This window comes from Dromaius novaehollandiae, chromosome 9 (genome assembly GCF_036370855.1).
Source record: "Dromaius novaehollandiae isolate bDroNov1 chromosome 9, bDroNov1.hap1, whole genome shotgun sequence".
NCBI classification, from domain to species: domain Eukaryota; kingdom Metazoa; phylum Chordata; class Aves; order Casuariiformes; family Dromaiidae; genus Dromaius; species Dromaius novaehollandiae.
In genome coordinates this window covers 14,422,614-14,565,179 of record NC_088106.1, presented here as the reverse complement: position 1 = coordinate 14,565,179, position 142,566 = coordinate 14,422,614, and the positions used below count along the sequence as shown (strand labels likewise).

Here is a 142,566-nt window from a genome sequence, read left to right as displayed (position 1 = left end):
AACAAGGCTTTGTTGCACAGCCTCAGTGTTTTTGTAGCCCTCTGTCATCAACTGTTGAGCTAGCTCAGCTTTGTGCTCCTCTAAGGTCATGGGGAACAGGATGAGACAGGAGGGAGAGGGGTTCCTGGTACAGTCTCTAGAAGTCCTCACTGAGCCACTCTTCTGTTCAAAGTGGAGGTTCTCTGGGTCCTGTCTAGGGTGCTTCAGCTGAAGATGCCCATTGCCCTATTTAGTGTTGCTGGGAGAGATTCTGTGCATGAGACAAGCTGAGACTCATCTACTGCTTCATCGCCAAACCTAGTACCTTCACAATGAGCCTTTGTGCTCCAGCCCAGAAAATAAACAAGGGTTTGGATGCCCTCTGGGTTGAACAGCATCATTCAAATGTGAAATCTTCCCTCCTACATCTTCACCACCCTGGCTGAGCCTGTTTCAGGAGCTGGGGGAAGGGGGAGAGGGGGATAGGAAGGGTTCATCTTTGGGTTACTGCTGCTTTACTGTGATGCTGGGGGAGTTGGGGAGGTTGAACTTTAAGCTAGCAGGAGGGACAAATGTCTTAACTGTCACCTCTCATCCTCAGATCTGGAATAAGCAGGTGGAACCTGATAGTATCTGTGCTTTCATGTGGGTTAAGACTTAATTTGCTCCCATGTTTCTCAATCCCCATTCCCTCCTGAAACTGAGTTATGTGAACATTGTCTCATTTGTGCCGTGCTTTCTCAAGGTAGAGGGTTACCTGGAATGCCACTGAGGCTGTTCCTGTTTAGGTGCCAGGTTGTGTCTGTAGGGGGACTGGAGTCTGTTGCAATCCGTCGGCATTATTGCTCTGCAAGCTGCTTCTCCTAAGCAGCTTTATTAAAGTGCTACTATGTATTACTAAGTCCCTTGGTAAGGGAATTTCCAGGCTTTGTGGGAGAACAGGCTGCCTAGATCTCCTCTGCCCAAGTATCTGGAAATGGTGGTAATGCATGCTGTATGTTTTACAGGCAAACTTTCTCTAGTGCCATTTCTGAGTGATTGCAGGAGGGCATCAAACTTTATTCTCTTTCCCTTTGGGATAGGCAGAGTAGAAGGCCATTCTTGCTTGCTGATCCTGTCTCTGGTACTGGACACACCCTGAGGCCTTCGAGCCATCCCGTTCCAGTGAGAAGCAGGGCCTTTGCTGTCTGCTTCCTGCCTGGGTGCTCTCTATATGGTGTTCTGACTGCTGGGGAGATGCTTTGAAGTCCAAGCTGAAGGTGGTAGGGTGTGCAGGGTCCAGCCTCCAAGTCGCTAGCAGGCTTTTGGGCCCAGCCAGCATGAGTGTAGAGCATGACAGATCTTTGCTGACCTCTGAATTTGTTACTGCTTGCTCATATCTTCATTGCATTGCATGCCTTGCAAAGGTAAACTTTCATGTGCTGGCTAGGCAGAGCAGCAGAATCTCAAATCCAGCTTGTTTGAGGAGGTTCAGCTTTCATGAAACTGCAGTGGGAAGGCTTTGAAGGCTGCTGACTGCTATTCTAGGTAGACGGTGCAGCAGGCTTTCTACACTACAGGGGTGCTTGTAACTTCTGGGAAACTTCCAGTGGCAGGAATTGGAGGGAGTAGCATAGCATCGATGTTTCAGCTGTATTCTGCCATCACTTTGCTGCATGGAGGCCCATGGGAGGGGAAGAACAAGTCCATGTGAAAACATGCAGACAAGTCAGTAAATGAGAAATCCCCCTCAGAAAAACTGGTGAGCTATTATAATTTTGCATTATAAACAGGCATTACAAAAATCCATGGCACCTTCTCAACAGCTTTTCTATATCCTACATAATATACATGGGATAAATAAGGTAATGTGATGACAGAAAAATACTGCTAAACTTCTGCTGGTAAAGTCCTTTCTTACAACTATGCAATTGCCAGCAATTACAATCTATGCTACATGATAGTTGGAAGGAAAGATTTTTATCTAGGGTTCAGATAAGTGTTTATCATGTAGATTAAGTCAAAGCTGCTGTTAGCATTTTTTTTAAGAAGGTTGGTTTCACTATATGAAGCCAGTGAGAGCTGCTATGCCATTTTTTAATGGGTTTATATAAAGCTATGGCGTTTTATAGTGGCCTGAGGGGTTCACTTGTGTGTACTAACTGTTCTCAGTGATAGTTTTAAGACTCTGTCCTTCTAGTACTTACCGCTCTCTTGCTAATAGGTATTTTCAGGACAGGTCTATAATTGCTAATCAGCAATAAAAAGACTTGGCTTCTGAGTAAATAGTGGTTTATATTGATCACACTGTTGCCATCTGACAACTGTTGTTGGGTGTCAGCAAGCTTGTCTACCCCTCTGCAGGACTTTTTTTTTTTTCCTCCTCTCCTTGGGTTCCTGAGGCTGCCCATGCTCTCTGTTGTGGGAGGTTGCAATACCTGTTTCCTTTGAGCCTGTTGCAGCAGCAAGGAATGCAGGAGAAATCCTGTTTCTCTCTGTAATATGCTAGACATTATAAAAAGCAAAATGCTGTGTATTTCTGCTCATTGTTGCTAGCCCATCCTGTTGAGCAGCTTAAGGCAATTCTGCATGTCGCTATCTCGTAGAATTCTTAAAGTACTGGCAAATGCCTGTGTGAACAGAACTAATACTAAACTAGTTTTCTCAGACTCTGGATGTGCAGCTTCCACTGGCGGCACAGCTGGTAATGTGTACGTGATAAGTAACCACTTGTCTGATAATTGACCACAGTCAGTGTACTTGCACACATTGCAAAAGTGATAGGAAGACAGAAGTGCTGCTTCCCAGAATGCCTGCCTGAACACATGACAGCCAGTTTGGGGGAAGGGGAGGGTGCCTGGCTAAAACACTGGTGTTGCACTGAAACATCTTGTAATAATGGGAGAGTTTGTTCTGCAAACATTACAACCTGATTTGCTGTCCCACTGTGATGGTTTCTCAAATGCCTCTGTCGCCTGCCACGGAGTAGGGAGGCTTGAGAACCCTGGGGGTGAAGAGCACTTGGGATCCCCCCAGGCTCTGCTGCTGGACTTCAGTGGCCCTGGGAGATGCTCACAGTCTCTCCTACCTGCTGCACCTGAGATGCTGATTTTCATTCAACTGTTCCTGCAAAGCTTTCATGGGGTGCAGCCAGTTAATACTTGCACATCTTCAGGTTTTAGCTAGGTTCTGTATCACTTCAGTCTGTCTTCTGAAGCCATGTAAACTTTTCATGTGTTCTCCCTTGTTTATAATCTGTTTGTATCTGGTTTGAAGATGTGAGGTCTCTGTTCCTTACTATATTGAGTTTTCTAGTTGTTTGAGATAGCATTCTGTTAGCTTGAGCCTCTTGGAAGAATTTTTTTCAAAACTCTCCTTTGTATAGATTTTTTCTGCAGCAAAATTAAGCCAAATTTACTATAACTTGATGAAGCAGACTTGGTACCTCTACAGAAAATGTTCTTTCCCACGCAAAGTATCAACTAGTGTGTTCAGCCACAGGCCTTTAGAACTGCTGCTGTGATACAGGGTTCAGTCTTAAATGTATGACAGCTCAGTTGGTTTTCTAGGTGGTATCCCATCAGCTGAAGCAGCTCTAAAAATTCACATAACTTTTCATTTAGTAACTTAAAATTATTTTTCATGGTCAATATCTGACATTAGAGATGTATCTTTTGCTAACTTGAGATTTGTGTTGGGATTCTGCTGTTGTCATTTATGCTAAAGGGATAAATGACTTCATAAGTGGCTTTCAGCAATCAATGATGCAGCAAATGTTTAACAGCTTGGTGCACCTTCCCCCTTTAGAGGAGGTAAGAGGAAAAGCCATTTAACCAAGCTAATTGTGGGATCTTTTCCCAAGAAAGACAAGTCCCTTAATAAAGCAAGTCATTTCCTATTGCTCTGTGCTCTGAACTTTGGCTTTATTGTGGTGTTTTTCACTGATTTCATAATATACTGTCAGACCACTTAAGTTTCACTTGTTAAGAGGCAGAGCCAGATTTACTTAAAGCAGAATTCAAAGCTGGTGGGCTGTCTGCCTTCTGCCTCAGCTACCGTGTACTCCTGGGACCCTGTGTTCCACTGAACATCTAGCCCTATTTGTTCCTGGATCTTCTAAGGACTGTTTCAAAATGCATGCTGTTTCAATGAACCTGATTTGCCATGCAATAAAGATCAGCCTCTTATTCCTACACTAACTGTTCCACCAGTGTTTTATTACATGGAAGTTCTTATCAGTAATTTGTTTTATTAGTGTTTTTTCCTTCTTTGATATCAAGAAAGCGTGTGCAATAGCTTAGATGTGTGTGTAGAGTTGGAATGTCTGTCTCTTTGTGTAAGTCAACATAAAGCCAAGTCTTGGATAAAGCATATTGAGCTGGTTTGCTCAAAACCAGAGCGAATGTGAGTTCTACCTGTGGCAGTCAACACCCCACCAATTCTTCAAAAACCAAGAGGCTGTTAAAGCCCTTGAGTGTTTGAGCCTAGCAAGCTAAATATTTCAGGCAAAAAACTATTTTCACTTGGTTGGGGGGGGGGGGGGGATCACTGTCACAATTGTAATTTTATACCTTTATCTATAAAACACAGGCTTTGGAAGTGTTGAACAATAATGGAGCCTTGCTGACTGCTGTGGGATTGTTCATATGTATAGCACTATTCATATTTAAACATGGGTCTAAAGGCTTTGTCAAGGGACAGCCTAGATCTGAATACTACTTTGATAAACAAATATCCTTCCAATTGGAATTCAAATGATCAGGGAACAAAGGCTGTCTGAGGGCAGTTCCCCGTCATTTCCTGCAAAAAGCTGCATGCCCCTTTGATTGCCGGGCACTTCAGAAGAGGTTGAGATTTCTCTGATCCTGATGCATGACAATCTGGGTTAAAGCTAAAAAGGAATGTGTTGGCTGTATCCTGAATAATACAGGGCAGAGTATTTAGATGCATAATTTCAGTAGCAAACCCGATAACTTGAGCTTCTATTTATCTTAAGGTTTTCATCCTCTTTTTGGTAACTCAAATCCTAATGTCTTTTAGGCAGTCTGCAGGCCACTCGGGCATTGATGGTGGCTGCAATTCTCCTGGGCCTTGTTGCCATATTTGTTGCTGTGACTGGCATGAAATGCATGAAGTGCATGGAAGAAGACCAGGTGAAAAAGATGCGAATGGCTGTTTTTGGCGGAGTGATTTTCATCATTGCAGGTTAGTAACATACGGATATGTTTAAGCTTAAATGTGCCAATTCTAAATGGCAGGCAGATATTGGGTGTGCTGTCATTGCTCCAAGAGCATTTTGGGCTGGGAATTCACTGGAGGACTGAGGCACTAGCTGTTGGCTCTGCAAGGCACCAGACAGGTCTCTTGGCTCTAGCTTATGTTCCCTGTATGGGGGGGGCTCCATGCCACCCATCTCTATCAGCAGAGCTGAGCTGACCCATACACCTGGCTTAGTAAAAGGCTGCCAGAAGTCCTGAGCTGGTGTGACTTGTGTGGGTGGCCTTAAATCCCTGTATTTCTTTCTCATCCAGGTCTAAGCAACAGCTCAGATCTTCCCAGGGTGGCAGCAGCTCAGCATCAATCCAGATGCTTGTTCTGTGATGCTTATTTTTCCAGTGATTTTTGTTGATTTCTTTTCTTAATAAGATGTGGTCTTTTTTCCCCTTGTGTGCAGGAATGGCAGCGCTGGTGGCCACATCGTGGTATGGCAACAGAGTGGCTCGGGCCTTCTATGACCCTTTCACCCCTGTCAACACCAGGTACTGACCCATTTTACATAATGCATAGACTTAATAATTTGTCAATGTAGAGCATGACAAATGTTAATAGGGTATAGTTATGATCAACAGCAGCTCAAAACAGAATTTCCTGAACTACCTGGGTTGGCTTGCCCACTGGGCAGAAGGAGCATTGTGACCAGATCTCATCACCCCTGTGGCTCTTGCAGCAGCACCAAGGCTTAAGGCAGCATGACTGCAGGAGACCTAGCTTATTTGACTTCTAGGTTTTTTTTCCTCCACTAAATGTCTGAGGCCTAGTTTTTAGAGCTTCGCCTTCTTGTGGGCTTGCAGAGCAAGCTAGCTTGCAGGGCAGACTGGAATAACCAAGTGTGCAAAACTTTCTAGGCCTGAAGGTCAGCAGAGTCTCAGGTCTCTGTCACTGTAAACTGCCTGCCTTGCAGGAAGCCACTTCCACAAAGATTTCAGCCCCCTTCTGCATCATGAACACAAGCAATGCCTGTAATCTTGAGGCACTGCCTGCAGTATTTACTTTTTTCCTTGTTTCTCCCACAGATTTGAATTTGGATCAGCCCTCTTCATTGGCTGGGCAGCTGCTTCTCTGGCCTTGCTGGGAGGAGCCTTCCTCTGCTGCTCCTGCCCCCGGCGAGAAACCTCCTATCCACCCACCCGAGGCTATCCGAAAAATGCCCCCTCCACAGGGAAGGATTATGTATAATGAAAAGAAGAGGAGCCACCAGCACTGGTAGTGAAGAATCCTCTGGAGAGGACACTACAATGCCACTGTCCTGAACAGAGCTCAGACTTTCTAAGTTCTGCCTTCCTCTTTTGTTCCCAAAATGTGTATATTTTTGTATCCTCTTTGCTACTGGATATAACTTCTCCTTTCTCTCCCAGCCCATGGAGGAAGGCTAGCCTAGGTTCATGAGTATTATCACTGGAAAGATGAAGCCTCTGAGCTTGGGTTAACTTCAGTATTTGGGAGTAAAAGGGAAAATGATACTGTTTTTAGATGGATGTTGGTGCTTTTTTAGTTTTTTTTAAATTAGATGGTAACAATTCAGTCCCAATACCCACTAAGTTAGAGCCCATTGTGGGGTGTGTGTATAGGAATTTAAAGAACATATGTATGCAAAGTGATAAAGCCAGTGCTAAGGGGAAACATAATTTTAGGGTAAAACTTTGTGTAGGAGTGCTTGAAGACATTCTCCAATGCTCTTGTACTCTCATTGGCACCCTCTTCAGCACCTTCCTCTCTGTACTGATTGGCAAGATGACGGGTCAGACAAAGTGTGCAACTTTGTATGTATGTGCTGCTGACCAACAGAAGATGCAGTGTGATGTGACTTGGCTTAACTCCATGTCACTCTTGCTGAGATCTGGTAAATAGATCATGTCTGCCAGAGGCTGCAAGATTGTGAACTCCTAAAACAACTGCAGGTTTCCCTGGTGTCAGGGAAGAGTTATTGAAAAATGACTCCTTTCTACTTTCACTGCGTGGCTCTTGGTGGGGCTGTCCCTGCCATCCCTTCAAGATGCTGAGTGCTGCCAGTGGTTGTTTCTGATATTCTAACCCTAAACTCTTACCTTTGAGCTTGAACTTTTACTCCCTTGTGTTACAAGGTACTTCTAACAAACTCTCCTCTCCTTTCTTGAATTCACTTCACTAAAATGTCAGCTCATACTTTTTCTACCTCTGCTTTTGGCCATTATTTCACATTTGTGATGTTCTCCTTTGAAGCCCTCCCTTCAGCTCCTTCTCCATGTCTGTCCTGGTGCTCCTCCACCCTATTCACATGTTGCAGAGATGGCCAGGACTTCCCCATCTGTTCAGTCCCAGGCCAGTGTGCCTGCTGTGACCTAGAGGGATTAAGAAATACCTCATCACATGAACAATTTCCACATGGAGCACAGTCACATGGATGTGTTTTACTGCTACATACAGTTCCCTGTTCAAACTGCTGTTGTTCTATCCCAGACTTTCCTTATAACCACTTAACCTCTGCCTTTTCCCTCCCTCACACATACCAGCTCTATTAACTTAGTTTCTCTTGGTTGTTCATGCATTTAAATCTAGTCTAGTTTCTGGACTGACTTTCATGTTTCTGTCCTCTCAAGTCTGCAGTTATTTCTAATTTGGAATGTTATGAATTACTGATCTCAGTTTGCTTTACGCAGCTAACTGTTAAACCAAACAATGCACTGCCAACCCTTGATGTTTCCTCAAGGATACCTCACATAGTGCCATTTGATTCTGTCTTTTCTCTTCTAAGCATTTTCAGTGATGAGATATGAAGGCATATTCCAGAAAACTGACTCAAAGGTTATAGCAGTTCCTTTTAATCCAAGCTCAAAGAGGAAGCAACCCAGCATTTTAAAGATAAAGCCATCATTGCATATAAAGTCATATCTGAAAAATGCAGTTAATAAAAGATTCCCACCCCTTCCTCTGAAACACCCCATTTTCAGTGTTGTAACAAGCTGAATGAGGTTGGCTGGAGTTTAAATCTCGGTTCATAGAAGGATGGTGTCACTCTCCAAAGCTCAAACTTGCTGTTCCTAAGGAAGGAAGCTGGTTGTTTCTGACCAGGCTTATAATTGTGTAATGCTGTATTATATAATTGTGTATGTTCAGAGGCATCAGACTTCTTGATTTCCTTCTGTAGATAGGGAGAGCCTCGGGCTGAGCTACGTACAGCCATGGTGTTAGTGGTTTGTAAAAGCTTTGTACCTCTGTTTGACCTCACTCTCTGCAACATGAATCAAAGTTACTAAAAGAAACCAACCAAAGCATTGAGTTGATGTTGGTCTGTACTTGGAGATGGCTTATGCAGCTTCCATCTCTCCATGGGGAGTTGCCTGTGCACAGTGGCTGCCTCGTGTGACCTCTCATCTTGAAGTGGCAGCTCAGGTCATCTCACATAGCTGCTGAGGTCTGTGCTTTTGTATTTGCATTAACCCTGAGCCAGGGAGCAGACACTTGTATTGGGAACTTGTATAAAGTGTTTAAACAATTTCAATAAATTGACTTTTTTAAAGAAAAATCAGACTTATTTCATCTTTGTTTTGAGTAGACCTCAGATGGTGTGCATGGAAGAGAAGAGCATGGCCTGGGCTCTTGGGTGTCTGCCTGCGAGGATCAAGCTTGCTATGCTGTGTGTATCTGTGGCAGATGTAGGTGGGGACAGCTCCTCTGCAGTGAGTCAGGCGGTTGTGGCCTCTGGCACAAACTCACCCAGTAATCATCAGCTATGATTGCAGCCTAGGAACCAGAAGGTCTGTTCCTCTTCACAAGTCATGCCCCACCCCGGGTGGAGCAGGGAGACAGCAGATCGGCTCCCTGACAGGGGGAGTGCAAGCTGCAGGAATGGGGATGGGACAGGGTGTGGAGCCACGGTGCTCCTTGCGGAGATGCTCCTTTTCAGTGGTGCCTTTTGTTTGGCAACCTCATCTAGAGGGAAGAGCTGCAAGCTGTGCTTTCTTTTTAAGGTGTGGGTTTTTCATGGTTTTGTTTTTAAGCTTTATGAACTATATTGCCTTTCTTGGCTAACAGGCTCATGAAGAGGAGTGGAGCCTTTGAAGGTGCTGGGAGGGTGTCTTGTACTCCAAAGCCCCTTTTGGAGTATGTCATGTTTCTCTCAGCTGTGACAGCAAGCACAAGCAATTGGGTGTAAATTTTTGCAGGCCAGGTAAAGAATGGCTCCCAGATAGCACTAGCCTTTTGTGATCTCTGCTGCTGCCTCCCCCAGGGAAGCAAGGATCTAGCCCTGTTCCTTCTGCCTGCCCTGGAAACTTTTTCTACTCACACAGGGCTTTGGTGTTTCCCTTTTATGCATCAAGTACATGTGATAAGAGGCAAACTTTGTATTCAGAACTTTCTTAGTCAAGAAGCTGTCTGTCTTCCCTCATTTTCCAAGGGCTATTTGCTTTTCTGCTACAAACAAAAGGAATAGAGCTAATTAGGGTTGTGTAAAGCTGGCAGAGCAAAACAGCTAGGCATGTGGTTGGCTAAGCGAGCTTGCACTGCCTGGAGCAGACTGGTTGCCTGGCATAGTTTGGGGGCTATGGTCATTCTTATTCCAACCTGTCAATTAGTCAAGGATTTCCATTGAGATTATTTTTTTCCCATGTTTTCATGCTCGCGCTCTCTCTCCAAGGACTTTTGCAAGCTCTGCTCTGAAGTTTCCTATTGCAGAAGTGAGGTCCTAGGCAGAATAAAAAAGAATAATCCCACCTATAAAATGGACAGTAGGACTTTTTTGTTTCTGGCACAAGTGGGGCACTAAGTGACACATACTTGTTTGAGACAGCAGTGCAGAGGAAGGAGCCAGAGGCTGACTTCTTTGTTCTTGATGCTTCTAATTTAACAAAGCTCACAACCAAACCTTCAGCTCAACAGGGCTTATGGGTTGCTAATAGGATGGCTGGGAAAGCCAAGGGTAAGGCTGTTCAGTTTGTGAATGAATATGATCTCATGTAGGTCGCAATCCTAATTTCAGTCCCACTGGTGATAAGGCACAGTATTTCCCCTCATACTATCCAGGGATGAAGACAGGTATTTAGAGGACTCTGAAGTCTCAAGAGCTTTCCCTGTCCCTTGTCCAGTTGGGACGGCTCTTGCTTTCCTCATCTCCTACTTAGGAGGACTCTTCCAATGTCTTTCACACAGTCATGCAATTTTGCTTCCCCATATTTTCTGCATCTCTTTGGCCATAGTCACTGTTGGTTTCATGGCAAAGGGGGTGACATGGGTTGAAAGTGGGTGGAGAGTTTCCCTTTTCATTTCAAGCTTTGCGTGTTGCCATGAGATGCCTGCTGCTATAAACATCTTGAAATGAAATGATGGCATTTGTCTGTGCAGACAATGGGAACTTTGACTGCTTCTTGGCATCTTCCTCCACATGCTATTTATTATTCACATGGTGCCAGAGTTGTGTATATCACGCAGGGAACTTCACTGTCAGTGGGAATTACATGCTCATTTGTATCGGTTAGATACAATTTCAAAAAGAGAAGAGACTTGGGGATGTTTTTTGGGGATAGCACCAACCTCTTGGATTTCTTGGCTTCTGCAACTCAATCATTTTAGGAAACTGTGTATGCTAAAGCCTTTATCAGATTCAGCTTCTGACTTGCACATAAATTTCCAAGAATAAATCCGCCTTTGTCTTCTGTGCTGCTCCGAGCATAAATATAGTGTTAAAGCACTGAAAACTCTGACAGTGGAGATCCCAGAAATAACCAGCAGAGCTGGTGACAGCTTCTGATGAAAAGTGTTTGTGAAATATAGAAGCTCACACTCCTTTTAATATGACACAGAAGCAGAAATAATGACATTACAGAGGAAATTAAGATAATGCAGAACTTCTGCTTCTTCCTGTGTCTTACACCAATGTCCACCTGAATAGGCAGCTCGCAGAGTTGGTTATATTAGCACAGTGGCAGGACTGCAGTCAAATCTTCCAATACAAGGTTGCTTAAGTAGCCAAACACAGTCCAGCCAGCAAGCAGCACCCACCTGTCTGTACAAGCCATCAGGATCTCTCTCCTGCGATGTTCCTTGCCCACCACGTGGCTTAGTGTCAGCTGAATATCAGAGGAGACTGCTAGTGCCACCAAGAGCAGAGGGTTACCTGCAGGTGAGATTTCCTCTCTCTTTGCCCACAAGAATGGCTGTTTGGAGAGAGAAAACAGAGGAAGGCAGAGCTTGCCATCTGGGGAACTCTGATCTCTTTAGCTGCATCCTCAGAGGGAGCTTATCACTGCCTGTGACTACATTGCTGTCTTCTCTTCTTGAGGCTGTTTTCTTCCTCTCTCCCTCTCAAGCTGTGTATGATCGATATTGCTTACACTCCATCTATGGGGGTTATGCCTCTCACAAAGTCCTCTTAAACTTTCCATGAGTCCCACCACTCTACTCAGGTCAAAAATCCCCTTCCCAGTCACTCTGCTTGGATGTCTGTTGTCTCTGTGGTGTTCCCACTGGGACAGGATTGCTCTTCACAGGCATGATTTAGTGCACTCATTTTTCAGATGGGACTGTAGTTTGCCCCATCAGCCACAGACTCACAACAGCTACCCTGTTCAGCTGGAGCTGTGCATGCAACTGGGCAACTGACCCGGACTTTCTAACCTGGCCCTTTGACTGAAACAGAAACAGCTTTGCCAGGATTTCCTCGTTATCCCCATGCATTAATTTCTTTATTCCTCCAACTGCACAGGCACTTCAATTTACTTGATTGCCACTTCCTTGCTTCTAGCAGCCTAGCCTGCGACTAGGAGCTTGTTCTAGAAGACACTGCTTTCAATCCTGTCCACAGTTCCCCCAGAAATCTTGCACACTGTGGCATCTGCATCACTGAGCAGAAAGTGAAAAACGCTTCTTTGTTGAGCCTCATGTGCTTGATTGGAAAACATCCCAACTCCTACAGCTTTTCCAGAGAAGCCCTGCCTGGATTCCTAGCATACTGCATCAGGGACATGGTGTATCTAGGGTCTACAGTTCTTACAGAGACCTGCCAGAGATACTGGGCCCCCCTGCCCATGGGAGCCTGTGGGTGGTTCTTCTTTGCCACCTCAGGGGCTGCAGGCAGCCCCCAGCCTGGGGTCCCACCTGTGGCCGGGGGCTGAGCACTGGACAACCCACCCAGCAGGTTTGCCTTGGAGGCACAGAAACTGGAATCCACTCCTGTCAAGTTCACCAGGCAGGCCCAGGAGCAGGCTTCAGTTCAGGAAATTGAATTCTGATGTTAAGTTCCCCGTATGAAGGTGTTTCTATGTGCTCCTTTTTTGTTTTGATCCAAATCAGAACCATGTTATTAAAAAAGAAGGAATTTCTCACTAGAGCCCTCCTTTTCAGCTGGCTCCAGCACTGGGCTCTGCTCCTCTCCTACCCTTCTTTCTGTACAGTTATCCAGGTCCTCCTCCTTGAGGAAAGACTTTTACAAAGTCCTTGGATCACCAGATCCATCTGACCATACCAGGCTGCTCCTGACAGAAGCTGCATTATGCGAGCCAGGGGCATATTCTGGGGCATCGCACAAGTCCTGTTCTTACATTGATATATCTGCATTTCACCTACCACATCACAAAATGCCATACCTGTGAAAAGTGTATCATTGGCTTTTGTCCAGGAAGGTGAAGGATGTCACTGTATTTTCACATCGGGGCTGAGAACAAACCATCTCATCACAGCTGAGGACCCCCCTTTGGCCTTTCCAGCAAGGGTACCCAGGACTGAGGTGTACAAAGACAGCTTTTGCATATGCCATACAGTCTGCAAGCAGCTTTCCATGGGGGGGGGGGACGACCAAAAACTATCTTGCAGGTGGCAGGGAGGGAAGCACAGCACAGACTAGCTAGTATCGAGCTTTGCTACTTCCCTGGCTCCTAAGAAAGACCCAGCAATCTGCGTGCTGCTCCAGCACTGTTCCTGCTCCCTCTTGCCATGGATTCATCTCCTGCTGGAGGCAAGGACTTTTATTTTTAATTTGGGAACCACAGAGCAGCATTCAGCAGGTGGGAGGGGTGGGATGCTGGTACTCCCAGCCCAGTGCTGGGTCAGCCTGGTGGCTACAGCCTCCTGGCTGCCTTCGGAGCCAGCTCCCCCAGCAGGAGAGCAGCAGGGGAGCCATGAAAACAAGCTCAGCCAAGGGGAAAAAAAGCAAGAAATAGCATTCTTATTACAAGGTAAACAGCATTAACTCCATCTTGGGGGAGTAGAAACAATACGGCGGTGATAGGCTTTTCTGCCCATGAGTCCTGGAAGGGCGGTGGAACGCACTCCACCCTCCTGTTATGTAACGCTCCCCACGCTGCAGCTGTAAATAATCATTTACCTGTGTACGCCTCTCTTTTGCTGCTTTTATAGGCTTTTCTTCTTAAACGCAGCTCCCGTTGGGGTAGCCACGCTGAGCTGAATATGTGCCTGGCATAGCCTCACTAGCGGAGCTGGCTGAGCTTTGCCAACCTGCTCCCCAGGGTCAGAACTGGAGCAATCAGCCCCAGATTACTCCTGCAAGCAGTTTCCAGTCGTGGCAAGGGGGATGGGAAAGTGTGGGTTGTATTTGTTTTTCCAGCGAAAAGAGCTCAACAGTTCATTTTAATTACTTTTTCCAGACCTGTAATGGCATTTCTCCACAATTTGCAGTTCTCCAGAAACGGACCAATTAAAACACAGCCGCCAAAGCACGTCTAACAGAGAACCAAGCCTGCTTGTTTACCTCACCTCAGGATTTTAAAGCAGGTGCTCTGGGGAGTTGTTCAATCCTTTCCTCACTTCAGGCGCTCAGAAGCTGTGAGACAGCAAGGGCCTGGTAACAGCCCACAGGAGCAGCCCAGTGCAGAGCATGGGAGAGGCTGTGTGCACAGGGTGAGCTTCTCCCTGCTTGCGCCCTCCTGTCTTCCAGCATGGAATGGCTTTACAGCTTTCTGAGCCTCCCAGAGCTAGGAATAGGCACTGAGAGCTTGGCTGCCGCATCTGCAAACCACTACACAGTACATCTTCCAAGGGCAAGTCACACTGCCCAGGACTCCCAGATGACTGTCCTCCCCAAAGGCAGGAAGGGAAGCTAGGCAGATGCTTGTCAGTCACATCTATCATTAATCCCAAATCCTTTATTTTTTAGAAAGAAAATAAAAATTCCCTTTTCTTTCTTGGTCCCTGTATTTCCACTTCCTACTCCTGCACTGTTAATCTGGACAGACATCAGCAAATAATCCATGTAGATCCTATTTCTGAGAAGTGAAAGGGTGGATGGGTGTGTGGATCCAAAGGGTCAGTCCCTCTCACTGGTGAACCTTACCTACCACTGACACAGCCCTATGGGTTGTCTCTTCTGTGGAGTTTTACTGAACACTGACACAGTGTAACATGACAAGAGCCTTCTTTTGGGAAAAAGGGCTTTTGGGGAGGGGGAGAGGGGGGAGGGAAAGAAGGCTCTCGTCATGTTGCATTGTCTCAATGCCCAGTAAAACTCCACAAAAGAGATATGCATGGGATGGATGGGCTGGCTTTCCCTCGCAAGAACATCTCCAGTATGGTCTACCTTGTCTTTGTAGAAACAACTATTTTAACAACAGCTCCTAGCAAAACTTTCAGAAGGGCTGAGCCTCAGTTTCTGCCCTGTTGGTGACTGTGTGGAGCTCCCTAGGGAAGTCTGGTGGTCTGCAAGGGAACACCAGCGGAAATGCAGTGATGTGGCAGTCCTTCTGCCCAAGCATACAGCTCCATGCAAGGGCCAGAGGAGACAGACCAATCCCAAAGCCCCCTGCCACCCCGCTCTGTGAGGGAGGGACGTGGTCCTGGCCCAGAAAAAAGACTCTGCACAAGAGGGAGTCTAATTTTCAACGTCCTGTAATATGTTGATGCCGTAATATGTTTAGCTTGTGGAAGAGGCTCTGTTGATGTTAACATCTTCGCTCACATAGGAGCTGCGGTATGTTCCATGGACACAAAAAACAACAACAGACTGGGCTGTGGCTAGGTCATCCTTGCAAAAATAATGGGGCAGTTGCTTAGCTGGGGCTAAGCTATCAGGGCTTCCTTGAAGTGGGAGCAGTCTACTGAGCCTTCCAGAGCCAGGCCAGCTGGTGCCAGCCAGGCATCCATCACGGTAACACTGGGTCCTCATTAAGAGTTATTGCCAGGTTAATTAGACTTGAAGCTTCGGCACTAGATCAAGCAACATTTCCTAAAACTTTGGAAGTGGCCCCAAATCGCTGATGGCAGTGTCAAAGAACAAAGCTCCACCCCCCCCATCTACAACCTTTCCACTAACTACTGCATTCTGAGTCCAGATGATGATGGTGATGATAATGTTCTTAATAATAACAATGACAGCAAAAGAAACCATTAATGTCCTCAAGGCACAGACCAGGTTACCATTGTGATGTACCCTGTACAGAGACTGGACGGACTTGCACTGAGATCTCATAGTTGCAGCTTTGTGATCTGGAACTGCTCTGGGATACAGCATTGTCATGGCTCAAACACACCTCTCCATTTGCCTAGCAGATTTGTTATTAATAATTACTTACATCTATGTAGCACTTGAGCTCATGGGACCACTCCAGGCTGTCTGCTTCATATTTCAGGGTAAGTCTGCAGGAGTAAGCCCTGCAGATAGAGAAAATGGTTGTCTGAAATTCAAGCCAACTCTGGAGCAGGTATTTATCTACACAGGAGTTAGATGGCTTTTTACTATGTTATTTGCACACCTAAACTCTTCATCATATAGCTCCCAGAGTGATCTGGTGAGTTAGGACTGTGTTGTTACCCTGCTAAAAGGTGGGCAGTAGGCAAGCTATAGCCCTGAACCTTAAATCCTTGAAATCAAGGGACATCAAGTGCTTACAGACCCATAAGGCTTCAAATATGAGTGTCTTGCCCTCTGTGTTGGGACTCTAAACCTTCTTTCTCCTCTTCCACAAACCTGCTATGCACTCGAGGGGCTCCTTGGGTTTCAGTTCAGGAATGACCATCAGGTCACCATGCTGCAATGAGTTGTCTGGCTCAGGGTGGAGGTATATGATAAGATTGGACCACCTTGCCCTCAAGCTGCCCTGGAAAGGGGCAGTTCTCTCTCACCTCTCACCACATCCTTGCCAGTTGCATGCTAGTCTCCTCCTTTGTGCCATCTCTGGAGCATGCTGTGCTTAGCAAATAGTCTTCTGCCTGGTTTGCCATGTGCATGGTCAGACAAGCACAAGGCAGGGAGAAGGACTGAGACCCTTTGGCTCAGCACTGTGGGGGAAAAGCAGAGCAGCATTTGGCACCGGAGAGCCCCAGGGCACCACAGGCCAGCAAAGCTCCTAGGCTTTCTGCAGAATTTTGCAGGAACCAGGGCATAAAATAACTAGGACTTTGTCTGGTGTTTCACTGGAGACAGGAGCCAATGCAGCAGTAAAATGACCAACCTTTCCTTGCACACGCCTACATTCTGCTGAAGGCCTGAATTGCTCCTGAGACAGAGGAGCTCTTATCAACATAACACCATGCATTAATAGGCATTTCCTTACGATCTTTCCCTAGAACCAGGTTTGGGCCAGGTTTGAAATGTGGTGACATCATGACCGAGGTTAGGAGCAGATGAAAATTGTTGTGATAGAGTCACACTTTCCTTGAACCTCTTCCAAGAAGACGGACAGGTCAGCTGTTTCTGATGGAGTTAAAAACATTAATTACTGCAATAACAGAAGTTCAGAATTTGGCAAGTCTTCTATAACTTTTTTGTTATCACAGATCATAATGCTAATATTGCAAAAGTGTATTTTGTTTCCATCATAATCAAGTCATCTAGCACTGAGTAACGGATTAGTGGAGGCTGCTTTTTTATATCTCAGCATATACAGAGCTTAGCAGTGCATGTGAATACCAAGAAAACTTCAAGGATTGCATTGCTTTGTCTGCTTGGAAAATGAAAACACAAGGGCCTTGGAGGGAATTCAAGTTGATTTGCAAAGTACATGGTCTAAGCCAGCTCACCCCCTCCTAATATTAGCAAACTTATGTTATCTATGTCCTGGCTTTCAGAAGTTAGCCCTCCCTTTCCTCCTATTCTCCACCTGGATAAAGAAATTTGTATTGTGTAAAAGCAGCAGGCCTATACTCTGCACAGTTAACTGGCAGAGTTTTCCATCAGTGCTCTGCTAACACTAATTCTTTCGGTATTATTTAAATGTTATAATGTCTCACTGATCAGTGCTTCAGTTTAGCTATGCCACATGCTATACCAACAGCTCAGAGCTTGAAAAAATAACTAATACAGTAAGGATGGGACAGAACCAAATATATGCATTTAAATCAAATTGATCTTGCATGAATGAAGCCCCATAACATCTCTGGTGAAGCCGGTAGTATTGCATTCAGTATCCCTGAGCCTCCCCATGAATTGCAGCACTTGGACTATCTTTCAGAAACACAGATTTTAAAAGCTGGTGATGAAGCTGGTCAGAGATGGAGAAGGTGTTTGCTGTAGCTACAGCTATGGAACAGGACAGAAGAATCCAGAGTCTGTGAAACACTGCAAAATCTTTATTGCTGGCAAAATCTCTTTACCCTGACGAGTGATAATCATGATGCTATCTTAGTTCCAAATCCCTGCTCCAAAAAATCTTTATAAACCCAAATGAAATGAAAAGTCTACCTGGAAGAACTGGAGAACTGGAGATCTAAGATAGACTCTAGGAGGCAACTTGGCTCTTCCCATTGATTTTGAATAAGAGATACCTAAGGAAATGGCAGGACAGATAAAGTACAGAGCAATAAATGAAGTGTCGTAGGTCACACAGTAGTTGGGAACCGTACTTTCTGATACCCTCACATGCCAGGTATTAGACAAGTCATGTTGTCGATGCAAGAAGTTTACCAGCACCAAAGGAGATGGGACAAGTTATTGGAAGAGACATCCTTTGAGGGTTACTAAAACCACAGATTGCAATAGGATGCACTGAAAGTAGCTGGAGACTGTGAGAGTGGGAGGGTTGCGGGGGGAGTCTCAATATGTACCAGCCTTGTTCTTACTTTTCTCTGGGAATGGTTGTGGTCACTCCCAGAAACAAACTACTGGGCTAGATGGCCCTTGATCTGTATCAGCAAACTCTTCGGGGATCTTAGATAATCTGTCCCAGGCTCAACCACATCCCACCTCTGTTTTGGTCAGTTAGCATTCCTTTCAGAATAGTTGTAAATAACCCATGAAGCGCAGGGCATGCTCTGCTCCCTTCCTGCCAGAGGAGAGATTTCCAAGTAAAGGAGTTCAAGTGTTTCCATGAAGACCTTTAGAAAAAGGGCTTTATTTATTTATTTATTTATTTTCCTGAGACATAGGCAATTTTGGTTCAAATATCTTGGAAAAAGTGGGAGCTAAAAATAGGCAGTGATGACAACATCCATGACTTCCTACAGGAGATTTTTTCAGGATTTTTCTGTTTTCACTTTTTTACTGAAGAACTGAAAGATGTTCAGAAGAAATGTTGATAAAAGCTAAATAAACATTCTTCCTTCTCCCCCCTGGAATTCATCTTCAAAATAACTTACAATGCAGCTAATCGAAACATGAAAGGTTCCTCTGAGTGGTGCCTTTTCCTCTTAAGAGCAATTGAGGTGATTTCCTATAAAAGGCTGTTCTCTGCTCAGCGTCTATAGCAGTGTTTTTCTTCTCAGAATGGGTGGCCACACACGTTTGTAGAGACCACCGGTGCACTTGCTGATGGATGTGCCGTAACGCACGGTGTGGGAATTGGAGAGTGCAGCCGTCCACTCAAGCACAACACAAGAGCCAAGCAAGGGGCCGTGCTTCTTGGGTCTGCTGTTAATGCAGTTAACCCTGATGCAGCTCTCTTCTTCCTCTTGCTCCTTGATGCCCCTCAGTCATGCAGCCCCTTCCATATCAGAGATTTCTTTTCCTCTAGAAGTGTTTGTCACGTGGATCGAATTCTGGCAGAAGGCAATGAACTCAGATTTGCGGAGGCTGCTGTATGCATACAGACCAGAAGAATGGGGTGGGGGCAGTGGCGACTTCCCACACAGTCTCAGACTAACTGGGGCAGGTGGGGAAGGGCTCTGTGCATTATCCAGCCCAGAAGAGGTGGGATGGCTGAGGATAGCTACTATAATGGTGATACAGCTCTTCCAGAGATGATCAGAAGAATGTGGTGGGTGCAATCTGGGACACATTCCCACACCCACCTGTATACACTTACTTACGCTCATTCAGTTTGAATGTCCAATTAAGCTTGATGGCAGCAATTAAACAAGAGCATCAGTATCTGTTCTTACTCATCTATGGAAACCAGTTAGAGGGATTCTATTAAAGATGGTTAGTCAAATTTTAAGTCCCCTGTTGAAGCTAGAATCTCAGGATAATTCTGTCATTTGGAAATGCTGTACATGTGTGTCAGTGTACCATAACACAACCTAACACAGACAGTCTCCCAACAGGATGAAGAGTGGAGAACGGGTATTCATTTTGATTAGAACTGGCAAAAATTAAAGTGTGCTTCTATGAATATGCACACATGTATGTGACATACGCATGCATTGTAGGGGCAAGTTCCAAAATGCTAGGCAAGACCACTGCGTCTGCTTGAAAAGAGGTACAAATGGTGTCGCAAGAATAATGAACGTTCAGGGTTGCTCCCATTTATGGGACAATTTCTATTATTTTTATATGGGGTTCTCACTGGGAAAAAGGCTAGGTCCATTTTTTTTTGTTGTAACAGTGCAGGAAGGGAAGAGGCTTTCCTTCTGGCTTGCTGTTACGGTTGGCTTTGTCATCCCATCCCCTTTCTCAACTGACAGAGGTCTATATTCAAACCAGCAAAAGTCTTATCTATAGTTAAACAGTAACCAACTACAGTCAACTTTTATCTAGACTGGATTAAACAACAGCAGATCAAAGATGCAGCACATTTCCCTTTTCTTATACTAGTGCCAGAAGAGGTATGTTGGAACCCATTAGGAAAGACTCTCATTTGGTTCTGGTCATATCTAGACCCAGGAGAAACCTAACTACCAACCTACACTGGAAAAAAAGGTCAAGACTGCAGCTGATCAAATAAAGAGCTCTTGAGTTCTGAGCTAAAATGTCCTAAATTTGGTTTATGAGTTTCTGACAACACTAGTGCCGAGTTCCTGCTCCATTTGGTCTGCTCAGATCAGTTCAAATCCAGAAATGATCCCAACTCTCCAGCCTGTTAATATTTGAAAACGCCATCAGATTTTCTGATCTGAAAGTGCCCCGAGGCAGGCCATGCCCCTGACTCTCATCAGCCACCAAAACTAAGCCTTTCTCCATTTGGATAAACAAGCCACTCTTTTCCTCTTTGATTTCCATCAAGCGGAAACATCACTCCCGAAAATGAAAGCAAGCTAATTTAGTGATCTAAACTGCTCATTTCCCAACATAATATTCAAAGTGTGAGTCACCTAAAAGGACTCTCACGTTTTCCGTTAAGGCCAGAAGCAGTTTCAGTGGGAAGCAGGCAGGACGCTGCCTGAGCACAGCGCGAGGTTGAGCTGGCAGCATCAGTCACCTAGAGTACAGGTGGAGGAGGCAGGCTTCCCAGATTAGCCTCTGCCAGAGCCCCTTGTTGGCACCACTTGAGGAAGTATATTCTTAGCATCAATAAGTCTGATTATCAGCTCAATTACACTGTGGTAAGGCAGGAATAACTCCGGTGGAATCAAATGCCAGAGGAATATAAATGAAATCCAAAGTGATCCCAGTCATCTTAAAAGAGGTCAGATGAACAAGATCAGTAGCTTTGTCTGAGCCTTCTTTTTTAATGATTCTTTTCTGATGCACATAACCTAGTTTAATAAAGTTAGGTACTGCCCCATGACCCAATGAAATTTGGGTCCCAAATGAGGGATGGCTGGGAGGCAGGGCAGCTTCACCTAACTTTAGAAACAGTTTCATCTCTCTCTTTCAGCTGTAACAACGAGGACTTTTCATTGTGTGCCTGCTCTCAAACAAACTTCCTTTGTTCTGTTGTAATTTCTCCTCCCCTGGAATTTGCTGTCCAAAGTGCCTTGTTCGGTCGTGCTCAGGCTTGTTCGTACACAAGCATCTCAGAAATCTGATGAAACCTCAGTGATCCCTGTTCCTCTTGTAAATTTGTTTCCAGCTATCCAAAAAGAAAGTCATGCAGACATTTTTGTATAGCAACATTGACCCAGCAGCACCAGGCGGGGAGTGTAGAGAAGGAATGGAGAAATGATACCTGCTGGAGCACAGCTTTCTGGTATAAATAATAAGTGACTCAAGTGCCCAGAATGAGACCTACTCACCAGGAACGCCGGAGACTGTGGTTTGAGTCCCATCTTTACTGCCATTTTACAAACAGGCACACCTCAACTGGAGTGGAGGACAGGGAGTCACACCAGAATAGCCATGAGCCCAAGGGTAGGCCACTCTCTTGGGAGGACATTTGTAGCCTCCATACTGGACAGAGCAAAGGCATGAAGTGAATCTTCCACCTTTTATGTGGACACCCAACACTGGCATCTGCACATGCTGCCTCTGTTCAAATTGTCCCTGTTTTAGGCTTTCAGCATGCCTGCAGGAGAAGCTAGGGAAATGCCTGTGAATCCCCCTTTAGGCCATCCAGCTTGAGCGAGACTCTGAGCTGCTCCTTTGCATGGTCTCAGCTCTTGGGCATCTTGGCATATGCTTGCTGGAAGCTTGGGATCCTGCTAGATACACAGACAGCCTTGCCCAAGGAATCCAGACTAGGAGCCCAGCCTGTACCCACCAGCTGAGACCAGTGTATCAGCAGTCCTGGAGGCTGACTCAGCCAAACTCTCCCATTCAAATTTATTAAGAAGCACCTTTTAAACAGTGGTGTGACTTCAAGACTCAGGTGAATCAGGCACTCGATGAAGGAGTCCCTCTAGGATTTATAGATCTGGCTGCAAGTTTAACTGCTGTCTGAGTCTGGGAACATTGTCTAAAGGGCAACACCAAATACAATGTCTAATGCACCGTGATGCCTGCTGCAAGAGTCCTCCTTCATTTTGCTGCTGTACAGCCATTTCTTCATGGAGAAGTAGGGCACCCTGAAATGTCCCATGTTGCTCTTAACCTTTAGTGTCTTTCTTTACACATACAAGGTGGGGTTTTTGCATCAAGTAGGATCAAGCTTAGAGCAAAAAAACAGCCCTGTGTTTCACAAGTGAATTCTCACTCTTAGCTTCAAAGCCCTGGTGCTCAAAGGGCCAGCATGAGGCCAAGGCTTGCAGATGAGTTAGGAGATTTAGTGAGGGCACCTAGCATCATTGGAGAGAGCAAAGTTTTGCCCTCAGAGTTTGTTTCCTGCTTGTACCTGGCTGTGCAAGACTCGCTTTGAAGTTACAAGGAGTGACAGCAGAAACGGCCTGGGCTCAGACTCTCCTCTACTCTGTATTTACTCCCTTACCTTAGCTTCTTGCTTTCTTCTGGTCTGCATTGCTCCCGTGATTTGTGGGAGCAGAACTGACGTTTCAGGAAGTGTCTCATTAAATTTTCCGTATTTTGAAATCAAGTGACTCACACACGCAGAGCCAGTCTCTGTTTTGTCATCGTTCTTCCAGATTGTGTACTGAACGCACGAATGGCTGCTGCCCCACAACTGGCTCTAGGATTCCAGGAGCTTGGGGGGCCCAGTCACCAGTGAATGCGCGTCAGCTTCCCCCTCAAAAAATGTCCCTTTGCAGCTTTTAAGCACAGGCATGAGTGTACATGAAAGGACACTGGGTGGGGGATTATGCCAAATAATAAGCAGGTCTCATAGCAGCAGCCAAACAAGTTGGGCAGGTCTGTGGAAGCAATTTAAGGCAGGGAAGCTGAGAGGATCAGTAAGGTGAGAGATGTAATTATAATCCCTCTAAGCTGGGGCATGCGGAGCCAAAGGATCCATGATACAACATCTGCAGTGGTGCAGTGTTATGCGAGGGAGAATTAGCCCCGAGTATCAACGTTTTTACAACTTTATGTTTGCCATGGCCGAGCCAACTACGTGATTATGTAACAGTGAGTGCTTAGTACCTTGGATTGGCCCCTCAGCAAAGGATAATCAGCATATCAGACTGGCACATGGTCGCTGCTGCATCTGCAGCATGGGACCACGTGTCCTCACTGAGTGCTGCTGGAGCTGTCCCTCACTGGAAATGGGTTGTTGGACTTGTGCACTCTTTCAGTAAGAGTCCAAAACCTTATTGGGTGTCAGAGGAGGTGGGGAAGAGGTACACAGAGGGATGGAGCAATGTTTTTTTTCTCCTTCCCTGTATTCTAGCTTAGAAATATTTAACTGGGAAGTCAATTACGTAGGATTTTTGTCCCGTTTCCCTTGTATGTTGCATGCTTTGTGGTGTACCTGTGATGAAGAGACTGCAGAGCAAAGGGGTCACATCAAACAGAGGTAAAATGAAGTTTCAGAGCCCAAGTGAACAACCCCCAGACATCTGCTACCCCGTTAAGTACCGAAGAGGCTAAAAGATAACCTGGTTTTCACTAGCAAAAATAGTCTTCAGGAAGCATCCTGCTCATTAGGCTATTCCTTGCTCATTTTCTTTCTTTGGCTGTATAAAGTTTACAGTCTTTGCTGCACAGTGGCACAACAGCAGCAAAAGGGATGAAAGGATGGCCCTGGTAAGCCAGGTGCCTAACCAAAAGCCAAAAAGACCCCCTGTACTACAGGCAAAGATATAGTTTAACCTAAATAAGCATCAGAATTAGAGTTAAATAGTGAAAGCAGGAGTTTCAAATTGTCCAGTCAATTCAGACAAGATCTGACTTTCTACAGCTAAAAAAGGAAATGAAATCAAAGGGAAAAAAGAGAAAGAAGGCAGCTGAGGATATGCTGAAAGCTTTCAAGTTTTGTTCATTCATGACAAGGAAGTGAAAGAAAGGCCTTTATAAGTTGTATTTAAGAGCTAGATTCTTCTTCATTTCAAGCCAAAGGAATTTTTGCTTTTGATTAAAAAAGAAAAAGAACAGAATGAGGGTCATAATTTTGAAAAAGCTTAAATCCCAGACATGTTTTAGAAACATATTCAAAAGCACATGCAAACTGCAATTATCTATGCCTGCCGTGTCTTAGTGTCTTAGGACATGTGGACTTCAGGAAAACAATAGTGAGCCTGTTATCAGCACAAAGGAGGATCAGTTTGGAATTACCATACCTGTAACAGTCACAGCCCAGAGCTCTGAGAGTTTCCATTTGCACTGTTGTTGAGCTGTGAATTTACTTACAACATTCCTGAAAAAAAAATGAAGGGCATTCCAGACTGAAGTGTGGAGCAACTGGGAGAGCTGGCACCCTCTAAACAATAATCTTAGCATAGTTCTTGCCTAAAACCTGGGGAATATTCTGCCAGTGGAGACAGTGATGACTTTTGAAGCAGAAAAAGATCAGTTTGAGGGAGAGGCATTTGTGCACTGGGAACAGAAAATGGGTGCTCCAGCTTGAATGCGAGGAATGCAGAAGGGAAAAAGCTGATGGATGTAGCCCGGGCTGTGATATTCCACTGTACAGGAGCCAAGACTGTTTCCATGCATTTAAAACATGGGACCATGATGAACAATTGCTGCACCAGAGGACATTGATCTGATAGATGGGTTTGGAGATGATGGCAAATATCCTGGTATTACTCAGTGTGATCACTCAAAAGCACACACGTCCTGTATCATAATTGGGTAGATGGGTTGGGTTGTTGAAGAAGTATCTCTTGGAAGCCCTCAGCTTGTTATTTAGGTTAACTACATGCAACTGTATTTTGTATTCGAATTTCACACTCCCAAGGATAATATTGTTGAATCTCAGAAAGTTGGGTGGGACACAGTTAGACATGGGCAGTCAGGCTTTAAGGGCTATGATGAGAAAAACATCATGGTGGATGTGTAGTGAGTTTTAGCAGGCTATGGTTTCCCAGAGCATGAGACTCAGGGGAAATGCTCCCTCTGTATTGTTTCTGCACTGCGTACTACAACATGCAGGTAGTGATATTTGCTTAATGGAAGTGCTAGAAATCTCATAAAACCGTCATAGAGATATTGGATCTCTATCCCAAGGCTGCAAATCCTTAGTGACCGGGGCGTCTGACAGCCTCCATGGCATGTCACCCTATGGTGACAGAGGTCACCTTGTGTCCCCTGCAGGTAGCTGCTGTGCTAGAGCAGAGCCTGCTGCAGCCAGCTGGGGTGGCTTTCAGCTCACCCAGTTTTAGTCTAGCATTGCAGTTGCTGGTATCTGAGCCAGCCATCTCGGCTCCTTTCGTAACGACGGGGAGAAACCGGCGGGAGGGCATGATTCACCTGAACTGTCTGACGCTCCACCTGAGCACGAGAGGGATCACAGCACTCCTACCTAGAAACAGACCCAACAGACTCTGCCGCCCACTCATCTGGCTGTGCGGCGTGTCAGTGGCACCCTGCATTTCTTGATGTATCACGTGAAGAGCACTCCTAAAGCTCAGCACTACTGAAATGGGGAAGGATGCTGCAGTACCCCTGTTAACAGCTTGTGCTGTGAGTTGCACAACAGGGAGAAGCTGTGATACAAGGTGGCACCCCTCAACATCCCATCATCAGCTGGCTACCCACAGCTGCGTCAGCTCCTCAGTGCTCAGCTGTTGGGGACAGATGTGTGCCATTCCCCAGACAAAACCTGGCAGCTGCATGGGTGATCCCTTGGCACCTTGACAGGGAAACAAGTCTGTGTCATGCTGATCAGCATGGTCTTAGCTTCGCATTTTATTTCTCCATCTGTCGGAGGAGGATCTGAGAACTGCACCAGATGTGATTCATGATGACTGCAGTTTATTTGTGTCATTATGATGGGTAAATCTTGTAGTAACTATTAGCAATCGCTTATATATAGAACACCAGGTTTACAGGGTGCCAAGCACCCACGACCTGAGACAAATTCTAGGCTGCAGACAGAGAGTGCTTGGGGGCTACTGACCTACATGTTTTTTGGCAGACAAAGACAAGCAAGTGCCCCATGCCCCAGGCTGACCAAAGCTCTGAAGTTGCATGGCAGTGAGCCCAAGAGAATAAGCCCTGCCAGAGGGCTTTCCCCTGCATGGGGAGCAGATACTCATACCTCCTTGGCAGGCATATCTTGAGAGAGAGCGAAGCCAGCAAGAAAGAACCTGCAACAGGCATAGAGTATGAGGAGGAGGTAGAGAGGTGGGTGATACTGGAGGGTTTGAGATGAGTGGGCTGCACTTGGAGGGATTCAAAAGGCCAGAGCGCTTGGAGGCTTAGCAGAGGAGAAGAGGCTATTAAAGGTGTAAGGTGAGAAGGTGAAAGCAAGACACTGGGATAGTGGGAGCCACTTGGCTGAGGAGAGCTGAGGTGTTGAGAAAAAGCTGGGGAAAAGGCAAGGAGAGGAAGAGGAATGTGGCAGATTATCAGCTGCTTGTTTGTAGCAGACAGCTGGGAAATGGAGAAGGGAGAGGCTCTGAGGACAGATATGGAGACTCAGCTAATCTCTTTCAAGTTAGCTCTTCTCTAAATACCTGCTGAGCAGGTATCCCAGGCACGGGGGCGTGTGGGAGCCAGCTCAGCTGCCTCGTCCTCCTGCAGCCAGCGGAAATGCACCATTCACCGCTAACTCACGAAGTGCTTATGGAGAGACAGAGTGAGATCGGGTTAATGGCAGTGTAACAAGGAACCAGAATGCCCAGTGCCAGGCTGACACCCTTGCTGTTCCTGGCAGGGGATGCACTGAGCTGCTCTGCCTCCCGGTCTCTGCAAGGCTTCAGATTGCAGGGCCCATATGAAACAGTCCTGCAGGGAGTCTTGCAAAGCAAAGCAGCTAGTTTGAGGCCAGCTCTGTTATGCACTGGTTAAAGTCAGCTCCATTCCCAGCCAAAAAACTCTGACAAATAAGTTAGCCAGCTGCAAATTTACCTTCAAATGTTGGCCAGCACTGATATGTTTTACACAGTCAGGCCCAGCTCCAGCAAGAGGGGGAGTGTCCGGGAATGCTGTGGTACGGAAACGAGAGGATTTATAGCTGTTTGGAGTGGGGGTCGCATGGGTCACCTGAACTGAGGAGGCCTCAGAGATCCTTTTTCTCTCTTGCCAAGAAAGGCCCTCCTTCCTTGGCTTTCCCATTAGTTGGATCCTACACCCTGCTCTTGTGGAGTGGGGTCACTTCAGAGCATCCAAGCCTGGAAAGTGAACCCATGAGAAGAGGGCTTGTCTCTGTGGGGAGCAGGATCCTGCCATTGCTGGTGAGGAGATGGGCTCGAGGGCTGCAGGGAGGGGAGAGAACTCAGTTAGGAAATGAGGAGGTCTGTGGATACATTCGGTATTGCTGGCCATTTATCTCTCACCAGCTGACCCCTCATCCCTTCCTGGCCAGCTTCATGCTGAGTATAGGGAAGGGCTGTTTTCTGGATGCAATGGCTGCAGAGGGCCTTGAAGTGTTTTATCAGAGAGCAGTGCGCTCTGCAGGGGCTCCCTTCCACACTGATGTTAACTCCCTATGGACTGACCCACGCGCAGCTAAAACTCAGCATCCCCCGTCTCTCACACCACCATCCACTCTGCTCGCTGGCAGATTTTTCCCTGCCAAGAATGCAAGAACCTACTGCTCTTGCACTGCACTGAGATGAGTTTCCACTTCAAATACTTCTGCTTCCAAAGTAGAGTGAAGAGTGCAGCCAGCTGAGCTCCCGAAGAACTGCACACTGGACTCGCGCAGGACAGTGCTTGGCAGAGGGAACATGCCTGGCTGCTACGAAGCCCCAAAAGGTCAGTGCTTGGAGACGCTGGCCTTGGATAGGGAAGGGACATGGAGTCTGAAAGTGGTGCTGCCCAGGGAACCCCCTTTTCCTCCCTGGGGAGCACAGTATAGCTGAGTAGGGGCCTGCAGGCATTGCCCTGGCTGCCTCCCCAGAGGATGAAGTGCATGAGGAGGGTTTGCAGTAAGGGCACAGGAGAGGGAAACAATTCTTCATGGAAGGCATTTTTACCAGAAACTTCAGAAACTGTTCCATGCATATAGGTGAAGTTTATCTTTTTCCATTAGGAAAAGTTCTGAGCTTCAGGAAGGAGCCTCTTACAGGAAGTGACAGAGATGTGAGAAAAGGCTAGCAGGATCTTTTACTTCCAGACCCCAGGCATAGGATCAGCCTTTCTGGATCAGTAAATATTGAATATTTGCACTAATTGAAAAGCCTGGCAGAATGGAGACTGCCTCTACAGCTCCTGTGTCATGGTAGTTTCACCCCCTGCCTTAAACTGCACAGAACAAGAATTTCAGCTGGTTTCCTAAGTAAATGCCCTGACATTTGGATTAGTTGTTTTGGTTTGGGTATTTTTGCTGTTGGTAGGGCTTTTTCTCACTAGCCCTGGGATTTTTGTCCTTACACTAGTCAGGAACCTCATTCCAAAATGTCACTGTATTCTCCAAAGACAACCAAAGCTTCCCAGCCTGGGGAGCCCCAATCTTCCTGTAGTTTGCAGCCCAGACAGAGTCACTGTGCTCCCCTCCATCCCTGCACTGCTTTCTGTCTCACCCACAGTCCATCCTGGCCGTTTCTAGGCAGGGATGGCACTTTCTGCAGACACCTGGCGCTGCTTGCACAGGAGGAGAGCTGCTCTCGCAGCTCCATCTGCAGGCAGTCAGCCTGGTCTCCAGCCCCTGAACATCGTTGATGTGCCTGCAGAGAGACTGCAAGAAGCAGGGAAGGCATCATCGCACCAGAGCATGTATTTCTGACCTGACTGCATTGGTCAATGCAGTAGTCAGACTGAACTCACTGGCATGGTCCGTTGCAGTCCTGCCCCTTCCTACGTGTTTTTGCCCTTCCTTGCGACACGTGGGCACTGCTCCACCCGGCTGTCCCATTATCGCCTAGGAACACAGCATGTTCTCACACTTCATGCTCCAAACTCTTTGAACTGGTATGTAAGATCCTTCTTATCCTTTAAATCCTCCCTCGAGACAGGATTTCACTGGGACACTTAGGAGAAATTAATCGTCTAGCTATGAGGAGAGGAAGGTTGTGGTGGCAGTGTTTTTAACCCGGATCTCTGCTGGGACACAGGCTTCCAGTGTGATGTTGAACCATTTGCTGGCATTGCCATGTTTAAAGTTTTCGGCAGTTGTTCTGCCTGGTACCGGGTTTCTTCAGAGAATCACAGCACAAAGTCTTGGGAAGCAAGCTCTGGGAAAACCAGCTTGAAGAGCATGCAGAAGTGTGTCTAGAGCAAGCAGGAATGTATACATTCCTATTTGGCCTCAGTGCAGAGTCCAGCAACATTTTAACCTGAGCCTACTAAGACATTTCATCATTCTGGCATCCCTCTTCCTTTGGAGCACCTCAGGACAGGCTGCAGGGCAGAGGGCTGTGACAGCCTGCTCCCAGCTCCGCATGGGGCTGTGGCTGGTTGCTCTACCCCCTCGCAGTCCTGGGGTCCTCCCCCATAGAGACGCCACGTTGTTCAGAGAACGGAGCAGCTCTCACTCGTTCTTTGGTGGCTGTGGCAGTCACAAGCATGGCTCTGTACGTGCCCTAAACTGCAGCCCTAGGGTTGGTGCATCAACCTAGGTGGTGCTGCAGGGGACATGATCAGAGTGGCACCCACAAAGGAGAGGGAATGAGGGCTGGGAGGAACTACTGACATCTCCCTTTCTTCCTTGCACCAGAGAAGCAGAGGGGAGCTGGAGAGGGCTACAGCAAGTGGACAAATGTGGCCAGTACACATGGAGGCACTTAGCAGGCAGTAACCATAGGAGAGGTGGCTCCACTGAGCCACACGCGAACCAGCCATGCTGGCAATAACACAAAGCTTGGTAACAGCAATGCTACAAACACCAGTGTGGGGGCTGCACATGAAATTCCTGTCCTGTTTGCTGTGCACTGTGAAAGGCACCTGCTCTGAGCTCTCTGCGGGCAGAGAGCTCTGCAGGCCTCTCTGCAGGTGGGAATGTCAAGAGACTGGAGCAGTCACTGGAAAAATTACCGAAGAAGAAAAAAGATCCTCAGCCCAGGGCTGACTCACTGTCAAGTGAGATTACATGGTGATGGTTGGTGCTGTACAGGATTACAAGATAAACAGGAGTACTGGCCTGCAAGACTTTCAGCTCAACAATTTTCCTCAGTAGATGAAAACAAAGCTGACAAAATGAGGCAGAGATGGTTGGTCTGTCAGGCTTTCAGCTCTGTTCAAAGCAAAGCAGTCAGACTATGCTGCTCATGGTATGTGTATTGATCCCATTAACCTTAAGAAAACATAAGCGTAGTCACTCCTGACTGCCAGCCAGACAAGCACTTTGTACCCCTGTGTCTTGTGCCTGCGCACACAATCCCTGCACATCCATCTGGAGAAAAAGGCAGCACGGACAGGTAGGACGACTACAAGCCCAGGGACCAGAAATTGCTGACTCTGAGGCTTGGAGAAATCCCACCACCTTTGATTTATAAAATGGGGCATAATCATGCTTAAGCAAAAATCACTTGGAGCTGCTGTGGGGCTTAACTAGTTAATCCCTGCAAAGTGCTGTAGCCATCTGAAATGCATTGTTAATATTTCTGCCTTCCAAGTAGGCAAACAATGTTCACTTCTTCTGAGAACTTAAAGCAGAATAGTCTCATTAAAACTCCCAGAAGAGTTTTGCAACCTTTTTTGTATAAGACCTTGTCAGGGCTGATGTGACCAGTCTGTGTGAAATAAAGTCCCATGATTCTGTTTGGTTTTTTTTTCTTTTTTTTTCTTTTTTTTTTTTTTTTAATGTATATACAGTAGTTAAGCATGGTTCTAAAGTTGGCTCATTTGTCTGATGCAGAGACCAATGCAGCAGATGTCAAGCCCCTGGACCAAGCTCGGTGCCTTTCTTGGCGTAGCCGGGCTGCTGTTGGCCTGGGTTTGCCTGAAGGTTTGTGACCTCTCCATACAAAGGAAGCTGGCAGGAAGCAGGTAAATAGCATCAATCCACTTACACTTTCAAACATGGCAAAATCAAGGCAGTTCAGTCTGGAGCAGAACAAACCTAGAAGAGGGTGGTTATGAAGATACCATGGGATGGGCAAACAGCTGCTGCACATAACTGGGAAGGAACAAAGCCAGAGGAGTAAAGGGGATCTCCCTTTTGCCTCTCAGAAACTCCTGGGATGCACAGCTGCACACCAGCCCAGGGAGAGCTTCGGGCAGGCAGTGCCGCGACTTTCTTGACACCGTCCGGGAAACAGGAGGGTGTTCAAGGCGGACCCGCTAACAAGGCTGTGCTAGAGAGCAAGGGCTGCCAGGTATTGCTGTAGTGACTGCAGAATAAGAAAAGGCCAGTAGATGGTGGTATAATCTTGGCACCTCATCGTTACAGCGGAGTATGGGGAGAGGATGGGTCCTTTCAAGGGGAGCTGAAGCAATAGCCTGGGTTAGCAGGCCATCGGTGCAAAAGGTTGCACACTTGGTTGTTCGAAGCCCACAACAGCATAGCCCAAATAACCCTGGGCATGCTGGTTACCGCCGGTCTTTGTTCCACCAGGTTTCCCAGCCTCTGTTGCCCAGTCTTTAGCAGAAGGAAAGTGCTAAGGAAGGTGGGAGGAATTCGTGCATGAGCCAGTTTGTTCTGACCTTTCCAACATTGCCTCTTTCTTCCCCCTGCCCCTTCTGTATGCACATTCCCCACTTGAACGCAGGGGCGGCTGCTTGCCACCAACTTCCAGAGAATGAAAGGCCAGGGAGTGAATCAGAAGGGATGTATTGTACTGCACTAATCCCCTTAAGACGACACTTGTCAATAAAAGGCGTGACTTAGTTCTAAAAGCGTGTTTTCTGCCTTCTCAGTACAGACAGGCTGCTTTGTCCCCTGTAATGCTGATTGGCCTTTTCAAGAGGCTGCCAATTGTAACGTCAGACATCAAAATAGGATGGCTCAACCCCTGTGCTGCAGATGGCACAAGGAACCTCTTTGGCTTGTAGAGTAGCTCCTTTATTCCCTAAGTTTTGTTTGCCCTATACAGCGTCTAGCTCTGTTACACAAGAATTATGCAAACTTAATCCTAATCCTTCCACTGGATTCATTTTCCTCTTTACACTTCCCTGTTAAAGCAAGCAGCTTCCCAGGCAGCAAGGGGTCATCGTGCTTCTCCATCAGGTAATTCATTCAATGCTGAGGCACTGCTACAGACATCTATGGAAAACCTCCATTCCGGTCAGGGGGACTACAAGCTGGAGCAGAGCCTTACAGGAGAGCAAGGAAAAATAGTCAGGAGTAATGGGACTAATTCCCTTCCCTCCCTACACTGGGCGATAGTCCATATCGCACATTTCTCTGGCAGTAAGGCCAGTTCAGAGCTCCTTCCCCTCCTCTGTTCCAGTGTGTGTTGCGTCTCTGGTTATATGGTGGCAACTGCTTGTGGGACTAAGCTATAAAAGTGTAAAATGATCATAAATTATGAACGGTACTCTGAAGGTGCATTTTGCTGCTCTAGTTTACAGTGTATTATATTCTCCTTCCCTCTGCCTGCAACAGTCGCAGCCATGCAGCTGAGGGCAAGGAGGGTGGAAACCATCCAAACTGCCTGCCCAGACAATAGAAATCCTAACATTGAATAACACCCTGACATCTGCCCTGAGCCCAGGGTTCCTCCACATGCATACAGCAGACAGAAGCAGTTGGCCTTAATTTTCAGCACTCCTGAGTCCAAATCCTGATTTATTTACAGGAGTTTTCCAATCAGCTGGTCTAGACCAGGACTCAGTCCTAGGCACACACTCTCGCTAATATTTCACATAAAATTTGCATTTTATTATGGCAACATGATGGTCCTATTAGCAGCTGGAAGGCTTCAGAAATGAGTAGAATGCAGGTAGGTAATTTGCGGTTTCCAGTCCTGGGAATATTCAAGCCCACTGAAGTCAGTGGGAAAGCCACCACTGATTCCAGTGGGTGCTGGAATGCCTTTGTGTTATCCGGCAAAACAAATTTCTCTGGCTTAATGACTAAAGAAGGGCTAAGGTTTTCCACTGAAGATAATAATTAGCAGCACTGAACTCTGGAAATGGTTATCTTATCACTTAGGTGTCTTTAATCCAAAAAATGTCCTGAATGGGGGGAAAAAAGAGGGAAAAAAGCAACATTTATTTTTTCTTAAAAGCTCTGGGCATTCACACAGCTGTGAGTCACCTTATAGCACTGATCAGTTTAGAAATCAGAGCGTTTCTTAACCCAGTCTGTCAGAACCACAAGTTGTTACGGGAATACACAGACCATGTCAGACAAGCTGGGATTTCAATTCTGAGCAAAGAGCTTATCCTGCAAATGGGCCAAAGTAACCAAAAGGCTTGTGTTTATCACACTCATGTGGCACAACATGGTCCAGGTCCCACTTCACTGACTCATGCAGTTGTATATTCAGAGTGAACCATCCCTATAAGGAGGGCTGGAGCTTGTTTTGGAAGGACCCGGTAAGGTGCAGATTTTCCAGGCATTGCCAGGGCTCCAGCACCCCTCCCCACACTGCCCGTGGGGTGCCTGTTCCCTGTATCATGGATGTTTCCATGCCCCCAGCCCACATGTCAGGCTCACGGGGGCTGTATCTCTGCCTGGACTACTCAGGGAAGGCTCTAACCTTGGAATGAAAGGCTGAGATTCAAACCTTGGCTCTGAAACATTTAGCAGCGCTCAGACCCACAGTGTGTCTCACATGCCACTGGGCTGTGGAGGGCTTTTTCCGCTCTCTTATTCTGAAAAGTCTGGGCTCTGTTCTCCTCTGGAAGAGAGACATTTTTGTGGCTGCAGTGGCAGCTTTTCTGCCCCTGCTCAGTGAAGCACACACAATTTGGAGAGGTACCTGGATGCATTCCTTTCCTTTTCCCCCTTTTTTTTTTACCAAGCAGAGCAGCCCGTTGCTCCACTGCAGTATGGCAACCCCACGGTGTAACGCACGTTAAACTAGGAACTCAAGAAACCACAGCCTTTGCCTCAGACCATTCCGTCAGGGAATGCATCAGTGCATTTGAAACCTGTCCCTGAGCCCAGAGAGCAGGAATCCTTCCCAAGTCAAGGAAGCTCTGTCCTTCCCTTTGGCGGGCATTTAGGCAGGACAATGTGGAAAGCTTGTGGGGACAGGACTACTGTTGCACCCTTTCTCTTTGTAGTATGCTATGCCTTGCCTTCCCTTCCTCCAAAAGGAAATTTTTCCTTTGAAAAGGAGTTGAGAAGAGGGAAGAAGGAATAGGAGCCAACCATGTAGGAACCAAACCTCTTCCACAGCATGAAGATTATTAGCTTACCTCTGTCACAATGAAAAGTGACACATTGTCACCTTCATGATGGGTTGGGATGGTCCCACGAGAAACTAGGAATCTTGGGCTATGTATAGAAACATCTCAGCATGTATATGCTGTTTTTTCATGAGACATCAGGGACTCTTTGTAAAGTCATGCAGGAAACAGCCCCTTGAGCTTCTTAGAGAATTTCATGTTTTCCTCATGTGGAAAGAGGTGATGCAAGAGGCCCCTTCCATTATCAAGTCCTTATAACTGTCCCCAGACAGAGTGGGTGTTTTCCCTGTACTGTGTTTTCCCTTTTTATTGTGTTATTTCATCACTTTAATATCCCTTGTTGTATTTCTTCAGTTCAAAGCTACAGAAAGTAACTTCAGCTGTAGCTATCCTGCAGCCAAACTGATCTGCTCCACTTAAGAGGTAGTATTCTGTAGGTGACCTTATAGTGACTTCACTTGGTGCCTCACAGTAAACTATAGATACTGATGTTGTAAAAAAGGTTTTGTGAGAGGTATAAATAAAAACACAATGAGATCACATATTCCGAACTATAACTGAATGCAGACTCTTGGAAGAAAATTGACTCAAAGTCCTGGAAAAAGCTGTGAAGTACAGAACACTTCATAAATTTTTCCACAACCCCAAATGTACTGTGCCTCAAACAAGCTTCTTTTAGAAAGCGGTGCTGCAAGCCCTCTTCCCCATCATGCCTGGATGTTAGTTAGAAGGGTACTTGTAATCCACTCAGGATGGGGATGCGGTATGTTATCTTGACCCCTCTGTGGTCATAATGTCCTGAGATGTCTGTCCTCAAGTTCAGTCCAGGACCTCCATGGGAACCATCAGTGCAAGACCATCGGGAAGGAGCCAAGTTAAGTGCCTTTTCCACAAAATGGGCCTGATGGCTTCAATCTTGTTCCATGCAGCAGCTCCCCTTGCCCAGGCAATCAAATGACCAGCATAGCTACTTGCTGGTAGTCCAACTCGAAAAGTAAGAGTGGATCACATGGTTGGTTCTGCCCAGTCCAGCCTTGATACTGAGTAATGGAGAGGCATATTGGCAAAAGTAATCTGTGTTATAAACTGTGCTGAACTTCTGCCTGCCTGGCCTCAAGTGCCACCAAAGGATCTGAGATTTATATACACACCTACTCACTAGCTTAAATTTTTCTGTCTTTTGTCTATACTTTTAGACCAGCCAGAGCACAGACAGTCCAAGCAGGACTCCTAACAGTTTATTATCCCTGTTCTGGAGCCATCATCCTTCAGCATTTCTTTGGAGAAGATTACCCATCCTGGCAGATGCACCTGCTTCTAGTCAGAATAGCCAACATCTGCTATGCAAATACTCCAGTGGCAGTTAACCCAGCTATACAAGGTACAATAGCAATGACTATTATAGCATGGCCACAGGGATCTCAAGGCACTTCACCTCCCATCTCACCACTGAAACATCACAGTGTTTTATCAGTGTCTCGCAATGTTATACAAAAGCTTGCAGCAAGGAATCAAAAAGAATTATGACTTTAATTAAAAACCACCATAATCATTTAACGAGGCATAATGATGCTATCCAACCTCGAATTTGCCCAGCACTCAGACCCTTGCTATTTCACATGAACAAAAATGGTCAGAAGTTGTTTTATGTTTCAGAGGGAAAATGGCATGTCCAACCCTTCAGCCCCTCTAATTCCACACCTAGGCCTTGGTCCAGCATGAAAGCTTGGCACCTCCCATCATGCTGTAGCTGGGCACTGGGCCACCCTAGTGCAGCCCAAGCCAGAAGCGGTGCTCCCGGCTCTGCATGCTGCACAGGGTAATGGAGCACCGAGGCATGGGACTCGTGTTAAGAGGAATCCCCTTCTGCTAGTCCAGAGGAAATTGCCTAAGGAACTGCATAAGTGACCCCTCTCTGGGACTCAGGCACCTCTCTGCACTTTGGATTTGGAGCCACAAGCCTTTGTCTCCCTGCATCTGCCTTTTTTTTTTACCCCCAAATGAAGGTGGAGCAGTGCTGTCCTAAGCCCCTTGGCATTTTGTTTAGCTTTGTTTCCCATGATGTAAAGGACTGAGGCTCAAATCCCTTCTCAGTCTGCACTGGACCAGGATTTTGCTACGTGGTGGATTATTGCATTAGACACCAACCTGTTTTATACTGCATTTTTTCTCTCTCTTTCCAGCTGTTGCTCTTGCATTATTCACTGAAACAGGGACTGGATGCTGTGACAGCAAGGTTTGTGCTGCAGTCATGGGGAGTCCCTCTCAGACCGGTAAACAGTTGTTTATACTGAAAATATTCAATACAGGTTTCTGCTCAGGGTCAGAGGAGGAGAATACAGTGGCTGTATGGGGCCTTCACTATAATGTCTACTCATGCAGGTTTAATGAGGCTTAGCCACACTCTTCAAGGCTTTGTCTCAGCAAGAGGCAGCAAAAAGGGAACATCTGGCTTGGGAGGCCTGCCAGCACTCAAGCATGACGTAGGGCTCCATCCTGTCATGGGTCAGGCCCTGGTGACTGCTGCTGCGTTGCCCCTATGGGCACCATATGCTCCGAGCATGGGCTGGGATTCCACCTGTACTTACAGCTGGGAGCACTTCCCTTCGGATGACGTTTTCGTGTGTCTCTGTCAAACCCTTTGAGCTAAAGGTTTCCATGTGGGCTGTCTGCCTCAGGCATTTCCATATTTTTGGAACATTTCAGCTATAATTGTCCTATTCTCTGTAGCCAGGATTGGGGAAACATATGTAGTTTTGAGCATTCTTGTCTCTGGTTTGTTGAGAAAATGAAGAGCTGCCCAAGCCAGGAGGTTTGGCAGGATGTGCCCACCTTGAGTGGGAGCTATGTTCCTTTCCACAAGTTTGGATGAGTTACAGATGTCTGAAAGCCTTCCGGTAGTGCTTGGACAGGAGGGTGATGATGCCCGTGAATGCTGAGCGCTCACCGATGCTGCTGATGTTAATGGAAATTCTGTCCTGGATAGGCTAAATGTTCCATACCCTGAAAAATCAGTGTATTGCTGTCTCAGAAGGCCTACCAACATCAGTTGCTACATTTCACCTTCCTTTTCGTATGAATTAATTTGATACAGCTAAAAGGGAGGTAATAGTATTTCCTCATTGTGCAAAGAAATTAATGAATGGTAGGGCAGCATTTAGAGACAGCACAAAAACTGTCAGTGAAAAGCTTATGGTAAAGTTCTGTCCTCAGAGAAATATTTAAATACTTGCATTGAATAAGTCCTGAAGCTCCATGGTGAAGGATAAGGAGAATACAGAACACCAAATTATTTCATACAATGTGAACATCTCTTCTGGGGTCTGAGTGATGCAGTGATGTTGACAGGGACAGAGGCACATGGAGTAAATAATGGACAATATATCCTAGGGGCCTTCCATAGTGTATTCACCCCACAGGTACATCAGGAAGCAAAACAAAGCAGCCTTAACTCTGATATCTCCTAATTTCAGGATGCTTAGCAGTGCAACTGTAATATTCTCATAATATATTCCTTTTTATTTAGTGAATATGTACATCCAAAACTTCTTGCTCACATCTGCAGAAAGCATGTGTTTGGGGATGTAAAAACCCATTACTTTTCCAGTACCATATTCATCCTAAAAATCCACTTGTGCGTGCACCTGCACCACGTGAGTCCTCTCTGATGTTCTGCAGTCGGCTGTGGCCTGGCCCGGCTCTGCCTCCCAGGCCATTGGCATGTGTAGTGTTGCAAAGGGGGTGCTCCAGTCTCTTTTCAAAAATGAGCAACCTGTAGTGCAGAGGTGACCGAGGTGAGAGAAGACAGTGGGAAGCTGGGACCACTCCTCCATCACCCGAGAGTGAGGAGGCAATGCAATGGGATGGGGGAGATTTCCACTGGTTGTTTTTCATTATGAACCCCTGGTCAGGTTTGCAAACATTACATCCACCCTGATCCTTCTCCAAATGTAGACCGAGTTTTGAGTAAATTAATGTGACGCTCCCAGTGAGCCTGGGATGATGTATAGGTTAGCATGGAAATCATGCAAAACCTAATTTTTTTGGCACAAATTCAGGCAATATCACATCTGTTGGCTTCCAATTAGAAACAGCATTTAGCACATAGGTAGCACCTGAAATGTTCAAAGTACTGCACAAACATTACCAGAGTCTTGGGAACAAGGCTCCAGGAGGCTTGAGCGGGGATTTGGCCTGGATCTGTGCTCTCCATCTGCAGGCTCAGATGTATGTAGCAAATAATTCCTTCAGACTTTGCCAGTGTAACCATGATCTTTCTCTTCGGCACTACTGTCAGACTGTCTAATACCAGCAGGTGTGACTCTGAGAGCGGCAGCCTTCAGGCAGCAGCCGCTAACTCTCGTCGGGCTGAGTGCAAAGGCTTTATTTGTCCTTAGGGTGTTTGGAAAATCTTTGTTCCCTTTTGTGGTAGAGCCTGATAAAACCCTACGAAAAGCCGATTGTTTAAGACTTGGCATATGATGGCTATACTAGATCTCTTCCTAAAAATAGGAGACCTGACTTTGCTTTCAACCATTTAATGTCCCTGCTATGTATATTTAAACAGCACCCAGAGGCCAGTCCCTACACAACACACTCAGCCAAAATACCTGCTGCAACAGCTGGCAGTAGTCCTGAGAAGCCAGACTAGACCACAAACACAAGAAAATGGGCACTGATCAATATGATGAACAACCCAGATGAATGCTGCTGACCTCTTTTTCGGCATAACAACAATTTCTTTTGTAGCTTTCTCTCTGTGTGTGTAGCTACGTTCTGTGGTTCAGTTGTGAGCTCCTGAGAGCAGGGAGCTGGCTTTTCATATTCTGCATTTATACAGAACTTTGCACAACCAGAACCGCGTCCATGCCTGGAGTCCTGAGCACTCCTATAATGCACATTATAAAAATTCCTACGTATTAATAGGTTATGTTGCTTCCTGGTCTCAAGGCGAGGTGCATGATTAACCTATACATCTAAAGCTTGGATCAGCTCCATAGCTGGTATATAACAAGTCAGCTGCCAGGCTCTTGTCCCGTGCTAGCAGGATTACTATATTTAACCTGACAGTCAGTGAAACATTTTGTCTGGCTTGAGGTTTCTGTCTGAATTTTCTTGCAAGCACCTGCCACTGTGAGAGATCATTTGTTAGTGCGCAGGCTCCAGTTGTACATTAACAACTCTCAGCTCTGCAGGGGTAAGTGGCAGCTCCAGGGACCCAATCTCAGCTCTGCACTTCACTGACCTCGCAGACTGTGCTGGAAATCAGGAGAAACCTCTTTGAAATAAATAGGCAACACTGATATATAATAAAAACCAGGCACAAAACATGTTTAGGAGAGGGACCTCATCATCTTTTCTCCCCTAGCTGTTTGGATAGAGAATAATAGACAGCTAATAAACATAGACAGAGGTGTGGGTGTAAAAGAGGGCCGGCTGTATTCACGGACTCCTATCCAGGCAATTACTCTTTGATATGAGGAGAGGCAGCATCTTAGTTCCTAAGTTCTAAGTTTATTGCCTCAGTGTCAGACTGCTCAGTGTCACTGAATTGTTTTGATCTCTAGTTTTGCTGTGCTAAGTGCAGAAGAAGTCTCAGTGGCCAAATTACTGCTAAGAGAGGAAGCTCTCCTGGGACTAGTAGCTGATTTCTCTTGTATTTGGGGTTACCTCTGTCCACTTCTGTGCTGCTCCCCGCACTGCATTCAGGGCAGAAGGAACTCAGCATTGACATAGCTTTTAAGCTGGCCTCATAGAAAACTCAGGTGATATGTTTCTTGAGCACAAAAGCTTGCTCTATTCACTCAGAAATGTTCCTTCTGTGCGCAAAGGGGGGGTGGTGAAGGGAAGACTGACTTGCCATGTTGTTTTGTTATGAAAAAGCGGGCACTTAGTTAAAGAAAAAAGGTCCCATTTTCTCCTGCCAAGCTTCATTGGGGAAACTCCAATAAAATTAGTGATGTTTGGCCCAAAAGCCATGAGCATGTTGGCATAAGTATAAAACGAAGCATCCAAATGCTCACAGATGATTTATGAGAATTCCTACCCTTTTACACCCATTTCCTCCTGCTGCCTGAACTCCACATCATCCTCCCATCTGAGAGCTGAAGTTAGCCTCCTTTTTCCTAAACTCTAAATTTTGGGAAGATGTCTGAATGAGCAGCCATTCTCCACAGATGCCCATGGGGATGAGTTCAAATATCTAAGGGTTTCTCTTAAAATAAACATGCTCCCACCCATAAACTCTGGAAAACTAAATACCTCCCTTGAGCTCCTTTAACAGGCAACACTTCCCCTTATGGAAGCACAAAGTCTGTGTGTAAAACAAAGGGAACTCTATTATGGGGGAAATGAGTACAACATTAATTTGGGAAACTCTAGCACCAACAAATGAACTGTGTGCTTGAGTAAAATATCTCCCCCACTATAAAGAGGGCAGTATTATTTTGCCTCAGGTTCTCTACTTGTTTGTTCAACAGATGAATGTCTTCTGACACCTCACACATCTCTTCCTTTCAGTCTGATGGCTCCTGCTCAACTTGTTTCAGATCCGAGGTATACTCTTAGGTAGGTCCATCTGCAGCCCCTAGAGCACTGGGAGACCCCTGGGCCTCTGCAAAGCCCTGCAGAGACCTGTCACAATACATGAGGGAGGAAGAGATTCAGAGACCTTTAGTGTTCCTGTTAACCTGACCATCATGAGCTGGAAAATTGGTGCAGCCTCCTATTTCAGCTGGGACATTTGGCCCGTGGCAGCACTGACTGAGGCATTTTTGCTGGGGGACTGTGCTCAGAACAGGTGTCATCTCACCCATGTAGCCTCAGGTAGGAAATGTGCCATGCTGGCAGCAGGAGCCAAACATGGTGGCAGGTTTTAAACTGTTGGAAGTTTGATGGTGGTGCATCAGGACCAGAGACCTGGGGAAATGCCCTTGCTAACTGCCAGCTGGTTCCAACGCTGATGTCGATAGCAACCCCCAGCACCATCACACCACATCCTCTCATTGCAGCGGGACTGGGCTGTCGCCTCTCCTCATGCTGCTGTCTCTAGCTGCTGCGCTGCCCATGGCCAGTCCGCTCTGGTCGAGATGCTGACCCTTGCATCTTCTGGGATACTACTCTGTGGGGAGAGGGAGATTGAAGGAATTGTTGTGGCACTGCCTCTCAGTCTGCCCTGTTCCAGTGCAGGGCCCTGTTCAGCAAATTGCTCTCGTGGAGAGTCAGAAAAACTCCCCTGAAGCCCTGTTCAGCAGTCAAGCTCTAGCCCATGCAGCATGAGCTGTTCTGGTCAGATGGCTGGTGCAGAAGGAGAAGAATTTCCCAGGGATGACTCACAAATTCCTGGTGATGGATGTGCTGAGGTTTGCTTGAGATGAGGTCATGAAGAATGCTTCTTTCATGAAGGACGACTGCTACAGAAGGGGTTTTGCTCTTGACTTAGTCTCTGTTCCACTCGTGTAGGAAAGGCACCAGCAATACCACCCCTGCAGAGCCCAGCACAGGTACACGCGTTTCTCCAAGGGCTAAGCAAACACAAGAAACTCTGCCAGCCTCTTCTTTGCCATCTCTTTTGACGGGATTAATATCTGCAAACTGGTCTAGAAGCAGACGTATCAGCAGTTTCTTGCGATTTAGTCAGCTCTAACAACCAGCACTGCAGCATGCTTACAGACAGAGATGGAAGAGAAAAGGAAAAGTAGGAAATACTGCAGACAGTACTAACATCAGACTTGCTTTTATTTTAGTTTTCCAGATTTAATTGTGTTCAATGGTTAAAAAGACACATTCATTTTTGTTAACTGCCAGCATATTGGACTGCCCTGTTGTTAAGTTGTTTTGATTTCTAGGTATTTGTTAGTTTAATAAGGTTTTGTAAACACAAAAGCAATTTTTAAGCAGTTTAAGCAATTATTGCCCACCCATTTGAAAGATAATGGGAAGCTGTAGCCTTGCCAAGTGTTTTTATGCTTCAATAAAACAACAAGCAATTTACACAAGGCAATAAAATGATACCCTGTGTCCCCAGTAAAAAAATACAAAGCAACATTTGAAATGACATTGCGTTCAGAAAATAAATCCCCCCTCTCTCAATGCACTCCATAAAACTAACTAGGCTCAAAATCCCCCACATGCCAAGTTCCCTCTTGACTACAGGGGCAAGAAGAGGTCTGAGACCAAAATGGGGTCAAAACCCTTCCTGTTCCCACATGCTACTTCCTCTTGGCCAAAAAAGGCTTCCACTGGCTGTGATGGGGGGGAGGGTGGTGGTGGACATTGCAGTGATTCCTGGGTTCAGGCACCTTTACATTTTGCTGATGCACATCACTGTGCACCATCAGTGTTGCTACTGGTGCTGCATCAAAGGCACCAACTGATGAGTAAAGACGCAGTTTTGCCTCTACAGACAGCAGCCGAACTGAGGCCCTGAAGGGCAGGATGGCAAGAGGCATGATAGAAAATCACAGCCATACCGCCTTTGATTATAGCTGTAAGCCAGCAGGGAAATACACTCTCTGAAGCCATTTGTGCAGCCCCTTTCAGAAACCATCAAACACAGCATTTCAAAGAATGCATTATTTCGAAAGCTTGTAGTAATTCGTAACAGCACTAGTCCTACTGGCACGAGGCACCCAGAGGTTAGCATCCAGCTGCAGTCAAGGACTCTCCGAGATGCATTTTAGGGCTGCGTCTCCACTTAACCAGTTGTTAATCCTCTGGAAATGCCTTACACCCTGCTTGGAAAGGCTCTGCTGCTCTTTGCTGCAGAGCGCCCGCCAGCCTCTTGAGCACCCGCTGCTCACGGCGACCCTATTGGCTTATAATAACTGAGGCTGTTTAAAGAAATAAACACACACCCTGGCAAATTGTAAAGCCAGGTTCACAGCAGTCTTTCCTGCCAAATGATAAGGTCAGAATCTCCTTAAACAGAAACACACCCTGGCACAATGATTAAGGCTTCCACATATCTCTTTTGCCATTGAAATCCTAATTCCTATGAGAAGCCTCACTCCTCCTTCAGCAGAGCGAGCATACAGCCCATCTGAGCCATCCAGTTGTCAGTGTGTGACGGATTAACACAGCAAAAGGTCATGGAAGCTTTTAGGTTTCCTCTCTGGGTACGTACTTCAAAAAGCACCTTTGGCCTGGCACACTGAGAAAACTTCACTCCCAGTCCTGAATGCTTGGCCAAAGGGCTGCTTGTGAGACCTGATAACTGTTCTCTAAAGAAATTACAGGGGTCAGATAAGTAACCACACTCTAATTTCTAACAGCTGGGATCCCCTATGCAAGGAGCAGATACAAAGCGGCTCTGTCTGTGGCTTAGTTATTTTTCACTAGAAGCTATATTACAGAAACTAGAAAATTACAGAAACAGAGTCCTTGCTACTGTACTCAGAGATATTCTCCTCCTGGCTACCCTCCTAAATCTTGTTTTGGACAAGTCCCAAAGGTAATGCCATTTAGGAGAGAGTGAGTGAATGCACGCAGGCTTCTATTTTCAATCATTACAGTAAGGCTGAGATCTGCTCCCCTGCTACATCCATCCTCAGCCAAAAAAAGGCACTGGAGATACTGGTGAAGTTTCAGTGAACAGCTTGTTCCAGTGAAAACCCTGTCTGCTGAGGCTCTCTCCTTCAGTACTTGATCTAGCAAAGGGTTTCCCCCATGCCAGGTCTCAGGGAGCAGGGCCAGGATAGCTGGATTTTGGTTTTTCCATCCTGAGTGATTTCAGGCTGCTCACTTCTCATAGCTTTCCTATCCCACCCGGGTGTGCAGCACCTGGTATATTGGGAATCGATTACCCCTGAGGCTTTCTCCTGCTCTCCTAAGAGAAACAATCACTAATCACAGCAACATCAGCTTCCACGAAGTGCTGTACAACAGCGAACGCAGAGGCAATTTCCCTTCCCATTCTTCAGCAGTGTTTCTCTCCTGCAATTTTTCTAATTACAGGGGACACTTAAATGAAATAGGATATTTACTCCTCTCTACTTCATTATCACCATCTGGATTTGCTGCTATTGCCATATGCTCCCCAGCTGATGTTACCATCAGTCTCTGTAGCGCAGTGGCTGGCGTCGCTGGCACTTTGAATCACTGTGAAGGGAAGGAGAGGGGGAACTAAAGCCAGATTCTGCTCTCAGAGATTTCAGTGTTGATCTTGAGCAAACTGGAGTCACTTTGCATGCTTACACCACTGCTCCAACACTCATCTGTCCTGCAGTTTTGCTAACCAACTTTTCTGTAATTTATACCAGTGTGAAACCAGAGTAACTATGCTGCTGCAGGGGAATTAATTAGCTGTACTTCAGCTTTAACAGAGTCCAAAAATTGGCTACAGGGGAAGAAAAGAGAAAAGACAGTGAGGGAATATGTCATTGCTTGGATTGGCAGAATTGTTTCCAAACAGAAGGTTTTCCATTGGCCTGCAGCAGCTCCACAAATACTTGGTGTTATTTAGCCACCCCTTACAGTTTCATTCCTCCATTCACCCATGCCAGTCCTCTCAGACCTTCCTCTAACAGGAAGGGTGCTGGCTAGCACCTGCACAGAGTCGAGCATTCCCTGGTTCTTGATCCAGGTATGTGCTCTGAGAGTTGTCCTCATGTCACCAGTGAGATGCCTGAGCCGTGCTCAGCCCAGCAGCCAGCACAAAAGATGGGGCAAGAGGATGAATGCATGAGAGGGAGAATGCATGAGAGGAGGAATGACAGTGTATTCTCTTTCACACCCTATCTGGCCACAGACCCTCATTCTCCTGATTTCTTTTGGCTGAGTGTCTTGGTTGAGGTTGATCAAGGACTGGGAAGGCTCTCCTAGACTGGGTGCCAGGAGGTGCCCCCACTGCAGTGTGTCACTAAATTGGTACCAAACAGCCCCGAGTAGATGCTACGGGCCCACCTCCAGGTTAATCCAGGTCTGATCCATTGCACCTCCATGGCCCAACAACACTGAAATCTTTATTTTCCTCCTATTTGCCTCAGGACCACAGAGCTGGCTTCAGGCTCCTTCTCCAGGATTTACACCCATGTAAGGAGAGAATAGGACCCACAGAGGTCTGCATATTACACAAAATGTTAAGAATGCAAGTTCTGCTCCCTTTCTCTGGGGTAATTTCATTTAAGACAGGGTTCTGCTGAGATGTCTTAGGTTGGTTTCTTCCCTTCCCACATCTGGGTGGGCAGCCGTGTGCCAGCAACCTGTCTGCCTATTGGCTGTACTGAAGTGATTTTTATGTGTATAGCATTAGCAGAGCATTTTAGGATCCTTTAGGATGAAAACTACTGCCATATAAACCTAGCATCTTGCAGTAAAAATGATTCTGCCAAATGTACTCTGCAGTTTATTTAGTTTCAGCCACCTCTGGGCCTGTCTCTCTACACATGCACAGTATGTCCGTGATCTGTCTCAGCATCACTTCACCCTCGTGAAGGTTTTCCTTTTACCCAGAGTCAGAGCAGATCAGGGAGCAGGTACAGGGCTACACAGAGTTCTACTTTTTAACTGCACACCATTTCCTCCAGTTTCTCTTGTGTTGCAAATGATCTGCCTGTTGATTTACTCCTCTTGGTTAGATTTGTCAGAATTGCATTAATGTACAAGAAAGATGAACTGTGAAATGGAAGCTACAGGAAACCTGATACTTGCAAAAGAAATGAGTTCAACATTTTTTATAGCCTCTCGTCTCCCCCCTTTTCACTGAATCATAAAAAATAAAATTGGGCAAGACTGGCAACATGAGAACCTCTCCCCTCCCACTCTTTCTCTGCTCTGCCAGTTTTGGCAGCACGAGCAGGGGCTTCCTCGCACCGCTGGTATTTGCCGCGCTCCCGCTGAGGGCTGCTCTGGGCTGGGCGATGGCAGCGCTCCCGGTTATCACTGCTGGCGTTAGTCCATGCCTCTTCCAGGGAGTTCCTCTCTGCAGCACAGTTTCCAGCATTGCCAAATTTGTATTTAATTTCCTCAGTGGACTTTCACTACTTTTTGGGCTTCCCCTGCAGCTCTCTCCCCTCTTCCAATTTCACTGAGAGGACTTTGGGTTTCCCCCAGCTAAAATTCTTCTTTCCCTCCTATAGGGCTGCCCCCCTGTGGGCCTCTTCCCCATGTGTGACATTTTCTTCTTTCTTCCCACAATAAATCGGGGTCTGGATCATGTGGCGAGCTCTGCTGAGAAAGGAAATATTTATTCTTGGAGATCCACAGTCTCTCACTGCTGGGTAACTAGGGGGGAAAGCTCTGTGGATAAAAACTTTGTTGTTTGCAGGCTGTGTTTTGGAGTGGAATTCAGCATTGATTTTAACTGGCTCAGCAGCCCCGCAGGTTTCACATGATCTTATTTCCAAATATTGTTTAAGTGCTGGATGGCATTTCGCGGCCGGACAAAAACTGACAAAGGCAACGACAAAAATAATAAATGCATCAAGGTGCCCAGATTATGAGTTAATGCATAGGAAAAATAAGCATGAGGTTATGCAGGAAAATTATGGCCACTCAGGATTTTGGGGTAGTTATAATGATTTTAATGGGGGTTCCTTTGACATTTGCAGTCAAATATACAAAGTACTTCAAAACAGCTCTTGAGGGGTCCCTGAGCATTTCTCCTGTTGTCCCACTGCAGGGGCCACATCTCGCTTTCATGAACAATGTTTTTCTCATGTTGCCCAGCAAAAATTCAATCCTCACGCCAGACACTCTTTCAGCCAGCACAAGGAAACCTGGGAATCAAGTCCATCAGATGTTAACTCCAAGGGTTTTCCTGGTCACACATGAAGGCAGCTTGTAATAAATTGTTAAATAACTGCAAAGCTATGAACTCCTGGTCACCAGTGTGAAACCTGCCCCGGGTGGTGGGGACACTGGTTTCCCCTGATTACTGCAAGCTGGTCCACATGAAATATCATGATGAGAGTCAGCTTCCACACCAGCATCCAGCTGATCACCTCATAACGTACACTTAAGAAACAACCTCAGCTGGGGTCTGTTGCTGGATGGACCAGACTTTGATCCAAGCCCAAGCAGAGGCAGACTCTCCCTGAACTCACATGGCCAAAATTAAATAGGTGGAATCACTTCCTTTGGCATGTACCAGCCTGCATTACAGGTAATGTCCCTGACTTCAGCCACACCAGCCATGAATTTGAACCCTGTTTGCACTCTAAAACCCAAACTGCTACAGCTTACAGCTTAAGTTCAGACTGTTATACAATGAAACCGTTTGCAAGTTTTATTAGCTCAGGACTATGTATTGAAAAAAACTGTGTCATATGATTACATGATTAAATTTGCTCAGTTTATATCACTTATCGGTGCTTTTTCCTGTTCATAACAGCAACTCTCCTTAAAGATGTAAAGCACTGTGTGCTATTAGTGTAAGAAAAGTGCTATGCAGAGCACAATAGAATAATTTCTTAGTGTTACTACTTATTGTCATCTTAAACAATATGGGCTATGGAGGTATTTTAAAGCCAAGCTCAAAGATACAGGCATGTGGCCAATCCCTCCTAGTCACCAATGCATCTGTGGTTGCGTATTTTATGCTTTTTGAACTTTATTTTTATTATTTTTTAATTTATAATGGCAGCACTGTACAATCCAAGTTTCTGAGTAAGCAAAGAATACAGGCACCTGGAATTTAATAAAGTTATACTGTTGCTTACACATGGGAAGACAGAAGAGTCTTCTGCTTATGTGATTTATATTCTTGTATTTCTTTACTGAGTGCCAGCAGCGAGCTCTGTGTTGTACGTGTCTCTGCTCTTGTATATAGGTTTTTATACCAGATTCAGCACATGGCTATCAGAGTATCACAAAGTGCTTGCAAAATAAAGCACATATTCAAAGCCTTTGGAGGTGCAATGGAGGGGACACTACAGAGATGGCTTTGGGGGGTTGCTTTTGGTTTGCACTGCAGAAGAGAGGTGATGGTGGATTATAGTGAGTAAAACCTTTTCCAAACCATGCAAAGATACAGGAAGTCTCACAGAACAAAGCAGAGAGGCCAGAGCGAGAGAAAGACGAGAATGAGCTGCCAGGGCTGGCACCACCAATGAGTGTAGCAGACAGGCGACGTGGCCAAGCACGTGCCTTCTGTCTTAGCCCAGACAGGGCCTTCCTGGATGCTGAAGAGCGGATGTGAAATGACTAATGGAGTGTGTGAGGAAGGACACACAAGTGGGCGATGCACTTGGAGCAATGACACTGTAAGCAGTGTTGGCAATCGTTGTGTCCAGCTGCAGAGGTAAGTGGGAAGTCATAAAGAAAGAGGCTGTCATCAGCTAGATATGAGATGGACATGCCTTGGAGAATGTTAGAAGAGGGCCGTGTTAGGACAGAGACCATCTCTGGCTCTTGAGGTTGTATGTTACGGTGAAAGAACATACAGTGTTTGACCACACGTCAGATATCTGTCCGGGGGAAAAAGATGGAGTTAGCTGTTCCCAGGTCCTAAGCCTGGATTATACAGAAATATTGCTAGAAGGAAGTAAAAGTAAAAAGGTGCAGGAGGGAAAAAAAAAAAAAAAAAAAAAAAGACCTCCTGTTCACTTATACTGAGCTCAAGTTATCTGGGATCCATCCAATGTGTCAGAGAGAGGCTCAAACACATAGCGGAACAAGAGACAGGCCAGGCGCGTGGAAATAGATTTGTCAGTCGTCAGCAAAACAACAACAGATCAAACCTGGGAGCAGATGCGGTGGCCTCCCCAGCACACACCTTGTACTCTCCAACCCCATCCAGCCTTGTTGCAACGTGCATTCATTTTGCTATAAATGACAATCCTGACTTAAAGAGAAAATTCCTTCTCGGTCACTCATGCATTCACTGCCCGCAAACCTAGACTAGTTTTATGTGACTCTGATGATGAAAACTCAGTATTGATCCAAAAGTCCCCAAATGTGTCACACATTTATTATTGTAGCAAATGTACTTGGTATTCACTGCCTGCCACTCATTCACATTCACTCCTACCTCTTCTTGAATAAAAAAGGAGACAGGCAGAGGCATTCTGCAGAATTCAGGTCAGGAGTAGGGCTTAAATCATCAAGTAGTTCAGTAACAGTTCCGGTATATTCAATAAACTTGTACTTACGTACATGAGGGAAGGACCAAAGCCCTTCAGTGAGGCTACGTTGTACTTTTCCATCCAATTTGAACCTCTCTCACCAAAGTATATGGCTGAAGAGGTCACATTTGTTTGATTTGGGAATTATAAAGTTTGTCTATGAATTAAATAGGAGGGCAAGCCTACAAATGAAACAGAGAGGGCTTGAAACATAGGTTTGCACAAATAAGTTCTACTTAATGTGCATGTTAAACAGGCATTTTGAAAGGTATTCTAAAATCTTCTCTTATCTTGTTGCCAAATCATCAGTGGTTTGACCCACACATCAGAGTTTTCCTCAAAAAAAGAAAAAAAGCTTGAGATGAATCTATTTATGTAAGAAAAGACCTTTCAAAACAACTGCACAGGGGCCAGGATCAACATCTGAACACGAGCTGAGTTGTTACATATTTAGAATTATTCCTTTCACCAGAGGCATGAGGGATGTTTCAGGCATCTTGGGGCCTGATTCAGAGCTGTAACATCCTAAACTGGTAACTGCTCTGCCTTTATATGTGCAAGGCTTCTAAGTCCATCTCCTTTCCAGACCATTGCTGCCACTCGGGACCTGAGGAAGGTAACCCCATGTTGCCTGCCATGCTGTTGGCTGTAGCAGCTACATTGCTGAACTGCTACCATTGAGATCTTCTGCAAGAAGAAGATGCCCAAATGAGGGGCCAGCAAACTTACTTCCATCTGATCTCTACCTTTTGATTCATGCAGCAGACAGGGGCATAGAAAGTAGGGTGACTGCTCTAGCAGCTCCGCTGGAATGCCCTAAAGACACCCTAGATTGAGTGCCTTGTATGTGCCAACTCTTTTTGAGCTCGTAGTTGCAACTAGGTAGCAATGAAGCATCAAGGCGAGGGAAAGCACAAGCTTTTGTGAACAAAGAAAGGATGGCCATAGGCAGGAGGACTGCAAAGCAGTAGTGGTGGGCTGGTCTCTGAGCTGAACTTTATTTCAGGAGCAATTCTGCTGGTGCCTACAGAGAAACCCCTGAAGAAGTGCAGCAGAATTGGGCTACAGGATGTCAGAAGTGACTAAGAACCTTTTATTATTTCAAAAGGGATTTTTCATGAAAGAAACATGTGGATTGGAAAATGCAGCAGGCTGAAATAAAACATTTTGTTTCACTTCATTCTCTCTCCAGTTATTCACTCACTTTCTGCATTCCTCCCTACGCAGGGCCTCAATGTTATCACAATATGTGCAGTGATGTTGCTGACTTGTAAGCAGTATGGAATTACATACAGCCTATTTGCAAACAGATATTTGAGGTGTATCCTTCAGAAAGTGCAGCCAAAGAGCCAGGTGCTTTATCACTGTGATTTAGGGAAAAGCTGACTCTCCATTTAAGCTAGTGCAGTCACCGCTGGTACCTGTGTTTTATATATATAGGCAGCAAAATCCTCAGGTGACTCTTAAGAAGATCAAACTAGCCCTCTCATAGTGTCCCCTCCATTCCCCACAAGTGCTGATAATCTTGCCCTTTGGGAAAGCTTTATCTGGACCTGAGAACGTGAGAGCAAGAAAACCATTTATATCGCATGGCCTAGTGGCTAGAGCATGTACTTCTCATGCTGGGAATCTCCCTTCAAACGAGTTTGGTTATACCACTTGTGAGTACCCTCCCCAGCAGGCTAGCATGGCAGGGCAGAAGGACAGAGGGACACCAAAAACTTTGAAACATTTTGTGCTAATGTGCAAAAAAGCAACAGTGAAGATGATTATGAAATCTTTGCCAGATGGAAAAACTCCCCATCAAGATCTCCAGCCATGTGGAAAAAAACTTCCCGTATGTGAAACTGTTGTAAACCAGACTTCATGACCTGATTGGTTTCCCAAGTAGAGGGTGTTGAGCCCTGGATCCGATCTTGGACGCAGCAGTGTAAACCAGGAACAATTTGATCAAAGCCAGTAGAGCAGCAGAGAGGAAAGCCCAGCACGACTGTGAGGAACATCTGGCTTAATGCAGTAACAGAATCCGGACCTACTGGGCTTCAAATCTGTTCCATTCGCAGTAATTTTAGCTTGTGAAAAGATGGCCAACCACTGCAGAGTTACTCCTGAAACGTCTGAAATAGCTAAGGCCACAGTTCCTGGTGAGAGACCCTACTGAGTGAAATACTGTATGCATAGACTTTTGAGTACTACAGCTGAGAACAGCTTACAGTAAAATATTTAAGGGGATCCAAGATTTGCCCATGCCGTCTCACTTGGGAAAAGCTGGTTTCGGCCAAATTAACTGTATTAATATTAAAAACTTCTTGCTGACAGGTGTTCAACACCGAGATTGTTTAAAATGCAAACTGAGATTTTTTCATGTGTCATGAGGCTGCTTTGGCAAATGGCTCGTCACAGGAATGCCTTAAAATTCATGCAAAAATGAGTAATATTTTGGCAGGGCAGGGTTTTGCAGCACTGGAGGAGAAAGCCCTGGAGGGAGCGAAACATACACACAGCTGGGAGCCGAAAAGGCTTACCAGCCACTTGTTTTGCCCATCCCGGATGATTTATTTGCAGCATTCCCAGCAGTGGGAGGCTGACAGGGCAAGAGGGGCTAGGGGTGGGGAATCCAAAGAGCAACAGACCTGCAGAGTGTCACAAAACATCCTGCAAATAACCATGCCTGCTGCAGGGAGGCAGGGAAGCAGGAGGTGTAGGGGGTAAGGGAGAGAGGACAAGGAGGAAGGGCTGAGGCGTTCTCTGAAGCTGGGATGTTCTAAAAAATCATTACGGCCACGGAACAAGCCGCCTGGAGCCGATGTCCCCAGCTGTAGCCTGGGCGCTTTGGGAGCCACCCCGGGGTGGTGCAGAGCCCGCCACAGCGCGCTGCGGCAGCGAGAAAAGCGGGGGCCCCCCTGCCCTGAAAGAAGGGGGAGGAAAACCCCCGGAAAGCGGGTTCCCTCGCCTCAGAGCACGCCGGGCGCCCGCCTCTCCCGTGCAGCGCCGAGCACCCGCGGGGCGGCGGCGGGGGCAGCGGCGGGGGCGGGGGAAGGCGCGGGCGGGGCGCGGCGGCGGCGCGGGGCCTTTAAGAGGTGCCGGCGGCGCGGGCGGCCGCACACAGCCGGCAGCGAGCGCACATGGAGTCGCGCCGCGGCCCCGCCACGGCCGCCTAGGGCAGCGCCGCCGCCGCGACCCCGCGCAGCCCCCGCGCCGCGCCGCGGGCATGGCTGCCGGGAGCCGGCCCCGGGGGGTCCTGCTGCCGCTGCTGGTGCTGCTGCTGCTGGTGCTGCTGCTCTCGCCGCCGCCGCGGTGCGGGGCGAGCGGCGGGTGCGCGGCGGAGCCCGGCCCGCTGGAGCCCTTCGACGCGCTGTACGCCAGCGGCGTGGAGGCCTACTACGGCGGCGACTTCGCGGGCGCGGCGCGCTGCCTGGAGCGGGCGCTGCGCAGCCGGCGGGAGCTGCGCGCCGCGCGGCTGCGGTGCCGGCGGCGCTGCCGCGGGCAGGTGCGGCTGGCGCCGCTGGGCGCCGGCGCCGGCGGGGACCTTCCCTTCTTCGCGTCGGTGCTGCGGCGCGCCGGGTGCCTGCGGCGCTGCGAGGAGCCGCCCCTGGGCGCCGCCTCCCGCCACCGCGCCGCCGAGGAGGTGCGCGCCGACTTCCAGCGCAGGGTGCCCTACAGCTACCTGCAGCGCGCCTACATCCAGGTGAGGCCCCTCCCGGCGCCCCGAGCCCTGCGGCAGCGTTGTCCCCCTCCCATCTCCCCCGAGCCCTCTCCAGGCTCCCTCCCTCCCAGGCCCCCCCCAGGGTTATCCTCCTTTCCATCTTCTCGAGTGACATCCCTCCTCATCCATCTCCCTCTCTCCAAGGTGATACTCCCACTCTTCCATCTCTCCCCAGCTCCCAGGTATGGTTTTCCCCACCTTCCATTGCACCCAAGCCTGCCCTGTGCCCCTCATCCTGGGAGGCCCAAGCCTCCCTCTGTCCCCTGTCCCTCACCTGCTGTGGGGACAGAGTGAGGAGCCCCATGGTGAGCAGTGGTGTCTGAACTTGGGTATCTGATGGGTTGATGTTGGGTCACTGATGTGTACAGTAAGCTTCCATGGCCAGCCCTCAAAGGAGGGGGAGAGGTATGTGGGTTTTGTTTGTTTTAGTAGAGAGTAAGTCTGAAAGTGATCTGCCTTTGGTGGAGAGTTTGCAGAAAAAAGAAGCCTTGTGATGCCTCCTCCCCCCCCCCAGTAAGACCCTGATGCAAATGGGATTTCCATTTGGAGTAAACTGAACTGGAAAATGCTGTTTTTCCTAGAGTAAGCATGAAGTTGGGGGATGAAGCCTTGCTACTGTGGTCTGATGATCTCTGCTCTGCTATGAGATAGCTTGAATGACACTGTACAAGCAGTATTTTGCAGCCACTGATATCTTGGGTGTCTTATACTCTTATCCCAACAGCTTCTGCCTTGTAGCTGTTACCTTTCTGTGAAGAAAATGGTGTTATTCTTTGACCTTCTTTGCCAAAATGGAAAGGGAGAAGTAGTTTAGGGTAGCTTTCTTCTAGGTCAAGACCCGTGCTTTGTCAAGTCAGGTACCTATAGTGAGTCTTCCTCTTCGTGACTAGTAAGAACAAACTGTGGGAATCTTTATTTCATGCCAAGCTGAATGTTTAAAACACTTCTGGAACATCTTGCTCTGGGTTTCTGCTTTGAGCACATTCATAACCTTGTGGTTGCTGTAGGCAACTCAATAGGTGAAGACCTGCAGGGCAGAGCATAGCGAAGGTGATTCTGCTGAAATCTGTCTCCAGTCAGAGAGGCAAATGTCTGTCCTGGGCAGTGTTAGTGCTTGTAGTGCAGTAACTTCACAGCAGCAGAACTCAGGAGACAAATCATCAGCTACTGCACTCTAAAACCTACTGAGAAGTCGTAGCTATGTTGCTTTTGTTGTACTTTCTGTGCTGTCGTTGCCTTAATGTCATTTTTACAATTCAGCGGCTAGAAGTATGTAGGAAGCTTCTTAAACTCCAGTGTACATGTACCGTTTGGAGTTCCTGAAAGAAATTCTGTGAATGAAATGAGAATATAATTTGGCTCATGTGATGCTATTGAAGTTAGCAGAACTCTCCTGAGAGAGCATCTCTTAGGATAAGCTCATCTGTGTAGTGTCACCATCTGTGGGCAGTGACACTAAATTTGCCACACTAAGTGATTCTTTCTGAATTCAAAGCTTGTCCCAGAGCTTTGCTCACCTCAAGCTTATCAAAAAACTTCCCTTTGAACTAGGGGATGGGATTAACTGTTTGTTTCTCACTTCAGTAAAATCAATATTGAGTAATCTAGTTGTTCTTCAGGCATGGTCTAGCTTCCATTTTGGTTGCTACCAGCTCTGAGGCTTTTCTTTTCCTCATTTAATAAGTGTATTGTAAACTTATCAAAGCAATGAGTTGAAAACACACTTTCTTATTAATGTCTGAGTTGTCATAATTTGCTTTTGTAATGTCTAGAGGCTTATATTCATTTCAACTGTGATTTCCTGCTAGCTGATGGACTAGTGGATGTTCTGGCTATCTGCATGGATGCCTAGGTTTCAGACACTGTATTCAATGGAAGGTACTGGGTGGACAGAGCTGTTTCCATTTTGGTGTTTACTTTCTTTAACCTTATGTGTAAGCCTAGTGCTCCTGGGTTTTGGCCAGGTTTGTAAGCCAGCACTCTCAACACCTCTGTCCTGCTGAGGAACCTGTAATGGACTGTCTCATACTTGCCCCTCTGATGGGGAGCATGAGCAGTGTTGAAACGATTGCTCCTTTGACCTGGCTCAACAAGTCTGTTTGCAGAAGGAAGAAGTCCTGCTTTGGATTTGCCTGCACTTGCATGAAACACGAGCTCTAGTGTATGCTCCGATCTGAACCATCTCCCTGTGCCAAGGCTGAGTGAATGGTTTGGCATTTTCCCTGAGGGTTGGGGTGCATCAGCATACACCCTGCATGGATGCCTCATTGGCAGCTCTGCTCTTTCTGCCTGAGAAGGGCAGCTGCAGAGAGGGGCTTGTGCTGAGCCCCCTGCTCTGCTGTGGGCTCATGGGCAGGCTGTGTGACTCCAGGGTCACTCTTATCCCTCTGGATGCTTGACCCCTGCTTAGCTCCTTGAAACCAAAAAGGAAATTAGGTTAAACATCCTGTTGTGTATCCTGTATAGTCCCTTCCCTTGCTGCATGGGGAAGCCTGGCTCCTGGGTACTTGCGCCCAGTTCAAGTGGATGTTGGGAGTTGATGACATTTCTAGGTTTTGGGGAGGAGGAACAGCCTGGAACATGCTTTTTAACTCCTGTTCCCAGTGACCTTGTGCTTATTTGTTTCTCAGGAGGGGGAAGATGTCATTCCCTCCCAAAGGGATACAAAGCAAGGAATATTTAAAAAAATCAAAGTTTGACATTCCTGCAGCACTTTGGAAAATGGTGGTGAGTAAACATGAGCTAATCCTCGCAACAGTCCCATGGGGTGTGAAAAGCAAAGGCTATTGTTGCTGTTGTACAGATGCATGGACCAAATGTTGGCCTGCTCTATCTCCATCTCCATCTCAAGAGTGATTGCTTTTGGGCTAGCAGAGGGACTCAGGGCATCCCCAAAGCCAGGCTAGAAGGGCTGAGGTTTCTGTCTCAGCTCCTGGGTTTCTCTCTAGAACAAGTGAGAGCAATGTCTGGCACAGTTGTGGTGACATGAAAATCTCTGTAGTAAATTGGTTAGAAAACTGATGTTAGAATTTGAGGTTTAGGACTTTTTCTTGTTGCTTACTGAACTGTAGCAATGGCTTCCCTGGGCTCTATTGCTGTTCTTCCTAAACAGATGCTTGGGATGTCCCTCCAGGGAGCACTGTAGAGTGGGAGGGAAGTGATGATGTGATTAGGTTAAATGTTGATTGTACCCTGGTGTGAGAGCATGTCCTGTTAGTCATTAAACCCATGCCATCCTGTCAGCTCTCTAGGCTCTTTTCCCTCCTTCTGTATGCCTTCAAAATAAAGGCCCTTTGAAGGCCACAGTGTTGTTCCCCAGATATGGGGAAAGGGGTTATTCTGTTTCTTGTTGTAGGCTTTCAGAATGTAAAAAAGTTAAATATCATCACCCTGAACTGAGGGTTTTTGACTCTAGCAGGATGTGAGAGGAGATTGTGGTGCACAGCAGGGCTGGGACAGCTGATGGACTCAGCTGTCAGTTTCTAAGGGCTTTGGACTCTGGATCAGGCCAATGTCTAAAGTCTCTGTAGCACAATGAATGTCAAATTGCTTTGAACAAGCATCCCAACTCCAAATCTGCCTTCAAGTTGTCTTTGTAGCTTCCAAATATGTATCATAAGTAGGAAAATTCTTCACAGGCAGGATTTTTCCTAAAGTAGCTGATGTTTTCTGACCATCTAGAAATACCATGGGTGCAGCTAGCTGAAGTAGTCAGAGTGGGATGAGTTTGAGAAGATGTGAAAACTAAGAAAGGGCAGGGAAGGTGATGAGATCATGGGCACTGGATAGAAGAATAAGCTCTCTAGGCTGTGGAGATGGAAAAGGTCCTTCAGTGGGTTTCCAACATCATGTCCCGTGGGCAGAAGGGCAATTTGCCTGAAACGGGTGGCTCTCCTGTGTGCTGGCTGGTTGCCCTGTGTCAATGAAATACCTGCTAGGCTCAGCATGTAGGTGTGGGAGGATCTCTTTGCAATTGGAAACTTTTCTTTTATTGCATCCTCTTAGCTTTGCTGCCTTAGTCATCTTTTTTTCTGTTAAAACCTAGCCTGCAGGCCATGATGTTTCTAAACCGCCCCCCCCCCCCTTTCCAGGGGTTTTCCAGCTCTGAGAGAGTGGAGGAGAAAACAGCTTACACTGACAGCACTTGCTGTGAGCTGCTGACTCAGTAACCTTGTTGGAGCTTGCTGCAGATAGTCTGCCCATGAACAGTGTGGTGAAGAGCAGCTTTCCAGTCCTCCTGCTGACTCCTGTGAGCTGATGGGAGCCCTTCCCCTGAGTTTCCTTTCCCTTGTCTCATCTTGTTCTTGTCCATAGCATCTCCTGGCTCATTTGCCATGTGATCATGATAGCCTGTTTTCATTTTCCCCTCTGTATACTTGTGTGTCCTTCCTGAGGACTTGCTCCTGTTTTATAAATGCTGAACCCCTCTTTCCCCTCCCCCCCCGTCTCATCTTCCCACTTGCCTGCATGTCCTATCGCACATCTGTGAAGCACAGTAGTATTCGTACATCTGTGGTCTGTAACCATCAGCCTTGGATCTAAATAAAGGCCATTCAGACTGTTTGCATTTAAAATAAGTAAAACAGCCCTACTGTGCATAGGGCCTTGCTCCTCTCCTAGTAATGTCAGATCACTGGTGAGCAAAAGGTGCAAGAGTGAATCAGTCTTGGTTATTCTGTCTGTCTCAAGTTCTTCCTTGCCACGTCCAAGTTTTGCTCCTGTTCTTGGACAACACTTATTTTCAGGATTTCATGTGTTGCTAATATAAAGCAGTAAGTTTAGGTTGTCCATGTTGCAGGAGAGGCTGTTCCATAAAGTTGTTCCTTTTCTGTACATACTAATGTGCATCTTCATCTTTTAGTGATCTTGTTTGGGGAGAGCCTGACTTTACATTGCTATCTTGCTCTGCTGGGTCTTCCATGTTACAACCTATTGGGGCATGTTGTGCCTTCAGCAGGCACTGCTGTGACTATCTTTGGGTTACACAGTACTCTCCTGCTCACTCACACCACTGAGACTCTTGAAATGCAACACTGGTGCATTAATGACTTGATCAAACTGACTTTGGCAGGAGGAGAAGCAAATGGATCAGGAAGCAGAGTGGGAGCCTAAACTTGCAGAAACATCTGTGATATAGATTACTGCCCTACTCCAGTTCTGCCTTTGAAAGCTCCCTATTTCTGAATATCCAGACTCAAGGGAGGAGAGCTCATGTATATATAAAGTCAGACCTCTAACCACTCAACACTGTTCATTCTGTCTTCTGCCTGTGCTTCTGCAAGACTTGCTACCAGCCATGCTCAAGCATTTGTCTCTGGGCCCTTGTTGCAAACCTTTAAGACATGTCTGCCAAATTCTTTCCACCTCAAGTAATTACTCTTTGCCTATCTCTGTATTGTTGTGCTGAGCCAGAGTCTTTTGTCAGCCTGACAGAAGTCTGGAGCATCTACTTCGGAATCATGGAATAACTCAGGATTCACACCAACATAGTTGCTTTTGTAACTTGCATTGTTTCACTCAACTGCTGATGTTTTCCATAAGTTTTGTTCTGTTTTTCTTCTTGCAGCAGTTCTGCACAGTCTTCAAACACAAGGTCCCGGCCTGAAGTGAACTGCAGCCTTGGAGAAAGGTGGTGATTTCACTTCTGGTGTCTCAGGGGTAGTGACACAGAATAATGTGCAAAAAAAAATCCCCACTACTTAAGTCTCTGCAGGAGCAGTCTACTGAAGTTATTTCTCATTGCAGCCAGTGTGCCCTGTGAGATCTGCCAGGTTGATTGGCCTTGTTTTCATAGGACTTTTATCTCATACCCCAGGTCTTTGTCTAGGTTAGAACTGTCAGATAATCATTATGATTAGGATTATTACTATTAGAGGTGTTTATCTCCAGTCTTGAGAACTGATATTGCTCAGATGCTGGACAAATAAATAGATCCCAGAACTAAGCTCTTGAAAAGTGTCTTTATTTAGCTTCTCCAAGAGAGCATTCCTAGTCCTCAGCAGACAGTAAATGTTAGTACTCAAAGTTTAAAATTATATGGACAAAAACTCAGTTTGAGATGGACAACTGAGTCTTGATATCTGGGTCAGTGTCCCTCATTCAGGCCAGAACTGAATATCCCTCCTCCTCTTGACTTGTACCAGCTTGCCCTAATTGGTGCTGCTGACTTCAGTGGAGTTGCTTATGGTCTGAAGTACAGTTTGCTTTGAATATCTGGGAGTTGGAGAGTAGGCACAAATTCCCTTGTCTGGTGATATTAACGGGGAAGCTAAAAGCCTGAATTCTCCTGAGTCAGGGGAGTCTTGGGCTTCTGAGAAGGAGCAGAACTGCAAAAAGAAGCAAGCCCATGGCTTGAAATGGTCTGACTTCCACTAATCTGTTTTCTTCAGTAGCTGGTGGTGGTGCCCTAAACCTCATAGCACAGGGAGATCTTGGGGAGAGTATGTTGTGTGATTTCCAAGTAAAGTGGGAAATGGCTTGGGGGGGGGTCTTGTTGCTATGGGGGTCTTGCTGTAAGTGTAAGAGACCAGATACAAGGCTCTGCTCTCCATAAATATGCAGGCTTGGGAACCTGCTGGAGGAGAATGGTCTGTTTGCCCTTGACAGGGCTTTTCCTTCTCTAAAAGGACTGCTGCTTCCTGGTTCACTGGTAAACACTGGAAGCTGGCAGTGAAAGCCCAGGGATGTGCACATTGTTTTCAAAGGAGACTCAGTCTTCATTTTTCTGATTAATTCTGCTCTAGCTCCAACAGGAACTGATTGTGGCCAGCCTTCAGGCTGGTGTTGTACTAAAAGTTAGACTAGGTGATTATAGTGGCTTTCTGCTCTTAAAAAATAGCAAATCAGGAAGCAAAACTAGTGTTTGTAGATTTCCACATAATTTTTAACTGATGGTAAATGAACACAGCCCTGTTCAGCACATCTGCAAATTGAAACTGCTCTTTAGGTATAGAGTTAGATGTTGTTATAGCTTGAGTTGGGGAGATCAAGGACACATCCAATTAGTGCAAGCTGGTCTTTGGTTAATAACCTATATGAAATGAGTTTGGTAAGTCTGTCATTTGATGAGCAGGACTACTTTTTTGTCTTGCCAAGTTTCTTTCCACCTCATAGCTCTGCAATGCCAGGGCTCCAAAATAACTGGCAGGTCCTAGACTGCTGTTTCTATTTCTTGGTGGAAGGAAGGGAGGGTAAGTCTGGATTCCTCCTTATTTCTTGTCAGTCCTTGGTGTTGCAGCTTGGATGATGAAAACTGTGCTCTAACTTATCCAGTTTCACTGAGTCTTTTATGGTCTTGATTGGAAGGTAACTGAAAGCATGAGCTAGGCTGACATCCAAACTCAGTCAGAAGTGTGCACTTGCAGCACAGAAGAGCCCACTGGCTTTAAGAACAGACTACTGCTGTATTAAACTGGTATTGTAAGCTCCTTTTCTCTTCTCTTATCTCCCTAGTTTTCTGCTTTTTTTAACCTTGCTCTTCCTTCAAAAGCACTTGTCTCATGACTGCTTCCTCTGCTGGCTGTTCCTTGGCAGAGCCTTGCTGCTGGACTGCCCTGTCCGTGTGCTGCCTTGCGCTGGGATTAAATAGCTTTTTGCATTGCCTGTTAATTCTCATCCATACATCCTAGCAAGCTCTGCTTTGGCTCCTGGTGAGTCCTTTTGTTATCCTTGGCCACAGTCATAACTAACAGCAGCCGATAATGAACCACATGTGAATGAGCAATGCTATTTAGCCCTGTTAAGCAAACTTATGCCCAGTACTTACGAGCTGTGCCTGAGGTTTCAACAAGGATTTTTCCCATTCCCTGTTACAAGTGGTGATTTCATTGTGGATGGTACGGGCAGTAATAAGAAACCATAAAGTCAGTAACTGAGCTGTTTGCTGCCAACCTCCTGAGTATTGCAGGAGCCTTGCTAGTAGGACTCTGGGCTTGAGGCGATGCTTTACATCTGGAGCAAGGGATTTGGGGGGTTATTTATCCAGTTTTTTTCTTTGGAGGTGGTAGGAATTAGTCATTGTGATTAGCTTTGTTCCTGATGCATAGGGATCTCTGTATGTGACATATTTCCATGTGTGTAGTCTGGACTGTGGTTGGACTGAGTTCAGTTAAATCTATGTGAACCTGGAGTGACCCAGCTGATGGACATAGAGTTTCTCTGCATTTACACTGGAGAAACTGAGATCAGAATTTGGACTGTGCTCTCTAAAAGTGACTGATAGCAGGAATGAAGGGTTGAGGTTCCTTGAATGCTTTTGTTTCTAGCCAACATATAGGCAATAAGGGATTGACTTATTTGTTGGACGTAAGCTGGCGATGACTAATGAAGGCAGGGGGTCTGCCTGTGTGGGAGTTCAAGCAGAAAAGAGCTGTTCCCTGTCAGCCTGTACCTCTGAACCAGTCTTCTTCCTTTCCATGACAACTGGACAGTTAAACAGACCCTCCAGAGCTGACGTCAAGGGTCAGGGATTTGGCCACTGAATAATTATAGCAACAAAAATAGCATCCCTTCCCCACCCCTTCCTTCCCACATGCTCCTGCTGAATCCCTGCTCATAAATGTCCTTTTTTTCCTTTCTTGGATGGGAAGCAAAACCCACATGTATTAGCTGGAACATATGGCAGAGATTGGCTGCAACCCATCAGCTGTGAAGGCCAAATGCTTGCTTGTAGCTTCTTTTTCATTAAAAGGGGGGGGGGGGCAGAAAAATGCATTCTTTCAGGAATTTGATGAAAGGCAGAGTCTGTGCCCATATTGAGATGGGTGGCAGATAGACTGCAGGATAACTTGTTGGCCATGCTGTCGGGCTGAAGAACGTGTCCCCTCACAACACAGGGATGGTGGAGATTGAAGGGCAGTTTGTGCTCTGGCAGCTGCTGCTACTCTCCTTTCCCCTGTGTTTACTGATGCTGATTTGTGGATCATGTAAAGCTTGCAGGCAGGGTGCTCAGGAGTAAACAGGGCTAAGCTGATACCAGGAGAAAGTCATTAACACCATGGTCTTGGGGCAGCCAGGGAGTTTTAAATGTGGAACGGCCATGGGTGAGAAAAACTTGTCTCTGTAGCACTAAAGGTTTTTTTTTTTGGGGGGGGGGGGGGGAAGAGAAGCAACTGGGAGATGGAGGGAAAACCCTTGAAGGAGCAGAACATGAAGTGACACTGTCAGAAATGGACTGTCTGCAATGCCAAAATGTATGTACCTCTGTCCCAAGACTTTCAAACTAGGGCCCTAACACACCAGACTTGCCTAGTAAATGCCTGCCTGAAGGTGCTGAATGATGGGGGCTCCTATGGAAGATGTGTTCAGTACCTGAAAACTGGGATTCAGGTCCTCTTACCATAGATAGGAGTCTAAAGCCAAACTCACATTTGAACCTTTTAAAAATCCTGTTTCCAGTGTCTAATTGCATCCTTAAGGTATGGAGTTAAAATTTGGATGTCAAGAAAATTAGAGGCATATTCTAGGAAAGTCGTTGGCCTCAGGGACTGGTCCAAGGTGCTCTGCTCTCTGCCCCATCACTAGTGCAGGGCAGTACTGTGCTGTGTGATTGCTTTCTGGCATACATGTGTCTGATCCCCTTAACATTGTTAGGGGAGGTACTTCAGCATATTGCTCAGTGCAAATTATTTACCTGGCTTTTTGAGAGGGACATGCAATGTGGCATGAAGCTCAGTATCTTCTGGCTGCTTTGCCAGCTATGTTAAAGCTAGCTCAAGGTACTTCTACAGGCCAGTGCAGGTCACATCAGCAGATCTCCCCCTGCCTTTTGAACCTGTCTTCCTTGCTGTGATACCACTGCTGTTTGATGCAACACTACTGCCTTTCCTTGAGGGAACAGGATTTGGTGAAGGGGAGAGCTCCTTTTTTCACTGGCAAATCTTTTGTAACATGAAGAAAGAAGGTAGTTATCAAAGTCTTTTCTTTGGAGGTGGTAGGAATTAGTCATTGTGATTAGCTTTGTTCCTGATGCGTAGGGACCTCTGTATGTGACATATTTCCATGTGTGTAGTCTGGACTGTGGTTGGTAGCATCATAAGAAGCATGCTTCATGCAGGAGAACTCATTGCCACAGATGGCAGAGACTTGATAGAGACAGGCTGGACACTATGTGGCCATTGGGAATATCTATGGCTATAGTGAATGACAATATACATTTGGGAAGAGAGCTCAAGTCTCAGGTTCCACCACTCCCCATGTTGTTAGGGACAGACTGGCCTACATTTGCTTACACTTTGTCTAGCCTGCATTGCAGAGAGGAGACTGGATTTCAGCAGTCACAGCTCACCTGCAAAAGATGTTGGCTCTTGTCTATGAATATAATCCTTCCCTGTGAGATGCTGATGCTGCAAGACACAGTATCAGAGATCCTCCCTGTGAAAGAGCAGGGTGCACTGATGCTAACGTATTTACATGGCTGCTTGCTAACCCTGCGTGGAGCCTGGTGTTTCTGCTGTGGCAGAGCAGAGACCTTTCCACATGCTTGCTTGCCAAGTAGCATCACTTCCTTCCCTTGGCTGGAGACAGCAGTTCAGATGGAAAAACATTGCCAGTCCTGCTGTTCATCTTTGGTGCAAAGCCACCTTGGTTCTTGCACATATGCCTGTCCCTCCCAGTACACATGGACTTGTTAATGGAATCTGGAGGGGAAAAAGGTGGGGGGGAATGGCAAAAATGTGAGTTAGACACCAATATGCTGTTTTCATCCTGTTTTTTTTTTCCAGACCAGCTGGAATTGTGCCCTTGATCTCATACTATGTCCCTGCATAAACAGGATCCTGTGACCGTGCAGTGTCCTGTTGAGTTCAGTGGAAGGATCGCTTGAATACAGAGGGCCTTCTGCCTGCAGCTTTGTTGCAAAAGCAAAGGGTTGCACTGAAGTATTGCAGGTAAAGCACTGCCTAACCCCACAACTTTGAGGTCTGGGCTGGTCTCCCAGGGGTCTGATGTGGAGTTGCACTGAAGTTCATAGCCCAGGACAGTGGCAAAACAGGAGATGCAATTTCTTTTGAAGATGGAGCCAGTCATATCCCTTCCCAGAAAAGATCTGTGTGGTACAGAGAGAAAGAGCTTGGAATATATCCTTCAAAATATTTGCTGAAGGTGTTGCTCTAACTGCCCAGGGAGTAAACCAGAGACTGTTGGTTCCCTTGCTTAAAAGCTCTGTTTTTAAAGTGGTCTTTGCCAAGGCACTGCCTGTTCTAAGGTTTATGTGCATGGGGGCATCTGTGTCCTGAGTTACTCTTTAGAAGCAGATGAGAATCTGCAGAGTTTCATTGAAATAGTCTGAAAGGAAGAGCATTGACTTGAGGTACACTGCACTGCTGCTGGAAAGCGCACCCCCCCCTCCCTGGGCTGCTGGCATCATCCAAAAGATCTGTGACTGATTAAAATCCTTTAGTGACAGGGAGGAAAGTGTACAGTGTCTTATTGCAGCTTTTCATATAGAGCAGTGTAACTTTGGGGGGCACTGCTATTCCTGAAATGCTTTATTCCACAAACACTTCATTTTGTTCTTGAGAGTCTGTCTTGGAATAAAAATGGTGAAAGGACTCTTGGAGATGTTAGGGCAAGCAGGGAAACATTTTTAAGGAATCAATTAAACTTCATGTGCTTTTAAGGAATTTGGGACTGATTAAAAACATCATTTTCAGGGAGTTCATCTCATTCATGTTCTTTGTGTAGACTGTAAGGTGTCCTGCCTGCCAGGACTGCTCGTCTCAGTTCCTCCCCAGCGTGGCTGGGAACTGACAAGACTTGTCTCGGATCTGGGCAGTGCTGATCCCAGAGAAGTGTTTGCTTGGGAGCATGAAGCTGGCTTTTAAATGACTCATGAGGTGTGCTGATCTTTGGTGGGTGTGGGAGGGCACCTTGCTTAGACTGGAATCATGCAGACTTTGGGAAAGGCTTTTATTTTTTGGTTTTGTTCCCTGGTCCTGCTGATGCCTCTGACATCAGGCATCAGGAGGTTATAGCAGGGCTTACTGCCATGGCATCTAGGGTTAGGAGTTACCATGGTGCAGAGACCCCCATGTTGCATGTAACAGCTTCAGGGTGCTGCACCTATCGCAAAACCGCAGCTCTTGGCTGCCTGGGATGCTGGTGTCTCCTGCCTTGCAGGGACTGATTTGGTCACTGCTGCTGGTGGGGCAGGCAGGGAATAACCCATTTTGAACTGGTCTGTGCAACTGTGAGCTGGGTTGATGTGGCAGAGAAGGGGTTAAGCCCTCTGTTGGAGCACAGCATTGCCTTGGCTGGCTAGCAGGGCTGGCTGAGGGATTAACGGGCCTGAGCATGGCCCCAGCATTCACTGGCCTTTCTGTTTGGTCCTGTCAGTGCAGATCAGGGGTGCTTAACAGCAAGCACAGGTGCATTCCTGGGTAACAACAGATATCCCCTCTAAGGCAGAGAGGGAGTGAGTTAAACTCAGGGGAAGGAGTGGGGATGGGAAACCTGCTGCAGAAGTATAGGGAGGGGTGGACGGACACTGAGCAGAGGAGGGGAAGCCATGAGACACAGGAGTCTTGGCATGCTACAGACAGAAAAACCTAGCGAACGTTGCTGTAGACTGTTTGAGCATCCTGCCTGATCTCCTAGCTATCTAACATCACCCAGTTAAAACATGCACATCTTAAGAGGTTCAGCTTGCACCACCAACAGAGATGGAGATACTGATGGTGGTGAAGGCCTTAGGGTGGGATCAGTCAGGCTGATCTGGCTGCATGACTCTGGAGGATGCAATTTGGAGCCAGATGGCTGGGATAAACCCAAGCAATCCTTGTCTCCTGGTGGCTTGGCCCCTCTGCTACCAACCCTCTCTGTGCTGCAGGTTCCAGAAGTGCCTCACCAAGTGGATCGTGCAAGAAGAGTTGAATTGCTCTAACATGTGGTCACTTCTGCTTTCTTTGCTTTAAGTACTGGTGCTCTGGGGGGCTAGTAGTTCCCCTCCTTCCTAGGTTGGCAGCTTCACTCTGTTTCCTTTAACATAAGCACTGCACCCTTGTGCTAGAGGCTGGTAGCACTGCTGCATCTCCAGAGTTGGTGCTTGGAGGTCAGCTGCAAACTTGCTGGCTGTAACTGCCTCTTCTAGCCAGGCATCTTAGCTCACTTGCTTACCTCTAATACAAACCTGATTTCACACTGGATTCTTCTATGAGGAAGGCAAATAAAATGGCAACATGCTGCTTTGGGAGGCAGAGTTTGTCCACTCAGCATATCAATGATGTGTCTCCAGAATATGCTGCAAGCCTTTGGTAGCTTTCTCCTAGGGTGATGTCATGCATGCTTTAAGGATCAGGGGAGGTTCAGCCCCTGTTTACATCACACAGTCAGTTTAAGCAGTGCCTATACAGCTTTGCCTCTCCAGTCTGCTTGCTTCTGAGCTGCTCGTGTGTCCTGCAGTCTCCTGCTGTAGCAGACCAGAAGTGTCTGTTTTAGCTGTGCACCTGTTCTTGGGCAGCTATACATAGGAGAGCTTGTTCCCCAGATGCTGTGCATGCCTGTGCCCTTGCTTTCAGTCAAGTTACAGTTGGAGCACAGCTCAGCCAGGCTCCATGTTATTTCAGGAGAGCGCTTTCTCCTGCAAAGGGGAGTTGAAGGTGTTGCTCCTTCTGTTTCTTGCAGGCATGTTCCTGGCATAGTGCTCCCCAGTACTGTTTTGGTGGCAGTGCAAGCGCTCAGTGCATCAGAGACCAGGTGCAGATGGAAGTGGCATGCTTGGTGCTGCACGTTGCTCCTCAGCCCCAGGAGCAGTGTGCTGCCCTGCCTGTGAGCACTGCGAGCTCAGGACATGCTCCTCTGCCATTTCTGTTTTTCTGTGGTGCTCTTCCAGGCATGCTTCCTGCTGCTTAGATTTGCCCTCCACCACACAAACTAGCTGAATCTTTCTCACTGTGACCTGAGCTTCCCAAGGCCAGACTTGCCATCATGTGAAGGAGCCTCTGGGGAGGCAGATTCTGTGTATGCTCAGTGCCTTAATGCAGGAGTAAGGTCTCATTCCAGTGGCCTCAGTGACTTAGGTGTAGCTAAGGCAAAGCATGTTGCGTCACTGCCTCCTTGCCGAGCCTGGCTCTTCCCTAACCCTAGCATGGCAGTGTGAGCCTGAAGGATGGGGAGGCTGTAGTGAGCAGCATTGAAGAGAGGTGCTTGGGGGAAGCAGCTCTGCACTGCAGTGATTCCTGGAAGACTCAGGCTTGTAGCTCTCCCCAAATGCCCTGGATGTGCAAGACAGTTTCAGTTTTGGAAGCTGGAATCTCTTGTGTAATAGTTAAAGCTCTGGGAGTTGAATGTTCCCAAGCTCAGGTCCTGAAATTGAAAGAAGAGAACTTTTTTCCTTCTCAGGGGACTCATTCCAGCCTGATTGCTGTTTGGATTTTAGATGTTCAGCAAAACAGTCCCTGGAAAATGACTTTTGCACTGTAGTACAAGGCTTCCCGCAGGGATGTTTTTAATTCCAAATCACTGTTATTTTAATCAGCATACTTCTGTTTTCTAACTCTGGTTAGAGTTCCTAGCTTTGAAATCCTGCTAGATAATAGACTTATAAATATACTTTTTTTATTCCTTAAAGCTTTCTGAATCAAAGCAAACCAGGTAGGGAGACATGAATAATCATTTTCCTAGACTTTTTTCTTTGAAAGTTACAGCTGTCTGTAAAGTATAAAGCTGTCTGTAATCAGTGCATTCCCATATCTTGGAAAACATGATGGAGAAACTGTACTGCTCTTCATGCCTTTTGAAGTGGTAGATAAAGGCTTGCGTACTTCAGGGGTATTGTTTACATTCCTGTTTCTCTGGTGCTGTTTTGCAGGGGGGATGTTGCAGTTTGGCTCTAAAGTGGAGTGGTCAGCAAAGTCAGGTGGTGGAGCTGCTCAGAAACAACTCCGGTGTCGGTCTTCAGCAGGCCTGGCTATCCTCAGGGGACCATCTGCACTGCTGTTTCGCTTTGCAGTCAGCCTGTGTTGAATAGGGACCTTTACCTGCTTGCCTGAGTTTTTTTGCTCTGAGCTAGTGTTTTTCTTAGAGACAGAAGGCTGATATTAAGCTGGAGTAAGTACAGCCAGGAAAGGAGTGTCAAGGGCAGCCCACTCAATCTTCTACTAAATCTGTATTCACCTTGGTGAGAGGGCGGAAGCCGAGAGCCCTTGAGATGAGGTTTGAATGAGGATGCCAAGCGGCTTGCTGCGGAAGTGAGGGAAGCGTGAGCTGCTGGCTTCCCTTTTGAAGATGGAGGTGTGATTTAATAGCTGTAGGAAGGATCGGTGGGGCTGGTGGGCGTCAGCCTGCTCCTTGGAGAAAGGGGATAAACAACCCTATGAAAATGGGCTGGCTTGTAGTCTGTACCAGAGGCTTTCCGCTCAGACTCCCACGCAGCTGGTGCTGGGCTGCCTATAGGGAGTGTAGGACAGGCAAAGATGCATGTATGCTGTACTTGTTATTGCAGCTGAGCTGCTTACGATTAAATTATCAAAATACTGCACATTTGGCAATTACTTTCCAAAGGCAGGAAGATACTTTCCTGTTGCAGTGAGTTTACAGTCTGAAAGACTTTGGTGTACCAGCCTGCAGGTTGCTGGGGCTGGGATCGGAGGAAAGGCTGGCTGCACAAGTACAGAGATCAAGTGTGATCTGGCAAACCTTGGGCTTGAATGTAGCAACAGTCTGAAGGTCCCAAGCTTTTTTACTTTGGAGTGTGTGACCCAAAACAATGGTCCTCTGGCCACCAGCAATGCTTAGTAAAGCAGGAGAGAACTGGAGTGTCTGGTCCATTCCAGCCCACATTTTGTCAGCTTAAGGGCAGAAAGGGAAATGGTACCTCATGCCTTGGGTTTTTTCTTCCCTCTGTCCATGAAATGAGTTTGATATGCCATGATTATATACCACACACTTGGCGTTGTAAGCCTTAACTAACATCACATGCTTGGAGAGTCTCAAATGCAGAGAATGTCTGTGTGCTCTGTAAGTAAGTTCTAATGGGAATAGCATACATAAACAGTGCAGATTGATTAAAGATGTCCTGTACTGCAACAGAGAAGTCCAATTATGGAAGCAGTTTGCTCAGAGTCAATAGCACTGCCTGGCTTATTAGCAAAGCATGAACTAAAAATTTTCCAAGTGGAAATTGTTAATACTGCTGAATTACCTATTGAAACTGCCCTACTTCTACAGAAGGAGACATACGTGAGAGCTGTACAGGTCTATGAGAGATCAGCTGGGTTTCTTCACATACAACCCATTCATTAAAGCACTTCATCAGGGAGCAATATAGTTTGTGTTTTAGCAACATAGGGCTCTGTACAGCAAATGCTTGCTGTTAAATATTCTTTGTTACCTTTACAGAGACCTTTTGGCTTTGGAACCTTCAGTATACTTTTATCAAGATGTTTTGCCCTGAACTATTCCTGCTGCTGTTTAAAGGGCCCTCAAAGCCTGATGGTATCCTTGGGATTTTAGGGCTCCCACTCATCTGAGATACTCAGTCACCCTAAATTATTAGCAGGCTGCAGAATAATGGTGCTTCTTGTTTTGGGACTTGAAAGCCTGGTAGGTTCACTGTAGGAAATGTGGCCCAAGGGTTTTCTGGGGGTGTATCTTGGGATACAAACACTTTCTGGTTAGGACCTGGACTGAATCTGGAAAAGTAGGTGGCTTGCCCGATGGAAATGGCTTTCATTTCACATAGCAGGGTGTATGTGGCTTGGGATGAAAGGCAAAACAGGGGGAGGAGGGGAAATCATTGATGTCCTGAACCCAATCCTGTCCCTGTCACATCACTGTGCTGTAAATATCATCCCATTATCACACCACAAATTCCCCTTGGAATCTGCTCTGCACACCATTTGTATTTTCTTGCATTGAAACTTATCAGCAGAAACTCTACAGTCAACATGAGCTAGTGCATCTTCCTCTGCTGTAGCCAGACTGACTCTGGGGCTGAGCAGGAGTGAAAGCTCATCCCACCCAAAGCTGTGCTGCTTGAGGAATGTCGCTGCAAGCAACTCTCCCCTTACAGCAAGACTATCTACTATTCATTTTGCTATACAAGAAGGATCCCTGCTGGAAAAATTTCAGTATCCGTTGAGAATTTGTTTGTCAGAAAGTTGATATTTTGCTTGACTTCAAATCCACAGAGTAAACTGAAATTTCAGCTCTGGAGCCTGTATAGGTTTGTCTTCCTCCAAGAGAGCTGACAGAAAAATGTAATGAGAAAAGCGGAGCAGAGAACAGAAAGGCGGTATAGGATTCTAGAGGGGAAACAACCCACAGCATCAAATGGGTTTGATGAACTGCTGTGCCAAACTAAAGGTCACTGGGATGCAAACTCTGAGCTTCACTCACCTGTAGTAAGTATCAAGAATGATAGTTAGTGATGGGCTCATTAAGTCAGTTTGTCTTTACAGTAAAAACCTGCTAAAAGGTTGGCTTTTAGTTTTCTGCAGAAAAAGCAGAGCAACAGTTTGCATTGGGAACAAAGCAAGGCCATGGCTCTGCTGCAGCTAGGACAGAGGGAACTGCTTTTAATATCTTGCAGGGTCTGGACCCTGCACATAGCAAATGGGGATTGTTCATCTTTTTGCATGTTAGGCATCTTCCTTGTGTCAAAGTTTTGAAGGGGATGTGGCTTTGCTTCCACACCTGCAAACCCTGCTTGCCAGATCTTTATTAATAGCCAGCACATTTGTTACCCAGAGGACTTGACCCTTTCTGTCAGGGTGGGACAGTTCCTTCTGGTTAGAGAGCTGGAGGGGTTTAACCAGGATTGTTCTCAGGTAGTACATGTCAGGCTTTCCCATTGGCGAAGCAGGTCCAAAACTTGTGTGTCTTTTTTTGTTTAGCTGCAGCTAGAAGACTTTGCATTTATAATCTTTCCTGTCTAGTTTGTTCCTCTTTGTTACAGGCACATTTCTTTTTGGAATGACAATTACATGTCTTCAGGAGGAAATTCATGATGGAGATGATTGTTCTTTTGATGGTTCCTGGGTTAGCAGTTGGGAGCATCTTAGCCTGTTCATAAACACTTTCTGCTACAATGTGAGGATTTCCGGGAGTTTTGGTCTCTGTTCCTAGCAAACCTCTGTATGCCTTAAAGAAAGGGATTATGTGCATCTGGCACATGACTCAGCACCCCAAGCTCTGCTTTATCTGAGACATAAATCATTGTAACTGGTTACAGAAGTGTCAGTATATTAAACTAATGTGTGCTCTGTGATGTCTTTCCCAGTGCTGTGCAAGGAGTCTTGTGCATTTGGGACATCCTAGAGCTCGTCTGCACACGTGCACACACACACTCATGGACACAGAGCATTAGGGGGGAAAAAAGGTATCAGTTGCATTCACTGAGTCCTTCAGAGTTCCCCACTGGAAGAAAACTTGGCAAAAGTATGGCATCCTGAATTTGTAAATGTTTGCTTCTTTGTTCACATTTGCTCATACCCCTGGAGGAATGAAGTCATTTATTTGATTTGCCCTGCTGCTTCACACTCATTCTTATGAATGGTAGAGAACAAGACTGAGTATGAATAGTCTGGCACATGTGGTTTTGAAAGACGTGTTCACTTGCACATTAGTGTCTGGATAGAGTAGCTGGCTCTGAAATCCTATCAGTAAGGCCTTTGAGTAACTTAAAACCTTTCTAGTAGATGCTTAAAATTTCTTCCACACTGACATTGTGTAAGCTGCTGCTGAAGTTTCATTACCTCAGTAACCACAGAAAAGCAGCCTGCCTTTTGACTGAAACTTTCCCTACAGAGATCTGGATTCACTTTTTATTTTTTTCCTTGAATGCAGAGCACAGCTTATTGTAGTCTAAATACAGGGTAGAAGACTAAGATCACATATGGATCTGGGTGGTAGTTGTGCTAAAGATGAATATGGCTGTGTCCTGTCAGCTGGCTACATCTCAGCAACTTTGCATTAAATATGGAAGGTGACCTGTATAATTTTCAACATGAATAGGATATTCAGTGCTTTCTTTAGAGTAGCTTTTAAAAGACTAGACCCTAATCAAGGAACAGCTGCTGTTTCATGGCCAGTTCTTGATATTTTCCATGCTTTAAATAACCACAGAGCGTTGTGCCGTGCTCTGGTGAGAGCCCACACTTCTGCCTTCCCTCTTAGCTCTGCCAAAGCTGTTCTCCCGCAGACCTCCAGAGACTTGCTTGTGCCTTCGCTTGGACATTGGTAGGTTTAGTGAGGCATCATGACTTAGGCAGTCACAAGGTTTCTTCTGCCATGTGCAGACTTCCAAGAGGGTCAGAGGGACTTCAGCCTACCTACTACTGCCTGCATTGTCCTTGGCATGGGTGTACCATTCCCCTTTTCACCACCAGCCCCCATCAAGGTGGCTTCTGAGCTGACTCTTCCTGCTGCTGGTTGCACAGGTCAGAAGAGTTTCCCAAGAATTAAACTATTTTTTTTAACACAGCCTTTCATCTTGGCAGTTTCACACAAGGAGGTAGTGACAGCATATGACACTGTTTCATAGAGGTGGCTCTGCAACCTGCCTTGTTGCTTTTACCAAAAAAAGTATGCGTGTATGTCAGATTCCCTGAGAAGGTTTTATAGAGGTCCTCTAGGAGCTCCTTTTGGGTGTTACAGCTTCCCAGAAATGGACCACAGCTGAGCCTTTGGCATGTGTAAAATGTTTGTTGTCTCCTAAAAATTTTTAGCCAAACTTGTGCCAGAGGCCAATACAGTGAGCTTCTGAGCACTTTTTCTTTTTATGGGATACTTCTAGGACTCTTCAGTATTGGAAAAGACTTTGATTTCTGTCCCCTCTTTACATTCCCTACCTCCAAACTTTTTTATGCTATCTGGCCTGACCCCAAACAACTGAAATCAGTGGCAGAATGATAATCAAGTTAGTTTTTTGGATTGAACACCTTGGATACTCAGTTTAGGTACAGTCAAGTTCCACTTGACAATGCTTGGAGAGAGGCAAATAAAGATCTCTTTAGACAGCTCACAAGTCTAGTAAGACACCAGGTATTGCATTATATGTGTCTCCTCAGATGCTCTCATTTTCAAATTTTTTTTATTCAGACACCTATAAAATAAAGGGATTATCATCTTTAGCACAAGATCATTCCTATTTTAGAAGCACGCAGAGCTTCTCCAAATGCTGCAGTTACTGCTGCTGGGGGAATCTGTGCCAGGCAGCTGCTCTTTGTTTTTAGGGAATTTGAGAAGTTCATAGTACTTAGTGTTTTATGTTTATTAAAGCCTCTGTTTTCTTCCTTGGAGGTTTGTTAATCAGACTATTTCTTATTTAAGCAGCAAGGTGGCAATCAGACAAAAATGATTTGTTATTTGCTCATATCCGATACAAAGTTGTTGAAGTATGAAGAGAAGATGATGAGAGGATTTCTTGGTACTGAGAAAAAAAAAAGCTATTACTCTTATATGTGCTGTAGGGGGTCTGAGGCAAGCAGCTTACCTTAGCTGAGAAAATAAGCGCACAGAGTTCATTTAACAGCCTTCCTGTTCATAGTGGTGATGTTTTTCTCCCCCTGACCCTGGGGCTAACTATGTTTTAGTGTGTAACCTGCTCAGAGCCAGTGGGAGCTACTGCTCCATGCTAATGCATGCAACGCTCAAAGCCAGTAGCAGTCTTAAACTTCTGGAGTTGGTGGACTTTTGTCTTAAACAGCCCACATTGCTTGTGTTGATGTGGTAGATAAATTACTGAGAGCATACAAATTTGGCAAGGTGAAACAAGGAGCGAGAGTTACCTGTTCTTAGTTTGTGAACTGTGGGTGGACTCTACCTGGCATCAGGCACCCACCACCCTAATAAAAATGAAAAGGTTGGAAGAGGCTAAAAGTTTGATCACAAACTTTGCTGCAGCTCATATCACTAATTGTTAGAGTTATTCAATTTGAGGGAAAAAAAGGCTAAATGGCCCCAGTAAACTACTAGGTTTTTTACATCTTTGGAAGGCAACGGCAAACTGACTGACAGAGCAGCACTGTGCCCTGCTCCAGACACCGTGGGTCTCAAATGATCTGAATCTATACATCTTTCTTCATTCTTAAATTGTCAGGTAGGTACAGCTGTTCAAATTCATTTGCAGGTGGGAGAGTTGGCTGTACAAAACTTTCACTGCAAATAACTGCATAAAGAAGGTGGCTTTCACAGCACTCCTGGGGATCAGGCTGAATTGTGTGTGTTGGCAGGTAGACAAGAATTATCTCTTCATTAGTAATCTGTAAAAGCTTGATCTAAATTTGCTGTTGGCAGCGGGTGTGAATTGCCACCTGTGATTCATATGATGTTGCTTTTCTTCTGTATCTCATTCACGCACCATCTGTTATCTTGTTAATGAGTGCAATTGCTTATGTCCAAACTGTGAGTGAGATTAGACCTAGCTGAATCTGAGTAGGGTCTAAGGGGGGAATGAGTCTTGGTCTTTCCTTAATATTAAATATTTCCAAGATGGAGGTTTGCCACCTCTTTCAGCAGAGGTTGTCACTCTGGATGTCTAACGCTCAGTATGCAGTGGGCAGGGCAATGAAGTCATGTTGCTATAAAAGCTGTGACACTAGAACTGCAGGACTCTAGAAAATGTTCTTATTTCATCTCCCCTTGCATTACACGGCATGCCGAAGAGCCTGGCTGTGTCACAACTGCACATTTTTGCAAGGGGAGGAGGAGGCTCCCATTTACCACAGATGCTGATCTTACTCCCTTATAGTTTGCTGAGTCAATCAGATGCAGCCCAGAGATGATGTGGGTCAAATCTGACTTCCCAGGTTTTCCCACCCCTGCAGAGCTCCCACTTGGTCATTGTGGTTGCAGCCCAAAATAGTTTTAAGGGTCTTGATTCATCACCAGCTATCTTCTCCAGGGAAAGGACTTGGATTTTTCTTTTCCATTCAGGAAGCATGGTTGATCCTATGGTTTCAGAAGCTGTTTACCTAAAGCTCTGCTGTGTGGGCATGCAATGTAAGTGATCTGGGAACTGCTCCCCAGCTCCTAGCCCTTCACAGGGATGTGGGGATCACCACTGCAGGGTGGTGTCAACAGAAGTGACACTGAGTAGATCAGAGTAGAAATACTTATGCAGCTTTGCCTGGAAAGTCACAGAATGGACTGAACCCTAATTGAGAAGCACTTGGTCACAATGTTTTGAAAACAGAAGCCTGACATTTGGCCTCTCATCCCATAGCACAGCAACTAGGTATGTTTTTTTTTTCAGAAGCCCTGAACACTGAAAGCTGCCTTGAAACCTCACACTGAAGTTTGAAAGGAAAACATTGGTGTTAGCGTCTGGGAGAGAGGATCTCACATTCCTGCTTCAGTCTCAGAGAGGAAGGACACTTTCTGGCCACAATATTTCTGATCCATGCGTTGCTGCAGTGCCTAGGAAAGCAGAGCTAGGAAACCTTGCTAGGGTGAGAAATTGCTGTAGTGCTGGTACAGAAAGGCAGATGGAAGAGATGCTAGAAGACCCCTGTGTTACAACAGTTGTACAAAAGACGTTATTTCCAGGAAGAGAGGAGCTATACTTCTTTCACAGCTTCAGTTATAAGCAACCAGCCTGGATTGGAGCCTGGAAAATGTAGAGTGTCATGGGCTTTTTCATTCTATGTTGTGCACAGCCTCTTCATCTGGTTGTTGGCCCGTTGAGAAAGAGCAGAGCTCTGGTTTATTTTCCAGCTCGAAGCCAAGTCAGTCTAGTTCTGTGGAAATGGGATCCTCACAGAAGAAAAATAGAGGGTGTTGGTTTTTCTTTGCCATTTATATTGCTAGAGAAGAATACATGGAGGATTTGAAAGGAGACAGGTATATCATCCCCTGATTAATGTGAATTATGTAATGTTTTGAGATGAATCTGTTTCCTTTGGCTATTTTTGTCCTGAAAGGCATGAAGTGCTAATCTGAATTTCATCAAGCAATCTGATTTTTCTCACACAACAGATGCTTCAGCTGAAACATCATGATGTGTTGTGAGGAAACAAAATCAGAGGCTGTATGGGAGCTCTGTGTGAGAGGCTGAAGTTTTAGGTACAGGCTGAGGAGAAGGCTAGTTAAGTCAGTGGTGACTATGCCATTGACTTCAAAGTCAGGATTTCAGCTGCAGAGTTCAGACAAGCACCTACTAGTGATGCATCTAGTGTGTAGAGATCTAGTTGCCAGCATAAATAGCTGCCTGCCTGTGCTTGACACATTGGTCTAGCACTATAGATTGATTTTTCTGCTCCTGGGTCTTCCAAGATGCCTATAACAACTCTTTTCATCAGCCTCTTTTCTAAGTCTGTATTGTTGGATACAGTGGGTGGATACACTAAATCAGAGGTCACATAGTGCCTGGAAAACACACTGGTCCTTTGACTTCTGGTTTCAGGAGGAGTCAAAGTTGGAAGAGAATCAGTTTCTTACCTGGAATTTCCTGTTTGGGTGGTAGGGAGGTTGTTAGGAATTCCAATCTTAATTAAGAATTTTCTGTTTCAATTAAGATACCTTTCAGATAAACTTGAGCCACATTCCAGATGTCATAAACTCTTCCCTGTAGTTCTGTTCAGCTGAGTTCATTTAAAGCTCCTTGCAATAACAGCCTATTAACATGCAATGCAGAAACCACATTTAGGTTTTTCTAGTGAGAAAACCTGCTTGTCCTGGCTTTTTTTGCTGTTGTTACTCTTAATAACATTGTGTACACTGGAAAACAGATGATTAATGATGGTGGGAAGAGGGGTTTGTTTTTGTTTTTTTGTTTTTAGGAAGCTGACACAAGAACAGCTGTGTCCAGTTAGAATAAAGGTCCCCAACAGTGGCCAGTAGTGGACATTGAGGGGAGGGTAGAAAAGCAGAGGAAAAACTTGTGATACTTCCCTCAGATATTCTCCTAGCCTCCAGAACTTGTCTCTGGGACATCCTAAATCTAAAATTGGTTTTCGTGCATATGAGAGCCTTCACTGGATCTCTCCTCCATGGGCTTGTCTGGTTGCTTTTGAATCTACATAAAGGTTTTGCATCTGAAACCTCCTTCAGCGAGGAGTTCCCGGTGTAGTGACATCCTGTGCAAAGGCTTGCCTTTTTGCCTTTGATTTGATACTCTCGCCTCCTCCCTTCTCCTGGTGACCCTGATTCCTGAATGGGAAGAAACTGAAATGTCATTCACTATTCAGCTTTCCAGGTTGCTAAGGACTTTGTTGATCTTCCTATGTGCTCCTCAAACATCTGTCTTTCAGGTTGAAGAATGCTAGTTTACTTTGGTCTTTTTTTGAGAAGCAGGGAGCAGAAGCACAGGCAGTATTTGAGATGTGGGTATATAATGTCATAGGGATGTTCACTATTACTTTCTTAACTGCTCACTTTACATTTCCTCTTTTGAGCACCACTGAGCCCTGAGCTGATGTTTTTGTTGAACCCCAAGATCTTGTTCCAGTCATAATGGTCAGCTGAGAGACTATTCTGTATATTCAGGTATGGCAGTCTATGGTGTTGAAATGCTAGTGAAACCCATAATGCTGGACATCAAGCTAACTACCTTTACTTTTTCTGGGCTATCATGTTTTTAGTGGGCCCAAGTCTCTAAGCGCATGGACTTCCCTTTGATGTCCTCTCACTGATATGAATAAACAAGGTTTGGTCTCTGCTAACATCCAGAAGCCATGTCACTATTTTGATCCCCTCAAAATGGTCTCTGTATTCCCATGGAAAACCCTTAGGAACTCCTGGCTGAGGAGGAATACACACAAAATGGAACAAATCCAAGAGTGGAGAAATGCAATTGTTTTTGTTGATAGTGTTGCCACCAGATGGTGTCCCTTACGGAGCGTGAATCCTTGGGAATGTGTAATGTCTCCCTGATGTTTGTTTGGGTTGAGTCTATTTGGGTTATTCCCCTAGTGTTTAGATACTATTCTCAGTGGCCTGGATATTGTTAAATGTAAGTTTATATTGCAGTGCTTTTATTGGTGACTCAGACTCCTTCTGCACTCTAGAATTTTGTGGAAAAAGAATAATGAAGAGTGTCACTGCGTGGGAGATGCTGCTTTAATTGTCCTTTCATTGTGTATGATTGCCATCCAGAATTTTGTGCTGGATTAATAACATGTATATGTATGTATTCGTGTGGGTGAAGGAGGGAGATATCCCTTTCAGTGGTAGCCCCAGAAACTCTGTGAAACTGAAGGATGGGGAGCTGAGTGGCACAGATGGATCACGGGGCAATGTGCGGAAAAGTAGAAATGTCAATAGGAGACTGCAGTCTGCTTTACAGAACTGTAGGGTCCACTGGGAGCTGAAAATGGGCGAATTCAGAGTACAGATAAGATACTAATTTGTAATACTGAAGGCAGTTAACAATTGTGGCGACTTATTAAGAACTATGGCAAGTATTATGTCCTGGGAAATTTTTCAAGTTAAAATTGAACAAGATCTTTTAGGAAATGAATCTGTTCTAGCTGAAACAAAAGTCAGATTCTAGTAAGTGTTGAGTTGGAAGGCACTTGAACTTATCTAGTCCATCTACCTGCTATGAGATGGGTACCTGCCAAATATTTATCAGATGTGTCCTTACCCTCCAGAGAAAGGAGAATCTCAAATTGCCAAGGGAACATGTCGCAGAAACTGCCTCTCCCTGAAGTTGGGAATTTTTTCCTGATAGCTAGCTAAACATTTATGCATGCTATAATGTAAGTAATCTAAGGATGACAATAGTCCTTAATAGATAGAATTATTGATCACCTTTCTTTTTATATCAGCCGTTTTCATATTTGAAGGCTATTGTCAGTTCACCTCTTTTTTTCTAGCCTGAGAAAACCCAGCGTTTCCAGCCCTCCCTGCTACGTCAGACCTTCTAGGTTTTCTTTTTGTTTGCATTGTGCTGGACTCTTTAGTTTGTGTTCACTTTTCCCAAAGCATAGACTTTATACTTCTTACCACTTGTGCCCTGCACACAAAGAGACTAAGTCTTGCCTTGCTGTGAGATGTGTTGTTTACGAGAGCAGCATATTCTTCAAGTTACTCTAGCACTGATATTTTTGCAGCAATCAGATTATTTGTTGTGCAGGTGTCTCCTGTATGAGTGCAAGGCTGGGTTTAAAAATAAGTAGGGCTAAGGAGGTTATTTTTTTCTGGGAAAGGAGTGCAAGTAGAGAAAGCTCTTCCTACTGATGACTGTGTCAGATACAGACCAAGGGATGATGACGCCTACTCGTGAATGCTGACAGTATGTGCAAATGTGCAGATGTTTCGGAGGCTGTAGGATGGACTAGGGCAGAATTTCCTGTTGGAGATGCTTAATTTGCTGAGGAAGTTGTATTCAGGGCCAAAAAAAGCAAAAGCAGAGGAGTGCTGTGGGTGTTTTTTTGTGTCTTTTTTTTTTCCAGAGATGATACTGATTTAATATTTCCTGTTGTTCAGCTTCCAGTGTGAATTCTCCGGTTCCCCGGGCAAGGCAGTTCGCGATAGTGAGTGCTTGTGTAATGGTGTGCAGTGCAGTGACCGCTTGTGCTCTGTTATGCCAGCAGACGCTGGAGATGCTAGATACTGATGCCTGTCAATGAAGTTGGAAAACACAGCTGAATTCATAAGGAAAAGTCCACGGTGCAGGCAGAGTTGCACTGAAGGTGGATGGCACTCTGGGAACCTCCAACCTTGCTGAGCTCAGGCTCAGTTCCTGAGTCCATAGTTAACAGGATGTGACCATGATGTTGAGTGTGAGCTGGCTGGGGTCAGAGGGGCTGCACTGCACCGTGAAGCTGAGACTGTAGAGCTGAAGACACTGGGTTCCTCAGTGTTTTGCCGAGTTGCCTGTGGTCACCCATATAAGCAAATCTCTCTCAACTGGGTAACGATTTATCAGATCCAGACAGAGGAAGTCTCTCATCATTCTCCTTCTCTGAGGTCATTCAGATTCTTTATAAATTAACTTGTTTTACAAACCGAAAGCTCAGGATACAAGAACAGTGGTTAAGAATCTTCTCCAAGCAATACTGAAGTAAATGGAAACTTTAGGTTAGGCTGCTGTGCCAAATTCCAGCTATCCAAATTGGATAGCTGACTTTCTGCTTCTCAAATCCCTTCTGGGATGTAAACATAACAAAGTTGCACAACTCATGCCCCTCCATTATGGTAATCTCTGTGGATAAAATCGTACAAAGTATCTGCTCTTTCAGGTTGATGCTCTTAGGTGAGCTCTCTTTAGAAAACTGGAAGTTTTTTCTCCCTTTCTCCATTATCTTTTACTCCAAAGAGGGTTGATACCTGCCCTGACCTCATACTGGTTTCATATTTGCCTGATAAAATCATACTGCTGATAAAAGATAGCAGATCAGTTAATGAGTGTGTTGTCACACCACAGCAGGGTCATCCTTTGCAGAACAGCAAAGGTGATAGCTAACTAATAGGGTTTACTCTTCATTTTTCTACCACCTTTTAGTACTTGTTTCAAAAAGCTTCACATACACTATTTTTACTTTGTTTGCATTAGCTGTTCGAGTTCTAGTTAAAAGGCATAGAACTTTAACTATTTTTTTCTTACATTTTAAACATGGTGGAGTTAAAGTTCATTTGTTTATGGCTGAGCACACTCTGTCAGCCTTCCAAGCAGCAAGTACTGCTTGGCAGGGTCATGCTGAGACTGTGCAGGCCAAGAATTATAAATACCTTGAAATTAAGGTTGCATGCTCCCAATTTCAGTTTTTATAGGGGGAAAAAAATATTGCTTCATGTTACAGAAGGAAAGTGGAAGAAGTGGACAAAATCCAGTGTTTCAAGCAAGGTTTCATCCAAGAAAGGAATCCAAACAAGTGCTGTCAGCATATGGTCTCTAAAGATAGAGGCAATCCCATCAGAGGACGTGAGGTCTGCAGCATACTAATGTGTTCAGGGACTTGGCTATAGCTCATGGTGGAGTACGGGGACAAGGGGTCAGTGACAAATTGGAAATGCTGTTTCCAAAATGAGGAAGCCTCCTCAGTAAGAGAGATTAGGTGGCAAGGGCCCTTCACACTGATTAAGCAAAGTTTTTCTGGGGAGGATGTGGATAGGAGTGACTGACTCCAGCAGTAGTATGGGCCTTAGAAATCCCACTGTCCTGTATAGATGTCCTCTGAGAGTGGTGACAAGGTGTGGAGAAGGGGTTACAGGATGTCCACTCTGGAATGTGTTTTTTCTGTAAATTCTAGATTGCAATTAAGCTTATGTGGGAGGAGGGCACTTGTGTGTGTGACACTTGGGCTGATGAGTTTTGGGAATCTCCAGGGATTAGGTCACCTTGGAGTACTGAATATCTGGATTCATCTCTTGGACATAACCACCAAAGCTGTTGAATCCTGGGATAGGGTTTGACAGGTGGGATTTTTAGTGCCCTGCCCCTTGCCATCCACACAGCCAGGTTTCCCTCCTGTGTGGACATCCCACAGTTGAGCTGCGATGCAGCCATGCTGTGTACCTGCACGCTGGAGCACTCCTGGGATCTGCGGTGTCTTGGTTTCTTGCCTGTAAAATGAGGCTCGTAGCACCTTTTTCCCCTTGCAGTGGAGTTCTGAAAATAAAATCCATTATAACTGGGACACTTGCATAATACAGCTGTATAAAAAAAAATTAGAGGCCTATATGAAGTTCTGGGTAATAACTGTTAGAAAGCAGTTTTAGTAAGAGAAGGGCAGTAATTTAGGGGAGGCTCGATGGTAGGGCTTATGCAGAGTTGAATTGATATGTTTCTGCTTTGCTAATTGAAAAAAGGTCCTGGAGAAAAACAGTAAATTTCTGTCAGGAGCTGGCCACCAACATTCGGATACCAGCGTTGGTTTAGCCCTATGGTGTGACATAGCAACCCAATTTAGCAATATGTTCTAATTAATGTGTCAGTTCCCTTTTCTGAAACAGAGATCAAAGATTTTTAGAAAATGTTTCCTTCCCACATGGAAGGCTATTCCTAGTGTTATTTTTGGAACTGGGGTTACCGTAAGTTTTCCAGGAAGAAAATTGCAAGTCTCAGTGCTCTACAGGCCATCTGCTTAATTTCTTCTCTTATACATGAGACATTTTGGAGCCTGTATATAATCAGACAGTTGTGTTGACTCATTCTGGCATGTTGCAGAACAAACACCTTATATTCTGGCCCAGATGTGGGGAGGCTAATGAGGTGTCTGTAAACAGTGTGAAAACTTGAAGCTGCAGCAAAGGTTTGGAATTTGGTACTTCTTGAGGTAATGGAAATTAATGCTTTAGGCAGAAGAGAGTGCAGATTTGAGGGAAAGTGCTATTGAAGGCAGTGAAGCAGTACATGAATTAGAAAATGAGGAGTGTTACTTTCAAATACTTAGTTTTATTCAGCCCTTGCTAGTAATCAAGGTTGTCGCTGTCCTGTAGCTGTTCTACGGCCTGTGGGAAGTGGGAAATCAACTGGATACTCATCTGCTTCCTGGCTGCAGCACGTGACTGAAATCATGTCAAAAAGGCACTGCTGCTAAGTCTCAGGAAGAAAGTTGAAGACTGGCTAGAAAGTGAGGTCAAATGACCACGTTTGCAGCAATCATAATTTTGAGAAAGTTGTTTGCCGTGAAGCTTGCATAATGCTTCTTTGCATTTGATTATTCTTGATTGCCAAGAAAACACAGCTTGCAAAACATGTACTTTAAATCTGTAGTCCCCTTTCCCTGAGTTTGATTTCCTGTTTTGCTCTGAGACCTCATCCATTGCTTGTGGGGACTTAAATCTGAGCCTAAGCGGAGTTTGGTGCAAGGGAATGGGTGCTGATATTGGGGTATGAACAGTGGTACACAGCCCCTTCTTCCTGCTGGTGATACTTAGGTGAAAATGGGGATGGTTAGAAAGAGACCCTTCGGAAGCTATCAAGAGATGCTGCGCTGCTTTTGTCTTGTCAGGAGCAAAAAAACCTCTCAATTTTGCTTCTGTGTGCAGTCCCTTTGGACCACAATCAGTCCTTTTGAAGTGGTTTGTCCTCTAGCGCTGTAAATTCTATGTAAAACGCAGGCTATTGGTGACTAACTTTCTCTTGACTTGAACTTCTAAGATCTCCTTTAGAGTGTGGCAGCCTGTTGGGCTGTGGAAGTGGCAAGGGCAGAGGTACCAGGTCTTCTAGCTTCATCATCTTCTAGGTGATGTGGTTCTCCTGCCTTTACATTGTTGATAGTGGCTGCTCAAAATGACCATGGTGGGTTGTGTCCCACCCATTTCAGGATAGTGAGAAGTCTGTGTGCCATCATGTCCTCTGTGCTCCCAGCACCCTTGGTGTCTTTGGGGAACTAAACCCATGAAGCTGTACCAGGTGTAACAACCTCTGGAGTGCAGGATACACAGTGCATGTTGTTCCCCATGTCGGTTGCCCCAGGGCTATCCAGTGTAGGGTGAGGTGACTTTTAATCTGGAACTTGTTATTTAGTGTCCCCAGTGATTTTGGGCTGTAAAACCCTCCCTGCTCTCTGGTGGGATTTCTGCTGTGGTAGTTGTACTCTGTAACATGGATGCTATAGACAGGACTGGGCTGAGGCTGCTTGTTGCTGTCCTAAGAACTCCCTTTAGATAGGTGGAATTGCATTTAATTTCAAATACAAATTGCTTCTGGTAGCATTCTCCCAAAATAGCAGCAAGTGTTTGATCTCCCCTTGGAAACAGAGGAAAAAGCTATGCAACTTATCTTGCTGACACCAGGTGTTGTTGTGTTTTGCCATTACTTAGTTGGATGTGAATGGCTGCTTTAAATTATCTTTCTTAGTACAGGTCTCTTGCTTTGCTTTGGGATAGCCTGCTTCACTCTTCAGCACACGGGAAACTCCATGTGTGTGTTTTCCTCAGGCCTGTCTGGCATGTTCAAGCAAAATCATGTGACTGACCTTTAGGGTTACACAGGAAGCCTAGTTTCCAGTCCCCATGAATACAGATAGCTGCAGTAAAATCTCAGAAGCACTGTAGATACTACAAATAGAAGCAGAAGCTGAATGGCTTGAAGAGGTTTAGCACTTCAGAAATTTGTAAATATTCAGCTGAGAGAGAAGTGGAGCATGTGTGTATGAGAGATTTATTGGGTGTCCTTGGAAACCTCCAGCCTTATCAAAGTGAAGGAAAAACAGCTATTCCTGTTTTTTTAAGCATGAGATTTCTTTGAATTTTGCCAGCAAAGTTTACAGTTTCCCCAAGCAAACATTAAATGGCCCCACTTTTAACATCCCAGTTATGGCCATGTTCTGTCAATATCCCGTTCCACACTGATTGACTCTAAAGAAAAAACAGCTATACTGAACTGATGATACTGAATATCCTCTCCAAGTCATTATCTTCAGCGGTCACAGCTGCCCTCTTATGTCAGTAGCATCTTCCTGGATTTCCCTGGTGAAGGATGATGGAGGTTTGTTATGAAACTGAGTAGAAAATAGAAGCCACTCGTAGGGGTCATATCCCATCTGAAACACATCAGAGAGCTCCTAGAGGAAACTATAAAGAAGACATGATGAGGATGCATTCTCGGGGCCCTGTCCACCCAGGTGGCCAGTGCATGCAGCTGCTTTGTGCCACATAGCAGGAGCAGCTGTGACACCTCCCACGCTGTCCTCCAAGTGCAGCTTATTTTGCAGTTACTGAATGCTGTCTGTGGGAAGGTTGCTCAGAATTTTTCTTGGGGACTTTGGAATATGTTTTCAGCACCATGTGGATAATGTTAAAGCTGTGATTCCCAATGGAGCAGGCAGAAATGTGTGTGCGAACCCCAGCCTGTGAGACCAAGTCCTCTTCTTCCCCCGTATCTGTTAGGCCCCTTGAGCCATGAGGAGTTTCTATGGAGCAGGCAGCAGTCTTGAATTCAACCCAAAAGAACTGGGAAGAGAAAGGCATCTCCTATGCAATTCTGCTATTATAAACACTGGCCTAAAGCCTGATGCAACAGGTGTATGAGTTTTCCCAGCCCATATGGACAAAGGACACACTCCATATATCTGGCTTTTGGTAGTGGTAAAGGATGCTGGGTTTGTACAGCACTAAAATCTTCCTTGAGGTTGCTCCCATTACATCTTCTGGGTTCTGATTTAACTGCTTGGTTCTTGCATCATCTCTGCTTGCTTGTCCTGCCCCTGAGGAAGCAGAGGCTCTAGTGGGGCGAAGCCACAGCAACTCCCTTTAAGGCATGGGGTAATTAGTAACAAGACTGTTTACATATCAAACTCCCTTTTTTCTGACCCAGTGATTTGGCACTTGAACACAGCTGCTGATTTAATCTTGAAGTCAGCCCTTTCCCAAGGAATGGCAATCTCAGCTGTGAGAGAAATGCTTAAAAATTATGTTGCCTAATTGCTGTTGCTTAATTAAAAGAAAGAACATGCCAGATCTCCTGCATTCTGGCTGTGCTGCAGAAAGGAGGTAAGCAGAGCTGGTGGGGGGGCACAGAGGAAGTCTGGAGCAAAGTGGTTTTGCACAAGTTTTAATGGTCTGCCTGAATGCTGCTGAACTTTTTTGCTTGGCTACAAGAGCTGTTACAATTTTTTCCTTCCCCTGTCCCTTCTTTCCTTCCCCACATGCAGCAGGCTCAGAGAGCCAGCAGCTCAGTGTAGTGTAGATGGGAAGGAGAGGGACTGGAGCTTAGCAAATTTTGGGAAGTCTGTTCCTAGCTATCCCCTGGCTGCTTTCGGTATGTGGAAGCAGCTTTCTTGATGTAGCCGGCACCCAATTCAGGGTGGAGCAGTGCAGCACCATGTGGAGTTACTGATGTGGGTCTGGAAGCAGTCCCATAGTGTTTGCATGCTGCTGTGCCCCTAGCTCTGTTGCTCTGATGTCTGGGCTGGGCTGTGCAGTGTGGCTGCTTCCAGGTCTGTGCTTAGCGTGCATTAAATACAGTCAAGTGTCTTTGCAGCTATGGTGGAGACTTGCCTGTTACTTTACCATTCTGACTCTTTGGCTCTCCAGGCAATGTTACAGGATTTTTTTTTTTTTTAAGCATTCTCCCACTTCTGTGCTGGATGTTGATACCTAAAGGTAAAAAAGACTTAGATGGTTTTGACTTCTTCACCAGCTGTGGAATTATTCTCTCCTGGAAAGCTGGAGACTGAGCAGCACTGGCCTGACTGCAAACACTGGTGGGAAGTGCAAACAGGAAGGTGTTGATGTTTAAACTCAGTAGCCACCTACCAGCCAGGTTGTTTATAGCATTAACCATCTGCTTCAATGGAAAGGCTGTGTTTAGGCAGAATATCCATATGTGAGTCTTGGACGGATATGAACTGAGTGAATGGATGAATGAGTGGGCGTATTCTTCTGCTGCCTGGAGATAAGTGCGGCAACAACCCCTGTGAGTTCAGAGCCATTTAGATCCATCTGCAGAAATGCACTGAGTATTTGCAGTTGTTAAATGACTGTTTAGATTTGGAAGAACTAGAACACTTGACCAAAGGTAAATGGACAAGGCTGTGGGTTTCCACCATCTGCTGAATGCATCACAGGTAGCAGAGCTGGCTGTGCTGTAACTTTAAAATTCCTGATGTCCCTTGTAGGGGGAGAGTTCCCATTGCCTGTGTTACATCATAGCCTAAATACGCAGGCTTCACTGCAGTGCAATAGGATTTAATCCTTTTTCCAGACTAGCTTTTAATCCACTTATTTTCAAGTGGGATGGCCTGTTTGAACATAAATGAATATAAATAAATGTGTGCTTCCCAGCTGGATAACAGCAAGGTGGAAGAAGGCAGCTGGCCTGGAAAGAGCCACTAAGGTTTTAAAAGAAGCTGCTGTGAAGTGCTCTGATTCCTTTGGGTGTTGGTGGGTACAGAGGAAGGAAGATGCCAGGGAAAATGTGGCTTACGCTCATGTGAATCGTCTTAACCAGAATTCTCCTTTTTGTTGCGGAAGTTCATGGGACTCAAAGGAAGGGGTGAGAAACTGAATGTCTCTGGGATCTTAATGTGTGTGTGTGTGTGTGTGTGTGTGCGCGCTAATGCTGTAGATCTGTTACAATCATATAATATGATGAGGTATTCGGCAAAAAGCTTTTAAAACAATGGGAATTGGATTCGTACAGCGTTCTTCAGGATTTGACCCATGTGAGTAGGCTGAGACTTCTCAATGTGTGCTTGTTATCTCTTTCCCACCCAAAATTCCAGGAAACTGATTGCTTGTGAAACATGATCACTAAAGTCCTAAAGGACGCTGCCAGATCAGAGACACAATAAGGTGAAAAAGACACAGTCAAGATGCTAAGGCTTTCCTTTCATCCCCAGTTGTTTCCTGAGCCCAGTTTTTGTCATTGGAGTTGAGCTGCATTTGACCCTGCAAATTATAGGCTCATATTAGAGTTATGTTCCTTGGTGCTTGCGAGCATGAGTACTTTTTTAGAGAATAAAGTCTATACCTGCTTCTGAGTGGAGGTGAGAGGCATAGTCCTACCCTCATGTGCAAGAACCCAATAGTTGGACCATTTCCAGGAAAGGAGAAAATGTGCCTTGCCCAGAAATAATTCCAACCAGGAGCTGGATGTCCAGCTAGCCTTCGGATCATCACTTCACACTCCTGTATGACTTTAAACCTGAAATGTGGATATGCTTTTTGAAACACTAGGGTTCTCTCTGCATCTTACCAGTAGGTTCAGTTCACCCCAGGCTGTAAAAACTTTTTTTCTGTCCCTTAAGGTATTTTGGGGAAAATGTCTTTCAGTAACAGAGAAATTGTATGCTATTTAAGGTCCTTCTCTCAACACAAGTTTTCAGAGGCACTGGGAGTAAAGAAGCTGTGGTTATACCTATCTACCCAGGCAGTGTGGTTATAATGCTGTTCTTGGCTCCTGTTAATTACAAAATAGTTATGGAAGCAGGCAGGTTTGAAGTGAAGGAAATGTCTTGGAAGTGGTGCTTCCTAACTGCCTCTTGGCTTTGTGTGGGAAAGCAGGAGAGACAAAGAAAAATAATTAGTAAAAAGTGGGACAATGCAGACAAATAGCCTTGCTACTCAGGTGCTGTCCTGCACCAGCCAAGTATTCCCACCAGCCACAGGTGGGATGGAAAAACAAATCCATTGTTGATGTGGGTAAGTCAAAGTTTTTATTGATGTGGGATGCAAGCTGGCCCAATCCAGATATGAAAGAGACCATCTAGATATGATCCACTGACTGGGACCAGTGGCAATTCCATTGAGTCCTCTTACTGATGTAGCACTGGCAAAAATGAGCAGTTAAGCCCACTGCCAGCCTATGACTTAATACAAACCTGGAAACCAGCTACATGGACCTAGAAAAAGGAGTCCCCAAATAATCTGTCTGTTCCTAACCCCTGGAAATATTAGAGCAGCCTGAGTTACTTAAATACCTCCTGGAATTGAATGTCTTTGGTTTACTTAACCATCATTTTAGGCGGTAAAACAGGTGTAGTTTCAATGCCTGAGTGCAACACTTTCAGAAGAATGCTGTAAGGATTTTGCTGAAAATCTCTTGGCAGCTGTAAAGGAAAGGAACCAAAGATTGCCCTCAAATCTTCTCCCCAGACCTAGGGAATCAAATTCTTCAGGGCACCAGGGTCCCTGGCAACATCAGCTTAACACTGATGTTTGAGAAAGTTAAACTTGGAAGAATGAGTAAAACTCAGGGATGTCAAACTTGAAGACAGTCCTCTCCAGTGAGTCTTTCTGGGCTGTGACTCACTGTCAGTGTTTCTCACAAACTGCCAAGCTTTTCATTGAAAATAAAACTGCTGATCACCTCACTTATAGCCACTCAGATCACAAGCAGTCTGCAGCCTACTTCAGGAACTGCTTTTTTTAGTCCATTTTCTGTACAAGACAGGGTCAGTGCTGCTTCTGAAACACTTGTTCCTACCTGTGCTATTCTTCCTCATGCTCCCAGTGGGGTTGATATTGGATTGGTCTGAAGTGGGGGGAAGCTCAGGGTACTGTTGGGAGCAGGTCTGTGGCAAGCCTGTGCGTGGGGCATATGGCATGGGATCAAGTTCAGCTACTGGAAGGGAAAATAGCCTGAAGGTTCAGAGATGGACAACCTGTTGATGCTACTAGAGGTATTGACCACTGCTGGCTGGTGGAAGCTGATGCATGTGTCTTATGCCTTGGATTTCTTTGTTTTCTTGTAGCTAACCCTAAACCATTCATGTATGTGGAAGAAGCAACATGAGGTCATTTCTCAGAGAAAGTTTCGTTTCAACTGGTGGCTGACAGCTTCTGGGATCTCTAGCATCTTGTGTCAGTGAAGCTGGGAAAAGTGGCAGGAGCAATGACTTTATTATTGGTGGCATGGGGTGTAGCTGGTTTGCATCCATCCCCCGTGGCAGCTCAGTGGGGACAGCAGCCGTGCAACCTCAAAGGAGTTTATTCACCCTCGTGGTGACAGTGGCAACATCAGTGCTGCATGTGGAGATGGAGCACAGCTGCTCTGAGAGGGTGAAAGATGAGAAGGCTGCTGCCGTGGCCTCCCCCAGGCCTCCTGGCACATATCCCAGTGCCACGGCCTCAAAGCACCAAAGGCTTTTGACCTTGCTGAGGCAGAGCCAAGGGAGGGCAGGGGGCTGGGAGGGCCTGGGGACCCTGTGGGCTGGGAAGCCAGTGCTGGGTGAGGTCAGAGCTGTCCCCTTCCCTTGGCGGGGGCAGCGGGGGAAAGGGGAGTCGGTGTTTCCAGTCCTGGCTCGTATGCTTTATTACTTTTGTTTTAGCAGACTTGTTCAGCACAGGGAGGGCAGGAGGAGCAGTAGGGGGGCTGCAAACAATGGCCGCTCACATTTTCCAGCTGTCAGATATTTAATGACATTAATTCCCCAGCCCTCTGCCCCCCTTTTTTTTTTATTTCTATTTTTTGTTCAGGCGCGGCCAGCTGAAGTGCTGCCAGCAGCCAGCTCGACCTGAATCCTGGCGCGGCTCCCTGGCCTTCCCCTCGCCGGCACCCTGCTCTGCTGGGCTGACCTCCAGCGGCAAGGGGGGCTGCTTTCTCTTAGGAAGCCAAACGGCGAGGCTGGCAGGGGAGAGTTTGGCAGTGTCCCCAGGGAGCGCTACCAGCTGGATGTGCTGGGAGCCAGCGTGGGCTGGGGGGACCTTGGTCTTCCCCTCCCCTGGAGGGGTTGTAAATGCATGTTAAGTACATGGATGTGTGGGAGGGATATCTTGAGAGCAGGGAAATTATTCCTGTGTGTGGAAAAGGCATCTGCTGTGTGCACAGACTACTGAAAGCAGCAAAACCTGTGCAGGCTTAGCATACTAGAACAGGGGGAAGGGGAGCGCTCTGGGGTTTCCCTGCTCCAGCACCCTGCTCAACCACAGCCACTAAGTGCCTCTAGCTTTAACCCTTTACTGTAGCTCCCCAGCCCCCTTCTTGCAAATGCTGTTCAGATTTACGTTGGTCGTGTGCAGCCTTCTTGTGCCACCCCAGTCCCTGTGGCTGTCGCTGGGTGATCCCCGAGCTGTGAGCAGGCTGAGGCTTGCTGAGCCTTGCTGCAGCCTGGGTGTTTCCAGCTGGGCTTGCGAGGGTGCTAAGCCCTGCTACAGCCCAGCTGGGCTCCCAGTTAGTGCCCTGTCCTGGCACTTGACTTTCCCCTTCAGGTACATTTGAGAGCTTGTCCTTGAGCTACTGCCTGAGCACACTGATGTGCTGGGGCAGCAGGTGTGCCCAGCAGGTCTGCCCAGGACTGGGATCAGCTCTGGGATCTTCTTACAGGATCCAGCTGCCTTGCCCAGTCACTCTATTCATGGGAATTTGCAGACAATTCATATGTTCAGACTTTCCCGGGGGGAAGTTTGGTGAGGGAGATGCTTGATGCAGAGCAAACAAGGAAAACTAGCTCTGGACTCTGCCCAGCTCTTTAAATTCTGGAGCTGGGATGCATCACACCACCTCTACAAAGATCCTTTTTTATCTAGCTTTGACTCCAGGCATAGTTTGTCTATTTTATATGTGCATAAGTGCATTTAAGTCTACATATATGTAGTGACATGTCTGCTGCTATGAGCACATGTCTGTATGAGCACATGGACATGTTCAGATGATGAGAACTCTGAAGCTTTCAGGGTTTGAGTTTCAGAAGATCCTCCTGGAGCATACCTATGGTGTCATATCCTGGGCTGCAGTGTACCTGCTGGGTATGTGCTCTTGTGTGCACACTGTTTCAGTCCCGTTATGTGCTCTGTAGTTTGCACAAGCTCGGGGGGGGGGGGGTGTTAAAAAAGTTAAAGACCCTCCTTTTCACAGAGAGCCTGGAATCTGTGTGTCAGGATTGATGGGCAGGTGGGGGTGCGACAGGCACAGCAGATGATGGCATCAAGTAGTTTGCTGGGAAAGTCTAAACTGTCATTTTGTACATCAGTGAGGAGATGTCCATGGCGCGTCCATGGGCGAAAAGGCCATCCAGCTTGTGTTTCCTTGGGCTCTGCTGTAGCTTGGAGATGCTTGCTAATTTGCTAGCAGTGCAGGAGAAGGAGCGTAAGAAAATTGCCTTGGGGCAGCGGGTAGGAACCAGTATCCTGTACCTCACAGACCTCCCACTTTTCAAGAGAAAGCAAAAATATTAAGGGCACTTGAACACTGTCACTCTTGGAGACAGCATATTATTCTAGACCATTGCACCTTGGGCTTCTCCTTTTTGCACTACCTCACTTTCTGCTTGACTGCCAGTAAAAGCAATATACTATGTTGACATTATTAGTGGTAGAAAGGATTTATCAGACCTTTTCTTTCCATGATAATATCTGCCCTGCCTGCCTGGGAGCAGACGCACCTGCATGGCCAGTTTTGCAGTGGGATCCCCCAGGACCGGTGACACAGCATTTTCCTCCCTTTCCTGATAACTTGTTCCAGTCATGGAGGGCTGTGGGAAGAAGTGAGCCTGACTTTGTCAGCTGCCTTGGTCTAAACCGACACCTTCCTCTGTTACTAACTTGGCTATAAATCTTAGCTGTGGGCTGAAACTTGGCAAAGTGGAGGGGGAGGGAAAAATCCTATAGGAAGCATCCTGGACCAGGGATATAAGCACAGGAAGATCAAGTTTGCCTTAGTTGCAACTGTGCTTTGGGATGCATTAGTGTAAAACCTTACCTACTAATTAAAACTTTTCCTCATCGCTGCTGATGGTTAGAGGTGCTATTTGTTTAGTTTAGTTTTGCTCACTAAACTAGAAGTTTTATCAGCAAATGTTGCAGTTGTAGTGGATGGGTGTATGAGGGGAGCTGGGCCGGTAAAGAGATACAGTGCTTTTTCAAGCAGGGCTGAGCTTACTCTGCCCATGTCCTAGCTGGCAGGGTGCTGATATTGCCAAACCCCGCTAAAGAGCTCCTAGGGCTTACTAGCACGTGTCTGTGGCACTGTGCTTGCCACAACTATGCTGCTGTGTGTTTGGAGTAGGTATGCTGGCTGCTGACCCGAACCATGGGCACAGCTGATGTCTGCCCACGCTGAGCCTGTAGACACCACTTGGGGTGGTACCTACCAAAGCAGCCTGCGCTGTCTCTTGTGTCAATGTAATAATGCTCATAAGCCAGACTCGCCAAGATGCTTATAGTGCGCTATTGTTAGGGGAAAAAAAAAAAAAGCTTAATCTGCCTATGATCTCTGCCTGAAAGACTGGAAAAATGGGGTCTGCCTTAAATCAATGCAAAGCAGGGAATTATCTTGTGTCTAACGCCAGTCTGAACCCTTGTCATGGTGCCTCCAGCTTTCTTCACAGTGATATGATTTATATGCACGGCGCTTATCCTAGTTTCAGACTTTTTTCTCAGTATTCATAGCCTATGTTTCACACTGATCTGCTGGACATCTGACCCCTTCTTGCCAGCTAAATACATGGTTGAGTCATGTCAGAATCATTCATCTTGATGCTCATTCATTATGATACTCAAAGTAAGAGAAATAGAGATTTTTCTCCCTGGAGAGCTTACAGTTTAAGGTCCCCTTGCCCCTTGTACAGATTTAATATAACCATCTAAGTAACCTGTAGAGTTAAGCCTCAGCCACAGAGGACAGAAGGAGCGTAGGTACCCATAGCAACCCCTTCTGTCTTTACAGTGATGCTCTGAGGCAGGCTCTGCTGCTCAAACAGGGTCCCTGCAGTGAGGAAAAGAGAAGCATGAGCTGAAGGGGAGCAGTGTGTGTCTGCTTGCCCTCATCTCTGCTGTTGCAGGAGCCAGCAAGGCTAGCTACAGCAGCTAGCTATGTAGCCAGGATTTAAGAAACAGCTGGACTTAATTGCCAAATTTTTGCACCCTATTCTTCTCCTGGTGAAGCCAGGACAGTGAAATGCCTTTGTTAGATGCCAGCTAAGGCCTTTCTGTCTTCAGATACTACAGAAGTGTCTCCAGCAGCTAGGCAGGTGGGCAACTTCTTTAGAGAGTTTGGGAAGAGGTTTTGAAGGAATAGGCATGTCTGGAACATGTGTCTTCTCCGGGGCACTTTACCCATGGCTATATTTTAAGCCCCCTTAAAGTTAGGAGATCTGTCACTGACTGTGGCAGTGAAGCTTTGATCCTCTTCTGAACCTGTACGTGGACTTAGAAATACTTGGTATTTCATGCAGTTGTTGGGGGAATATTTGGGGCAAGTCTTACTGTCTTCCATGTTACATGGCCAGTCTGACCAGAGCAGCAGTGTGGGAATCGGCACCATATGGAGTGTGTTGATGTGTCCGTGCAGTGCGTCAGCTCATATGCTGTGTGCAAAACATCAGTATGGTCACATTTGTTGCTTCACTAAAACAGGTGGTAAAAAGTTGTAGAAAAAGATGTTTTACATGTGCAGGAAAAAGGTCACTTGCCCAGAGCCTGTCTCTGCGTCTGTACAGTGATGTGCAGTCCTCTAAGGACACTTTTCAAACTTTGCATACCCTTTCCCCTTCTTGCCCATAAGCAAGGCTTCAGGCAGGGAAGAAGAGGACTGAGGAGGATTTTCTTTTGTTTCACCAACTTTCTAATTTAAGTCTCTGTCATCTCCTCACTCCAAAACTACTACTTTGGCAGAGGCAGGAGAATGAGTCATGGCCATGGCCTGAGCTCCTGCCTCCTGCCCTGGACAGCAGCACCGTGTCTGCTTCAGCACAAACCCACTGGAGAAGCTCTTGGGCTCCTGGCTGTTAGATGTGGCTGATGCATTAATGTGGAGATGGGTGAAGGCTTTGCTGGCACAAGTAAGTGAATAGGCTAATGGACAGAATTGCTTGCTCTGGTGTATGAGGTCAGATTCATAACGTATTTCTTTCCAGGGTAAGGGTCACATGCTCTCTCCTGGTAATTCCAGTAAACTTCTCCCAAAGGAAAGGGTGCTTCTAAAAGTAAAATCATGTGGGAGATATGGATAATCTACATGGATAATCTCTTTAACATTGTGGGCTGGAAAACAAAACCAGATTGTAAACAAAATTATCCCTTACAGATTGAATGGGTTTTGCAGAATTCATGCTGAATAGGGGTGGCCTCTCTGCATGACTCATAGGGCACATTCGTTTCATTCCTTCTGCTGATATCTGAGTATATGCTTCATACCAAACACACTGCTAGAAGCAAAAACGCAACTCCTTGTGGTGTGTCAAGCTGAGCAGGTCTCAGGCTAGGTACACCTAAAGCAGATAGATCTACTGCTTGTTTTTACAGCCAGGATGTAGTTGTGCAAGTTCCAGTTGACTACAGTATGACATCCAAGGTTTCCTGGAGACATCCGTCCTGTCTTCTTGCATGGCAGGGCCTTCTAAGCTGATCATTAAGGATCTTGGTCCTGTGTCCCACTGCTGGAAGCAACCAGAGAAAGTAAATATGCAGACCCTTGGAAAAACAGCCTAGCGATTGAGTCAGTAGAAATGCAAACGGCTGCTTCCAATAACAAACCCTGAGGTTTTATGGCTTGTGCGTGCCAACTTTGAAGGAAGATGTAAAGTCAAATATTTGTGTCACTTCTGGCAGTTGCTCTGAAGAAAATCCTCTCCATGATACATTGACTTCTGTCCTCTACTCCCCTGTTTGTTAGCTTTAGACCTGGTGCAAAACAGCAAGACCCCAGTGTATTAAACATGGGTGTACCGTGTGCCAAAAATCTCTTGGTCTGAGTTAGATTACTTGCTTTCTTTGTCTCACACTTAGGAGATCCACGCTGTAAATGAGTAGATTTCTTGTATTAAGTAGCTGTTGGCTAAACAGGTCCTGGGCCGCAAGCCTGAGGACACAGTGTGCAGATGAAGGTGTCAGGACCCAGGAGTGCAGCTGGGTTCCCGCAGCAACGCGGGCTTCTCCAGGAGATGTATGTTTCCTCTCCACAGCTTTCAGAGCAGCCTGCCCAGACTGAAGACCTCATCACTTTTGTTCCTCTCTGCATCCTCAGCAGTGCCTTGTTGAGGCTCCTGAGAGAACATGGCTGAAGAAACATCCTCACTGTCCACCTGGTCTAGTAACCAGAGTGCCACTCACCAAGGTCCTTGAGGTGCCCCTGCAGTTCCCAGGGCAGGAGCTCACATCTCTCTGCTTCCAGAAATGGAGTTTGGACTTGCAGTTCACAAGACTGAAAGCCCAGAACTTGAAAGGGATCTGTTGTTAACTTTGAGAGGACAGGGCTTCCCTAAAGTTAGAGGCCGTTTTGTGAAAGTGAGATGGTCATATCTACAAATATGGGGACAGACCTTTGAAACAGAGCTCTGCCCGTTTGTGGGCAATGGATCTGGCTCACTGGGTGTTGATTTTTGGCACCAGCCTGAGTTTAGAAATGTCCTGTGTTCTGCCAACATTACTCTCAAGGGGAGGGAAAAAACAGTTTTAAAACAGAGCTGTACATTACCATGGCAATAGGTTTGTACTTATCCATTTGTAGGACTCCTGAGAGGCTGAACATTTTGGGCCATGAAAATTTGCATGGAGTCCATGGAAGTGAACCGCTGAATGCTCTGGAGAGAAATGTTGGTTCACAGTTGTCATGCACCTTCCTGTGAAGGTGATAAGTGGGAGACAGAAACAGTGACCTCCTGAAATAGCACCAAGTGTTATTACTCCTGTGCAAAACATACAGCACTGCAGGAAAAGCATGATAGTCTTTGCCTCCCCCTTTGTACCTGTATGAAGGATAACAGTGGGGTCCAGGTATTTGGGATCTTAATCCCAAAAATACCAAAACAAGATCTGCAAAGCCTTCCTAGCTACCTGCCATCCTTCATGGAGAAGTCTCCTTGTCCTGCTGCCGCTATAGAGACCTAACCTCCTGCCCAGATGGGAAGCAGCAATGGGACTCAGCATTGCAATGTAACGGTGATGGTCCCTTCCTAGCGGGTCAGAAGCTGGACTTGGTGTGTTGCTTGGCTTATGTGGGAAAGAAGCAGTTGGGAGGAATGCTTTACATTTCTGGTGTGTAGTGTTAAAAACAAAGTCCTTCTCAGGGATGAAGGAGAGAGACTCTCAAGTGTTGTAGTCTGCTTGTGCCACACAATTTTGCCCACGATCTTGATGACTTGCAGGCTGGCTGAAAACATCATATGCACTGGGACAGACAACAGTGAACCCTTTGAATGTGTTTTGGGACAGAGTGCTATTTTCTTGGAAGGGGAAAGGGAAGGGAGGCTGGTACTTCGATTTCATATCAGCTGCTGTCTGGTGAGTTCCACATTCTTTCTGTGGATGACAAGGCATGATGCAATTCATATGCAGGACTGGTTTCTGAAAGGGCTGAGACTGCCCAGGATGGCAGGTCTTCCTGCAGAGCCATAGTGCAGTAAGTCTTCTGCACTTGCTCTGCAGTTTTGAAGATAGCTTTTAAAATAAAGTGGGAGTCTGTGAAATCAGCCTGCTGTGATGTGTCAGTTGTTGACACAGCAACATGATGTTATATCATCACTTACTTCCTGCATGAGGAGTCATAAAACTGTCTGCATGATTTGGTCCCATCTGCTTTCCAAAAGCAGAGCTTTATAGTATCCCTCTTGCCCTTTCTGCTCTCCTCTTCCAGGCTTGTCTCTTAGGCCTTACCTTAAGCTCCTTCACAAGCTTTATAGGTGTGGGGACTGTTTAAAACCTTCAATTGACTTGGACATCTTTGATAGTTACCCATGTTCTTGCTTGTGCTTAGGACTGCACTGAGTAGCTGGTGCAGAGGACCCTACTCTGAGCTCTGTCTTTGGACCGTTGTCATCAGGTAAATAAGTAAAAACCTTCCCATAAAAGGACTAATGAAAGTGCTAATGTATCTTTATTTCTATGCAGTTAATAGGCATATTAGTCTGGCCCTTTTCTTTGTATGGGCTAGGACTAGAAGTGCTTGCAAGCCAGTTGACCCACTGGACACATGAGAAAGGCAGCCTGCTTGGCCGCACACAAGTGAGCCTTATGCCAACTGCCTTGAAATCCTGGTTTCAGATGTCCAGGCCCTGTTTGCAGGGGAAGCAGAGGGGCAGCCTCAGCACATGCCGGAAGTGGAGTTTGAATCTTGATCTGCAGAGGGATGCCTGCCTTGTCCTGCCTCCATGCCCAGGTAAACCAGGGTGTAAAGACTATCTGCAGCTCATTTGGGCCTCGGCTTTTTTGGTGCTTCACTGAAAATGTCGCACTTTGGTTTTTCAGAGGAGTCAAAAGCTGCTGCTGCTGCTGGGTTTCTTTTTTTTTGTCTGGCATGAAATCTAGCCTGGGGTTCCTGAAAACTCTGAGGTCAGTGTCCCTCCCAGCCCATCACAAGACAATACTTTTGCTGCTGCTAGACCCTCATAAATCAGACTCTTTTTCACAAGCCAGCACAAGGACAAGTCTCTTGGTGCAGCCAGGAATCAGACATATGGAAGGTCTCATGCTAAATGGCTTTGGAGAGCTGCTGAAGAAGGAGCTTGGCTTAGGTCTTATGTCAAGTAGGATGAGGGAGGGAAACATCTCCAGCTTGTTTGTGGTCTGGCAGCTAGAGAGGTTTCTGCTGCTGTCATTGGAAACCAGTTTTTTTTATATTTGCCTCATTCCAGAGATGTTTCTGCTGTGTGTGCCTGTGCTGCAGCCTTACAGCTTAAGCTGACTGCGCTCCACCAGGCCTCAGGGACTCTTTGTGCTCCTCAGCCCAAAAGAGCTGCAGCAGTGTCGACCCCCAGGGTAGCGTATATGGCTGACCTGAAAGTGAGCGTGACGAGGGAGTCAAAGGAGAGGACCCAGGTGCTAGGATTGCCTGTCAGTGGTTAAACCCCAGCTTCCTGTCTCGATTTTACTATCGGCAAAAATGGACTTTGTTTGCCAGGCTTCATTAGCAGGGTCTCTTAAGATGACCAAATCCCCAGCACCTTGTCAAAAGAAAATCTTTCCTGTAGTAGTTGCAGACAGACCTGGGCTCTGTCCAAGCTTGGTACCAATGTGTGCTTTTTGCACACTGCACCAGAGGTTTGCTAAGGGACAGTGACGGGGGGTGTTGTCCCCCCGTCACCTTATTCAAAACCTTTTACCAGTCCCCTGCCATTGGGCCCTTCAGGAACCTGATGAGACCTTGAGCTTGGCCTTGGTGCCCCACAGACATCACAGCTCCATCCTCAGGGGCTGAGCTTTCACGGTCCATGGATCCAGAGGGAGGCTGGTGTACCCAGTGCTGGCATGTACAGTGGCTTAGCCTGGGTTGGTCCTCTTTTTCCAGGGGTGAACTGGGGCAGGTGACTCACTCTGGACTGCCCTTGGACTACTGCTCAAATTACTTTGCAGGCATTTCCCTGTCAGCATGCTTCATGGGCAGCCGGAGCTTGGCTCCATGGCCAAACTGTCTGGGACACAGCTCTGGCAACTCCTGGCTCAGACCTGAGCAGCAAACCCCGCTGTGTGGTTTGCAGAGTTGTTCCAGCATTGAGATCCCCACTTCTGCGCTCCCAGAAGAAGAGGGGGAGCATGATGCGCTTTGCAACCGTTGCATGAGCTGCAGCGGTGAAGCGCTCCCGAAGAGTGATGCTGAGGGATCGGGGGGATGGTGTTGTCATAAGAAGCATCTGCAAATAATAACTCAGACTGATGACTGCAATGTTGGTACTAGTTATACAAGTCTGCCCACCCGTTTAGCAACCAAGTCACCATTTAGGTCTTGCAGATTTTGTTCTGGGGCCCAGATTTATTTTGGATGGAAAGACATGTGTTTCCAGTGAATTTACACCTGCAGTGATTTATGTTTTGAATTGGTTGCTGCTAACGCCAGAACACATTTGTCAAAAGTTCTTCTTTGTCCTTTTTATAGCATCTTTTTTCTTTTTCTCATTTTGATGTCTGCTCTGCTTTTTCAACACTAGTCTAGTTTGGGAGCAGATGAATGTTTTTCCAAAAGCTTCTTGAAATGAGCAGCTGTTGCTCACTAAATCAAACAAAAGAACATTGTGAAAAGTGAGTCCAAAGTGAATTTTTTAGAAAAACTTAAATGTGATATTATGGTTAGATCTCACGTGCCAGCAGGCTAAACGAATACACGAGGCAGCATACTATGACTTACTCTCCCCCTTCATGCTTAATTCATCAGTAGCTGGCAGTGAACTTGTGTTTACAATAGAAATGCTTCAAAGTGGTGCAGCTTCAGCACTTGGTAGCCTGGAGAAGGATGCTTTGCAGTGTTTACTGTGCTCAGTGGGGCGCAGAGGGCTAGATAATGTAGCATTTGCTATGTCATCTGTGGCATGCTGTTGTTCACCTGGACCACAACATAGGTTAGGTTTTCTGGGAAGCTGTGCCTACTAGTTAAGCTCTAGGATTTGCTAACTGCTCAAGCTGAGAAAGTGTGCACTGGATCTCTTGAGAGACCAGATATGAAATTATGAATTATTACATAAGCGATGCCTCTTTTATATAAATTTCTAAGTTAGTACTAGAACAATTCCTGAGCTTGTTCTAAGGGGCTGCTCTACTGGAGATGCCCTGTTTGAACTGAGATGCAAAACGTAGATCTGTCTGTTTTATTGTGATTAGATTAGGATGCTGTTACACCCTGGCTGCTTTGCCGTTGTCTGATTTCTGCTGTGTCCTCTGTCCCTGGCAGTTGCAGCCCCCAGTCATCTTTAAATAAGTTATAAGATCATTTTGAAACAAATGAGGATTAGGATCATTACCAGTAATGTTTAATATAATTAACAGTATTCTCTTCTTTCATTTCTGTTAAATCTCTGTGTTGGCATATTTGTTTCTTTAAGCATTCTCTTCCCTGTGTGAGGGAAATGCAAAACTCGGTACCAGACATTGAGACCAGTTTGGTTCTGTTGTTCCAGGTCGGGGAAAAGTGGAAAATTAGCAGCATGAAGCCTGCTAAATGGCAGAGTTCATCTGCGTCATGTGCTGTCATTGGAGCTGTGTGCAGTTTTTCTGAAAAATATTCTTTTTTGAGGGAAAGTTGGGTTTTCAACAGAATGAAAATATTTGCAGAAAGCAGGGGTGAATCAACATCTGGCAATTTCTCAGCCACCAGATTTTTTTGACTTGTGCATAATTGTCTTTTAGCAAAAAAGTAAATTTAAGCAAAGGTCTGCGCGAATAAGATCCTCATTGTCCAGCCTTGATTGATTATAGACACTTGCTTTTGCCTTAATTCTGTTACTTTATCTTGGCATCATCTGCCTTTTTCCCCTTAGCTGTTTCCAGTGCAGGTGCAATGTTGTGTGGTTCCCCCCCCACACACACACACAAAGGGGTAGGAGAGACCCCACCCACGTCAGAGGCTCCTCAGACGGACAGGCTGCTTTTTGCCACAAATCACGGGGGGAGTGGGAAGCCACCCTTCTCTGGCTGCGCTTCAGGGTGGCAAAGACGTAGCTAGCCTGACCCTATTTGACTTCTCCTTCATGGATCTCAGTCTCTATAAACAGCCTTTTATGGTATTTGACTTTCAAAAAGGAACTAGGGTGTGGATGGGAACAGTGACAAAGAGCCACTTATAAGGATTGAGGGAGCTCTTGCAGGAGACCAGCACATAATTTTAAGATCAACAGAAAAATCTTGCAATATCTTAAGTCCCTGAAATGTCATCAGAGGTATTTAAGTAATGTCATTCAGCCTCCAGCAACCAGGGCCAGAAGGTAATAGCGGCTCCACAACTCAGTTTCCCCGTTAAATAGCAGTACGAACTAAGTGACTTGTTGAAGAATTCCCAGTAAGTCAAGACCAGAGCCAGGAATTAAAAACCAGAAACCCAGACTCCCAGGCTGCTGAGCAATGTTCGGAAAACACTGGCTTCTTGCAGGAGAGTGACTTCAGCCATGTCCTCAGTGAGGGCAGACAGCTTGTCATTTTTTGCATACTTAGAAAATAGCTTTGCCCCAGACAGAGGGTAATGTCTCTCAACCTGCCAAAGTGACATCAGTGGTGGGGCTGCAGCTGGGAACTGCTGTGCGGTGTGGATTAAAGAAAGGCAGTATTGTGACTAATAACAAAATTTGCTCGGGGGGAGGAAATAATCTGTGCTGGCGTCCCTGGAGAGACACTGCAGCCTGCGTGTGCAGCCGCATGATACTTGCGTCCTGCTGCTGGCAGCTCCAGGCTGCCGTGTGTCCAGCCGTTCCTGGCAGCTGGCAGGGCTCCTTTGCAGGAGCTCTGCCATCCATCGCTGGAACAGGACTGAGCAGCTTTCTCCCATGTCAGGCAGACAAATAGAGAAAGCAGTAATGAAATAAACACCTGCCTTACTCCTACAAGTGCCATACAATTCCTTTAGGATGTTGCTTCCTGGTGCCTGTGAGATCTGACGAACTAAGGAGCCCGCACTTGGATAGGGGACCAGTGAAGATCATCTGCCACCATGAGTGCTTCTGAGCTGCTGGCTTGAAGGGGGTTCTGGAAGCATGTGGACTTACAGGATTTCTGGGAAGTAGGGCATTGGGGTCTAAGAAGCTGGAGCTAAAATTGGTGATCAGATCGGTGTGCATTTTAAGTTTGTTTGGGTCATGGCTGGCATCCAGCCTGGCTCTATACATACCTGCCTTCAGTAAAGGAGTCTGTACTGACTAAGTGTTTACCTGCTCGAGGGTAGGCATCAGGGTATTTTCTCTCTGTGCTTGTTCCAGCTGTGGACACAGATCTGGGTTCTGAAGTCCTGCTGTGCAAGCAAGCATGCAGATGCCCTCGTGTTTGGCAGTTTATATGGGGGCTTTTATGTGTTTGTATGAGTTTGTGGCTCAACAGCCTTCCTTCTGAAGGACTGAGCTCTTCCCTACCTCTGCAAGTCACTGCGCTTCCAAAGGTGCTGTCTTCTGGGCTGAACTGGGAAAGCTGCATTGTTGAAATACCATAGCAGCTATGACAAGCATGCTCAGCGCGTGCTCCAGACACTCATCTGAAGGCAGAACAGCATGGCAGGGCTGCAGGGGTCAGTATGAAATATGTCCTGGTGGTAAGTGGAGCTTTGCCAAAGCACCTTGAGCCCACATCACTTCTCTGGTGTACTGTGGCTGTTTGGACACCATGACAGGACAGCACTGGACCAGGAACAATGACGGGGTCCTGCTAGTCTTTCTGAACTGCTGATTCTTGAAAAGCTTTCCTGCTGCCAAGCTACAGACCTGCCTGAAAAAATGAAAGGGAAAAGCTCCAGCTCAGCTGCTGCCTGGCAGCTCTATAATGCCACTGGAGCTGCAGGACAAGGCCAGCCAGGCAAGCCAAAGAAATACAAGCATGCGCTTGCAATCTCCAAGCGATGTATGTGATGTCCTGTGGGTTACAAATAACTGCATCACTCAGAACAGGTTTGTGGGAGAGGTCAGGAAGGATGATTGTATTAAAAAAAAAAAAAAAAAAAAATCGGTTCTGTTTCATTAAAGTTGCCTTCCCATTTGGTGCTTCACTGCCAATACTGGGATGATTAATTAGAAGTGCTGGCTCTGTTCTGGCCTCCCTTCTAGATTATGCCAGTGCAGAGGAATACAGACTTGGATCTTTGCCCAGGGTAATAGATCTATGTCTTATTTCCAGCTTTTTCACTGGAAGGAAGAAGGAAGGTGAAGCACTGGCTGTTGTAGGAGAGCAGCCTCGAGTCAGAAAATGGGATCTGTTGCTCATCAGCCCTTCATGAGGGCAAAGCTCTTGACAGTTACCGAGGAGAGACTCATATGTCCACCTCCTCTAGGGTTGCCTCTTTGGCTATGTGTGCACCAGCAAAAATAGGACCATAGGTGCCCCAGCAGTGCAGTTCTCCTGATGCTTGTGAAGTGAATGCTATAGTCCTCAGAGGGCCCACATGTGTCCCCTCCCTGTCCCCAGCAGGAAGGGATGCTACAGGCTGAGCTGCTAGTGGTGATGGTGAATGAGGGCCCTGCACAGCCCCTGCCTACCTGGCTTTCTCCTGTCTTGCTGTCCAGCCCTTGGGAGGGGGTGGCCTTCATCTGTGGTTTCATGTCTCCTCGGCTCCTGGCAGCTGGCAGGAGTGGTGCTAGTTATGTTCACGGTGAGTCTGAGGGATGAGGTGCGATGCACTGGGGCTGTGTGCAGCCACCTCTGTGTTTCTGTAGGTGGTTTCTCAAGCTGTAATACAGGCATTAGTGAGACTGTGGGGAAACCTCTGCCGGATGATGCACACCCCTTAGCACGTCTCTCTTCCTCTGCTTCCTTCCTCAACCACATTTACTGTAGGTGTCCCATCAGATACAGATGAAGCCCTATAACATTCACACCCTCTACTTGACTGACTGCCTGGAAAGCTCCTAAGCTCTCTAAAGGGGAGGTGATGGGGTCTCATGGCTCACAGTAAAACTGATGCTGCTGAAGCATCAGAAATCTTGTGATTTGATGCTACTAGAATTAGAATTGTATCACTCTGCAGTTTATCATTTTTATACACTGATTGGCCAGCAGTCTGATCTGATGGCTATATACTAAGCTTTATGACAAGCAGGTGATGGTTAATGAACATCTTGGTGAGCCTTCTGACACGAAGGAGAGATGCGAGAGTGGTGCTCTGTGCAGCACATCTGGCAATGAGTCTTTCATCCTGCTGTTGGATTGAATGTCCCAATAAAGAAATGTAGTTGGGCGGGCTTGTTTTACTACTTTGAGGAATGGCATTAGAAGCCAGAAACCCTGGGATCTGTTTTTGATTTACCACGTGACATCAGATTCCTTACCTGCAAGCTGGGGAAAAATGATACCTCTTTCCAGGGGCCTTGCAGGGCTCAGCTAAGATTAATAAGGGAGGAAGGGAGATGAAATAGCCATGACATTTTATTGCTATTATTAATAATGTAGAGAGAAGCCAGGGCATCTCTGTGAATAATCTCTAGTAGTTTGACTTTTGAGGTCTGGCTGTGGTTTTTTTCTTCTACCCTCTACTAATTGGAACAAAGCCTGACTTTGTAGGAGGAGGGCTCAGAAACCAACATTTCTCAGTGTCTGAATAAAAAGCAGAGAGTTTCCTGGTGTAATTAGGTCCAGGCTCTCAGGAAATGAAGGCCGTCTAGTTGATAAGTTTTTAGTAATGATTACCAAGCTACGGCTGTGGAAAGTGAGCAGTGTTTTCATTTCAGAAGCAGCAAATCCAGCTGAGGCTTGTGGTGTATGTCGTGTATGGAGGCAATTGTCCAAGTGGTATGCAGCCTCCCTTGCTAAAGCGTGGGCCAGATTCAGCCTGGTACAACTCCACAGCAGACAACAGAGTTACAGCAAGAGACAGGGCAGCATACACTGTGAGATGCTGCCAGTGCTGAGTGTTGATGTCTTTTTGCAGACTGCTGTTAATTCTTTTCTCAAAGTGGTGCAAATTACTAATAGTGTTCATCAAAGCTCATGGAGCTGCAATAGGGTAAGAGTGACTTTTGCAAGGCCTCTTAGGTCCTCTCCGAAAGCAGTAAATGTTTCTTGGGTAACGTTGGATAAAGTGAAGCCTGAAAGTACACATGTGTGAACATGCATAATTGGGGTTCTTTGGTGTGCTTTTGTTCCTCTATGTCAGCCTTATCTGTAATAGTCAAAGGCTCTTAAGGAAGTGGACCTTTCCTCCAATGTTTGCAGGGTCAGACTGCGCTGAAAACAGGTAGCAATTGCTACGATGTGAAATCAACACAAATTGCATCTCGTGCCAGAATACTCATCATCCTACCAACCAAGAGAGCACCCTTGAGATCTGATGTGCTCTTAGTTCCACTGTTCCCAGATGCACTTAGTTGCACTGTTCCCAGATGACAGTGTGGATTGAGGTCCCTCCGTTTCATCTGATTCTGTTTCAAAGTGATGTATTTTTTTTAGAAAATTCAACCCTCATTAACTCAAATGTTTTTGATTTTTAGCAAAACATTGGAAGGATCTGGGAAAGTTTGCTGTTCTGTTGCTCTGATTCTTGACTTACAGGCATGAAAATAGATGTGTAGGTATATTTTGCAGCAACCCCCACGTCTTCTGAAAACTCTACTATAGCCTGGCTGCAGGTCTTTTTCAGCCACACGTCTACTCTGGCAACAGTAATATGCTGAAGTCTTAAAATCTCACAAATCCCCTATTTATTGCAGCTTGTATAAATGGGTTCCAGAAAGGATTACGCAGCTCCCTGGAGGAGAAGTCCATCAGTGGCTTTGAAGCACTATAGTCTAGAGGCAAATTCTAACTTGGGAAGTATGTAAACTGCTGCTTTCACTGACTATACCCTCTCTGGGAGGATCACTGGGTACCTGCCACATTCTTGCACTCCACCTGTGAGTGTCCACCACTGGGCTTGTTGGAGGAAGGCTCCTGAGATATGACAACCTTTGGCTTGAACTAGTTAGGCAGGCCTTACAGAGGGTGCCCCTCACAAGACCTTTCCCTTGCTCTGCCAAAAGAACAAGTGAGATCTTACTGCAGAACTGTGGATATTTTCATTTCCCCCCTTTCACTTTCTGACTTTCTCTACAATCATTGCTTTCTTGCTTTCTTCAGAAAGTAAATGCAGTGCCAAGATGCTGGCCCAGAAATGGGTGAATCTGTCAGATCAGCATAGAAATTTCTTTGCAGAGACTGCAGGTTTTTCTAGAATCACTTATGGCATAAGCTGAGTTTGTTTCCCATTGGCTTCAAACAGTTCTTCTGCGAGTGAGCAAGGTCTCTTTACAAAGCAGTTGAGCAGTTCTGGTGGGCCTAGTTGTGGAGTATGTCTTTGGAGTGATCCAAATGATACCAGCTCAGGTGAGATGGATATGCATACAGGCAGTTCTGCTGCCTTGCTGTGGTCCCTGAGCTCTCCTGGCTCCCACAGGCTGGCAGAGCAGGGAGGCAACAGGCATCCATCCCCACTTCTGGAGTTGGACAGCCCATATTCTCTGACTGGCACTTCAGCCAGAATGCCAAATTTTTGACCTTTTTTTCAGTGTTTTCTCTCCTCTGTCATGACATTCCAGTATCCACTGGCACCCTCCCACATTCTCCCACCACTTGTTTATAAGTCCTCTTTAGGCTTTTCAAAATGCTTGCTTAACTATATTGATGAACTGGTAATTTCTTTAATGAAGTCTGCAGTGCTGTAATGTCCTTCCACCTCATGGAGGTTTCCAAGCATTCAGCAGTTGGAAGTCATGATCCATTGGTTTATGACGCCAGCCCTGGAAAAGGTATTCCAAAAACACTGTGGCAGGAAAAACTGTTAGAAAACCATTCCCTTAGAGACTTTCAAATGTTTTGGTGAGATGGAAGTGTTTGGTGGCAGGGAGATGTATAGGTTATACTATGAGTCTGTTTTCTCTTTGGGATTTACAGTTTTAATTTGCCTCTTCCCTTTGCTGCACATCACAGCTCACTGCACAGAGAGATAATAGCATCTTTCTCAGATGTTCACTGCCTACCCTGAGGGCTGTGTACTGTTTGCTTTTCAAGCAAATGCTGTGGCATTAATAAAATAAACTGACCAGAATCACTGTTAGGGTCAGTTGGTACCTTCTGTCAGAGGTGAACTTTCTATTGCTAAGGTGGAAGGTGGGGAAGAGGCAGACTCGAGGCTTGGGACGGGGCTTAGGCTGCTGCTTGACAAAACTCTGTTTATATAAGAAAAGGGCTGCATAAAAGAGGTGTCATTTTATCACCAAGTCCGTGTGGCTTTCTGGCTCCAAGATGGTCATGAGTAATCTGCACTTTGTCTCAAAAAGGCATTTTCTAGGGGCACGTGTAGCCATTTGGATGATGTTGAGTAACAGCGGACAAGCATATGTGTTTTAACAGCAAACTTTGGCCCCGAAGGACATTCAACAGTTCATCATGTCTCAGTCTTTTAAAAGGTTCTGAGCCATTACTAAAACCTGGAAAGAGAGGAAAGTTTCTGCTATAAGAATTTTTGTTTGTCTCAGATTTTTCTGCTGTGTTTTTCTTAACTGTTTTCTAGTTATTTCTATAGAGATATCAATGTGGAAACAGCTTGGTTAGGAGTGCTTCAGCACTTGATGTTAACAGCCAGCACAGCTTAACTAGTTGTAGTGTCCTAGATTAGTGCCTAGGAGGCAGGATGCTAGAGAAAAATAATATCTGAACTGGAAAGCTCCTGTTCTATGGACCTCAAAGAAGGAAGATTTATAAAAGCAAGAAAAGCACAGAATCTGGAAACACAGGAGTATGTGAAGGATCTGCTGATTTTGGATCTGATCTCTGACTTGCATTGCCATGTTCTTGTCAGTGTATCAGCGAAATACAGGCAGAAGTACAGATGCGCAGAAGTATTCCAGAGTAAGTTTCTTTGGCCTGTTCTTTTAGGCACATGGATGGCAATAGCCTATTGTGCACAGCACCCTGGTGATTCACCATCACTTGTGTAGTATTTGTTAACCGATTCAGTCACAAGAGCATAACTCTTGTCCCTCTGTTGAGAGAGGAGGTTGCTTGATGCCGCTCTTAAAATCCTTTACTGATGGAAGTCTTTTGATACAGGTATACGTGCCGCAGTGTTATCTGGCCTTCATCCATGTTGGAATAAACACTATTGAGTTTGTTTCCTTGCAGTTGGCTCTGTTGTGGATTATACTTTAGAGACAAAGGCTGTCTCATCTCTGCTGGGATCTTAGATCCCAGAAGACTGTCTGCAAAGGCATTGTGCAGTGATCCTCTCCCAGATGTCTCCCATTCCATCTGTGTCGTCACTTTGCTTCAGTTCTCTCATCGCGAAGGAGTTTGCTTTGTTTCTGGCCCAAATCAAATGCCTTGGGGTTTTTAAGGTTGGAAGACTTTGTGGAAATGTAGAATATTCCCATGGCATCTTCACTACTGCAGAGTGCCCTGTCTGCTGCTTTGTGTGACTCATACCTACATGACGCACTCACTGTCCCTTTTAACTGCAGGTCCTGTTAGGTTTGGTTCCCCTCTCTGCCCCCTAAAAGCGTGCAGTCAATTTGGGCCTTAATCAGATTGAAACATTCCAGCCTTGACCCTTCCTTGCTTCATGTACAAAGAGCTCCTCACTGCTGCCGACTTGCTTAGCACGATTGCCATCTCTCCTCTCAGGTATTTCCTAGAATTTCTGCCAGGGGACCACCTGTCTCTCTGCCTATTGTCAGTCAGTATATCAGATTAAAGCTCATTATTTGTTTAACAAACTGTGGCCCATGGGATTCTTGCTGGTGGTCTGCAGCAAAGAGGGTTAGTCATGTACTGCTTGTTTCCAGCTGCTCAATTTCATTAGCTTAAAATGTGCAGACTAATCTTTGAGTGATACTTTCCCAGGTGTGCAATGACTGGGGGTGCTACAGGGATACTATAACAGCAGAAGAAAGGATATGCATGAGAACCTCTGTTTGAGAATGCCTGCCTGGTTTTATACCTGCCTTTTAATCTAGCACTGCTTGTTGCTGTTTATCTTTAAGAATATCGCTACTCACATACTACTTACCTCCGAGGGCCCCTGGCTTGTGTGTAATTGCCTGCCTAAGGAAGACCCTGGGGTATAGGAGTTTCAATGGATAACCAATCTGCACAGAGTCTTCAGGCCTGAATACATCCCACCTGTTCTAATGGAAATTATAAAAGAAGCTCTTATTTGGCTTTTGGTTTACACTAGCATCCTTTAAAATAGAGCCCATTTCTAGCCTGACACAGCTCTCAGGAGCTGATCAGAGTCTTCCTGTGGTGTGCTGTGCAGGATGTTTTGCACCATTGAAGGCAGCAAGACTACCACTTTTTGGCAGGGCAGTGATGTGTTTGCAGCATGACCATTTTAAATCAGAGGCTGGGAGGGAGCGGGGGGGACCACTGCCTAACTATCAGCTGTAGAAATGATTTTTCTTATGCAGAGTAGCATGCTGAAGTCTGTACTGCCAGATCCTTTGTGTGAGCTCAGCTGTTGTTTACTGGCATGGAAGGAAGATTCCCCTCTAAAAGGAGTTTGTTACTCAACTTTTAGAGATCCAATCCTAGGGTTTTTTCTTGCCAGGAGAACCCACACTGCATATTCTAGAAGTTTTTCCTCATTTAAAATGCTGTTTCACGCACAACTTAGCTGTCATCAGAATATCTGAAACAGAACTGAGTGTTTTCTTAGGAGAAAATCTGACTTGGAGCATTTTTCACTGTCAGTTACCTCAAAGGCTCAGTAAATGCGCACACATTTCCCACTGCCGACTCCAGGATGAATCCTAAGATGCATCAGTGTGTTCGAGATTTGTGCAGGAAGGTTTCCCGCTGGGAGATGGTTTAGCAAGTCACTTGCCAGGAGTAATGACCTGCCCCATGTGTGGTATTTATTACACAATGTGTGCATTTAAGCATATATTACACAGCCACAAACATATGAAAATCTGCATTCTTAACTGTCCGTGAACAGTTTAAGGAAAGTTTGTCAGAAAGAGAAGAAATGAAGTGTTGAAAGGGAGGGACCGAAGAGAGATCTTGCTCTCAAATTCCAGATTGATTTGTCTCAGTTTAAGTTAAAAGCACCCTTGCGCTGGTCTTAACCTGAACCTCTGGAAGATCATAATGTATTTGTGTTGTGTGGTGCTTTTTTGTGCTGCCCGGTGCATTCCCAGCTGCCCTACAGCCCGTTTTTTCTCTCCTTGCTCTAGGACTGTCAGAGCACGAAGCAGCAAAAAGTCTTCCATGAATTTCCATGAATTACAGTCATACTTCAAAGGAAGAGATTTTCCACCATCCTTCTCTAAAAGCTTCCTCAATGCAAAAGGGCCTTCTCAGGCAGGAGGATGCAGTCAGTCCATTCTGCATTTACACATGAATGCTTATGTAAAATAGAGTTCAAATGCCACAAGTAAGGGAATTGTTAGGACATCTGATTCGTCTTGGATAACTGAAAGAATTTGTTCCACGAAGAATGTTTAAATGGTTTGTCCAGTTCAATTTTAAATTTCCAAGTATTTATTACTTTCTGGAGAGTAATTCAGCATTCAGTCAGCTCTGTTGACCATCTACCTACCAATCTGCGTATGTTTGTGTACTGAAAAATTGCCTTTTGGGGTAACAAAAAAACCTCATATCCCTCCCAGCTTTCCCTTCTTGTGAGATGTTTTCCCTGTGCCAGTTCTCCAAATGGGTTCTGTTTTGGGAGTGGGTCTAGCAGGGTGGCTATTCCCCGGGGCCTGCAAGTGCCCAGCTCTCCTTGTGGTTTTGTGCTGGCACTGGGGGGTGCAAGGAGGTCAGGCATCTTTCTGTAGATGAGTGATCTCATCAGCAGAGGGAAAAACTTCCTGATTAACTTCTCAAGAGAATTTCTTCCTTCTCCATTTGCTGTATTACATTATTGAGGCAAGGTCACATGCTCTTTATAGCCATCTCACTGCTACTAGCTTCTACCCACCTAGTCAGTAAGCTCTACAATAGACACAATGAGATTAATTCTTTGTGACATTGAACCTTTTATTTCCTCTGTTGTCTGTGCTTTCCAGTTCCAGAGCCTGCCTCCCTCTGTAGAGCCTAGCACAGATAAGCCCTTGATACAACAACAGCAATGGAACTATGGCAGAGTTTTAAAAAAAACAGTACCTGTCCCTCAAAACACCCGTTGGCTGGGAGGTTTGAGACTTCGGTTTCTAGGTCAGCTGAATAGTTTTAAATTTTTTCTCGGAGACTTTATGGTAGGCTCATGCATTCAGCATTAAACTGTGGCTATGTGCAGGTAGGTATAGTCTTGTCACAGCAAGAAACTCTGGGTTTTGAGGAATCTACCACATTTTCCAGTGTATAAGATTCACTCCTACCTCTTCCCACCAAAAAAAAAGAAGTTTAAGTTCAAGATGTGTTTTATGTGCTGAACACGTCTTAAGATAGAAAGGGGTTGGATTATGACGGTCACACAGAATGCATGACAGTTGCCCATAGGTGACAGTACCTTCAATGAAAGATGGGAGCAGAGGGGATTTGGTGTCAAAAACAGTATGAGGTCTTTTTTTATCATGTACTGTATCTGCATCATGTAGTGTACTGACTCAAGTCAGTATCAAAATTGCATTGGCTGCATTCTCTCTTAAATCTGACTAATGCTTGTTTCTAAAACTAATATCCTTGTTTTTTGCCTTGAGAAGTATGGGGTGAGCTGGGAGCCACTTAGTACCAGTAGCTGTTCTGAATATAGCCGCTTTCCCTAAAAATGGCACTATTCCACTGCTAAACATAAGAAAAGTGGTGGTATGACCCACCATGCCATGCCACCTCTCTGCAAGGGTAGACTCTAACACTGCACGGTGCTTGTTTCCCAAACCTGGCAGTAGGTTGGTTCCAGTTCATTACCCCCGCTGCCACCACCAGAGAGCAAACTTTAAAGGCTGCAAGTTTACAGTCATTGTGGCTAAAAATCCAAGTGCTGATGTGTGGCCTCTTCCCTAGGGAACAGGCTAGGGATTTATGCGTGTTTGTAGAACACCTGGCACAAGAGGGGCATTGGTCAGGACTCATTCATCTGTGAATGATGAGTGCAAGCGTGAATTCAAAGCACATGCCCTCATGTGGAGCCGAGCCAGTCTCAGCTATTTTCAGATAGCCGTTAGAGATTAGGTGAATTGTCCGGGATTCACTGTCACCCTTTTCGAAGGGAGCAGCAGCCAAAGCGATGATAAAATCGAACAGCAAGGTAGGCATGTTCTAGCGTGGTGCCTAGGAAAGCAAGGAGACAAGTGGTGTTTATTTCCTGAGCACGGCAGGTTGGTGACAGTGACAGTACAGGTACAAATTAGGCAGGCATAGAGTGTGTTGGCTGGGTGTGCAGCTTGACAAATACCCCAGAACAACAATGAACTGTGAATGGACTGTTAATGTTATATTAGATGTTTTGTCATCTCACCCATGAAACCTCCATAAAGGATTTTCTTAACTTCAGTCAGTAAATTGGCATTGACTGTATAGGGATGCTCTAAATCTTCACGGTGCTCTCTCAAAGTCCTTTTGGCAGCCTGTGTTTAGTCCTTTCTAATGCTCCAGTTGAAACAGTCTTCCTAATCCAAGTTATTACTACAGGCTGGAAATCCTGGTCCCACTGAAGTCCACACCAACGTTCTCCCTAATTGTAATGGAGCTGAGCATTTCCAACTTGCTGGAAATCTTTAGTCTAAGGTTTTGTTCGTTGAAAAATCATTTTCCTGTTTTCCTTTGAAATGTAACACTTCTAACACTTGAACTCAAAAAAAAATTTTTTTTTCAGCATCAAAACACGGAAGTATTTAAAGATTGTTTTCCCTGCTTCACTCAGCTCTAGCTGTTGTCATGGTAAGATCAAAATAGAATATTTCAGGATATCTCTCAGTGATGATGTTGTGATTTTGTGTGACCTTTTGTCTGAAATGTACAGTGTTTGCTGGAACATCTGTAAAGCTTTGTATCAGTCTTGTTCAAATAGCGTGAGTAAGTGGACCTTAGAGCAATTTGATTCTACAGTTGTCATTTTTTCCTTGCTGGTTTTCATTTGGTGATAGTTGTTACAGTTAGTGTTTTATGTGGTGTTTTGAGAGCCCTTTGAAGATCAAAAATCCCCTTGTGTTACAGGCTTGCATGTGCTTGTAGTACCCAAGTTGCCTGCCATCTAAATAAATGAAATGGATACCCAGTGGGAGAATGATTATTATTATTATTCGTTTAAAACAATGGAAACTCAAGCACAGAGAAAACAAAGTGATTTTTCCAGTGACCATACAATGAGATTGACAGGGCCAGGAACTGAGTCCCGGTGTCCGGAATCCCTGCCCAGACCTTGAAACACTAAAATATCCTTCTCCTCCTTGTGAATTCTGAGGTTTTTGGCAAAAGGTCCTCCAAAGTGTTTCATAATTAATGTCAGTGCTAGTTTCTAAATGTGTCTTACCAGTTAGGAATTTGCTTTTACATATACACACACATACTTAAGAACTCCCCAAAACTTAGCAGCAGTTGGCTTTTTGTGTTACTTTAATGTTTCTAAGGCAAACATGGGACATGATGAATTGAGAAGTGTTGATTTGAAATGTTCTGCTTTGAGTTCTTATCAAAACCAAAAGGTCATCTCTGCTGTAAAGAGCCAGGGCCAGGACTAGACACAGCTTGATTCTTGTTTTTAGAATGGGAAAGGGATTTTCTGTTGTGTCTAGAAACCAGACTCTGCTCATTTCATGGAGGCAGATTTTATCCAGGAAGAGCCAAGTTAGGACCTGTGGCAGGTTTCAACAGCCTTCCAAAAAGGAGCTGGAACCAAAGGGAAAAAATATATATATCCCACAACAGGCTGTGTCAGTTCGCAGGTCAAGGGACCAGTTCCCTTGCTGAGATGTGTATGGTACCTTTTAAGCCCACATAGCAGGATGCTGCCAGAAGAGAAGAGAAATCTGTAGTTCTCGGGTGGAGGAATGCAGCCCTCCTAAGCAGCTCACATTGGCTTAATAGCATTCCCCTGGATCACATCAGCAGCTTGCTTCTCTCTGGCAAAACTCTTATCCTGTTAGGGCCTCTCTAATTACAGGCTACAGTGGCAGTCTCACCTGTGTTTAACATGACTTGAAAACACCCATCGTGATCAGTTCTTTATATTCTGTCAGATGCTACCCATTTGAGATGAGGTTTTTCAGGATGGGGTTCTAAATGAGAATGTCTCCCATCTCTGCTTTTTTGTAAATTCTACATTGAAGTGGGTTTTTTTGTTTTTGGTTTTTTTTTTTTTTTTTTGGAGGAGGAGGGTATTTCTTAGGACAAAATGCAGTCTGTTGTCCTAGTTCAAAAATTCTTACTGTCGTTTTGCTTAGATGCTAGGAAGCCACAGGGTGGTTCTAGAGGATGGTGTCCTTAGGAAAACTCTCCCAGGTTGAGCCAGCTTAGAAGGCATTGAGAAATAACAATTTATAAATTACCAAAGGCTTGTTGTTGTGGCAGCTGGATTGCTGATGTGTCTATCTCTCCTGAGCCAGTTCTGGACCCTCATAGCTCCTCCCTGACACCGGTTGCTCCATATTTAAAAAACAAACAAACAAACAAAACTTTAAGGCAATCGAGTAGTCTGTGACTGGGTCTGCAGGATGCAGGCAGGACATCCCGGCAGCAGTGTGAGAGGGATCTGGCTTTGGGACAGAAGTCCAACGGACCTTCAGGCAGTGCTCTCCTTTGCAGCACCCGTTTGGCAGGGCAGGCTGCGGAGGTTGGGATGGTGTGCAATGGTGTGGGAGAATGCATTGGAGAGCTGCTCTCTGCATTGATGAATCTGTTAGCTCAAGCCCAGGTCTCTGCCTTGGATTTGGCAGGCCTGATTCTGCTACAAATCTACATTGAAAGAACATTCTTAACACTGGAAAGTCAAGGAATCAAGAATTACAGCTTTAAAGAAATCTGGAGTTAGGTCTTTGAATTTAGTTCTTGACTTTGCCCCAGTTTCCAGTGTGACATGGGGGAAATCACCCAACTTACCTGTTAAACAGAAGAAACAGAATGGTCATTTGGAAACACTAAACAAAGAACTGGAATAAATCTTGTTTTTTCAGTAAAAGCTGGGTTTCCCACATAAGTTGTTGGTACAGAGCTAACCCTGAAAATGTTCTGAGGTTTGCACATGGAAATTTTTTTTGCATATGTATGGACATTGCAGTGCATTGGTGCTTTGTTCAAAGGGTAGATTTGGACACTGCACTGAGATGTCATCTGACAGGAGCTTTCATCTTCCTTTCAGAGGTATTCACGCATGCTTTCTCAGCCAGTTCTGCCCTAGGTCTTCTGGGAACTGGAAAAGCAATTTTGGCTGTGTTAAAACAATAGAAAAAGAGCAGTGGTTTAAGAGAGCTTTAGCCTGTTCACAACTTTGTAGCTTCTGATCAGTGACAGAGATGTCAGCAAGTTTCACTAACAAATCACACATCCATGGGAGGGCAGGATTAACTCCCTGATTCACTCAGAGTTCCCACCATCAGCTGAAGAAGCTTGTGAATCCAAGGGGAAAAAAAAACTTCCACTGAAAACTTCCAGCCATGGCCTACAAATAGTTTTTTCTCCCACTCTTGTATCTCCAGCTGCCAGGCTGTCCCTGTGGCACTGATGTATGTCTGCTCTGTCTCTTTGGCTGGGCAGTGTGAATTTTGGAGCTGCTCCAGGCATGGCGTTTGGGAAATGGGCTCTGTTTGCAGCTTTGCCAGCAATTCCCTGCACCCAAGCACAGTGATTGGAGACCTCAGAGATGCGGAGCATCTCCAGCTCCCACTGACTTGAGCACAGTTGAGGGCACCTTGCATCTCTGGTCATGTAGGTGTTGAGCAAAACACTGCTAGCCACGTGCTGGGGAGGTAAAGCACACAGTTTCTGGACAGTGAGGACAAGGGAGAGTGCCAGATGCCAGCGATTATTTTCACTGAGCTCTGCTTTTCCACTTGGATCTGCCTTTCCAAGGGGCTTTGCAGTACAGGAGCCTGAACCATTGGTGTACCAGGTTTCCCTCTTCCAATAATGGTTTGTACAGCCTAGGCTCAGCTGTGGCACAGGTCTGGCCCCTTTGCAGGTGGCTTGGCTTTCCCCCTCCCAAAGCTCTTCACGTGTCTGGGTACCCACTTTCAGAGCGATGGGCTTATCTGACCCTTCCTCAGGCTGGGGAGGAGGGAAGAGGGAGATCTTCCATTTGTGAATCACTGCAATGGGTTTCCTTGTGACAGTGTGGGGGGCCTTATGAAGAGACAAATACTTCCTTTTGAGGCACATGCAACTTCTAAATATTGAACTCAACACCTCCATACCCCAGTGAGCAAAAGGAGACTGTGACAGGAACTGCTTGTTTAATGTGAAAGTGCCAATTTCACAGATCACCTGGTACATTTGGGTGTCTGCTTCCTTTCAATGTCTCCCTGTCAAAATCACTCAGACATCCCAGAAAAGCTCAGCCGGTAACTTCTGACAGCCGTGATGGAGCATTTATGTTTCCAGTTGCCACCAGTTCGACTCACTGTAACCCCCTTGTTTCCTCTCCAGACTGTGTTTGCATTCATCCTAATCTAAACAGTCCCAGATTGCAGATGAAAGCGCTGGGTGGTTCTTTAAGGGATTTGCTACATGCCTTGAAGTTTCGAGCGTGTCCTTGTATGCTCTGCAGAACACTTCCCCCTTCACTTGCCTTTCAGCTGGCTTCCCCAGTCAGAGTCATCTTTGTACTTTTTGTAATGTAAAAATTGTTTTCAGCAGTTTGCTGCACTTTCTAATTCCACCTTGTTTTGACCAAAAGCCAAAGGAAGCCTGTTACGATAATTTTTTAGTATTTGCCACTTGGAAGTTTGGTTTGAGAGTGGAGATTCAAATGGCACCGGCTGCTTCCTTCACAGCCAAAGTATGTTCCCTCTGCGCCATGAGGGAATGTTACCTCGCAATAATAATACATGTCTTCACACTGTATTTTCCCAAGTCTTGCTAAGCTTTATATACAGTATGAAAGGAGGCATCATGCTACCAGTTAAATAACTGGGCTATTTTATTAACCCTGGCAGACAGCTCTTGTTTGCAAATAGGAGGAGATTTGCCAAGTAATTTGGTGTGGGCTGCATGCTTCCAGAGGGGCTGCTCTTGTCCAGCTGAATCAAAGCTGCTGCTCTTGCCTGGCTCCAGCCATTCCTGCTCAGAGCATCATTCAGGGTAAAAAAGGCTGCCTTTGCCATACTGGTGCTGTAATCCAGTGCCCTGAACAAATCCTCTTCCCATCCTGAGCAGTGTAAGCAGTGCCAGGGTAAGGCAGAGCACAGCTCGGTGCCAGCTGGCCCTTCGCCACTCAGTCCCAGCAATGGGAGGATGAACTCATGCAGTTTTACCCCAACCCTTTTTCCCTTCTCTGTAAGCACCTATGTCATTGCCTCCGTTACCAGTGCAGGAGTGTGTCCCTTTTACCCCCACATGCATGTGTTTGTGTGACAGTGATGATCTCCTGTGCTGGGGTTAGGGAAGACAGGACTGAGATAGCAGTTTTCCTAAGGAGCTGAGGCCTCACATGCTTGTGCACTTCTCTTTATAACTTCTGACTCTACCGGCCAGTCAGGTGTAGTGGGGGGTTTCTCTAAGGAACTGAATTTCTACAAGCATTGTGCAAGTAGTTTGCCAAGAAAAGAGAGAAGAGGGCCACAGTATAGCCTGAACTGTTACTAGAGCATGGAGATGCTACTTGAGGAGTGATATCCTGCAACCAAACAATGCCTCAACCACAAAAAAAGCTTTATCGGGGCCTGCGCTATATTATCAGATGTCAGAGAAAGCCATCTACTCGGTAAGGCAGGCTGCTGTTTGCCAGGCTGCCTATTTTCTTTCATGCTGAGTGAGGTTTGCCCTTAGCATTTCATAACCAAGCTTCTGCAAGCCTTGCACATGAAATTTCCATGAGAATATGTGCAGGAGCATCCCTCAAAGAGAAGGCACTGTGATTTTACACAGATCCCAGTCCAAGTTGGTTCAGCAGGGGTTTATATGTTGTTAGATACAATTTTTAGTTTTTAAGATGGTTGCAAACCCTTCTGCAGAGGATTATACTAACCAGGCAACCTGCTGACAAGTTGGGTGCTCAGACAATTGGCAGGTCAACCAAATGTATCTGAAGATCAATCACATTTCAGAGATGAAGCCAGTGATACATGCTTGACTGGTAATCAGCGTCGGTATGCACACTCTTAGCCCCTAAGAAATGCAAGGTATTGTCACTTAGCTTGATTCTTTTCCACTGAAACTGTAGTGAAAGACAGTTAATGTGAACTCACTGAACGACCTTTTGTTTCTCACAGCTTGGCTGAAAGGCAATACTATATCAAGCCATGGAGATCAATGCTCATTAAGTGCATCCAAGTCTTAACACAGCACTTGCAACTGAGCTTTAATATGCAGCACAGCCAACAGCCTAAACAGAATTGCAGTTACTGGGAGGTTTTTACCATAACACTTGTTCTGGGTGGACAGTTTGAAGGCCGCTTGTGTGCTGCTTCTCTCAGCCTACACCACGACCTGCAGCAGAGAGATGTCGGGGCTCCCTGCTCTAGCAGGAAGGCCCAAAGTGAACAGGGCAGCGTGGTTCACCAACATGCCGCTCTGCCAGCTGAGCGGCACATGGCTCATGTTCAGAGCCCACTAGCACTCCCCCCTCTACCATCCCACTTGCAGCTCTGTTCCCAGGGATGAGCAGGATCTCATGAGGGCCATAGATCTCCTGTGGCTGGAAGGCTCAGCCAAGCAGCAGGGCTGCCCCTTATCTGTGCGCCACTGTCTGCATGTGATCAGAGCCTCCTTCCTCAAGCTGAGCGGAGGAAAGGAAAGGAAGGGACATTTGGGGGCAGTCAGGGTACTGTGCACCAGAAAACTTTCCTTACGGATGCCTCAGGAGTGAGGCTTTGGCCTGCAGACCCCTGGGCATCCTGTGTTGGACATATTCATCTGCTGTATTTCTCCTCAGGGGGTTGGAGGCAGAGACTGTCCCTCTGCCCTGTGGTGTTCCCCTGGCATGGCACTGACAGGCTGGGATCAATTGTGGTAAAGATTTTGCTGTGTTGTGGCTTGTGGCTAAAACCATAAGCCTGGTGTGGACTTTGCAAGGCTGGAAGCAGGCTGGGCAGCTGTGGCCTCATCCAGAGTGTGTCTCCTCCCTGCCCCAGACCTAGGATAACAGGATATTGAGCTCATCCCTCTCTGCAGGTCTCTTTGCAGCTCACTTTCATTTTGCTGGTGGGATTGTCCAGTGGGTACCTGGGAGCCTAGCGTGGAGATCTCAAGCAGGATTTCTGCAGGTGAACTGCCTTGCAGTGACTGCAGAGTAGCGCAGGTGCCCCTGAGCTAGCTGGCTCCAGTGCCTTTGGCGGAGGCTAGCCGCTGCGGCCTGGAGCCCAGTGCAGGTTTTGCTAAAAAGGGGAACACTTGGACACTTGGCCTTCCCACAGCCTGTGCGGCTGTAGCTAGCATTAGCCTCATTCTGGATAACAAGCATGGGAGAGCCTGCTCAGTCTGCAGGCCTGGCTTTGCACATTGCTGTTACTCAGTGGTGGTGGCTTTCTTCCAGGAGCAAGTACATTAGCCATGGAAATGGCCTCTGAACCTGCTCCATCATGCAGATGTTTCACCTGAACATCTCTCCTGTTTCCTGCACTTCCAGCTGCTGCAGTGAATGTGTTTAGGACTAGCATTTCCGTTTATTTGAGAGGCTTTCTCCCGGGTGAAACTAATGCCTGGCCTCAGTTACAAATCTGTAAATACAAACTAACTTGATATATCAAGATAAACTCCATTTTATACCTCTGCCTCTACCAGCAGAGTCTGGCCTTTTGCAGCTGTATACAGCTGAGCTTAGTAAATGGTCCCAAATTCCTTATATAAACACAGTAGAGATACTTAGCCTGGACCTAGCGTAGCCTCTAAGGCTGATGGAGAGAACAGCCTCAGCAGCTTCTTTCCCCTCCTCTCTCTGTCTCTGATACCTCATGAGATTATGTCTCCACCAGGGATTGTGTAGGGCATTGGATTAGCCAAGTTCAGAGGATGTGCAGCTGGAAAAGAGGCTGGCTTGTCACCAATAGACCAGATCACAGAGAGATGAAGTGACTTGTCTGGCACTAGGAAACTCCAGCCCTCCCAACTTCCCTTGCACTGAGCTTTTCCTCTCAGTTCAGCTATTTTCCTCAGCCTCTACATTTAGGTTTTCCTTGGTTCTCTCATTACTGCTCAGCCTGTTCTCCTTTTACCACTGTTGTCTTCTTACTCCCTTCTGGATTTGCAGAATGGATGAAGTGTCAGGCTCCTCTCGCTGTGTCTAACAGCTGGAGTGCAGGGTCCAGATGTGCTGGGAACACCATGCTAGGTAGATGCTCGAGGAATATTTTGCTATGGTTTTGCCTGAGGACTGTGTGCTTCTGCTTTGTGTGATTGAAGCTGACAAGGCAAAGAGAGAATCCAGGGGCCTGAAACCGTTGGTGAGCAGATAGCTGTCTAGGGTAAAACAGGATGTAACGTATCAGGGCTTTTTCCATTTTGTAGAAGTAGATGGTGAAGGATAAATGGCTGTATTCACTGCCTTTCCTCACTAACTCAGCTCTTCTTTCATGTTTTGTTACAGCTGAACAAGCTGGAGGAGGCAGCAGATGCAGCTCACACTTTCTTTATGGCAAACCCTGAGCACATGGAAATACAACAGGACATTGAGAATTACAAAACCACGGCAGGGAAGGTCAACCTGATTGACCGAGAGGCCAAACCGCACATGGTGAGTCTGAGCTAAACAGGTGCCTGGGATTAAGTGTCAGACAGTCTGGAGAAAAGAAATTTAGGAGGCCAAGAGAGCATCATCTGTGACTGGGCAGGTTCTTGCCAAGGTCCATATTACAATACCGCAGAGCGAACTCTCCCTTTTAGAGCTCTCGTTTGAACTAAGTCAGCTTCTGCTTTTTCAAGGCACTGTGCTGTATATTTGATGACTATGTCCCTAGCTTGTCCCCTGTGTTTGGGGTGCTTCTGATTCATCCATGGCTGTGAACACCCACCAGTGGTCAGCTTTGATGGATGCTTAATTACCTTCATGTTCACTCACTGACAGATCTTGGCTGATGCATATTTCCTTTGAGCTGGATCCTCCCCCTGGGCAAGGTACATGCACATGAGTGACTGTGCTGTTGAGGGTGCAAGGGTGACAAATAGGAGATTGACAGCTTTTTCTACCTCCCCAGACTGAAGGGCGAGCACAAGGCTAATGTGGTCCTGGAAGCAAAGGTCTTGTTCTCTTGAGTTTTCAAGACGCAGACATTTCTCTTTCCATGGGCAGGGAGAGGCAGTGGCATGACACTAGATTACAAGCCAGGCCTCAAGCCCACCAAAGCCAATGGAAAGGTTCTTCCTCCAGTAGTTCTTGTTGCACAAGCTAATTGAACTGGCTTTTCTGCCTGCTTTGCTATGTGAGTGATATGAATTTAAATGCCAGGGCTATCCCTACTTCTAATTTCACAAAGTATAAGGAAGCAAGAGTGACCATTTGGTGTAATGGAGGCATTCAAGTGGGGACATTCTGAATCAGATCTGCCTGGGCCAAGTGCAAGCTTTTTCCTTGCTTTGCATGTCAGCTGATAGCCTCTTTCACTCATCCTGTGTCATTGGCATGCTCAGGAGCCATTCAAAGTTAGGGGCATTCCATGTAGTATTTGGACAGGAGGGTTAAAACAGAGTAGTGGTTTTTTGTTTTTTTCCACACAATGCATAATCCAGCAGTGGCATTGAGAATGCTCTAAGTACAGAGGAGTTCAAAGGAGCATTTAGGCAGGTTTATGAGGTTCCACTGCTCCACAAGTCCGTTGATGCTTAAATGTCACTTGGTGCAGCCATTTATGCCTGTTAGTACCTGTCTTTGCCCACTTGTACTTTCTTTCAAAAAGCACCTGCTCTTGGCAGAGGCAGGATACTATGGTCTGAGCAATGCAGTCCACTTAGAGCCTTGCCGTCTGCCTGCCTACTTTACAGGAGGACTACACTGCTGGGGTAAGGCACTACGATAAGGAGGAGTACGAGCTGGCCATTGAGTTCTTTGAGCGCGCATTGAAAGAGTACTACTCTGAGGATGAAGAGTGCCAGATCATGTGTGAAGGGCCTCAGAGATTTGAGGAGCATGAATACCTGGAATATAAGGCTGGCCTCTACGAAGCTATTGCAGGTGAGATCTTTTTGCATCTGAAGAGTTTTCACCCTTGACCTTGCAATATTTTTTATTACTGAGTTTGGGCCTTTGGCTGGATGTGATCAAGTGTCTTTCCTTCCATCACTGCTGTTAGTAACCCTGCAGCAGGCACCTGTAAGGCTGGAAAATGTAAATACACTGAACAGAGGACAGGGAACTAGAACATCTCATTTTGGTCCTAAACAGAAACTGGACCGGAGGAACTGGATTTCCAGTTGTGTGGAGCATTTGCAGCTTTCAGTAAGAGATGGAATGTAAGTGCTTCAGCACGAATTGTTTAGTCTCTCTACACCTGTTTACCCCTGTGCACAGTCGCACATACCTTGGTGGAACCTAGGCATCACCAGGCCCTATCTATAGTCCCTCTAATTTTCTGTATATATGAAGAAAGCAGAAGAGTTCTCTTGGCCGTGCTCCAGGTGGCCAGGAAAGTTGCCAGATAGGCTCAGCATGTAAGCTTCCTCCCCATCCAAAAGGATGGATTTGTCATTTGTGGAGAGCCACCTAATTACAACCTTGACTGAAATCTCTGGAGAGAATTGAACATTGCTATGTAGTCTTCAGATTTGCATGTGTGGCTGTGTGGCTTTGAGCCAGAGGGAATTAAAATGATTTGTTCTCAGTAGAAATAAGATTACAATTAATTAGTGGTAAGAGAAAGAAGAGCAATAAATTACATTTTATTTGGCAGCAGAAATCTTATTTATCTGCTGTTGGTCTTGCAGTTCCATCAAACTCTTGGAGTTTTGCTTGTCCTGTGAAAAATACTTCACTCAAATGCAGATCATTCTTCATTTTTGCATAACTGTGTTTGCAGAGAGACAAGAGGTCTAACTGAACCTAAGAAGATGGGAAACTACCAACACACAGAAAGGGAAAGTGCCTTTGTTGGGTTTAATTACTTACTTATCATCTGTGGAACAAAACGAGGAATTGTTTCTAATATTTACCCATGCAAAAAAATACGACAAGTGTTCCAAGGGCTGACCTGCAGATGGGTTTTGGCACCAGTGTAACTGTTAGGGATTCATGCATGGTTTTAAGACCATGACCAGGAAACCAAGGGCCATATCAAGCCCTCCAATAGAAGAGCCCTCAGTGGTGAAGAAAACCCACCTTCCTTCTTGCTGAAAGCTGCTGCTCATCAAACAGGTTTTGATCTCCTGCCTCTCTGTAAATTGTTTCTGTGCTGTGCAAGTCGAGTGCAGCCCCCTGCTTCTGTCGTGGACAATGTGGAGTGCAGACATGGTCACGGTGCAGAGGTTTCCTCCGTGGCACGTCACACGGGAACAAGAGTGAGCCCAGTTGTCATTGCAAGGGCTGTGACTTGGATTGGCCACATACACCTAGGAGTAACAACTCCAGCCCCCAGGTCCATTGAGGCACCCAAAGAGACAGGGAAGTGAGGGCAGAAGGAGGGGAATAAGACACGTAGCGTCACTTTTTTCCTACAGGGAACTGAGAGTGGCTCATTACAGGATAACTTAAACCAGAGTTTGCTCCTGAGTCCACGGCTCATGGCCCAGATGTTTCAGCAGGGAGTGTAAACTCTTAACACTGAGAAAATGAGTTTAAGTTTCTCCAAAACTTTGTTCTCTTTTCAGTCCCAAGCTAGTTTGGTGTGCTACTACATGAGGTTGAAATGCCCTCATCTCTCCACCCTAGAAAAGGTGCGTTTTGGTGACCGATTCCTATATGTATATTCTGCAGGACCTGACAGTAACGAGAGAAAGCAGTGCTTGTCCGTAATGGATCATTTCACGTCTAGAATGCATAAATTGGTTTAAGTTATAGCAAAAATATTTACGTCCCTTTCCTTCACGCTTCCCTTCGTGTCATATCCTGGATATGTTTGGTAAATCAGATGTCCACTCAGACTACCTGCTCAGAGAAAGTGTGGACTGTCTTGAGTTTCCACTTGATCTCAGTGCAAATTCCTCAGGCTGTTTTTTTGGCAGCTCTGAGAAATGCTTTGGTAGCCGAGCACATGTTTTTTTCAAGCCTGTGTTTGTTTCCTGAAGTCTTTACTGGTGTACAGAGGCAGAGCAAGCAAAGTAGATTTGTAAGTACATTGCAGCAAAGGCTGCAAACTGGAATCAGATGTCAGTTTTGGCTTAGAAAACGCACAGCTGATACAACGTCTATATTGCATACCCCCTCCAATTAGAAAGCTTGCTGATGGCAGATGTTTACCACATGCTTTCATTGTCCTGGGAAATTTGTCATTGTCAAGAAGCAACAAGCATAGGGATTTTGCTGCCAACTTTTGCACCTTAGACCTTTCAAACTAGCAGTGCACGCGCCCTGCACAGCTGTGCTTGAATAACTACACTAAACCGCCAGCCCCTCTTGCAAAACTCTGCCCTTGCAAGCTTTGTTGCTGCAGAAAAGAGGGTTAAAGATGAGCTGAAGGGAGATGGTGTGGGATTAGTTTTCATATGACAGCCATCCTGTCTTCACACCTCTGCTGCTGTGTGGGTTCCCTCACCTCTGGTGTGGCTCGTGGACTTAACAGCAAGCTCCCACCGGCACATCTGGGAAGAACAACAGTGTGTGAACGGTTTTGGCACACAAGTAATGGCTCCTGGAATACAAAAAAGATGCTCAAACTCCCTCTGCAGTTGACAGAAGGAGAAAGGCATTTCTGAAAGGGGCCAAAAATGTGACTGCATCTCTCCATTGGCTTTCATAAAGGGTCTGAGCTATTTCTATAGGTGCTGTCAGTCGCCTGCCGGGCCAGAGCAGCAGAGTAATGGGTCTCCCAGTCGCATCCACGCACACAGAAAGACAGTTCAACACTGGAATTTTCTTCTCCCCTGCTTCGGTGCCACCGCCCTTTGAGTCGCATGTCCTTCAGTCTGGGAAATTTAATATCCCTCTGTCCTAGTCTCATCACTGTCACCATCCTTCCCAGTTCAGACTGTCTTACCCTCTTTTTCTTGCAGATCACTACATGCAAGTCCTGATGTGCAAACACGACTGCGTCCGAGAACTCGCCACACGTTCGGGACGTATCTCGCCCATTGAGAATTTCCTTCCTCTCCATTATGACTACTTGCAGTTTGCCTATTACAGAGGTAAAGTCTGTCTTTCTGCTCTTTACAGCTCTTGCTGAATTTTGTGCAAGGAGGAATTGTTTTATTTGGGAATCAGGATATTTCCTTGTGAAGTGTCTGCTGCCATGGTGCAATGGCACTATCTAAAATAGGGGGAAAGGGCACTGAAAGTTGTCTTTTCAAAAGTACTTTCCCTTTCAGGTTGAGTGAAATGCATAGTTAAGTACTTTTATAAAAGTGCTTTTGTATTATATTGTTGGAATCAAATATTCAAAAATCAGCAGTCAAGCTTTGTGATTCTTCTTTAAATAAATCATGCATATTGAGGTCCTTTCATTTGCCTTTTGATGTTAAAATTTTGGCCATTCACATTCTTACATACTGTAAGTTGAATATAACAGATATACAAGTTATCCCAAGTTTATCCCAAGATTCCAGAAGTTGGAGTTTTTGGCTAATTACTAAATATTTTAAGAATCACAATGAAGTTGCAGGAGCTGGCAGTGCTATAAAATACTGTTAGTTGTCTGGTCCTGTATGATTTTTTAATGTTCTGCTATATATAAAAAAAGTGTAGGCAGAATTCAAATGTCTTAGACAGGCTTAGGGTAAGAAATGTTCCCTGAAAAGGAGAAAATTAGCAAAGAGGGCAGAATTTGTCAAAAGTGGCTATTCAAACCAAAAGCTTCTTCATTCATCAACTCACTGAGAATAAAGCTAGAGGAGTCAGCAAGGTTTCATGCATGATGTACAAGCTTTTTTATTCCTCTGCCAAATTAGAGGTTTAATGTGGTGGTAAAACTCTGAGAGCCCTGAGAGATCCTGCACATGAGAGAGGCAGTTTGCTGCCAAAGAGCATCAATATCCTACCTCTGTGAAGAGCGTGGCCTTCCAGCTCCTGCCGGGTTGAGGATGCGGTGAGGGCCTGGCATTTCTCCCTGGATGCATCTCTCCCAGTGTCCCGCATGCCAATCCAGCACTGCTTACTTCAGATCTGGTTCCTCCCCACAGCCCAGGGAGGGCCACGAGACCTGCTCCCCATTTGCTGTGCTCTGCACCCCAAAAGTCTGCAGGGACTAGGGCCGGGTGCCATCTCCCAGATTCAGTCCCTAACCTGTGCATGACTGCAGAGAAGTCACGTCACTGAGCCTCAGTTGCCTTGCCTGTGAAATGGAGCAGCTAAGACAAAGTTGCATCAAAGCAGCCTTGTTAAGTGTTGGGATCATGCTTTTGCTAACAGAGGGCTCACAGGGTTCCTTCCACCTGTGACTACCTCCCCTTTTTGCCTCTCTGCCCTCTGTGCTCTGTGACCCTCCTGGCACAGCCAAAAGGGCAACAGTGCTGGGCACCCCTTTGCCCCCTAACAACTGCTGTGTTCCCTTCCAGTCGGTGACTATGTGAAAGCTCTGGAGTGTGCCAAGTCCTACCTTCTCTTCCACCCAGATGATGAAGATGTTTTAGAGAACGCAAGTTATTATGAGGGCCTTTTGGAAGGTACTCTGGATCCAGACACCATCAAGCCCAGAAAGGTGAGAACAAATGTCACATAAGAACATTTGGTAGCACAGTGCAGAAACATCATCTGGAAATAAATGCAGCTTGGCAATTTTCCCATCTTGGGACCCCTTTGAAAACAGATGTGAAGATGATGGACTAGCTGGTGATGCAAACCGTAATAGTGCAGATCCAGAGGGTCTGGTGTGAGCAAGAAACTGGAGAGCAGGATCTTCTTTAAACTGGGGCTTCAGCTAAACAAAGCCCAAGCAAGGGCAGTGTGGGGGATGACTGAGTGCCTGAACAATGTAAACCCTTCCTCTCTCTCAGTGCTCTGGAGGAGGCGTGTGGAGGAGGAATGCAATGAAATGCTGAGCACAAGGGGAACCTCCATTCAGAGAGGGCTGGGAAGTATTTTCCCAAGAGAAGTTTTGGATGTCAGCATTACTGCTTGAGTCACTGACAGATAGCTTAGAGTTAAGTGTTCAGCCTGTTCTGCAGGGAACAGCATTGCCATAGCAGGGTTAGGCTGGGGTCAAACAATCAAACAGTATTTACTCAGTCACCCAGTGGGACAGACTTCCTCTTTGTTCAGGGTAGTTTTCATTGTGGTTCTGTGGCTGCCTTTCTCACAATGCAGAACATGAGAAGTTCCTCTCATCCCGTCACGGCCCTGCTCAGACTCATTCCTTTTGCTCTGTAAGTAGAGGTTATCAGGAATTGGATTTTCTGTTCCCTAGGGAATTTCCTGATTTCCAGGAAAACCATGTGCTGAAATGATAAAAAACAAGAACAATCATCATTTCTCCTCACAACGTGAATCTAGGAAAAAAATGAAGTTGACAAAAACATTTCAATCTGTTTCCAAAGTTTTGACATTTTCTGTTAAAAAAGCAATTAATTTTGTTTTGCTAAGTAACTTTCTAGGAGAAAACCTAGCATTTTTTTTTTTTACCTATTTTTCACACAAAAATCTTTGTTGGAAGATTTTCAGCTAGCTCTGCTTTTGTGGTCCCCGTCCCACAGTACCCGAGTGCCTCACAGTGTGCAATGTTCGAACCCACCCACCGTTCCTGACAGACAGGGCTGGGCTAGTAGCTCCGTGTTACAGACAGGGAGCTGAGGCATAGCTTAGCCAAGGTCCATATCCCAACAGCCTGAATCTGTCTCCAGCTCTGCAGCTGGGGTTTCTCCAGTCAGCATCTTTCTGAGAAATTTAGAGGTTTTCCAGGGTGCTCACTCTCTCCAGTAATGATGCACATGTATGCTGAGTGTTTGGGCTTCCTAACTGAGGAGCTCAGCACCAACCCAGCCCACGCAGAAGGTCTGTAATGTAGTGAACAGCACAACCCTGTGCCCCAGAGTTGATCTAAGGCATGATCTAGGAACTGGTGCGTCCTTCATCTCCCAGGAGTCTGAGATGATGCATGAAAAGTAATTCCCTGTTTAAGCAGAGGTACATTTGCCATTTCTTGTGAAAACTACGCTTATAGCAACTCCCTTTCTCCTCTTCATTTCAGGAAGCTAAAATGCTACTGAGGCGCCATAGGCTGGAATCTCACCTCTTGCAGATGGCTGCAGCCGGCCTTGGATTCGCCTACACAGAGCCAGTAATGCCTGTTTCTATCATTGTGAAGGCTGTTTATGGGTTTACAGCTATAGCAATGGCTTCCCTCTCTCTTCTTGCTGTAAAGCAAGCCCTATGTCGGTGACTCAGGAGCTATGTCTTGGCCCAGTTTGTTCCCTGTACGAAAATGGAGTTGGCAAGGCAAGTGAGGCAGCTGTTCCAGGGTGGAGGAGAGGCAGACGCAGCTTCATCCATCCCCTCCTTGGCATCTGGCTGTCTCTCAGCCATCAATCCAGTGAGACCTCCTCCAAGTGCCCCCCCCCCCCCCCATCTTACAGTGGTGGGATGGGACAGAGAAGGCCAGGCAAGCTGCCCAGCTGAGTGTCGCCATCATGCAGGGTTCCCCCTGTACTCACTGTATGACACCAGTTCAGGTCTGGGGTAATCTTTCCATTTGGTCACTCCAGGCAAGCACCCAAAGTCATAGGGGATGAATCCAGACCAGAGAGATTGACTGATTTCCTCCAGTGTGAAGCAGAGCAAGGAAACCCTGCAAGAGCTTTCTGGGATGAATCTGATCATTAATTTAAAAAGCACAAACTCTCTCTCTTACTGCAGAACTACTGGAACCGGTATGGAGCCCGTCAGGATGAGCACAGGTGAGTCCTTGCCTGAAGGCACCACCGTGCTGTCTGTACCCGGGGATTTGCAGGCACCCACAGGGACTGTGAAAGGGATGTGTCTGTGATGGAGATACCAGCCTGTCCTCTCAGGAGGTGCTACCATGTCTACCCCAGCACACCATCGCTATAGAATTAGGACCTTTTGCCTTTCCATTACAAATATTCCCACAAGCACCTTATTTTAGCTGAGTGCCTCAGAACCAGTGATGAACTAGAGGGAGTTTGGTCAGGGAGGCAAGTGTTGCTCTTCAGGTTTTGTTGGTGTCTGTGCTTTGCTGGTGGAAGCCATTGTTTCCATTTCCAAGAAAATGTTTTACAACAGGACGAGGAAGAGCTTCTACTGGTGTAGTCTTGGAATTCATACAAAGTACCAATTTGTCCTTTTTTTGGTGTAGTGTTTTCCAGGAGGTGCAAAAACAGCATAGCTTCCAAAACTAGAGACCTGTTGCCAAAGTCATGATGTTCCTCTTCTCTTACTCCTCAGTGTTCCATCAAGTATTAGCAGTGAACCAGAGGATGGGCCCAGGCTGTCCCTGGGAAAGAAACCTGTATCCAAAACAGATCGAGAGTTGAAGGAGGGTAAGTCTGATGAAAGTTTTTCACCAAAACCAGAAGTTTTCTTCTATCACTAGAGAGTAGAAACTGCCACCATAATCACCATAATAAGAAAGCTGGCACTTGAGTAATGAGGTCCAATCCTAGCTGGGGTGTTGCAGTTTTGCTTAACAGAGACGTCTCTATTTGACCCTGCAGTAGCATCTGTTGGTCTGTGGATCTTGCCAGCACTATAATGCTCTTGGATCTGCTCTTCTACCCTGCTGAGCTGCTCAGCACTGAGCCCTGAAATACAGAGTTGGGAGGCTGGTTCTTCATCACCAAGAGGAAGGTGACACCAACAGTAATCTTTCCCCGAGATGCTCTTAAGATTAAAATGTTACCTTTTGTCCAGGCTGGAGAAGGGCTGATGCTGGCGGCACTGGCTTTGGGAACTCTGGTACTGATGCTTTGCTAAACATGCTGGACTACACCGTTTCAATAAGCATTTCTGTTTGCAGTCTGACTTTTGATTTCATGTCTTGGCTTACATCAAACTGCTTGATTTTAAGGCCTGATGGCAGATATTTCAACTGATTCAGCACATTCTCTCCAGCCGCAGAAAATACCATCACATTTTCTACTAATAGACAAGATTTTCCCCAGAACAATTTTGAAAAATTTTATTGCTGCCAAACTCCAAAGCCTACTCCTCACTGCAAAACTGCAGGATCTCAAGTCAAGAGGTTTCTCGTGTCTCTAGTGGGCCAACTCCACACGAGCGGGCAAAGAAATGTCCCTGTAATATCAAGGACAGTCTTGCCTTTTGGAGAATTTCACAGCTTTCCATGACCCAAGTTCTCTCCAGCTGTTCAGTGTCTTGTTCAGAGCCTTGTTATCTCTTACTCTAGCTACACAAGTAATGTAGGAAAATATTATAGGAATATCTTGAACAGCTTGCTGGTTGCTTTTTATTTGTTGCTCTGTTTTGTTTTCTATAACCAAATATTTTTGGAGTTTGTCTTTCTCTGTTTTTCCTTCTGTCTATGTATTTATTTTGGTTTTGAGGCAGAATTTTTTTTCAGGTTTGCAAAGAAAACTGAAACTACAAACAAAATCGGGTATTTGTCCATCCGTCTGCTTCTCTTCTCTTCATTGTCTTTTTTTTTCCTCTTTTCACTGGAGAAAGAAGAGAAAAGGTCAAAAGAGAAATAAAAATGCCCATTTTCATTGTGTACTCCTCTTCTGCACTTAGCTCCTTTCCCCCCATTCCTCTTTTCCCCAAGTACTTTCACTCCCAAAAGTCTGAAGAACTCCCATTTCCTTTGGGTGTTTTTCACAGAAACATACACAAGGGAGGAAACGACTCTTTTTTCATGCTGGTTTTGCCATAGGAGCTAGAACAGAATCTGCCTGTCTGGTACATTTAGCCAAATCAATGCCAGTGAGTTTGCTGCTGTCTCCCACCGTGCTCAGCCCTAGGGTGCATGCTGCCTTTGACACCAGAGCAACTCTTTAGGCAAATGAGTTTTTAGCACAGTCTCTGTGTGTGCTTGCGCGTGTGGTGATTTGAACTGGGATTCCCTTGATCCCTCTGCAGTTGCTTTTAGAGGCCAACGGAGCTGAGAAACATAGCCAGGAACATATTGAAGACGTGATACAAGGATTCAGTGTTCTCACTACAGCTTCCAGGGCAGCCCCTGCAAGGTCCCCAGATCATTTCTGCACTGATTGGTTGCACAGGCTCTTACTCCTTTGGGTTACTTTCTTCCTTTGATCTCAGACCTGGATCTAGGCTTCTCTTCCGAAATAAACTCACCTCCGCTGCAATTTCAGGTTGGGAAAATGTTAAAACCCACCCAGTTACAATGTACCAGACAGCCCAGCATATGGTTTGGGTTCTTAAAAGCCATCAGACAGGAAGAAAATGGCACTGGCTTTCAATCCTCCCCATCTTTCCCTGCTGTACCAAAAGGGCAGTCAGAGCACATTGGCCACAGATTGTCCAGCTTCAATGTGTCAGATACATTTTTGACTCAGTGAAATTTGGGCTTAATGACAGAGCAGAAAGGAAGAGAGGTTGCAGGACAGTAAAATAGCTCTGGTCCTAGTGCTAGGTCCCATAGTTCACCTGCATTCAGGGCAGCAGTCAGTGTTAGGAAATACTACCATGTTGTCAAAAACTCAAGATTTCAGTGACAGGACATTGGCCAAGACAAACTCATTTTAATACTGTGACAAGAAGAGACTGAGAACCAGAACTTGAGAGCCAGGACAACCTGGTTTCCATTTCCAATGCTTGCTTTGTTTTTTGTATCTGAGCCTGACCAGCAACTGAGAAACTAAAATGATGCCGCAGTTCTCAGAGTAGCTGCAAGGCAGACAAACAGACAGCGTAGAGCGTTGAGCCATCCGTGGTTCGTTAGCTCAAATCATTTCATTTGCAAAAATAATGTAGGCACTTTGCATAAACGCAGCACTCCTCTCTTTGCATGTATGCTGACCCTGGTGAGGTTCGCTGGCTGCTGTGACTTAAACAGCGCAGTGCATGCTGTGATGTATGAGACAGCAGAAGTTTGGTACACCAGACTGAAAACAGAAGGAAAACCCAAAGGGAATGAGTTTCTTCCCTAGGTTGCACTATGGCACAGTTAGCAGAAACTTACAAGCTCTCTGGATGTTTGCAAATTTGCTTTTGATAACTTGATCTTGGCAGCCGAAGGTTACATCCTGCCAGCAATGGGGCTCTGAAAAAGCAAGACACAAGCAGGACAAACCATTCTTCCAAACCTAAGAATGGCCGCAGTGGGTCCACGTGAAGGTGCAGCTGGGCTGCTGCTTTGGCCCATAGCAGATGCCTGAGGAGGAATAGAAGAAACTGGAGAAGTACTGAGTGATCTCTTCCAGATTAGTCCTTTACGTGCCTACTCTCCTGCATCTGGGGAAGAGCAACACCCAAGCTGGAAAGCTGCTATGTGAGTTGGAGTGTGCCAGAAGACTGGATTTCAGGGTTCTGTCTCTGATCTGACTCCATTTATAATACGTGCTATTATCAAGCAACAGAACGGACACGAGGGACATCCCGTGCTTTCCATTTCCAAGAAATATAACTCTTCAGAAATAAACTTGTGGGCTGGTGTGGGGGCGGTGGGGGGGGATCTTGCTTCAGGATTATGTGTCCTCCATCAGCCAAGGGGACCTTCCAAAAATACAAAATGTGCTGTAATAGACAAGAAAGGTAGTAATTATAAAAGCAGTGCAACAGAAGAGTTTCATTGTGCCACATGGTGAGAGGAACTCTGTGCCTCTGCTTCCTCTGTCTTATTGCAGCTTTGTGACAACAGATAGTTTTTCCCATGACTTAGATGCATTTCACCTTCCTCCTGTTGAAACATCTGGTTTAAGTTTTTGTTGTTGTTGCCATTTCTTTTATTTGCTGTCTTAGAGAAGATGAGGGGAAGAGGCTTCAGGAGGTGGTGATTTAGTGTCCTTGCCATGTTTTTCCAATCAGGCAGATTTGACAGGGATCAATCCAGACTAATTCTAAAGAGCTCATCTTTCTCTTCCCCTTGCCCATTCCCCTTGGCACGTGGCAAGGCTCAGTTGTCCTGTACCAAATAGAAGGGACCACCAAAACGGAAGCCGCTGGCTTCCGGCAGGGAGAGGAAGGCAACTCGGAGGCCGAGAGCAGAGAGCGAGGGGTTGCAGTAGCACAGGGTAGACCCTGGGAAGGATGAGGGAAGGATGGGCCTTGAGGTCCTGCAACTGTCCCTCTCCCAGCCTGCTCTGCTCTGTTACCAGCCAGGTCAAGCACAAACGATGCTTGCTGTGAGCTCACCATGGCATCAGGTTTTCTACACAAGTAGAAAACAAAAAAAACCCAGTGATGACAACTCCAGACAGTGGTGCTGCATGCCAAGCCAGCAAGAGTCACACAGAGCAAAGGCAATGGAAACTTGGGCTTTCATTTACATTGGCTGCTGGGCAGGAGAGCTAGGTTAACCAGGGTCTGTGTCCATTGTGACATCCCATTGGGTTTTGGCATTTTTAGAAGGTGGTCCCTGCGTTTGCAAGGCGGCTGATGAGAGACTGGCAAGTGGTGATGCTCTTGCAGCAAATTGATTACACCTCTGGGTGCTTCCATTGCTTCTGTTTCTTTTGTTGTTGGTGCAAGGCCAAATTCTGCTCTCAGTTACACTGCTGTAAAGCTGTTTCTCTAGAGGCGCACCTGGGTGGCTTCAGCTGGCTCTCAGCCATGGTGCAAGATGCTAATGAGGCCATATTATGTTCAGCAAGATTGTTTTGTATCTCTCTTTCCATCAGGGGGTCCTCTTCTCTACAGCGACGTGAAGTTTGTCTACAACTCCCAACAGCTGAACGGCACCCAGCGAGTGCTGCTGGATAATGTCATCTCAGAGGAGCAGTGCCAAGAGCTTCACAGGGTGGCCAGTGTGAGTAGTCAAGGCTTGGACGGGGAGAACTGACTGTCACTTGGGTTGAGTGTCTGATGCCCCACACACGTTTGGCTGGTTAGAGCTGAACATGTGATCAGTCCAAGGGGAGCCTCTGGACTTGCATCTCACTCACTGAACCTGTGCAACCAATGTTGTGATGCCCATGGAGAGTGATCAGATACTCGTCCCTATAACATACCCATAACTCCTGAACAGGACCTGGTGCCCCATCTTGGGCCATTCTAAAAAGAAAAGCTGAAAGGACAAAGTCCACACAGAAATAGCTCTTTTCCCTGTGTTATACACAACCATGAAGGGTATTCATCCACAAGCCCAGTGGAGCCTTTTCATCCATCAGCACCTTGGCCTGGAGAGGGGCTAGAAGATACCTGAACGTCCCCAGTTTGGAGGTGGGCAGCTGCTTCCCAGCATCTCCAATTCATGGAGATCCACAGTGCCTTCCCACCCCTTCCACCTCTCCTGGTGAATGTGGCCCTGAGGTATTCTGGGAAGAAGATACCAGGTACTTTCACTGCAGCTACCCCTCTCCTGATAAATCAGTTCATGTCTCACCTGTGTTTGTGTCTTTCCTGGCAGGGGATCATGTTGGCTGGAGATGGTTACAGGGGCAAAACCTCACCCCATACCCCAAATGAGAGATTTGAAGGAGCCACTGTCCTCAAAGCCCTCAAGGTACAGCTTTATCCTTCCTCTTCTTCCACTGCCCCCCTTTCCAGCCAGCACACAGCTCTAATTTTCTCTCTTGGCCTCTTTTCCCTGCCCAGTATGGCTATGAGGGTCGTGTCCCACTGAAGAGCGCCCGCCTCTTCTACGACATCAGCGAGAAGGCTCGCAGGATCGTCGAGTCCTACTTCATGCTGAACTCCACGCTGTACTTCTCCTACACACACTTGGTGTGCCGCACAGCCCTGTCTGGTGAGCAGCTCCAGGAAGGAGCCAGCATCTTGCCAGGGAGGTGGGAGGAAGCTACGTTTTCAGCTATAGGGTTTGCTGTGCTTATAGATGTGGTGACTGTCACTGCTTTGGAGAGGCCCTACCACCAGTTCAGCCCCGCCAAGTGGTGTTGTGGTGTGATGAGCAGGGACCCAAGTATGGGAGAAATTCTGTTTTGTCTGATGGTTAAACTGATAGCTAAGGGCCAGGCAAAGTTACTGTTCCCTCAGAAGAAAAGAGTGGGGATACTGGTGTCTAGAGAAGTTCATTTCCTGGGTTATCTCTTGTTCTTTGTGTTTCCAACTCTTCCTCTTTTCTACTCCCTCTTCTCTTTTCTCCTCTTACTGCACTCTTTCCATCCCCCCAGCTCTCCATCTCTCTTTCCTCAAACCTTGCTGCAAGGAATGAGCAAAGCTGTGCAAATCCTAGTGCTCAGATTTTGCCTTTTCTCCCCAGCATTTCCTTTCTTCCTTTCACCTGTGAACACCACCCGAAGTGGGGTCAGGGCAGACTCAAATCCCATGGTGAAGCTCACAGAGCCAGGCATTTCCATCTCATCCCATCCCTTTTCCTTCCCCCTTCCTCCACGTGGTCCTGCCTAGGCCAGCAGGAGAAGAGGAACGACCTGAGCCATCCCATCCATGCCGACAACTGCCTCTTGGACCCCGAGGCCAACGAGTGCTGGAAGGAGCCTCCTGCCTACACCTTCCGGGATTACAGGTAGGAAGGCGGGCTGATCTCGGCTGCCTCTCCAGGGTAGCCAGCTATCTTATCCAAGCAACTGAAGGGCGCACGTGCCGGGCAGACCATGCTCTCTACAGACTATAAACTCTAAAGCTGATACCTCCTAGTAATGGCCAAAATTCAATCCAGCAGATAATTTTTGGTGCAAGCAGGCATCAAAGCTAAGCTTCAAGCTAGAATGTAACTGCAAAAGCTCTACAGTATTTTAGGGCCAGGAGTTCCCAGCTGTGGCCCACAGGACAGCTCTCTTGTGGGATGCTTTCAGTAGGATGAGAGCTGGTGGGAATCTGTGTTCATTCTGAGAATTGTCCCCTGCTCAAGGAGAGATCTGCTGGTTCTCAGCTTTGACTCCAAAACAGAGATAGTTTGGGCAAGACTGCCCTAGCTGATGAGACAAGAAGGAAAGAGGTTTGTCCCACTTAGGCCGATAACACACAGAAGGATTGTTTCTGTCCCCAGTGCCTTCTGGCATCATAGGCCAGGAAGGAGCTGAACACATACAGTATTGTGAGTCTCAACCAATTCCCACAATGGGAATCTTCCCTGTCTTCCCTCCAGCAGCCACCACAGTCACCATCTCCATGGAGCTACATGAGATCTGTCACATAGGTGGGAGGTCAGCCCTAACCACTTGCTTTTACTCACCTCACTGGGATCCTGCTTCTTCCCCCAGTGCCCTTCTTTACATGAATGCGGACTTCGAAGGAGGCGAGTTCATTTTCACTGAGATGGATGCCAAAACTGTAACCGTAAGTCAGTGGCCTTTCCTAGCTAAGCTGCTGTGAATTGAATGGTGGGAGTTAATTTCCAAAGCAATTTCTGTGATGTTCTTCTGCAGCCTGTTCCTAAGAGTGTTGGTCTTTGTGCTGGGGGAACACGGTTTTCCTGGGTGTCCTGTGTCTCATTTCTTGCAAACATCCCATACAAAACCTTCTGTCTGCTGGCAGAGGTGCACAGACCTCGTTCCCTGCCCAGAGGCTGTGCCATGCAGTAAACTGAGCTGCAGATAAGGAGTTTGCACGACTTCTGCTCTGGCAGTGGGTTGGCTGAAAAACAACCCGGGTAGAGGCCGGCACTGGTTGAGATTCCTCCTTGCCTCAAGGACTGCTGAGCTCCCACCCCACCTTGTGGCCAAACATGAAGTGATACCGATGCCTCTGTAATACACACTGACATCTTTCCCTGCTAGCCAAATCCTCCCCTCATGTCATGGTGTCAGGTCACTTTTCCTCCTCACTGCACCTCCCTGGTGAGGGCAGCCCATGTTCAAAATCCTCACTGCAGCAACTCAGTCTGCAGAGATGATTGTGTCCATCCCGGGAACAGAAGATAGTGTCTGCGGTGCCATTTTCTGCCATAAGACGCATTGCAAAAGATTAACCTGGCTAAGGCCTCTCAGAGTGGGTCACCACTGTGGACTGTCCCTGAGAGGAACATGACTCAGGCCTTAGCCCCCATGCTTGTCATGGAGTCATGTGGGAAGACAGCCTCCCTCTCTGTGGTTGAACAGGGGGTCTAGGCACCACACAGGGGCTGTGATGTCCTGTAGATGCTGGAGGACAGATTGAGTCTACCTAAGACCAGCGCTTAAGGATTGGGTTTTTTTGGCACTTTGGTCACTGAGGTCCTGCAGGATCCTTGTGGACTCAGAGAAGAAAGAGGAATTCCACAGCCTGTGCCAAGGTTAGCCTGATCCTCCTTGCGGTCATGCCATGGCCCATTTTTGCCAGAGGTGGTCACCTGCAGATTTTGCAATGACTCCACACTGCCACCTCCTTCCTGCGTGGCATCTGTGCAGCAGTACTAAGCCTCAGTCCTCCCATGTCCAGAGTCCTGTGTGTCCTGCAGAGCAGCTCACCAAGTCCCAAGTGATGCAGGGACACCCAGTGAGGTCAAAGGTCCTGAACCACTGGGAGCCTAGATGTCACCAGTGTAAATAGCCGTGCTGCTTTTTGCCACTGTGTTTACAATGTCAACTTGTTGCCTGTTTTCCTGCAGGCCTCTATCAAGCCCAAGTGCGGGCGAATGATCAGCTTCTCATCGGGCGGTGAGAACCCCCACGGGGTGAAAGCCGTGACCAAAGGCCAGAGGTGTGCTGTGGCTCTCTGGTTTACCTTGGACCCACTTTACAGAGAGCTGGTGAGTTCCTCCTTTGCAATATGAGGGGAGCTGGGGGTACCCAATGTCCCGGAGATGCCAGTAAAAGCCCACGGCTCCTCCCTTCATGCTTCTTAGCCACTGCAGAAAGAACCCATCCTTAGCTTCCAGTCCCACCACATCTTTTAGCCCCCCACATCAAACTCCCCCAACAGCATTCCCATGAAGTGTGCCTCAGGGAAATGAGGAGTGAGGGACTGCTAGGAGAGCTGGAGGCACTGGGACTGAGCAATTTTCTCTGCTAGCCATGCTCCTGGGTGCAGGTTGCTCTGCCTGCACCCACCAGGGTTAGATGCTGGACACGATGCTGGATGGCTCTGCGCAGGATTGAAGCTGGGCATTTGTGACACCTAGTGGCCAATAATGAACGGGGAAAGGCCTCATTAGCAATCTGCAGCTGAGAAGCCCAGAGTAATGTCCTGCTGCTCGCAGATCCTCAAAGGCAGTTTGGCACCTTCTTCCCCTAAGTCCACGGATTTGAGCACCTCGATGCCCTGAAAGATCTGGTTTGTGGTGCCTTTCAACTGTCAATCTCTGAATTCTGTTTTAAAAGTCTGCCATATCAGCCCCTATATCCCTTCAATAGCAGTCCTGGTCTATGGGGATAAAAGGCAAAAGGCCTACTCTGAGCAAGTTCCTGGCAAAGCCAAATGTAGGGAGAAAGCCAAACCATTGTGCTTCCACCCTGTGAATGCTGTGTATTGGGCAAGCAGGTGGGCTGCGATGTTTTGGGACAAGCTTAGTTTTAGACACACACATTACTGTTTCTGTCTGCGTTTTGGTGATAGCTGACATCCCACTCTGCTCGGTGCTGTTCACACGTATGGTAGGAGATCAGCCCTGCCGAGAAAGCTGGAAATCTTAGCTGACAAGGCAAGGGGAAGATTTACCAGGAGGACAAGAGGAGGCTCCAGCACCCTGGCAGTGGCAGCGGCTGTTAGTGTAATATGATAAGGGAACTACGATACGTCAGCTCTGCCCCTATCCATTATGGCCCTGGAGGGAGGAGGGAAATTGAGGTATTGAGGTACAAGGTGATTTGATTAATTTTGCCTAGCAGATCCCCAGGACAAGTTCCAGGCTGTGTCCTGTCCTCTGGACAACACTGCCTAGATGAATTGTTTTGCTGTGGCTGCTCCCAGTGGGCTGGACTGCTGTGAATGAACTGGGGGCAAGCACCGAAGCTCTGCTGTTACGGTTTCTTTTTCTTCCTTTCTTGCAGGAGCGAATCCAGGCAGATGAAGTGATTGCAATGTTGGACCAGGAGCACCTAGGACCCAGTGAAATGAACATCAACCCAAAGGATGAGCTATGAACTAGGCCAAAGACTTTTTCTATTAAATATTTATTTAATATTGTTAATCTTATTAGAACCCTTCTATTTTTGTACAGAGCCGCTGTATAAATTAACAGGTTAATATGATTGTGGAGTTTCAGAAGTGCCTCTTCTGTGTTTAGCACAGCTCTTGCTGGGACCCCTTATTCCTGTGCCAGCATCTTCTACTGAAACTGACTTTTCCTCTTGGATACCCTGTCCTTCCGTAGCACTTCTCAGGACTCATTCAAACCCACTGTACCTACTTGGAGGACCCTCTTTTTTATTCCTCAGGCAGAAGTAGCTGCTTCTCCTCAGCCCCTGCTGAGAGAAATGTCTCTGATGTGATGATGGAGCATTGACAGCCCCCCTTTCTGTGCCTGCTGAGCACTGGTCAAAGACCCAGGCATTGCTGCCCTGAGGGAGACTGCCACCCCTTTCCTCTTGGAGCATGCATCAGTTGTGGCTGTTCTTTTCATGCTGTCTTCCCTCTCAAAGCCCTTTACCATTTGGAGCATGCTTGTTAAGGAGAATACAAAGCAAAATCCAACTCCTAAGTAAGTGCACATCTCTCTGTAGTCATGCAAAGCTGGGGTTTGGGCATTAATTCAAAGCTGAACTTCCAGAAACCACCTGCTGAGCAGAGGCATGGGCTTCGCACAGGCGTGAAGGCTCTTGGTTTGCAACTGTATCCAGTGAAATAGGACCTGTCACTCATGTTCAGTCCTTTCTTTTGATAATGGCCTGGGATGCAGGAAAGAAACTGCCTCATGCCTCATCCTTTAAGCTTCCAACCCAGTGCTGCTGCTGATAAAACCCAAGGTTAAAAGTCATAGTTTCCAGGTTCATGTTCAAAAGCATCTGAAGGTCTCAGGGACGTTACAGTGCCACAGTGTTGGATGATCATGGTGCAGCTTTGTCTGTACTGTTGATGTATTGGCTGCATCCTCCCATCTCGACAGTGCAGAAACAGCAGCTGTTTATGATGTCCTAGCGTCTATTCACTCAGAATGTTTCTGACCTAATCCAAGGGTATTGCAGGGAAAGTGTGTGCTGCTTATCACAAGAAGTTTACTAGGCAAATAACTGCTACTAAGCTATTAAATCATTCTTCTCTCACCATCAGCCTAACTCCTGTGCATAAAACCAGAGCAGCCCCTACGAAAATCAGAACAAGCACTGAAGTCTCAGACTTTCCTAGGTCCCAGTTATAGGGACAGCTTTTATTTCAACCCAACAGATGCCTCTGCTGCTAGAAAGCAGTTTCTAAAAGCCAGGTTGCAGCAGTCTTCACTGCTGAATTTCCTGCAAGGCTGCTGTCTCTCCAAAAAGCACCTTGGGGTCTTGGCTGGAGTTTGCCTCAAGCTCCCTGACCAGCTTAGCTCAGCTTCCTGCTGCATTGGCTTGGCACTTACCTAGCCCTTCTCTGCTCCCTTGTGTCAGCTTTGGCATTTCTAGCACTTAAAATCTGCAATAGAGAATTGGCTTTTCTCTCTGTCGATGCTGCTTGTCCAAGTCTCAGGCTTGGTAGCACCCTCCTTGCTCTCTGTCCCTGGCTGAGAAGGCCATGTGCAGGAATGATCCTTTTGCAGAGACCACCTCGAAAGCTGGCCCATGGCAGGATACAGGGGTGCTCAAAGCATCTGGAAAAACAATTGCTCAGACTGTGAAGGGGGCACCATCACTGTCAAGCAAACTGTGGAAGGATCATTTGCTGCACATCCTTCACTGTCAAATCTGTGGGGAAGAAAGCTTAGAGTGTTTCTGAGCCACCTATGTGGCCCATTTCACTGAGGCTTTCTCTCTCTTCCTAGTATACTGTACTGCTGGTTCCCAGAGCAAATGCCCACACAGTTTGCCTTTCAGTGACCCATCCCTGTTTATGTCTCCCCTGTAAATGCTTAGATCCCCTTTTTAAAATAGCCAAAGGAAAAGGTTGGGGGAAAGGAAGAGAGGACAGATGGAGAGCTGAAGTGCCGGTTATGTTTTGCCTCATCTGCACCGTGCCATTGCATCCAAGATCAGACTCCCTGAGCACTGCCATCACCTTTAGCATGAGTTTGTGCTGCTTACCACAGTTCATTCACATCCCCCTGACAAACAGGTCAGCTTTCACGGCTTGAAATTGTCTACCCCAACACATCCCAGTTGCTGCTGCCCCTTCGAAACAGCACGATGTGGACCCTGCTCTTCAGGGTCCCAGGCTGCAAGGAGCTGGCTGCTTTATAGCAGCTGGTCCCTCTGCGGGGAGGGACAAGGGGCTGTTTTTGCACCTGTGTGTCCCCTTTCCAGGTTGTGATTTGTTTGCTGCTGTGGTGGTTAGCCGGAGCTGTGTCTAAATTCAGGGGAAATAAACTAAAGACAACAGCTGAGCTTGTCTTTGTCTTTCTTTATCCAAATATTAGAAGGGGAGACTGGGGGGGGGGGGGGGGGCGGGGATGCACAGTCTGTCTCATTGATGATATCTGTCCCGTTGGGGTTTTTCTGCCCCAGTCTCTACAGCACACTCACTAACCTTATGTGCTGGAGGAGGTGGCAGAGACAGCGATGTGGACCTGATTAAGCAAAGCTGGATGGGTGCATTTGCTGGTCTGTCCATCTCCTTTGCTAGGCATCCAGCCACCTAATAACTTCTACACCATTGGTGCCCTTCAGCCACAGTGGAGAGCAGGATGAGGGTGTCACTGACCAGCCTCTGGTGAAGCAACAGCTTTGGTGGAGACCAAGGGGAACAGCCTCAGCAGAACGCAGCTTTCCAGCACTCAGTTGCAAGCACTACCAATGCCAGCCCTAAAGCACGAGGAAGTGGTGGGACTCCGAGCTGCCTTGGCCCTGCTGCTCGCTGCTCCACTCTGCCTCCATGACCTTCCTGCCTGTGATTGGTGCCAGCCTAGAGTGAGGAAACAGGAACGCAGTGAGTCCAAGGCACTTTTCCTGTTTTTTTTTCTTTTCCAGCTTTCTGCTCCTTTTAAAGTCTAGCTCACAAATGGATTTTTATTTCTGCTGCAACAGCAGAGGTGGTTGCCAAGTTGCTCACTATAGCCTTGCTGGACCAAGGTACAAAGCCCTTCGGGTCATGCACCAAAATACAGTTTAGGCTTTTGGGTCTCCTTTGTATCAAACTGGGGTGAGGCTGCCTCCGAGATTGGCCACCAAGAAGTGGCTTTAGACTCTCAGGACCATCTTTTGATGTAGGGGCCAGGAGGTCTCAGAGTCACCTCCAGACTGCCCACATGGCACCAACATCCCCTGGCAAAGAAAGCTAACAGCAAAACCCAAATGCATACACTCCTCCTTAGTCAAATAACGCCGAGGACCGGCCTGGCACACTAATGTGCTTCCTGCTACGGAGGGTCACAGCCCTGACCCTGACCCTTGCCCTGCTGGTCTGTTCAGCCGCTGCTTCCCCCAGCGCCCTAAACGAAGCAAATTACTGCCCAACATTGCGCTAAGCTGCACAGTGGATAAACCTGCAACTGCGACTAAAGCTGATGTGCGTTTCAGAGCAAGCTTCATTGGTTCTAGACCTGCTTCCAGTTCTTCTAGCCAAGGTTTAG

General features: G+C 46.3%; 2 protein-coding genes across 4 annotated transcripts in view; both read left to right on the top strand.

Moving 5' to 3' along the window:
- CLDN1 (claudin 1) overlaps positions 1 to 8,740 on the top strand; it is an 11,675-nt gene extending 2,935 nt beyond the window's left edge. The window contains exons 2-4 of the mRNA XM_026093547.2: positions 4,999 to 5,163; positions 5,633 to 5,717; positions 6,252 to 8,740. Of these exons, the coding sequence (XP_025949332.1) occupies positions 4,999 to 5,163; positions 5,633 to 5,717; positions 6,252 to 6,414 (413 nt within the window). The 3' untranslated portion in view covers positions 6,415 to 8,740. The remainder of the gene's footprint in view (positions 1 to 4,998; positions 5,164 to 5,632; positions 5,718 to 6,251) is intronic.
- Positions 8,741 to 52,606: 43,866 nt separating this feature from the next.
- On the top strand, positions 52,607 to 141,376 carry P3H2 (prolyl 3-hydroxylase 2). 3 transcript variants are annotated; one of them, XM_026093545.2, is made up of 15 exons: positions 52,607 to 53,176; positions 120,447 to 120,593; positions 121,838 to 122,027; positions 124,997 to 125,128; positions 126,494 to 126,636; positions 128,122 to 128,211; positions 128,787 to 128,827; positions 129,336 to 129,430; positions 133,709 to 133,836; positions 134,437 to 134,532; positions 134,625 to 134,775; positions 135,396 to 135,513; positions 136,211 to 136,286; positions 137,536 to 137,676; positions 138,917 to 141,376. In XM_026093545.2, exons 1-15 carry the CDS (start codon positions 52,700 to 52,702, stop codon positions 139,007 to 139,009), a joined length of 2,118 nt encoding a protein of 705 aa, XP_025949330.2. In that variant the 5' UTR covers positions 52,607 to 52,699; the 3' UTR covers positions 139,010 to 141,376. The 3 variants fall into 3 exon arrangements, with proteins under 3 accessions (XP_025949330.2, XP_025949331.1, XP_064372859.1); XM_026093546.2 differs by lacking the exon at positions 52,607 to 53,176 and adding an exon at positions 63,916 to 64,080; XM_064516789.1 differs by lacking the exon at positions 52,607 to 53,176 and adding an exon at positions 85,373 to 85,516.
- The last annotated feature ends 1,190 nt before the right edge of the window (positions 141,377 to 142,566 follow it).

Excerpts from the sequence above, each read along its gene's own strand:
- P3H2 (XM_026093545.2), top strand. The coding sequence starts at position 52,700 with ATGGCTGCCGGGAGCCGGCCCCGGGGGGTCCTGCTGCCGCTGCTGGTG. Across the intron at positions 128,212-128,786 it reads GATTCGCCTACACAGAGCCA|AACTACTGGAACCGGTATGG; the intron begins GTAATGCCTGTT and ends CTCTTACTGCAG. Across the intron at positions 133,837-134,436 it reads AGCTTCACAGGGTGGCCAGT|GGGATCATGTTGGCTGGAGA; the intron begins GTGAGTAGTCAA and ends CTTTCCTGGCAG.